The sequence below is a fragment of the Lytechinus pictus genome, chromosome 2 (genome assembly GCF_037042905.1).
Source record: "Lytechinus pictus isolate F3 Inbred chromosome 2, Lp3.0, whole genome shotgun sequence".
Classification (NCBI taxonomy): Eukaryota; Metazoa; Echinodermata; class Echinoidea; order Temnopleuroida; family Toxopneustidae; genus Lytechinus; species Lytechinus pictus.
Genome location: NC_087246.1, coordinates 8,335,328 through 8,479,506, shown reverse-complemented (window position 1 = coordinate 8,479,506; position 144,179 = coordinate 8,335,328). Strand labels below are relative to the sequence as shown.

Genomic DNA, 144,179 nt, shown 5'->3' with positions numbered 1-144,179 from the left:
GCCTTCATGAAATAAAAGCAGGAGGCATCGGGGTATCCATCCGATGTGAAAACACCGGAAGAGCAAAAACAATATGTGAAAAACTACTTCGAACACGAAGGTATTTTGCTTGACCCTCAAAATATTGTAAAGAATCCAGGCCTACGCGCCATTTCAAAACAAATCATGAATGTACTTTGAGGGAAATTCGCCGAACGTAATAACTTGAGTCACACCAAGTATGTAAAAACCTCTGTGGAATTACTTGAATGTTTCAATGATGACAGTGTTACCATTCATGACATTACAGTTGTGAATAAAATGGTACAGATAAATTACACACGCAGCGAGGGGTTTGTAGACCAAAATGTTTACACTAACATTATCGTAGCAAGCTTTATCACTGCCCTAGCAAGGTTGAAGTTGTATTCTGTATTAGAAATGCTTGGGGATAGGTTCCTGTACCATGATATGGACAGCGTGGTGTTTAGAACAAATCCCTCACTCGAATCCTCTGACCCCAAATGGGCGATTATTTGGGGTATCTAACAAATGAAATCGACGCTACCAATGAAGAATACACATGGCTGTGTGGTGGCCTAAAAAATTATAGTTACAAAACTAACTTAAGGTAAGGTAGGGAATACCGTCTGTAAAGTAAGAGGTTTTACCTTGAATAATGCAAATTCGCTTGTTATCAACCACAATGCATTAAGAGAACTCATATCTCAAAACTCAAAACGTGCAATAAATGTATCTAAAATAGTACGCAATATATACAGACTAAGACCATCCATACAGAAGAGAGGAAAAAAGATTATCGGATTGTTTTCACGAAAAGGGTTCGAGTGGGGGACGGTACTAAAAATAGGACATGAGGATATCCCTTAAAATATAGAGAAACATATATAATGAAAGGTGGTATTCTCATAGATTTTATAGAAAAAGACACGCTTATACCCCCTTCAAATGTGTATTTATACATTGTCCTAAATTTTCAGATTCACTTTTTATATTATCCTTCTTAAGAAGGTTGTTGTTGCTGTTGAATACCTTAAGATGGATAGATCATCATTTCTTAGAATTCAACAATCCGTTATGAGGGGTATTCCTCAAAATTCATTTTGCATGAATTTCCTTACTATTGTGCTCTTTGTAATCATTTTATTCTCAAATTTTTTTCTTGATGTAATACTTACAAAGCAGACCACTGGTAATGATACAGTTGGCTTGTCGTATTCAAATTCCTCTATTGGCGAAGAGAGCTTCGCGAGTTCTTTCTCCATTGACTGAAATAAGATTCCTTTGTGCACCTTTTTTTTAGTCTATGAATATATATATAAATTAGTAACCGTTTATGCGTCACTCCACCCACATTTCTTACAATAGATTGATTTTACGTTGCATTCACTTACTCGTGTTTTAATTGTTTTATATTTTATATAATATATGTGCATGGCTCCAATCATGGGTACCCCTTGTCATAGGACAATTTAAATCTTCACAGTAATAAAATAAAATCATCCTAACCATCAAACTTACTTTTATCTTCAGAAGAAAATATAAGATAAGCTGAAATGACCTGAAAATATAACCCAACTTGTTTTCCTGATTTTTAATTGAATTTTTTAAGGCACCAAATAAGGTTTTTTGCCGTATGAAATGTTGCACACGGGAATGACAAAGTTTGTTTTATTTACTGCTGTAAGAAATATATCTTTCTGTTAACAAAATGCCAATTAAATTATAAGAAAATGTCAGTAGTGTGTGTTCGATTTGTTTATTTCGTGAGATTGACTTCTTGAAAGATTTTATTACCCGCCAAAATATATGTTTGCGTACAAAACGCTTCGTGTCCTCCGGCCCGGCCCTGACTTGTCCCGCTCAAAATATAGGTAGAATAATCATCTGGGTCTTATTTGTGGCCAATTTGAAGAGTTTCAATTAATGGCAAAACAGTACCGATCATATATTTGGTTTTGTGTTTTTCCCGACGACATAATTCATTTCTAAAATTTTTCATTATTTTTTGTGTCCATCCCGTTATGAACGCAAACGCACCATTTTTTAAAAGACGAAAATTTGTAATTGTCAAAATATGCCGTTGTTTGGCAACGTATATTGCCACTAGTTATAATCAGCATGAAAGCTTTCGACTTCGACGCAGTGCACACGCTACAGGCGATCTGTATCGGTCGTGTCTCGTCCTACCAGTTGGGTTATGTACGCAAACTGAGTTGAATTGGAGGGTCGCATGCCGTGGTGAATTGGTTATTTTTCGTTCTTCACTTTGCTCCAAGAAAAAGAAGTCGTCGAGTGGAAGGTAAGATGTATGATATAAACCTGTTTTTATCCGAATTACAATGCTGTGATTGCTGTTTGATATCGTGATGATAATTTTATCGAGTGTTTTGTATCGTACTTTTTCGCCTTCATCCATCATGTCCACATTTTCAAAGACGTGACAAGCTGACAAATACCAATCAGAAATTATGAAACCCTGGAAATGAATGCCGTCAAAACGGTAAAATATCTCTCCACGATGTGTAATAACACAACGATTCACTCTTGAAGATGGGATGTCGGAAAATTATTTTACGAGACTTAATTTTAATCGCAGTTTGCAGCCCACTTTGCGTGCATAACTCAGACGTAGGCGTTTTGCCGTCTTATGTTATGTACGTAAATGGAATGGAGAAATTTACAGTTTTGCGATCAATTTGTTTGAATTATTTCCTTAAGTTTGAAGTAGGTATTTCGGGACAAATTATTTTAAAACTTCCGTATTAGTACAGCGTTGGATGTGTGGCCTGGTGTGTAGGATTTTATTTTTACAATTTGTGTTCATAACTTTGGACAACAATTATTTATGTCCTGGTTATGCACGCAAAAAGCTCTGATATATTTTAGAGCAACAGTGAAGGTAACCAATATTTTTTCATTTTATTTTTCATCATAGACTTTAAACAAGCTATATTAGTTTAGTATGTGCAGTATTAAACATTTTTAGCATAAAACTGAGTCTATATTTAGTCATCTAATTTGTGTTCATAACCAGGACTTCAAGCCAACGGCGTCCGAGTGATGAACGCAAACAAGTAAAAAGAAAAATCTATCAATGAAATCATTGATGAAAAATATGCAATATGAAATTAAAATTAACTTCAGCAGCGCAATACATAATAAATTTTCCATTTTTGTGAGGTGCTTTAAGGTGGTTCACTGCAAAAATTTGTGTTCATAACTCTGACAACAGGCTGCAGTGTGTGACAGCTTACATGGAATGCTATGTGTGGGACAATAGGCCTACATATGCCAGCCATTTTTTAAAAGTTTTTTTGGTGTGCTCAGTAACGCATAAAGACAGCTACATGTATGGCTGTTGTATGATAGAAAAAATCATGTAAGGGGTCAGCTCTTTGGTTAAGATATTGTGAGCTTTCTCACACTGACTAAGTTCCATACATAGTTCGTTAGCTGTGTAGTTCAATAACACAAAAACTTTACATCTTCCTTGAACCCATTTAGTGACTTCCGAATTCAAATTTGGTTGAGGTGAACACCCAAAGTGTGTGAATTAGATGATAGATGTTTGGGTTGAGGCAATTTTGATATATTTAACCCTAATCCAATTGGGGAGGCGTACATAAAACGATAAAATACATAAGAAATAAGAAAATATGCAAATTTATGCAAATTTTTGATATAATTTAGCACAATATTAAGCATGGATGTGGATAATTACATTATTCGAAAGTATTTGAGCAGGAAACAAAAATTTGCATATTCAAATTTTTGATATAATTTAGCACAATATTAAGCATGGATGTGGATAATTACATTATTCGAAAGTATTTGAGCAGGAAACAAAAATTTGCATATTCAAATATTTAATAAATTATATAAAAAAAAACTAAATGTCCGATTAAAAAAAAAGAATTTGATTTACTTATTCTTCTCGAGGTGTTTTACAAACGTGCCAATTTTCAAGTCAATCGGTGCATTTGTGCCGAGATCTGGGGGGGGGGAAAGGCCCCCCCCCCCATGGACTCAAGACCGTCAAAAAGCCCAATGGGATTAGGGTTAAGGAATTATTTATTCACGTGTATCTGAATTTAGATTAATATGTAGACAATTCAACATTTTTTTTTATCAGGCAAGATGGATGGTTCTGAGACTGAGAGTGCAGCTGTTGCAGAGAAAAGAGCATTACGTCCAAGAGCACCAAAAAAGAAGACAATACCTCCTATCGTACTCAAGGAATCAAACCGGCGGGGAAAGGCTGAATACCACAGGGAATATCGCAGCAGAAGAAAAAATTGCAAAGAGATATACAAGGCATTCAGAAAACAAGAGAACGCGAGGATCAAGGACTACAGAAATAGGCAAAGTGAGGAGGCCAAACAAAGAGCAAAAGAATTGCAACGTGAGCGACAACGACGTTACAGACAAATGGCAAGAGGAAAGACGACACCGGACGAGGAACAACACAGAGAAACAACGCAAGTCTTGGAGAGATGCTAAGAAAGCTTAGAGGGAGAGCTTATCCACCCAAAAAAAGCGTGCCATCAATCAGAAGAAAAGAGAAAGGTACCATGCCAAAAAGGTGAAGAAAAATGTTGCCACCCCGGTGATTAGTCAGGAAGGACCACCACCCCCTTCTCCAGCTCCAGCACGCTCAACTACACGTCGATATAAAAAAAAGTAATGAAAAGTTTGCCACGGTCCAGAAGTCTAAAAGCAGAGGTACTGTATGCTAGCATTCAGCAGCAAACACCCACATCAAAAAGAATCATTCAGCATAAACTTGGTATGATGAGTCCCGATTGCCGTAAAAAATTGTTAGTGGCCAATTCCATTTCAACCACCATGGGAACATTGAAAGATTCACGAAGTAAACGACACATAAGGAACAAAAGACTAATTGCTCATGCTGTTCTCGTGAAAGAACAAAGCAAGAAGATGCTCAGATCCATAGGGGTATTGAAGAAAATCAAACGTAGAGTGAAAGCCTGCTGTGAGCAGCCTGGATGGGAAGAACATCGAGACCAGAGGAGAGACGTCATGGAACCTAATCAGGTGAAAACAATCCAGGACTTTTACAGTCGTGGGAACATCAGTGCGGATGTCCCCAATGTGAGAAGTGCCATCAAGGAAGGTGGTAGCATCATTGGGAGGAGAGTCATGGCGGTGTCACTTCTCTGCGCATACAAACAGTTCAGGGAAACATTTCCAGAGATCAAGGTTAGCTTTTCAAAGTTTAAGAAACTACGACCGAGGCATGTTCTACCCCACACACAAAATCGGTTCCGAGAGTGCCTCTGCGAATATTGTGTGAATGTAGAACTGAAATTGAAAGCCGTTAATAAACTAGTGTGTTCAAACGGAAAGGCCGACTTGCAGATCAGCAACAAGTATGAAGCGTCCTGCATGACATTGTGTCCCACATCTGGCAGTGAGGACAGGAAGAAGAGGTGCTTGGACAGAGAATGTCTCAACTGTGGCACACAACAAGTTACCAGCCATCTCCAATCTTTTCTCAGTGAGTCGTCAGAGAAACCAATCCAGTGGCAGAAGTGGGAGAAAAACACACATGACGGACAGTTTTGGCGTACAATGTAGATAACAAAAGACGGAACTGTACAGGATCTCGTTGACGAGTTAGTCGAAGAACTTGGTCCATTTTCAGTGCATCTGTTTAATGCTAAATGGCAGCATGATCAATATCGAAATGTCACCCAAAAGCCGCCAGAAGACACAGTCGTTGTTTGTATGGACAATGGTGAAAATTACACATGTCAAGCTCAAGATGCCCCACAGGGGTATCACTGGACAAACACTCAGGTCACCATTCACCCTGTTGTTGCGACGTAAACAAGCTAGAGGACATGGATGTGATCATTGTTGTGGACAAAACCGCCAGGCTGCACCGACAAAACTAAACAAGGTTCAAGCCCACCTTCCAATGATCCATCAGTGTACACCTGTACCAGGTATTCCAGCCAACATCAAAATCAATATGCCAGATAATCAAATGCATCACAGTTGTCAATTCACAATTTTATAGCATCTTGAATAAAGACCACTATCACATCAGGTACGTCTTTGCGTGATATGCAAATTCAACTACTGTGAATACGGATCGAATCCAGCTATAGACTGTCAGTGTGCATGCAAGCTTCTTGAGACCGTATGTTATGTAACAGCAGTAGAGGTCTACCATGTCTGAAACTTGTGGATGTGAGGGTGCATCAATTCCTCAACGGATTAAGGTATGTAGATCTAGATCTAGATTCTTCTAAAAGTAGATCTAGACTTAAACTTTGCTAGAGCCGAGGTTCTATAGTAGTCTAGTCTGTTATTATTGATATTTATTGAAGTAACTGCCTAAATTATATTAATTTTAATTATGCACACCATAACAACATGATTTGTCTGATTGAAATATATAGATCTAGATATCTAGACCTAGAGTCTAGAACCTATACATCTACCCAGTCAGTTAAGACAAATAAATTGAAGCATTTAAAATTGAACAATTTTGTCACTTTTGCATGGTCAGTTAATAATACGCCAATGGGAAATCCAAGACGGTTTTCTTCCTTAGGAAAGTAAATGCAGAAAAGATGAAAATAAGCTCAAGCCCAGTCAAGGTTGCATTTCCAAAAAGAGTTTTTTTTTAACTCCACTAAACAAAATTTCAAATATCTAATTGAAGAATTATATTGGAATCATACTAGATCAAATTTATTTTGAGGGAGGTTTAAAGCTGGTTTCACTAATTATTATTGAGAACTTTCCTTATTAACCAAGAGGGCATCAGACAGCCATTTTTAAGTACAGCCTGATGATGGTTTGTAGCAGTATGTCCAATTTTGTATTTGTAAATTATCAAAAATTTATCAAGTAAAAACATAGATCTACAGCTTTAATCTACGATATAGTCGAATCTACTTCACTCCATTTTCCTAATAATGCTAGATTTCCATTTTACTTTATATGAATGCTTCTACAACTTTTTACGGGAGAGTGAAATATTAAATGAATGTGCATGATTGAAACTGAAAAAGTTTTTATTTTCAAACCTGTTTTCTTTTTTTTTACATTAGAATATTTTACCTGAGGGATATGTGTATCACATATGCTGCATTGGATGGATTCATCTGACATTCACTGATGAAACAGAGGTTAATTTCACTGACACATCATGGCTCACTTTGCACAGTGAAGAGGAATTCCTCAAGTGGAAAGGAAAATTTGAAGCTAGTTCTTGCACCACATGGAGAGTAAGATGTGTCCCAAAGTGTTCTGGACTAAAAATAGTGTTTAAGGAATTTTTTTTTAAATTATTTTCTTTTCTTTTGTATATCTTGTGCAAGTGGTTTCATGGGCTTGGGTAATAGTAATAGTTAAGGTAGGGAAAGAGCATCCTGAAAAAGTGACTTTGAAAAGTACTTTGAAGTATCTTTATTTCTGTGTCCCATTTATCAATTCATGTTTTTATATAATCCCCTCAGATTGTGCTTGATTTCTAGTAAATGGTTCCCAAATTGCCTATGCCTCTTGAGAGTAACATGAAATATTGTGCATGATCTTTTTGTAAGCAGCCATTTTAAAAACAAATTGATAAGTTTGTGTTTTGAAAATTTCACAATTTATTAAGAGCCTCTTTATTAACATATTTTCACTTGCTAGATTGAATTGATGGTTATATTGGGTACACATATTTGCTAATTTCTGTTAGCTTTTAAAAACATTTGTTATTAGTTTTGGTTAGCTAAAGTTAAAATAATTAAGTTAGGGTAACAGCACCTAATCTGAGTTCGACGATCTTTGTAGGTTTGCATGGTGGAGTTTTATAATGTGTAGAAGGTTTACAGTTCATCATGTGTAATATGAAGAAGGGAAGGAAATACAGGCAGAAAGATTGAAATGGAAAAACGAGAAAGGATGAAAAGAGGGAATTAGAAGTATTCTTTTCTTGAAAGAGAGTGAAGTCCTGAAAAGGACTGTAAACCAGATGAGATGAGCTGAATATGGCTTGAGCAGCGATGGTTTCAGTAGTAGCAGGATGAAGTGAAGAGAGGTTACTTGACGTTTCGGGCAGGTTGACTGTCCGTCTTCAGGAGTGAAGGATGCTAAACGAGCGCAGGGTACTTATGGCGAGAACGCGGACGTCGGAGGAATCGGTGGCCGGTCGGGTTGGCGGCTGGTGGTTAGTGGTGGCACTGTGATTTTGTGGAGCTGTGTGGGTGTGAGTGCGGACGTCGGATGGATTCGTGGCAGGTCGGATCGGCTGTGAAGTTCCTTCATGTATGTTTGGTAGGCGTGGGCGGAGATTATAGCGGCATCGTTGTGTCGGAGGTGCAGCGCTATCAGGTGGGGGATGCGGCGGCTTGGGTTGTGAGTGGTGTGGTGGGCTTGGTCGTCGGCAGAGTGGCGGGCATGGTTGTCCACGTCAGTGTGGCATAGGTGGATGGAGAAGGATTGGTGCCTAGGTGAAGGACTGGGTGCCAGATGTTGTTAAGGTGAAGTCCCGTGTTCTGGGGCACTGTGTTGTGTCGCTGTATCTCAATGGCTTCTCTGACTCGTCTGGTATGCCAATGCTTGATGTTGGTGACGACTTTGCTGTCTGCCCAGTCAATGCAGTGATCTTCTTGTTGTGCGTGCATAACGATGGCTGACTTGTCCCAGTCGCTGGGTCGTTGGCAGGACTTGCGTTCTTTGAGTCTTGTGTCGAAGTTGCGGCCTGTTTCCCCAATGTAGACTTTACCGCAGTCGCATGGTATTTTGTAGACACCTGGTTGCTTGTTGGGAGTGTTTTTGTCCTTGTGTGAGTGCAGGATTGAGTGGAGCTTCTTGGAGGATGGGTGTCCAACTTTGAAGTTGGCTTGAGTGAGCATGCGGTGTAGTCGGTGCGATGTCTTGCCTAGGTATGGGAGGACAACTGTGCCTGTTGGTTGTCGGTGGATTAGTTGCTGGTGGTTGTCTCTGTGTGCTGGTGCCATGGTGGAGTGGAGGCCTTGGTCCAGGGGTACTGGTTGATGGTGGTAAGTGCGTTGGAGATGTGGGTGAGTTCTTGCTGGAGGTGGTCCTTGTCACTGAGTTGGTGGACGTGTCTGATGAGAGAGTTGGGTACTGATTGCCGGAAGGATGGGTGGTGGAAGGATTGGTAGTTGTGGTATCGATCGGTGTGGGTTGGTTTTTGGTAGACCTGGTGCGAAAGGGAACCCTGATGTGGTCATCTTGACGAGGACGTCCAGGAATGGGATTGTGTCGTGCAGTTGGGTTTCCATAGTGAATTTGATGTCTGGGTGCTGCTTGTTGATGTGGAGGATAAGTTGCAAGTCCTTGGTGTCGTAGGGCCAGATGACGAAGGTGTCATCCACATATCTGAGCCCGAGTGAGGGTTGCTTGTCGGCAGTCTTGAGTGCTTGGTGTTCGAAGTGCTCCATGAAAATGTTAGCGATGATTGGTGAAAGAGGTGAACCCATGGCGGCCCCTTTGAGTTGCTTGTAGTAGTTGGTGGCCACTTGAAGGAGTTGGAGTTGAGGCAGGTGAGTTGAAGATCGTAGATCTGGTCTGGGGTGAGATTGGTTCTGGAGGCAAGGCTTGAGTCAGTGATGAGTCGTTGTTTGATGACTGGTACGTTGGTGAAGAAAGAGACGACATCGAAGCTGACGAGGGCATCGATGGGTTGGAGCTGAGTCTTGGAGATGATGTCGACAAAGTGCTGTGAGTTGGTGACGTGGTGCTTGGCGAGTCCTACGAGTGGTTGGAGTATGGTAGGTAGGTAGCGTGTTGGGGGATCGACGACGCAATCCTGAAGACCTTCACAAGATCACGACCTTCAACCAGGACATCGCTAATCAAGCCTTCCATTCCACCGACTCGAGCCCATTAAGAAGTTTAACAAACTCGTCCGACCCAAACCTACTCTAACCGAAAACTCACGCCAGCCCAAACCCAAGGACACCGTCGTGAACCTCAGCGGCCACCAACTGACTCAAACTTCGCCGTAGCTCCCAAGAAGATTCCTCTGAGGTTTTCTCTCCAAGACAGCAGCCTACGAAATCTGACGCAAAGTAGCCAACACACTCGCCGACTCCAAACTACCCAAACCCAACCTCACCAAGGATGAACACCAAGCTGTTAAGGAACAACGTGAAAACCAAACTATCCACATACTTCAAGCAGATAAGGGCAATGTCACTGTCATCATGGACCAACAGGACTACAACAACAAGATAAACAACCTACTGAAGGACAAGGGCACCTACCAAGAACTCAAGCACGACTCAACCCCTGCAATAGAAAGGGAGATCAACCAGAAACTTCTTGCACTCCACCGCACCGACGCCATACCCAAACCACTCTACTTCCAACTCCATTCATCCTCAGGGACATGTCCCATCCTATTTGGCCAACCCAAGAAACACAAACCCGACACACCACTTCGAACAATCATCTCTACCTGAGGATCCCCCAGCTATAACACAGCACGCTACCTAGCTACCATACTCCGACCACTCGTAGGACTCACCAAGCACGTCACCAACTCACAGCACTTCGTCGACATCATCTCCAAGACTCAGCTCCAACCCACCGACACCCTTGTCAGCTTCGACGTCGTCTCCTCACCAGCGTACCAATCACTGAACTGAAGCCTGCAATATCATCAAACAACAACTCATCACCGACCCAAGCCTTGCCTCCAGAACCAATCTTACCCCAGACCAGATCTACGATCTTCAACTCACCTGCCTCACCTCCAACTCCTTTAAGTGGCGCACCAACTACTACAAGCAACTCAAAAGGGGCCGCCATGGGTTCACCTCTCTCACCAATCATCGCTAACATCTTCATGGAGCACTTCGAACACCAAGCACTCAAGACCGCCGACAAGCAACCCTCACTCTGGCTCAGATATGTGGACAACACCTTCGTCATCTGGCCCTACGACACCAAGGACCTGCAACTTTTCCTCCACCACATCAACAAGCAGCACCCAGACACCAAATTTACTATGGAAACCCAACTGCACGAATCAATCCCATTCCTTGACGTCCTCGTCAACAAGACATCAGGGTTCCTCTCGCACCAGGTCTACCGAAAACCAACCCACACAGACTGATAACTCAACTACCGCTCCTTCCACCACCCATCCATCCGGCAATCAGTACCCAACTCTCTCATCAGACGCGCCCACCTACTCAGTGACAAGGACAACCTCCAGTAAGAACTCACACACATCTCCAACGCACTCACCACCATCAACCAATACCCCTGGACCAAGGCCTCCACTCCACCATGGCACCAGTACACAGACACAACCACCTGCAACCAACCCTGCACAGCTGTCCTCACATACCTAGGCAAGACATCGCACCAACTACACCACATCCTTACTCAAGCCAACTTCAAAGTCAGACACCGATCCTCAAAGAAGCTCCACTCAATCCTGCACTCACACAAGGACAAGAACCCTCCCAACAAGCAACCAGGTATCTACAAAATACCATGCGACTACGGTAAAGTCTACATCGGGGAAACATGCCGCAACTTTGACACAAGACTTGAGGAACACAAGTCCTGCCAATGACTCAGCGACTGGGACAAGTCAGCCATCGTTAAGCATGCACAACAAGAAGATCATTGCATTGACTGGGTAGACAGCAAACTAATCACCAACATCAAGTATTGGTATACCAGACAAGTCAAAGAAGCCATTGAGATACAGCGACACGACACAGTACCCCAGGTCACAGGACTTCACCTTAACAACATCTGGCACCCAATCCTTCACCTACGCACCAATCCTTCTCCATCCACCCATGCCACACTACTGCCAACAACCAAGCCAGCCAATCCGCTGACGACCAAGCCCACCACACCACTCACAACCCAAGCCGCCGTATCCCCCACACCTGATATTGCCGCACCGCCGAAACAACAATGCTGCTATAATCTCTGCCCACGCCTACCAAACATAAACCAAGGAACTTCACAGCCGACCCGATCCGCCACCAATCCATCCGACGTCCGCACTCACTCCCTCGAAACTTCTAGGAATCACAGCGCCACCACCGACAGCCCTGCCGCCGACCCGGCTCGCCGCCAATTCCTCCGACGTCCGCACTCACGCCCACAAAACTCCACATAGTCACAGCGCCACCACTGACCACCCGCCGCCAACCCAACCGTCCACCGATTCCTCCGACGTCCGCATTCTTGCCATAAGTACCCCGCACTTGTTTAGCATCCTTCACTCCTAAAGATGAACAGTCAACCTGCCTGAAACATCAAGTAACCTCTCTTCATTTCATCCTGCTACTACTGAAATAATTGCTACTCAAGCCATATTCAGCTCATCTCATCTGGTTTACAGTCCTTTTCAGGACTTCACTCACTTTCAAGAAAAGAATACTTCTAATTCCCTCATTTCATCCTTTCTCGTCTTGCTGTTTGAATCTTTCTGCCAGTATTTCTTTCCCTTCTTCATATTACACGTGGTGAACCATAAACCTTCCCCACGTTATAATCGTAACTATCACTGATATTGTAAATTTGATTGGCTATGAAACTGAGTTGCTATGGTAGTTACCATTGATTGGAGAGTTACCATCAATGGGAAAGGTACCACTGATTTATGCAAATGGGCCCTTATCTCTTGTTAAAAAACCAAGCAACTTGGAAAAAATATATACTTGTTACTAGTAGAGTTTATATCAGATCTCTTTCATATAGTTCCTAAATTACTTTTGTTCTTATTTCTTTCAGAAGCTTGACAGTCCGGATGCCCACATCGTTCACACAGGCAATGACAACAATCTCCAAGCTGTGATTGATGACATCGAATTCAAGCTTGTTACAGAGGGGCAAGTTGTGTGTCACACAAAGGACCTAACTGCAGCATTATGCCTGCTTTTGTCAATTCACTATGTATTCAATCTTCAGTATAGCAAGAAATGTGTGAATACAATGTCCTTTCTGCAGAGTGCTTTGCAACATGACAGACAGCACAGTCACTCCTACCAAAGTGGTCGACTTCAATTCAGACTAAACACCATCCATTAGCTTGTAATGGTGGACTACTTTGTTTTGTAGTGTAAACAAATGCTACTGATCCTTAACACTAAGAAATGATTGTAGATTTCAGGAAAAAGGATAATGTTATTTTGCTGTTGGCTATTGATCAATTGATTGAAATTGTTTTGAACTACAAATATCCAGGAGCCCACATTGACAAGGATTTTAGCTGGAATAGCAATACAATACTTAAACCATTGTGTCAAAAGCTAACCAGTGGTAATATCTCCTTAAGAAACTGATAACATTCAATATCCAGAAAACGACTCTTCTTCTATGATAGCATCATCAAACCAATTATCTCCTTCTCCTGTCTTTCCTGGGCCTATCGTACTATCTTATAAAAGGAGGAGCTTTATTGGGCAGATCTAGTGGGCATGTATCAGCCAGGGGCCATCTAAGTTTATTCAATGTTGAGGAGTATTTGATTGAAGACATATTCATTAATTCCTGTCTTCCTGTATATCTGAAAAAGTTACAATGAATTTTCCTAAAATGCAGAAAATGTTTTTGCAAGGAATAATAATGTAATTTATATGAAAAAGATGCTAGAATTTTGAATACCAATTCCAATTCAGTAGTGGTAACAGCATTTGAAGTATTAAATCAAAAGGAGCTTCATTGGGCAGATCTAGAGTAGAGAGCATAAATGAGCCAGGGGCCATCTAACTTAATTTACAGTTCAATTTTTGCTTATACTCCCCTGATTGAATTCAAAATTAACTCAAATCAAGAATGAGCATACCAAGTAAAGTAAAGGATAAAGCACAACTACTTTATAGTCAGTAGTACACTCTTATTTCTGCCGAGTCAAAATTTCAACTCTGAATCCAAGTCAACAAATTTGTACTTCTGACTCAAATCCGAGTTGTCAGTTTGGTTATCAGACTTTTTACACCAGCGCAGAGTCACATCAGAAATATCCAGCGCGGTGTACATGACATACACGCACTACAATTGGACAAAACATGTCATGTGTCCTATGTGACATAGTACCCCCGCGAAAAAAAAAGCGTAATTTCTTGACGATCCGCCGCGGCCGCGAGAAGTCTTGCAACTTTTTGTCTTCAAGATAGACAATTTTGTCTGCATTTTCTAGAGGAATGCGGAATGGAGGAATACATAGGAGTTTTCATCAGTGTGTACCCACCTCATTCACAACACTCATATAAATAATTGCCTGAAACATGGCCTAAACAGTCAGTTTTATTTAGGACAAATTAGACTTTCGACACGGGCACATTGACTGGTAATCGTTAGAACCAATCTACAATAGATGTGAACATACCTACATGTAGATCTACACCTCTGTACATGCACAGTACCTAACTATATGGTATGATGAAACTAGGCGAAGGGGGTGGATTGAAACTTATTTATTACATGTTATTAGAATATGTTCAGAAGAAAAATATGTATCACAGATATGTTTGTGATGTGTTTGGTAGAAGTAATGAAAACTTTTGACTAGATGAAGTTCATTTGTGAAGATGATCTCAGATTTTAATAGTCATGATGATGGTGCTGTTCCTAAACCGTTTTTCTTTTTGTTAGATCTCAGATCTAGGTCTATATGCCAATGGAATGGAGAAAAGTCATGTTTTGGTCTACTTTAACATGTAGTAGTTTCAGACTTAGGGTCTATAAAAAGTTTGTATGAAATTAAATATCATGCTTTTTTTAACCTTTATTTAGATATTTTCACTTTTCATTATCAGTATCGACATCTTTTTAAAAAGGCAGTGTAGACTGGTACAGGCGTGTACCTTTACCAAAATTGCCCTTATAGTCACACGCGTGTACTACACTCTGTCACTCAACCTACTCTAAAGGGATGGCTATTATCAGTTCATGGAGGGGAAAAATGGTTCAACAAGTGGGCTTGATCTGCTTTTGCCAAACAGGATATTTGTCATGATAAGGATGATTCTTTAAATTCATACATATCTACATTTTTTTTAATGCAGTAACATCTTGAACATTATCATGTGGTTATTTCTGCATTCAGGAGGCGTACTACACTCCAGCGAAGAACAGACATGAAGCATCATACCCCTTTCATAAACCCAATAAAACCTATCCTCCAATTAGCCGCCTAAGAGTAATGCGGATAATTCAATAAAAATTGCGTTCACAAACTCCGAAAATGATCCGCATTATTTTTACGAGCGCCCGTCCTGAAAAAGGCGGATAATCGTCATGACAACTGGACACGCCCCCTCTGATGCGGTTGTGTTGGAAAAGGGTGACCTTGTGACCGCACCATGGCAATTATCCGCATTATTTGGAAATACATTCATAAACTCAAAATCTTGTCCCGATGCCGCTATTATGCGGATAATAGCAGCATCAGAATAATGCGGATAACTCTTGTCCTCCTCTGATTTTACGACCAAATTATGCTGCTATTAGCCACATAATTGGGTTTTATTGGGTTTATGAAAGGGGTATCAGACTACATATAGAATCGACTTAAAAGCAATAGGAGGCGTGAGCCACGAGACATAATTTTTTTGACCAGTAATGTTCCTGAAAAGAAGATAAAATTGATTTCCAAGGAAATTGATTTGAAAGGTAAACCACAAGTTCTTTTATGATATTTGCAGCAATAATTTATAAATTCTCCACTATTATAAACAATTATCTGAATGGAAATACCCACATGAAAGTCGACTTAGGTCTGGCTACCTCATGTCATGTCCACATGTTTGCAACTGGTCTCATCATATTTTACAGCTTATACCATATTTCGAAGTTGACTTAATTCATGTTCATCTGTGGACCTCAAAATTGACTTAATGAAGGTATTTTCATTTCTGCAAATTATCTTTCAAATAGGTAGGCCGAATTAATCTTTCCTCATGAAAGAATCTTCGTTTCCAACATGCTTGTGACATCATGAGCTGATCATGTGATATTGGGTATGAAAATTAAGGCATCTTGAATTTCAAATTCTTGATTCCGAATGCATTTTTAATTTCAAATTCAGTAGACTTAAACCATCCATTTCTGTTTTGATTGCATGGGGAGGTGGTAAAGTTTCATTGATCTTGATCCCTCCCCCCCCCCCCACTGTCTTCAGTATCATTTGGTTTTGAATATTGAGTAGAATACTTGTCTTGTATATAGATGATCTGAGTGAATATGACATCAAATCAATGAAGACCTGGCTAAAGTTTAATCTGGATCCGAAGGTACTGGAACTGAAGTCCAGAACTGCAAAAAGCAGGGCAACTTGGATATGATCATCAAAAATTTCTGTGAGCAAGATTCTCGCTGAATACCCGAGACTGACTGACGCACAAGTGTAAGTATTAATGACCCTGTTCATGGTCACTTTCCAGGACCGATCACAAGGAAACGTCAGATGGATTCATCCTCCAACCGCATCTTCAGGATCGGAGCAACAACAATTCAGGCAGCAGCAACAATTACCAGATTTTCAACTAGCCACCAACTTATCTGCAGCGGGGCCGCCAGCCAATCTTACTCCTCAGATGTCATTCTAATCTATAGCCACCCAATATGCAGCCTTTTATTCTGGAACCGCCAGGAATCAGTCCAACAGTGGATACTTCATCAATCAATCGTTGTGCCATGGACATTGCTTCTACATCAAACAGGTGACTGAGCCTAAGGGTGTGTTCAATGTCAATTTTCAAATTTAAACAGCAACATGAATCGTGATTGAAAACTCAATTCCAAAACACAAACACAATCAGCGGTGCAAAAATGAGAAAGAGAGGTGCAACTCATGGAATGAACTAAAAAAGTGCATCGTAACACATAGATCTGATAGTTTTTAACAGAAAACATCAGGGTGAAATATAAAAAAAGACATTGAAGGACCATGGCAATATCCAGAAAGGCAAGAGTCACATAGTAGAAGAACAGATGGATGTGCTAAGTGGAATGGAAGAGGAGCTGGTTGAGCTTCTCTGGAGAGTTGAAATAAGAGGAAAGAAGGGAAGAACAGTGCCAATCTTGACTACAAGTTTCTGGAAATCCTGTCTAGATGCCCTTATGAAGTACAGGACTGAACTTGGTTCAATTGACCCATCAAATAACATCTTTACCTCATCTGGCAGCTCACACATTCGAGGAAGTGATACTCTGTGAAGTTACTCTACGAAGTGTGGTGCACAGGCTCCAGAGTTGCTACGTTCTACCCGCTTAAGGAAACACATAGCAAACATGGTGCAGCTTATGAGTTTGCGTCTATGTGTAACCAGCAAAGAAGAGGCACAGCACATATTTAAAGACAGTTTACTAGAGTTACATACAAAGCAGTCGTATAAGGAAAATTTAGAGGAAGCTGGCGCTCAGAATAATCAGTCCCATGTGTTTGTGGTAAAGCAAAAAACAGTGTTGAATGATTGTATTTATTTTCTTCTCTTGTCTAATTTTTCTCTTGATATCATGCATATGTTGGAGGGTATTGTTCAATATGAACTGAAGCTCGTCCTTGAGCATTTCATTATTGAAAGATAGCCACCTCTTCTTTCTGAAGATAACTTGAACCACACTGTAAAAAATCACTGTAGATTTTACAATTCTCTGGCTGTAAACATCAACAAAAATTAATCGTAAACACCTTTTACAGTGAAAGGACTGTAAATGAGCTTGTGACGTCATATCTATCATAACTGTACAAAAAAATTGCTAAATGTACAAGTCAAATACCATATATATCCACTAAACTTCACAAGCTTTTATTTTGGATTAAGGTTATTTTGTGGTTGTGCACACATAGAGATGTTAATGTGCGCACGTATGTTTAGCTTGCCGAGTCGCGCGTGTAACCCTGGAAAAAACTTCAACACGATCATCGGCATGTTATCGCTGAGGCTTTTGACTGTACTTCCAGCATGACGAAAACCTCATTTTAAAGTAAGAAATCAGGTTCAACCTTATCCATCCTTACAAAATGAGTTGGTTTTGGGGGTTTCATTTTATCAATTAACATCGAGTCTTTGAAAAGACAAGAAGGCAGTTAGTGAACATAGTTGTGGCACATATGATGGAAAAGCATGGGTAAGTGCATTAAATTAATTACTTTGTTTATTAACGACGTACAACATGCATGCAGTAAATGCATCTAATTAGGTATTATGAAACTAGTGACAGGGACATCAAGCAAATCAATTGCCAGTCCTAATTAGCCCCAGAAAGCTTAGCTTATTTAGTTGTGACCAGATATAAAACAAGCGTATCATATATATGTGCAGACTTTATCAAATTGTAGAGACTTTGCGAAAAGATTTAAAGTCATACATTGATGAAAAATTTTGAAGTCATAGGCTTATAATTTAATTCAGTATATCCAGCACTGCATAGGACAGGTACACCATGCAGATGAATAGTTAAATACAATATTTTGGCTGTTTAAATCATAACTATTTACAGAATATTTGAAAGGATAGTTATATGTAAAGGGGCCCCGTCAACAAGCTGTGCTTCACTGGGGTCCCAAACCTATCATTCTGAGTTCTATGATGTTGTGCTTTGTACCACTGTTTGTGTTTGACATGGTTTGAATAAAATACTATACTATACTACTATACTATATACTGTTCCTGTTAAAGACTAAAACTATTCAGGTATAATTTCCTTTTTTTTTAATGGCCACAATGATTTCGTGCAAATATTTCATGATGTCAATTTATAGTGAATTCATGTTAAAAATCTGAGAACTACATGTACCACAAGAGCTTTGCAATGCATGGCATGACGGTACATTCATACTGTAAAATACTCTAAAATCTCTCAAATACTGTCCTTGCTCTCTATTTAGTCAGCATGTCAAAGATGACACAGTTAGTTTCTCTCCAGGTAATGTAAACCCATGATGAAGAGTGTAGGCCGGTGACATTCCACACCATGCCTGCTTGTGCAAATACCATGAGAATGTTCGGTTGCTTCTTCAAGCTTTGCATCAGGCGGGTGCCCCATTCCCTACAGGTTTCAGAAGCTTCATAGCCTTAATAGTATGTGACCAGGAGAATGAAGACTGCATGTCTGGAGAATGTGGCAATTGTCCAAGAATAGGACACTTCAACCCCTCCAGATGACATTTATGACAATCTAATGTCATGGTAGCGGTGGTCAACAGATGGAAAACACAACCATGAAACATGCAAAGGAACTGTACATGAGTGTTAAAGAAAAAAACTGAAGGAAAAAACACTGCACTTTTCGCAGCACATTCAAAGAAAAATGGCAGTGCCTGCATGGACGCTCACAAAAAAATCAGGCACGCTACTTGTAAAAGTTAGGGATTGCTCCCCCTCTAAATCTGCCCCTGATTGCTCAAAATTGGCAGAGGTTCTTGTTAAGAGGGTATAGAACTATGGGATGAATTTATAGTAACAATTTTAGAAGATGGTCTTTTTCAAAGGTTAGTGAAGTTCTGGTATGCATCACTTTTACTTGGGTTGTGTGGATGAACATGATGCTCTAAAATTGAAGGGATTTTTTAATGTTTTCTCTTCAAATAGATTGATACAGAATGCATTGTAGCCCATATTCACATACAGTATGACGGCTCCATGAAAGACATTCTGAGTCTGTCAAGGAATATGCAGTGGAAGCAGAAGGGGAAACAATTTGTTCAACTGGTGACTTCATGCAAGCCATTTGCCTCCTTATGGTCACATACTACGTGTTCAACTTTTCTAATCACACAATTACCATGGTACTACCATACCATGGTATCCTGGATAAAACCAAAGGTACTTGGGTACCATTGGAAGGTACTTTGATGGTACCTATGGTACTAAGTACCATGGTACCTAACTACCTATGGTACGAAGTACCATATGGTACCTATGGTACTAAGTACCATGGGACTTTGAAGATACTTTATTTTAAAGCTATTAAGCTATCTTCAGTACAAAGTATATATTTCTGTACAAGCTATCTTCAGTAGACAGCACATATTCCAGGACTGGCCATATTCTGTTGACAGCACATAATCCTGTACAGGCTGTCTTCAGTAAACAGCACATTATTCTGTCCCAAGTATATTAAGCTATCTTCAGTTGACAACATAATTATTATTCTGGTGAGCGTGTAAAAGCAATACGTTGGCCATAAATTTACGTGGTGCATATATCATAACAGTGGTATGTGGTATGTTTTTACTAAAAAAGGGTGCTTTACTACAATAAAAATAAAATGTTTACCCTTTCAGTGCTTTTGTTTTGTTTTTGAGTAGACATCATATTCCACAAAGATGGATTTAAAGAAACCTGATGCGACCCGGGGGCTACTTCCATTGACGAGTGGATACCATGAGCGACCATGGGATCTCAAAAAGCACCCTGAACAAGTATTTTCCATAGTCTGAAAATGCACCCCTTAACAAGTATTGACGTGTGAAACCCTACCCTTAAAAAGTATTGGAAACAAAACGATACTCTTGGCAAGTATTCCCTGAATTGAACCCCTAAACAAGTACAGCGATATCTTTATTGTTGTCACGGACGTCGGTCGTCAGCTTTACCTTTACCTACATCCCTACATCATTTGGTTTAGTACGGCCCCACCTCCCACACCTTGCGCAAATAAGACCGGTCGGTAATACAATCACTCACTCTACATGATTAACCACTATGGAAATGAATATTCATTATAGAAGAACATTAAGTTTCATTTGTTACTAAAGAAACCTGCAGCTACGAGTCCTATTCAAAGGTCCAGGGCAGATCTACCAGCTCTTTGGAAAGTGAGCGGTATGTCTCAGAAAATGCATTAAAGACCCTCAGACAGTACTGAGGTGAACATTCTCTAGTTTAAGATACCCACATAAATAATGGTAACTCTGAATGCAGGTAAATGACCATTGCCGAGTGTACATAAAGAAATGGTGTTAATAATTGTTGCAGACCTCTACAGACCCAACCAGTCATCCCCAGAACCAATTAGCACTGGAAGCTGCTTCAAAATACCCCAAGTCATTCATGGATGAAGTTGATACAAGTCCAGATATGAAGAGAATATGACAGTGTACTTTCATAGTTCCTTAAGACTTAACAGAGGATACAATTTGTCACGTCCAAAACCAACAAAGTGACCGAATCAAGAGGTGCTGAAATCATGAATAAGACTAGAGAAATTTTTAAGGATGTGTAAACTGGCAGCCCATGAATTTGCCCTTAAGGATGAGGAAGGGGCTTCTGAAAAAGAGATAAAGACAAAGTTGAAAGAATTGCATCAATCTACGAGATTCATGGCATTATGGCAGACATGTATGCAGAAGGTTTATGTGATTTATTGGATGTGGTGGATATGGTACTCTGTGAATGCTTGTCACATATGCATTGATTAATGACACTTGATAACCCTTATGTCTAACAATGGAAAGACAACCTGGCTAGATCCACCAATGGACTATAAGGTTGTGACAGCAGATTGCAATGGTATCACAAATTATAAATCTGAAAGAACTTGAGCTTAAATGTGCATGCCTACTTTATGATGTGTGCATTCACAGGAATTTTTACTGTCTTCCTGATCATGTTATTCAAGTAGCAAATGTTTCAAAGATTCTCATTTGCATGGTCAAAGGCTTAATTGGTAAAACTTCTTGGATTTACACTGGTTGAGAGTCAGCTTGGTGAAGGAGAAGTTATAATATTCACTTTTACTCTATCTAGTTCCTACTATGTTAACAGCAGCATCTCCGATTTCGGACAATGTTTTGCAACACTAGAGAGCCACCTTTGTCCTAGTGCTGTGGAAGCAACAGCCAACCAGCGTGCCTGAACCCAAAAAGCATGTGGTCAAAATTTAGCTGTAGCAGGGTGCGACATAAGCGCTTGCCCGATTGCCCGGGGCAAGCAAAAGTCAGAGTCGGGCAAGTGTTTCAGAGAAAAGGCAATATTTTGGAAATTAAATGATTTTTTTCAAGTTTTTCTCACCTTCAATCCTCAAAAATAACATCACATAATCTTCAACAATACGACATGCGGGTTGGAATAATCCATCGACACAATCATTCAACGCTGACAAACAAAAACAAGCTGCGATATGCGAAGTGTGAGCTGAGATGGGCGCGTTCGCCAGCAGCCGCAGCTAGCTAGCTACGCGGCAGCTTCATCGCCAGGCCAGCGGACGGTACACAGCCGCGCGAGTAGTTCAGATTCTGAACGATTTTATTTAAGAGCAATCCCCCAACCGCTGCCAGGCCGAGAGATGGCGTGATCCCGAATTGTACGGGCGAGGAAAAAATCGTTCAGATCAAAACGTAGCGCGAATGACGCTCCTTCAATTTTTTGAAGGAGAGCCATTAACAATGGACCGCCCATCTGCATGCTTACACAGCGCTGATTGGTTAGTACCGGTGTCAATCTCGCGAGTCCGAAGTGCAAACGTACATCGGACATTGTGATCGATCAGGAAATGATAGTCTTTATTCAAATCTTTATAATAGGAAAGAAATCCTGTTTTTGACAAAAAAAGGAGAAAATCAAGTAAATATTCTGTTTGTGATATAAAGTGTTTTTAACAACATGCCTTAATAACTTTTAATGGTGCTGTAAAGGAACGATCAAATATTTTCAGGTGCCTGTTATTTGTTCAGTATTATAAGCGTGGCATGAAGAGAGACCATGAGTGCATATCGAGTCAAACGATATTTATATTATAGTGCGCGTTCACGATCTTAATCCTCGTCAAAATTCTAACAGTTAAAAATTGAATATCTTCTGTGAATTATTGTCTACATTATACAAGAATGGCATCTTGTATACCTCCAGATCGTTTTAGTGAAAATGATCTCAAGAAAGCGTTGGAATACGCCTCAACAAACCTCGGCTTTGTGGACAGGTTTAGAGTGGAACAAAGAGAAGCATTGACGTCGTTCCTCCGTGGTCACAACTTATTCGTAAGTCTTCCGACTGGATTCGGTAAGAGCGTTATCTTCCAGGCTGCTCCTTATTGTGTAGATTATCTCCGCAAATTGCAGGATCCTGACATTTATACTCCGAAGTCCCTGGTAATCGCAGTGATGCCTCTGAAATCGTTAATTTCAGATCAACTGAACAGAGCAAAGGATCTGAGACTTGAAGCAGCGGACGTGACGGGAGGAGTCACTGACCACATCAGCGAGGGCATCTCGTCGGGGAAGTTCTCCGTACTATACGCAAGCCCCGAGAGCCTCCTAGGAGATGAAGGCAAAGATCTCTTCGACATTGCTGCTTTGAAAGAAAGGCTGTGTGGTCTTGTGATCGACGAAAGTCATTGTGTGACAAAGTGGTAGGTTTTTTTTTTTTCTCGTTTATCATGATACCTGCTCCTCAGATTTTCTGCATTGTAAAGCAAAGGTGATAAACAGTAGGGGGGTCTAGATAGTGGTAGCAAAATGAAACCAAAGACAAGTTGGTATGAAACTGCTCAAATATAATCTCATAATGTTCAGCTTGCATGCAAAGATACATGAGTGAGATACAATGTAATCTTGTATTCTATTCGTGATTTCCGCCTTTCTGGAGATTTTCAGTGAATAATTCAAATGATTGTAGATCTATATCAACCGTTACTTTATCACTACGGACCACCTAGACTCTACCCCGATGCTCTTGGCTCCGCCGCGCATAGTGGTTCACACACACTGGTTACACGTGTCTGAATTATCAATGTGGTCCTGTGCTGTGAACTCAACGTATCTTGATATTTTAGCCATTTCTAAAATATTTTTCAATAAAAACCACCAACTATGTTCAAAATTAGTCTTTCTAGTTTCTACATCAGTTCATGTAGTAATTTTCTTTCTTCTTCTTCTTCTGGAAACAGTACAGTCCACCGTCTGGTGTATTGTCGTACTGGTGTATTGTCGTACTTTCCACCTAACAAAGTAGTTAAATATTCAAAGACAAAGCGCCACCTTTCCCACTACTGCTTATTACCTTTAGTATAAATATGTGGAATGCAGGTCTTGCTCTTGACTCTCATGAATAGGATTTTGAGAAAAACATTGACACACTTGATTTTTTTTTCTTCTATAAGTTACAAGTAACTGACAGTTAAAACATGTTTTGAAAATATGATTAAATTAGAATAGATTTGATGAGATTCCCTTCATATTTTAAAATTTTACTTGTATTAAAAAATTGAGACCATAAAATAAGTACACAGTGATTGGCATCTCACCTGTTATTTTTGCAAACATTTTGCTGTCCTTTGTCATTAATGATTCTTAATGATATTGTGGCATTATTTTTTTAAAAGTACAAATGTAATTGAATATTCAGTCTATTTTAGGAAGAGTATTTTTATGAATATCATAAAACTTACATGTACTCCATTGCAGCCTTAAACTGATACAGTGTGATACAAGTAGTAACTTTTGCATAGTTCCATAACTCTTATACTTTTATATTTCTTTTAGGGGGACTTCATCAGGAGACACTAAGGTATTCAGGAGCGCTTATGGCAAGTTAGGAGAGGTGAGGGCCAAGCTAAAATCTTCAGTTCCCACGATAGCCCTCACTGCAACAGCAACCAAGCAGGTGAGGAGGTCTGTTGCTGATAACTTAGGCCTTCGCAACTTCGTATCAATCAGCAAATCGCCAGAAAAGAGGAACATTAAGCATGCTGCGTTCAAAGCACGGAAGGACTTTGACTCCATGTTTGGATGGCTTATTGACGATGTGAAAACGATGGGAGATGGTTGCGACAGAGTAATCATCTACTGTCAGTCCAGGAAGGTGGTCAGTGACCTTTACGCAACCTTTCTTGACTTGCTGCCAAAAACCCACCACAGGTATGTGGATATGTTCCACACCAATACGGAACATGACGTTCAACAGAGCATAATTGAAAGTTTCAGCCATGAAGATGGATGCGTAAGAGTGTTAATAGCAACGATTGCGTATGGAATGGGCGTGGATGTCAAAGGTGTTTACAGCACCATTATCTGTGGAAGGTGTACCGACCTCGATGACTACATGCAGATGAGTGGTCGCATCGGCAGAGATGGGAAACCAAGTGTAGCCATCACCATTCAGTTTCCAGGGGATGTTGCTGGAAGAACAATGACAGAAAGCATGAAGGACTTCATGAAGGGCGATCGTTGCCGCTGAGAAGTTGTTAGAGAAGTTTTTGGACAGTCGGCCAACTTTGATATTGTGCCACATGAATGTTGCGATGTATGTGCTTCATCCTGTTCCTGTGACCCAAGTGGCTGCATGCACTCACAGAATGCAACAGAGAAAAAGGTGTACAAGGCACTTCAAAGAGAAATTCACTCAGAGGAATTTCCACTCAGCATACCAACCCCTAGCCAACGTGATAAGCTTGAAAGATCATTGGAGGAGTATCGCATGGATCTACTTGAAGAACACCCACATCACAACTACTGTGGTCCGGACCTAGCCTGTGGTTTATCAAGTAGTAAAGTTAAGCAGATTGTTTCTGAAAGCATCGTGGAGTTTAATTTTGAAAGTTTTGTTTCACGTTATGCGTTTCCAAACCAGCAGATGGCCTCAGAAGTATGGGCTATTCTCTGCTCTGCATTGGATAGAGGATCAGTTTCGAGTTCAGACAAGTTGTTTGCTGTAAGAGATGATGAAACAGAAACAGAGTCGGAAGATGAATTTTCCAACAGTGACGAGTACCAAGAGGCTATTTTGTCTGTTAGTGACAGCGATTAAGAGCATAAACCATACATGCACGTGCGTGTACTGTTAAAGGTATATTGTATATTATTTTCATATGATCTTTTACTCTCAGAGTGCCAAGGGAGTTGGCTTATTCCAAGATTCAATCAAAGTATTGCCAATGCTTACTTTTCAAATGCATGTACTTATTTAACTCTGACTTCTGTACAGATATGTTGTGCACAAAACTTGCTAGAAATTTATTACTCTTCAAATTTATTACTCTTTCAATGATACCAAAAGTTCCTACTCATTACCATTTAGCACATGAACATTATTACAACACAGATCTGTGTTTTCCCCTGGACATTTACGTGTTTGTTTCGCATTTGTTTGCTATTGTTTTATGCTAAATTGAGAAAGGATCCTTTTTACAATATGCACTTTTCTCTAAAACATTCTTATAGTAGCATATAATGACCGATAGAAATTTCAAATACTAGATTCTTGCTGTAATTGTAACCTTTGATATACTTCTGTCACTACATGTATATACATCTGTCTTAGTGGAGTAATGTTTGATGAAACAACAATGCATGGATCTCTGTGGCACATATATGCTTGCCATCGGTGCTGTAAGTGTTAATTCATGAGAAGAACTTACATGTGTACATGAATTTATTTAAACTACACTTATGTCACAAATTGTTGTAAAAGGGAAGACAAGTTCTTTGATAATTTATTGAGACAAGTTGTTAATCTGGCATGTCAGGAGTGGCCTTTTTAAATTTTCATGTACATGTGTACATGTAATACTTGTAGCATGATAGCTTTTTTTTTGTGATTTGAAAATTATCACATATACAGTGTATGTTCAATCCCACATTCTCAAGTAAAGAAAATGATATTACATTTCATATTTTGTGTAGGTTCTCTAAATTTTCATGATGCAGAATACATGTATTGTAATCACTGCTTACACTTCGATGATCACTTTTTGATTTTTATTTTTTTTGTGTGTATGTGTGCATGTGTGATTCACAACTTTATTGTCAAGAAAATTGCTGCCGTGTACATTTCGGGGAAGTTTTGTGACCTTTCTGGTTGTACAGGACGGGAACAAGTCTTCATGGCATGTAAATGTATATCGAGAAATGCAAGTATTCTATTTTTTCAGTTTCCTCCTTCTGTATACAAATATTCATCCATTTGTAGTAATAAATGATGTAACATGTACCATGAAAGAAGACTTTGAAGGTTTTTTTGTTATATCAAATCTGTCTACATGCACATGTAACTCATTATAGTGAACCTTGCAGTATGATTTTAGAGATTGAAGTTTATTTTACACCCCAATTTGTTTGCTTAGTATCTTGTTTGAATTCTCTTTACACCTAGGATTGTTTGCTTACATTATATCTACAAAACATATTTATAATCATTGTACATGTAACCTTGTGTTCAGGGTTGTGGGGCCATCTCACTTGTCTGGTTATCCAGTATAATCTACATGTAAGAGTGAACCAAATTTATCTATGTGTACCCTACATACAACCCCGTGTAATGATTCTGTCAGATGTTCCAGGTTGACTTTCTTTAGTGGCAAAAAGTAACAGATTAACTCATTAATTTTTTAGACCTTTTTTTTAATATTCAGTTTGTATGTGAGAATTTCATTCCTGTTCTGAATTGCTTTTCTTTCTGCACATGCAGTGGAATTGGAGTGTATCTGTTCAATGCACTGGTGATGAGACCATGAACATGCATGTATGAATTACTTTATATTGATCTCATGGATGTTTTTCACTGAATAAATGAATATAACTGGCTTGGAATATTGTATTCATAGTGTTTTTATGTCGGTATTGCTAAGAACCCTTTCCAGATACTAAAGATACAGTGGAAACTGAGTATAATTGGTCTTTTGGACCTTCCAAAATGGAAATTATCTTGTTATACATGTAGCATGAATCCCACGACATCAGGTAAAAACAACAGAATAGGCAGAGATAGAACCTGGAATGTTGGTTGTTACACACTGTATCAGGAATGTTTTACCACACCCTTTATACTCAGTTTCCACTGTACTAAATACTTGCACTGAAGTTTGAAATTGAACTTTTCTTGAACGTGAGACCGACACATGAAAAAAAAGAAAATTACATGAAGGTGTATCGAGAGGAGTAGTTGTGTGAAGGAAAGGAGTACAAGTATGCGGCGCTGATAATGATGCTCCAGGGTAGTAAAAATCAGAACATAATTAACTTTGCATACATGTAGTCTAATCTGTCGGGATTCCCCCCCCCAAAAAAAAAAAAAATTGTTTGACTCATGCAAAATTTGTCCCAGGAAACGAAATGTTTTGAATTGTTGCAAAGTTTAGTCAAGAAAACTGAATTGACTTGGGGGAAGTTTGACTCGCCGATACTTGACTTCTTATGCAGGTTATTGTAAGTGTTCAATTATGCACTAAAGAGACCAAGAAAATTAAGCTATGGTAGTGAAATCTTGTGAAGTCAGGCCATTCACAAAACAGGAAACGAAAGGTTTGAAGTGGTTAGGTTATCGTTCTTGTTCAGGAGCCTGTGACACAAAGGTTTGCGATCAATCGCAAATTTAAAACAACCATTCTGATTGGTCCAGGGTCACCTTTTTGAACAAGATGCGCATGAAACCATGGTCTTGATTGACTGAACATTACAACTTTGCGATTGATTGCAAATCTTTGTGTTACGGGGCACAGTGTTTTCTATTGGTGCTTGTCATGGTTCTGCTGTTTTGATACACTGTGAGGAAGAGAATGTCCTGGAGATAGTGAAGAGGGGAGTTAAGAGAAGAAGGGTGTGTATAAGTGAGGGATGCATAACACTTTCACATGAGAGCAATGAGCACACTAAGAAGATGCAATTGAAGGTGATGCGAGTCATACAAAATAATAACTATTTTATTCTCCTTGCTCCATTTATTCTTGAACTATCTGAAATTTATTACCCCTGTATCTTCCTTTCATCATAATAATAACCAAATAATAAACACGGAAAAGCAAGAAAAAGAAGAAAAAAAGAAAAGAAAAAACCATGTAACTGAAAGAAAATGTTAGCTACCCACAATACATGTACAATGTTATCCTCAGGGACATCATATTCTTTCATTTTTAGTTTTGTCATAGTGAACATAATAATGTACAACCACATGTACATTGGCTTTGACAATCATAATTTGGAATGCAGGGAGTACTGGTCTTGGCAGTTTTTAAAGGTATTTCTTGTAAATACAGGAATTGCAAATAACTTTGTTATGAGGTTACGTGTGGTCAAACATCTTGCACCCATGTGCACCGTGGATAGGTGTTATTATTAAAAATCAAGATGCCTAAAATTGGCATACACATTTCATTACTGAAAGTATGTACAGGATGTGACGTCATTGTCTGTAATTGAAATTTTGAGACGGGGGGGGGGGGGTCTGTGAAACGGGATCTGTACTTGTGTGTGTCAGTGCAACGGGATCTGTACTTGTGTGTGTCTGTGCGTACCTGTGTGTGACCTTTGAAATTTTGCTTCAAAATGCTACAAAAGACCACTAGAAAAATCTGAATATTATTTCTATTGATGCATAAGAAATTCAAAAAATAACAAAATAATAAACAAAAAAAAACAGTAATGCAGCTTTATTGTGTACTGAATGTAGCTTATAGAGCGTAGCATTGATTTAAACAATGCTAGTATTATAATTTACTTAGACATGCATGAATGATTTTCAATTAACAATTAAAATGTCTATGAAAATGCTCAAGTATTATAAAATTAACAATAAAAATGAATGGGTTGAAATAAACTGATGGTTTGTTAACCATCATGAATCATATATAATTGCAAAATCACACTTACAAATTTTCTGTCAGATCAATATAACTTATGTTGGTTTTTAATGGTTTTAGACTAGAAATTTATATAGTTGGACCTCCCTTATCCAGTCTCCTTTATCCAGATCACTCTGGAATTTGCCTATTTTACTCAAATGAATTAGCGGAACCAACAAAGATTTCAAGCATACTCATAGTATGGCAAACTATTCATGTTACTTATATTATTCCCAACTTTTTTTTATTGCACATTCAGTTAAATTTTTCATGATAGAAATATGCATTCATTCATTCAAACTCTTGGCAACTGCATGTTTTGAATATAGAATTTCCTTATCTGGTCAAATCCCTTGTCCAGATTAGTGCTGGTCCCAAGTGTGTGGATAGAGGAGGCCCAACTGTATTCAATTGTACCAAAGGTTAAGATACTAGTATTCATTGTTTTTTAACAGTGCTCATGGCTTTATATCTCTTTTCATTATTAAAGGTTCAGATGTACATAGCATCACAAGTGCAGACACTATCAAGGTGGATACCAGGTCCTCTTCCCTGAGTAGCTCAGAATCTGATTCAAGTTTTGGCATCTGCAGAAAGAGACCACGATTAGATGCCCTCAGTGAATCAAGTTCATTCACTGACAACTCTTCTGAGGTAAGGTTAATTTTTTTGCCTCATTTAAATCTCAGCTATCATAATCAACAATATAAAGGACTCATATCCCATACAGATTTCATATTATATAAAATTGAAAATAATATTGGGAGAAAAAAATACATAGATCTCAGAAGCGGATCTAGAGGGGGGGTTGGGGGGTTGCAACCCCCCCCAAAAAAAAATCCGGGGACCATTTTTTTAAATCTTATCTTTTTTTTTAAACTTGTAATTTTATTTTATTCTATTTCTATGTATTTATTTCATTTATTATTATTATTATTATTATTATTATCATTATTTCTTTTTGGGGGAGGGGGGGGGGGGTTGGGCAAACAAATGTCACAGAGTCCCTTGCCCCCCCCCCCCATCAGCTTTTTTGAGGACACGGGCCACCGCCGAAGTGACAAGCTAGGCCAGCGTTGCCGATTCTCATCCCCAAAATCCCCACATTAAAAAAAAAAAAAAAAAATTGGGGGATTGTTGAAGTCTTTGGGGATGAAAAATAAATATTTGGGAATGAAAATAATATTGAGTTTTATGAAAAACGAATTTGGGGATTTTCTGTCAAAATTTGGCAACTTTGGGGATATTTTAAGTGTCGTTTGGGTGGGGATTTTGTGAAGATTTAACCTGGCAACGCACGCTGAGCTGGGCTGCTCATTTCCTGGATTACTTGTTCAAGTTGCTCACTTTTTTATCAGTCTGATCTGAGTGTACATGTAGTGACAAGCAATATGGAAGCAAACAGGGCAAAGAAGTTGCGGCAATCCAGTCTCGCATCTTTTTTTACTGGAAGGTATGTTTGAATCATGCAAAAAAGTTGGCATACAGGGTAAATTACCATACATGGGGGTGTAATACGGACGTGTTGTAATACTACAATTTGAGTAAATAAAACACATCCAGCACCCACGCTTCGCGGGGAAAGGGCGCTCAGTCGCCCGACTGGTCAGCTTACAATTTGAGTAGCTGTGTACGGTGTGTGTGTAAATTCTCTGCCAGAGCGCAGGCGTGTTTTGGGATTGATGAATCGCTGAGTCAGAAAAGATAATGTTGAGTAATCTAAGGCTAAGCCAACGGCAAAATAACAAAGTATACAACTCTTATACTTATGCTTTGATTTTTTCTTCTATAACTGTATAACAGAGTAGTTTCATATCTTCTGTAGATAGCATATCCGAGTAACTATACTTCATAATACCATGTTTAAATGATAACCCGGGGGAGGGGGGGGGTAGTAAGTTCAAAATGCCATTTAGAAAATGGGTAGTGGGTATGTGCCGCTGAGTTGCATCGCCTTTTTTCGCTCGAAGCCGTTCTTGTACATCACACTTTTTGTCTTGTAGATGAAAAAATACGAAAGAAAACAACGTTCCAAAGCATGCTGTTTTTTCTTGTCAATGGAAAAAAAAAGAAAAACTGTTCCAAAGCATTGGGTTTTCCTTCCAATCTGCCATTCCGGTCGTTCCAATGCCCCCTATTTTTCATAGTATTCCCTTGCCGATGGCGATGCCCCCTATTTTTTTTGCCAGCGGCACTTGCCTACCACTTTTTGGGCCAGGTATTCCTGCCCCCCCCCCCCTTGCCGGGTATGATACCTACTGTATTAATTTTGACTAGTTTAAGTTAAAATTGAATCAATTATACTTGGGCATATTTAGGAAAGTGATCAAACTGCCATTAACAATTTTTTTAGAATGTGAGTAGGAAAATTTAAATGGCCCGTTCGGCCAGTAGAATAGAATATTAATTATGTTTGCATTTCCCAGAGCTTAATATGAACTTTTTTGGCAGTTGCCCTTTTGGGCCACAAAAATTAAGTAATTTCATTTGCTGTAACAATGATTAAAAACTATATTTTCTCATTAAAAAAACACAACATTTAACAAATATTTTAGTTTGCAGGATTAGTTCATCATTTACAGGATGGTCATGATAATGAACAGGTTTAGTAAATAGTAGCTATTGAAGTTAGTGTTTTCACATCCTTTATACAGGTCTGAGAAGGATGATCACAAAGTGGCTTCTGATCAGGGTGATACAAATACCAGTGGTGACAGTGTCCTTTGCAGTGATGACAGTCCTAGTTCTGCTGGGGGTGGGGTTGGGTCTACTTTAGGTGGAGTCTGTAGTAATAGTCCTGATGCCAATCTAGAGTTTGAGGAGTCTGCCATGGATGTTGATGTCATTGATGTCGGTTTGCTTGCTCCAGATGAGAAATCAAAACTCTCGGACACAAAAAAGTTTCAGCTCCTGACAAACCATTTCAAGCCTGACAAGAGCAGCATGCTGGCATTCCAAGAAGTTAGAAAGGGCGGCAACAATTGGAAAGTTAGCTCCCAGATTTCCTGGCTTGAAGAGTACCCATGGCTGGTATATTCACCATCACAAAAGGGTGGTTTCTGCAAATACTGTACCTTGTATGCAAAGAGCAACAAGAGTACTTTTGGAGTTCTAGTGAAAGTCCCATTCACCAAGTTTGCTCGTGCCAAGGGCAAAGATGGCATCCTCACCAACCATGCTGCCAACATGTACCACAAGCAGGCTACTGACACAGCAAAGGCTTTTATCAGCACTTACCAGAATCCTGAGTCTAGAATTGACAACAAACTCAGTTATGAGGCTCAGCGACTATCTGAAACCAATCGTCACATCCTGGTCGAGATCGTGGAAATAATTCTACTACTGGCAAGACAGGGTTTGTCCTTGAGAGGACATAGAGATGACAGCACAGCCAACCCCCTAATTAACAGAGGGAACTTTCTGGCTTTACTGGAACACACAGCTGCCAGGGATCCGGTGCTGGATGAACATCTGCGAAGAGGCAAGAAGAACCAGAAATACATCTCTAAGACTATCCAAAATGATATCATCCTAACAGCAGCAGAATGTCTGAAGGAGGAGCTCTTGCACCCTCTCAAGAAAACAACTTTCTATAGCATCATAGCTGACGAAGTCACTGATCCCCATGCCAACCAAGAGGTGCTTTCTGTCTGTGTCAGATTCCTTGATCTGTCAACAGCTGATCACCCACAGATCATGGAAGTCTTCATTGACTTCATTCACCTCAGACGTGCCACTGGAGAGAAGGTGGGGAAGGCTATCATGTCCGTCCTCCGCAGAAATGGTTTAGATGTGAAAAACATTAGAGGTCAGGCTTATGATGGGGCAAGTGCAATGTCTAGCAGCAATGTTGGTACCCAGGCACAGATCAAGGCCCAGAATCCACTTGCTCTTTATACCCACTGCAGATCACATGTCTTGAATCTGGCCGTAGCTGGCTCCTGCAAAGTTCAGGCACTGCGCAATGTGATTGGGATCATTAACGAGCTGTACCTCTTCTTTCAACTCTCCCCAAAGAGGCAACGGTACTTGGAGTTTGTGCTCCAGGTTTATGCACCTAAACAAAAGGTAAAGAAGCTGAAGGGCCTTTGTAAGACGAGATGGGTGGAGCGCCATGACTGCCTGGAAACCCTGGTGCTTCTGTACAAATACATTGTCACCTGCTTGCACTCCATGGTGACACCAGGTCTTTATCCACTGCTGACAACTGCACCTGAAGAAAGTGGAGAAGATGAGAACTATGAAGACTGGGACTGGGACAGAGAAACCCTGGTAAAAGCAGAGGGCCTGAGATGTTCCCTTACCAGTGGAACTCATATCAGCGCACTGGTGGTTCTCAAAAATGGACTGCAACCGGTAAAGGCACTAAGTGTCAAACTTCAGAAGAGAGACAGTGACATATTTAAGGCGTATGGTCACATTGACTTTGTCACCAAGGAAATCCAAAGCATGCGCGTGAACATCGATGAAGTGTGGGATGAATGGTTCATTGAGTCTTGTGCAATTGCAGAGGACGTTGGGAGTAGCATGGAAACTCCAAGAACGACCAATGTGCAGAGAAATCGAGCTAATGTTCCTGCTGATACACCAAGGTGAATACTATACCAGTATGTCATTGATATTTTCTCATTTTTTTTATTTTGTGCATTCTTGAGACAATGTGCAATACTAAGGAACAATACCTACTGACTTTAATGACTCATTATCAGTAATCTAGCCAATAAGATGGGAGCCTAATGTTCGGAGGGGTCATCTTTTGCTAAAAATAACCATCTTTGTTTTCTATAATTCTATTATTTGTACAGCTTGTCATTATTTTCTAGTTAATAAAGGATATATAACAAGTAGCTCCATGTCAGTCACTAAAGAAATGGGGGATCTACCCCTTCCTCAGTATGCGGAATTATTCTCCTTGGGCATGGATAGTTTCTACCAGTTTTTGAGTAACACGGAAATAGTATTTCTTTTTAATTTAAGTTATCTTCAACAATCTCCAGTACAGTTCCAAATGCAATTATATGTTCTGTAAAGATAGTATATTCCAATGATGACAATATATTGTCATTTGTTCTCTTTGGTTATAGCACATATTTCAAGAGAGCGATAGCTGTGCCCTTTCTGGATAGCTACAGCCAAGGTCTGACAGAAAGATTCTCCCCAGAAAACCGATGCATGAGGTCCATTATGGGACTTCTTCCGAGCGTACTCCTGACTAACGCAGAGGCTCTTGACGAACAGATGCAGGAGCTGATGTTCTGGGAAGCAGATCTTCCTTCACCAGGAAACTTTAAGGTACCATTTTCTCCCAGTTTTCTTATTCTTATGACCTTCAATATTGGGTGGGGGATGATTTTATGGGTCATGAAGGGGGGGGGAGGATATATCCCCCATCCCCCCGGGATCATCGACACCCACCATGCAGAAAACAGTTGTATACTTATGTTGGCACTTGAATGTACTCAATATTAATAATTGTTTGACACCAAGAGACAGCACTGTGATATTTAATATATTTATGTTTCAGGCAGAGATCCAGAGCTGGACAAGATTTTTTCAAAACATGGACAAAGCTCAGCTTCCTGAGAACTTGGTTGACTGCCTGGGACATGCTGATGAGGACTTTTTTCCTAACATCAGGACGCTGATCATTCTGGGCTGCACGTCTCCAGTCACCAGCTGCGAGGCTGAACGTTCTTTTTCGGCACTCAGAAGAGTAAAGACATATCTTCGATCTACTATGGGGGAAGAGAGGCTTGCTGGACTCACCCTCATGGCTATCCACTACCAGGCAACCCTGCAGCTAAGTTCCAGCAAAATAGTTCAGGGATTTGTACAGAAACATCCAAGGCGTCTCTTCTGCCAGTCCATCATATTTGACTGAGATTTGCCAGTGAGTATCAGTGACAAGCTGTTCATAATAAAAGTATTAGGCTAACAGTGCTTATTCCAAGGTCCCCAATTCTTTGTATCTGTGTTGTTAACTTGCCTTACATTGCAGGAAAATGCAACTTAATTTTACAAATTTTCATGGGGGTTAATTTGGCAACGACCTCTATACCAAAAAGAGTGGTGTTTTAGATGCAAGAAAACGCCATTTTCACACACAGATTTTCAAAAATTTTCCCTACTGTGGGAGGGGGGACACCCCCCTCCCACACCCTCCCCCCTCGCTCGCTTGGACTCGGTCGCTACGCTCCCTCGCATACCACCCCAACCCCCCCCCCCTTTATAAAAAGCTGGATCCGCCCCTGGATCTAGTGTTGTTGGAACTAAAAATGTAAATGATATTGTGTGCAGTACGATTTTTTAATGGTATAGGTTCACAGTGAGCAACTAATGTAATTTCTTTTTTTCCAGATAATGGATGGTATGATTTCAAACAAATGGTATTTTGTCTAGAGGTTTAAATTGAATAGCCAAATTTTTTGAAATGTTTTAGAAATGGGAAAGAGAGTTGGGGTAGATAATCTTTGAATAATGCATCTCATGATCTGGTTCCATGGAGACCTCTGAGGGTAGCAAGGGAAAGGACTAACATCAAAATTAAAAAGTAGAAGATATTATGCATCAAATGTTACATCAACTTTATTGTAGTGTCCATGATTATCCCAAAAATTTGAAAAGTTTCCTGTTGTATTGTTTGTGGTTATACAAGTAAAGAAAACTGTTCAGGGCACTTTAGACGGTATCCCAATGCCATTTAGCTTACATGTCTAGATCAAGTAGAAATCTATTTTCTTGTTTAGACCTTAAGGAACTTGCATTACAATAAACACAAATTTCCCTGTACCCTCATGGGTCTCCTCATGCATGTTTATGTGTGTTTGTGTGTGCGTGTGTGTGTGTGTGTTGGATGTTTGTTGGGGTGTGTATTTAACAATATTTAAACAATGTCAAGCTCTATAAATTAATTTTATTGTTTAGAATTTGGGATTATTGGCCATATATCACCATAATTTACTGATTTAAATTCATAGTCAGAATTTTGTGCCCTTAGAAAGGTCGGTATGAATTCAAGTGCCTTTATTTATGACTTCATGTGATGATTTATCTTTTTGCAGTTTGTACATGAAATTTTGCGGCAAAGAGGTGATGCCATTCTCCAAGAATATGATTTGACCGGAGCACTTCAAGACAAAACCAGACGGCAGATGATTAACCTTTTGGTAGCCCACATGCAAGAACAGTATGGGTAAGTGCCAGCAAAAGTTTCCTTTAAATTTGTGACATGTGACAAGAGACTGAAGTTACATTTAAAGGAATTTGTTGTCTTTTCAAAATTGTTTTTCAGAATATTCATTTTTTAATGTGATTTGCACATGATGGTTAATCAGGTATTACCAGTTTTGTGAGTGACATTTTTGGGTCATTAAAGTGAACCTACATTAATGAAAAAGTCTTACCGGTAACTATAATCATCGTAGCATCAGTTTGAGGCTGTTCACATATCATTTTCAAAAGTGGCTTCCATTAAACTAGTTTCCAAATCCGGTTCAGATGGCCAGTTGAAGACGTTCACATCTACATGCCCACAATGTGAACTTGAAATCTAGTTAACGTAAAGAAGTTTTGTTGCTATGGTAATCTCCCGCAACCCTTGCTGTGCTCTACCACAAAAACTACCTTGCGAGGTGGATTTTTTTTAAGAGGCCACTGACAGCCACTTTTGTGACCATTAAACTAGTATCTGTTAAAGTAGTTTAAGGCAGTAGATGTGAGCGGCCTCATCGTGATGAGGCCTCACTTTATAAATGTATTATGAACTAACCATGTGACATTTTGAGATTTCAAAGTAATACAAAAATACTAAACTATAGCAAAGTATGCGATGCAGACGAGACACTAGGGGGTATGCCACTTGTTATCAGCATATGTTCTGTTTTAATAGAGCCAGTAATGTGTACATATGACTGTAATTCACATACAGGAGATGTACTTTCTTATTTCACAGCAAACATCCAAAAGCAGCTATGAAAACCAAATATGCCATGGGGATAGTGAATCTGTTTCCAAGCCTTAGGGATCCGTTTACTAGCACTGGTCATGTAAGTATTATACCCTGGGCCCGTATTCAAATAAGTACTTTCACTAAATAAGTTCTTTACGAAGTATTTCACTTGGCCAAGATATTTACTTATTTCGTATTCAATTCATTTCTAAGCATTTTACTTTAATAAGTCAAAATTTAAGTAAAATACTTATTGAGGGCATTGTGACATCACAATTTTGTGCCCAAATGATGTGCAGTTAACTTATTGCATCAAAAATGCCCTACTTCTTATTTCTGCGCAGCTGAGAGTGATTGCGCACACAAGCCTTCATCTACCAATGAAATTTGTAAATGCTTTGGCTTTAGTCCCCTCGAGAGGTGTCTTGAATTTCAAGTAAAATGCTTGGCCAAATTTATGAATTGAATACCAAAATCCGCCAAGTATCCGAGCAAAAACCTAAGTAAAATACTTATTTTTCTGACTTAAGTATTGAATTGAATACGGGCCTGGTCCTCTCTGATAAGAAGGTATTGCATTCCATTAACTTGAACAAAACTGATGATATTCTGATAAGATAAGATACCCTCAAAACCTCTCTAAATTATATTCTGAGAAGTTTTTTTTTTTTCTTTATTCTATCTTGTGTAGGTCACACTCTGCCATCTTCGACACAATATCCAATAAGAAATGTTTGATACCATTCTGATCTCCTTCACAACCAGACAAAACCTTTTTTTCTTGAAGTGGGGCAAAGTGATGCGTCCTTGTATCAAAGTCAAGATGATTGCATTATATGACACTAATGCTACTTTGCTCAATTTTTTTTTTGAAAACTACAATATCTCATCAAATCATTTTGTGCATCCTTTCAAGGTTAATATTATCAACAAAAAGCTAAAAAAAAATGATTATTTATACTTGTGTGAGATGCATCTATTTCCGTTGGCAAATGATATAACCGAAAGATGCCTAGGCATGAGATCAATAGAAATGCATGAAATTTTTATTCCTCCGCCCACCGAAGGTGGTTGCTGGAGGCATTATGTTTTTGGGTCGTCTGTTTACATTCATCTACATTGTTCTTTCACTTTAGGAAGCTTTTTTTGATGCAAGAAGTAACACTGGATTCCTGGCTGCTAGAATAAAAAATGTTAACCGTACAACAGAGGAGAAGACATCCAACCCATTACCCAAGCCATCAAGCAGAGATGGTGGTCCGAGGAAGGTCCGAGAAGGTTACCAGGAATCTGCTCCAGGCTGCACCTATGATGAAGAGACCTCAACTGGTTGCAGCACTGTCCAACATTAGAACGTGATTCTACCCTGGTTGTTGAAAAGATGCAATCTACTTTCCCCGTTAGACAGCACATGGTCAGGGACGGACGCACCGCATCGGATATTTTGGAACAGTTTCCTTTTGAAACTGTTCCAGGTTTGGTACGTGTTACAAAAAATTTACTCCTAATTCTTGTTTTAGCCTCTCAGGCCTAAGGCAGCAAAATTATGTGTATTGAAATTCAAGCGTCATAATTATTACTTGGTACTGAGGCATCTAAACCATATTTCTCTGTTTTATTATATATGTTTAAAGGCCACCGCACACCTTACGACCCGACCAGTCGCCGACTGGCTTGCGACTGATCTGAGGGGAGATGTGACGTCACAGCGCATGTCAGCTTCAGAGTCGCAGACCGGTCAGAGACAAGTCGCAAGGAAAATCGGAAGAATTTGACATGTCGAATCCTTATGACTGGATCGCAAGCTCAATCCAAATTCCAGCCAATCAGACAGCAGAGTTGCACGACGCGTATGTGATAAACAACGCGCATACGCAGTAGTAAACGCATTCTCTTTGTTGTTATGCCAAAAAGCAAAAAGCGCATGCGTGAGTCGCAAATCGGATCGCAAGGTGTGCGGTGTCGTGGCTTATGACTACCTTGCGATTCATCTCCCTTCTCTCAGTCGCAAGCCAGTCGCCGACCAGTCGGGTCGTAAGGTGTGCGGTGGCCTTAAGATTTTGAAAATGTCAGTCCTAAGATTCTGCCAGTTTTATCCTTCAATCTGTATCTGTATTTACCACATGTGACTGTCTGTTGGTGTACAATTACCATTACTGGTTGTCATGTACCTTTGTGAAAGACAGTTACATCAAATTTAGTGATATCTAGAAAATCTAATCTATTTCAAAGAAGAGAGGCGATTCTATTCCTTGTTGAAAGGTCCAGCAAGTTTCCTTTCTTGCATGGATTTCGTGTAGAGAGACCTTCAAAAGTACTTCTTATTGGTTACAGGTGTGTATATATGGGAGTCTCAGCTTTGAAGGTATTTGGGATATATGTACTGTAAAATTATGCATCGTTTATTTTTTTTTCTCTTTCCCCGTTTTCCTTTTACACATATTCTTGCAGATAGAGGTAGATTTTCGGAAACTTTTTCCTGAAAATCACTCACGTTTCCTGACCAAATGGCCTGAGTTGAAGCCCAAGGTTGTTACACTTGCAAGACAACTTCTAAAACAGAAAGGAAACTTGACAGTGATGGAGCTTCTGTCATCTTATGACAGTTCTGATCAAAATAAAGAAGGTAATTTTGCACATTCCCTTGAATGCACCCTCGGATATCGTAAAGGGTGGAATTCTTGATATTTTATTATTTGAGACCATGGATGAACCTTTGATAAATTGTGGGTTAGTTTGAATTTGTGCTTCATTAATTGGCACACAAGTATGTTCAGTGGACAAGTTTTAGAATATGCGCAAATCTAATCCAATCCATGGTTTTGTACCCAGCTTAGACCATGGTCTTAAATCACCATTGAGAATTCCACCAAAGAGCCTGCAGTCTCATGGAAAAAAATGTATTAAGGGACGAGTATGCTGAAATAGCGAGAAATTACCCATCCCTATTACAACAATTTTTTTTCCTCTATATTTTTCTTTGTCAACTGGAAGGCTGGGATACTGGACTTTTTAGAAATATCTATTGCAATTCATCTAACGATTCTTACATACAGAATACTTATTTTGAAAACATTGAAAGATTGATTTTCAAAATCCTACTCATTCGTGGTAATAATGAGCTCGAGTGATCATTAATTTTTGTCTTACTTGCGTAATAGAATCGAGACATAGGTGCCATCTTTTCAGACAGCAGCAATGCCTGTGTCAACATTTAATAATCAGTCTGATTCGTAAACCGCTTGTCTAAATTATTGGGAAGTTATTATGATGATTAATATGATTGTTTCAATGAGAATTACAAAAAATTACATTATAATGCCCACTTGGCAAAGTTATTTGTAGTAAGAACATGTTCTCCATAATTCTATTATCATATTAATTATGAAGCTATGAAGAAGAAATTTTTTTGCGTGGTCCATTGTGGAATCTTTATTAGGAGGTTAGGTGCTTTGCCATGAATGTTGCCTTCTCCCATGCATAAATATTCCATTTCTCATAAATCCTGTTAATTTCTTTTTTTCCCACCCCCTTTGAATAAATTCTACTCATAAGAAGGTGTAATTATTTTGGTACATTTAGCTTCTATTTTTCACCTTGGTCAACATGAAAGCCTGTTTAATAATGATTAATTTTTATTTTGTAATGCACAGGATGGAATTCCAGCACATCTGCTATCCTCCTCCTCTCGTGCCTATTGCCTCCTGCAAGTCAAGGGAAGTCCAAAGCTGCGTCAGCAAAAGTGTCCATTTCTTCAGCTATCTCGAGGGTTATTCAATTTCAGAAGGTATCTAGCTTTTCATTAAAAAAGTAATGTTATTTATACCAGGGCTCGACACTAGCGCCGGTCCGACGGTCCCAGACCGGTAAAAATCACTGTTGGGCCAGTAGATTTTCAGAAGTAGGAAGATTTACTGGTCCGACATGACCAGTAAAAAATATCATTGTCGGGCCAGTAATTTTTCCAAAAATAGCAAGATTTAAGGGTCCGACATGACCAGTAATAAAATCCATTGTTGGGCCAATAACTTTTCCAGAAATGGTCAAATTCACTGCAAACCATTTCCCCCCGTTAAATTTTGTCATTCACACACAGAATACACACACTAGAGTAGCATACAGTGTATGTAGCCAGCCACACAACCCACGTGGTAAATTCTGTACTGGCTGCGCGAACGAAGCCTGGCTAAACTCTGGCAGAAATCTATCACAGAACTGTCAAAATTCACGGTTCATACTCATGAAAGGCTCTTATAATGTCCACATTTCCTAAAAATTGGAGTATCTCTGTCATTTGTAAGCAGTAAAAGGAGAAATTTTCACTTCTGTTTTGGTTCAAACAGATCGGGTTTCGGGTGATATCGTCTGAATACATAATAGCCCCACATATGCATTTATGTGTGTCTTGATACACTTGGTTTCTGACTTTCTTTCGTAGCTATTTTAATTGAGCCAAAAAGAAACTGATAAATTATTTGATGATAGTTTTAACTTTCTTCCTCTGTTTTCTTCCTATCTTTCTTTCCTTCTCTCTTTTCAATCTTTCTTTGTTTCTCCCCTCTCTTCTTTGATTTTTTTTTTTTACTGTCTTTCTTTTTTAATTTCCCTTTTTTCTTTAATTTGTTCTTTCATTCTTTCTTTCCTTTAAAAAAATATTTTTCTCTATTTCTTTTTTCTCTTTCTTTCTTTCTTTCTTTCTTTCTTTCTCTTTCTCTTTCTTCCTTTCTTCCTTTCTTCCTTTCTTCCTTTCTTCCTTTCTTCCTTTCTTCCTTTCTTCCTTTCTTCCTTTCTTCCTTTCTTCCTTCCTTCCTTTCTTCCTTTCTTCCTTTCTTCCTTCCTTCCTTCCTTCCTTCCTTCCTTCCTTCCTTCCTTCTTCCTTCCTTCCTTCCTTCCTTCCTTCCTTCCTTCCTTCCTTCCTTCCTTCCTTCCTTCCTTCCTTCCTTCCTTCCTTCCTTCCTTCCTTCCTTCCTTCCTTCCTTCCTTCCTTCCTTCCTTCCTTCCCTTCCCTCCCTCCCTCCCTCCCTCCCTCCCTCCCTCCCTCCCTCCCTCCCTCCCTCCCTCCCTCCCTCCCTCCCTTCCTTTCTTCCTTTCTTTCTTTCTTTCTTTCTTTCTTTCTTCCTTCCCTTCCTTCCTTCCTTCCTTCCTTCCTTTCTTTTTGATATTTTTTCTTTCTTTAATTCTTGGGTCCATCCATCCTATATTCATCTCTTCTTTCATTCCTTTCTTTCCTTCCTTCTTTTTACCCTTTTCTTTCCTTCATTCTTGGTTACTTTTTTTGTTTCTTTCTTCCTTCCATCCATCATTTATTTACCCTTTCTGGTTGTTTTTTATTTCTTCCTTCTTCCAGCCCTTTCTCTCTTTCTAACATTCATTCCTTCCTTTCTTCTATCTGTCTTGTTCTTTCCTTTTTTCCCTTTGTTAAATCTATCCTTTTACCTTTACTTTTTTTTTGACTGCTTGCTTCCTCTCGCTCCTTTATTCTTTCATTCCTTCCTTTCTTTGTCTCTCGGTCTTTCTTTTTTCCTTCCTTTCATCTATTCTTTTACCTTTTCTTTTTTTATATTGCTTGCTTCTTTCCTTCCCTTCCTTCCTTTATTTATATCTTTCCTTCTATCAATCATTTTACCTTTCCTTTCTTTCAATCCTTCCTCTCTTTCTTTCTTTCTTTTGTCCTTCTTTCCATTTCTCCTTTTGTCCTTTCTTTTTTATTGCTTCTTCTTTCTTTCTTTTACTACTTACTGGATTTGTAGTTTTCTTTCTGTTTTGCTTGCTTCATTTCTTTCCTTCATTTCTTTTTTTCTTTTCTTTCTTTCTTTCTTTCTTTCTTTCTTTCTTTCTTTCATTCTTTCATTCGTTCTTTCTTTCTTTCTTTTTGTTCCTTCTTTATTCCTTCCTTCCTTTCCTTTAGTTCTTTCTTTTTTTCCTTCCTTCACATCTATCATTTCTTTACCTTTTCTTTCTTTCTTCCTTCCTTCCTTCCTTCCTTCCTTCCTTCCTTCCTTCCTTCCTTCCTTCCTTCCTTCCTTCCTTCCTTCCTTCCTTCCTTCCTTCCTTCCTTCCTTCCTTCCTTCCTTCCTTCCTTCCTTCCTTCCTTCCTTCCTTCCTTCCTTCCTTCCTTCCTTCCTTCCTTCCTTCCTTTCTTCCTTTCTTCCTTTCTTCCTTCCTTCCTTCCTTCCTTCCTTCCTTCCTTCCTTCCTTCCTTCCTTCCTTTCTTTCTTTCTTTCTTTCTTTCTTTCTTTCTTTCTTTCATTCTTTCATTCGTTCTTTCTTTCTTTCTTTCTTTCTTTTTGTTCCTTCTTTATTCCTTCCTTCCTTTCCTTTAGTTCTTTCTTTTTTTCCTTCCTTCACATCTATCATTTCTTTACCTTTTCTTCCTTCCTTCCTTCCTTTCTTTCTTTCTTTCTTTCTTTCTTTCTTTCTTTCTTTCTTTCTTTCTTTCTTTCTTTCTTTCTTTCTTTCTTTCTTCGTTTCTGTCTTGCTTTCTTTTTGTCCTTCATTCCTTCATTTTATTTGGTGGGGGGGGGGGAACGAAAGGCTCGAAAAATAAACTTGCGCCTTTTTTTAAATGTTTTCTTTATTTTGGGGGACCAGTAGATTTTAGGTTCGGACCAGTAAAAATTTGAAAAACTGGGTATCTACTGGTCCGACATGAATAGGTTGGACCAGTAGAAAAAATGGGTTAGTGTGGAGCCCTGTTTATACCCTGCTCATAAAACACATTCTTGCTGCATTAAAAAAAAGTTGCAAAAAGCATCTTGATGTGTGTTCAAAGAGAACAATTATATTGGTTTATGATCTTGAGGCTTAGACTGATTTGCTCAAGAAATTTAGGCCTATTCAAGAACTTCACCCGCCTTAAAATTGGTCAGAGTAAAAGCCCCCTCACATCTATGCAAATTGAGGCAGACGAAAGTTGACGAATTGGAGAAATACGGAACATTATACGCACCGCGCGAAGGTGACTTGTACAAACTCATGCTTATTGTCCCAGAGAACAATTCGCCTTCGCACTGCATGTATAATCTTCCTTATTTGTTCAATTTGTCAGTCTTCGTCCGCCTCAATTCGCATAAAATAAACTTAAACAGCTCATATAGACATCGGGGTTTGCAAACAAATACTAAGAACATGTTGTATATGAGAACATAGTAACAACTTGTGTGATATTTCATGCCGCAATAGTAAAAATTCAATACAAATTTGCTGCAAGTTAATAATAGTGCAGAAATTGTATCTTTATTTTTCGTAATCCTTCTTATGGAAGTTGAAATGTCTTGACCATCCACATCAGAAAGACCCTGCTTAAGGTGCAAGGTGGGGTAAAAAAAAATTGAAGGTCAAATTTTTTTTCCTAGCTGAAAAGGCATCTTTATATGTGTACTCTTTGATTCCGGTTTCCATTTTCTGCAAATATATTCTTATCTCTCTTAAAAATGGGGTATGAATTTTTTCCCCATAGTAAACCATTAGTTAAAGAAAACAAAATGGCTGTTTTCTCAAAATCAGATTTTTTCGTGCAAAAATTATTAAAAATGTAACTCCTTCGTCAATTTTCGTCCGATTTACATAAAATTTTCAGGAAATGTTTGGGATAAGCTAATAATCAAATTAATGGTGGCTTTTTGCAATAGCTACCCCACGAGAGTTTTTATGATGAAAAATCAAAGAAAAATCTGAAATTTCAACGAAAATAAAAAAAAATTAGGTTCTGCTCAAAATTTTCAAAAAACCCGACATTAATTTGATTATTAGCCCACCCAAATATGTCCTAAAAATTTCATGCAAATTGGATGGAAATTGACGAAGAAGTTAGATTTTTTAAATGAACATTATTTTTTTCAAATTTTTTGATGTTTTGGGTGTAATTAGCCTAATTTGCATATTATCTGTTCAAACGTGGCAAAATGAGCATTTTATCATTCCTTGAAGTATGAGCTTTCCATTGATATATAGTTTGTTGGGGTTTCTCCTATTATCTTCGATTCGATAACCAATATACTTCAGCTGTCGAAATTGTTCATTTTCACCCCACCTTGCACCTTAATCATATACATAAAACCTGCTTTGAAAGTACTTGCATTTTTACCCCTCTACAGGTTAAGAAAAATTTTATTTACTAGTAATTACAAAAAATATGGTACTCTGATATTTTGATGATATCATTTGATGGACAGATTCAAATTCTTTTCTTTGATGTATATTTCATCGGTTTTATGTCATACATTACTGTCCAATAACCCTTTTGCAAAACACATACAAGAATTTCCCCCAGAACTACATGTAAGGCTGTTGTTTCAAAATGGTGATCAAAATATATTGTTTATTGATATGCTTTGGGTGCTAGTTACATTCTATACAAATAATTTGTCTTCAACACAGACTGGAGGGAGTATTCAAGCATTCCTCAACGGCACAAAAGAGACGCAGAGCCAACCGTTCCTTCTTGCAATTGGCAATTCCAAGGCCCGAATCACCAGCTACTTGATCATCGTGGATCACAAGGCCATTCCATGTTCAGTACGCACGGTCGAAGCAGCAGTAGATTTACTGTTCAAAACCCACTTTGTGTTTGGCCTGCAGTACTGCTTGTCTCTGCGGCAGTTCTGGACTTTTGTCCAGACTGCCATTTACGAAATCGATGTGGGAGTGTCCCGTGAATCTCCCAGAGTTCGTGAAATGCGATCCAAATTGTTAGCGCCATGATTTGCTTCAAATGCCACAAACAGTTTGCAATACCCAAATTAGTTCAACATTTGAGATTGAAACATGGAGTAATAGAAGATGGTAAAGAAGTGTTGACCTGTGGGCAGGGAGCTTGTGCAAGAACATTTCATACTTTTCGTGGATTTCGGGTACATTTGCAGACTCACCTCAAAACTGATTTTCCAGATGATGAAGAGCAGTCTAATGAAAATGATAGAGTTAGTGACTTATGTGAAGCAAGTCTTCAAGAATTCAATATTGATGATGATGAGATTGTTGAAGATCAGGATGTATATGAAGATGACATTTTATCCATAGATACCCTGAACAGGCAGTGTGCAAATGTAATTTCAAAATTTTCAGCAAATAGTGCAAACTCTGGAAAAGTTATAAATGATGTAGTAGAATCAACCAGTGTGATTGTGGGTGATGTAGTATAAGTGCATCAGCAGCTGTTACAACTGCTTTCTTAAAACATAAGCTGCCTATAGAATCCGAGGCTTATAAGGAGATTCAAACACATTTAGCCATGCTTGAAAAGCCCTTTGAAAATTTGAATTCAGAATATAAGCGGACAAAGCACTGTGTGAATCAATTGGACTTGTTGAACCACAAGAAATCAAGTTAGGCATCTGATATGATAGTCGTCTCAATAAAAGAACTAAGCAGTATGAACAGATTGCTATTGAAGATACATTTGTTTACGTTCCTATTTTAGATTCTTTAAAGCAGCTTTTAAGCAATAAAGATATATTGCATTTTGCTACTCATGACCATAAGAGCACAGATGGTGTAATGAGAGATTATTGTGATGGTTCACAATTTGAGAAAATCCCTCTTTTCCATGAAGATGAGAATGCCCTCCAGATTCACTGTTTTTATGATGATTTTGAGACTGTGAACCCTATTGGTTCAAAAACAAAAATTCACAAGTTAGGTGCTTTATATTTCATTTTGAAAAATCTGCCACCAAAGTATAATTCCAATCTCTCCAATATCAATCTTATAGCTCTGTGGTATGCTGAAGATGCCAAGAAATATGGATTTAATGCAATTTTCAAGCACATTGTAAAAGACATTTACATCCTGACAACAGTTGGCATTGCTCTCCCTAATGGTGTTGTGAAGAAGGGGACCATTACTCAAATAAGTGCTGATAATCTTGGTGCAAATTCCCTTTTTGGATTTGTAGAGAGCTTTTCTGCTCATTATTACTGTCGATTATGTGTTACAAGTAAGGAAGAGGCACAGAACAAATTCAAAGAGGTTTCAATGGATATGCGCAGCAGGCAGACTTATGAGCAACATAATTAGAAGCAGCTGAAGCTCAAACTATTCAGTCACATGTGTTTGGAGTGAAATAAAAGACTGTATTGAATGATTGTATTTACTTTCATATTTTGGCAAACTTTTCACTAGATATAATGCATGATCTTTTGGAAGGCATAGTTCAGTATGAGCTAAAACTTGTTCTAGAGTATTTCATATATGAAAGGCAACCGCCACTCTTGTCCCAAGATGAACTGAATCAGAGAGTCGCCAGCCATTGCTTAAACCGTACAGATAACAAGAACAAACCATCCTTTATCAAACTTAGGTCAGCTAGTAATGCTGTTGGACAGAAGGCTATGCAAGCATGGTGCTTGATTCGAAATCTGCCATTCATTATTGCTCACGACATTGAAGAAGGAAATGTCTACTGGGAATTGCTACTTAGATTGCTAGATTGTATGGACATTATTTTTGCTCCTCAATTGACAGCAGGCTTGATAGCCCAGTTGCCTGTTCTTATTGAAGAACATCACACACATTTCCAGAAAACATTTCCTGACAGAAGGTTGTTGCCAAAACATCACTTTATGGTGCATTATCCAACGTGTTTGAGAGAAGTTGGCCCACTCGTACATGTATGGTGTATGAGATACGAAGCGAAACATCACTATTTTGGCCGTGTTGCAGAATCTGTACGTAATTACAAAAACATTTGTAAATCACTTGCCAAAAAACATCAGACAGCACTAACGTTCCATCTACAGTCGAACCATCCTTTGGAATATAGTAGAGGTTGGGCCAGGGGGGGGCAGGTAGTTCACTTCTTTTGTCAGATTTAGATGAAAATATTGGACAGATTGTGCAAGAGCAAATTCAAGTAGAGGATCTTTCTACTTAATTCTTTGATGCCAACTGGGTTAAAGTAAATGGAACACGTTATCAGTTGTCACTTCTGGTCTGCCATGATGTTAGCGAGCTTCCTCTGTTTGGTCAAATAGAGCATATCATTGTACACAACAGCAATGTATTTTTTGTACTTGTCCAATTAGATACAGTGTATTACAATTCACACTAGTATCATTCCTATGCAGTAGAATTCAGTTTTCCACGTTGTCATGTAGTGAAGAATCAAAAGGAACTTGTTGACTACAAACCACTAGATTTTATGACAACTTTGTAGCACCAAGGCATGTACTTTTTAAGTAATTTAAAGCTTTCAAGCTAACGTCTGGCTTTGCTTAGTTGTATCAATTGGTTTTAAAAATAATCTTAATCAAGAATATTTTGGACTCTTGTTAGCATCTGTAAATTGGTTAATGCGAAACCAAATTTAGTCAAATAGCTGTTGTATATTTTCCCATCTTTTTTTCTTACAGGAAAAAAAAAATTTATGATGTTTGTGCATGAAAGCCAGTGAACTGAAAGTGCATAGACTGATTTTGTTGTTATTGTTTATACCCTGTTGGAAAAAGAGCAGGGAATTAGTTGATAGAGAAACAAATCATTTTTACTTTTTGTTATTTTTTTCCTGGAAATTGGAAACACATGTTTGTAAACAGAAAGCTGTAAAGGAATGTTCACCTTTATTAGGATGAATGTAGAATTTATAGTGTTTTTTAATGCTTTTGAAACTTTTGTTTAAGCCTTTACAAGAAGTGAAGGAAATAACTTCTGATAAAATCCCCGTGAGCCATGTACTGAAATAATTAAATCATCCTAAATCTCAATGGTCGCAGGCCTTTGGTAAAAAGTCTTGTTGAAACTGCTGGATAAGGTTTATCAGTTTTGGTATAGTTCTTGAAGACTGCTTCCTAGCGTAAGAAATTAAAAGCAATACTTGAAAAGGGGAAGTCCACCCTACATGTATTCATATTTCAATGAAAGAATAATTTGAACATATAAAAAAAAAAAGAATGATCGAAATCGATCAAGGAATAAAGAAATTACAGTCATTTAGATTTTATTGAAAATCTACATTTGCTCTGCAAATTGGCAACACTTGATGGCGTCATATGCGATCAGCTCTCCATACCTTTGTACATGGAATGTTACATTTTCGTATTTATCTAAAAATTTACCTATTCTTTATAACCTTTGGACGAGGTATGTTGAGGAAAATGGCTTTCCATATAATATACATTGACCGAGGGTATAAAATTCATATTAACTTTGGAGAAAAATGAGATTATGTGAAATTTTGTGTACAATATGAATGGAGAGCTGATCATACATAATGCCATCAAGTGTTGCCAATTTGCAGAGCGGATAGTGATTTACAAGATAATGAAATGACTAAAGTTTCCTTATTCCTTAACCAATTTTGATGATTCCTTTTTTAACGTGCTGCTAAAAGTATTTTCTGTGTATTGAAATAGTAAAATATCATGTGTGGACTTTCCCTTTTTTGATGGCAGTGTCCAAGGATTTTTTTGTGTGTTTTGGCGCGGGGGGGGGGCACTCTTTATATTTCATATGAAAAAGATTCTGTAATATTTTCCTTCAGCAAGCATGTAATAGGATTCAAGGTGAAACGTGTCAAAATTCTCATTAGCTACATAATTCACTCTGATGTAGAAGCAATTTACATTTTATTTGTTTTGTCTTCAGTTATACATGCATTTTGCATCCTGTTTAGTTTCTATTTATTAGAAAGTACTTTGATTTTTCATTCCTTGAAAGGAATAATAACATTTTTAAATGTTTTAAAAGAGTTTAGTTACTTGATTCATCCTCAAGCCTTATTTTTTCATCTTTTTCTACTTATAAGGGTGCATTCATATTTTGAACAAATTTTGAATGATTAAAAAAGATAGTGTGTTTTGTTGTATTCAGACAAATGAGTCACAGATTTTGAATATATGACAAAACGATTTAATGTTGAGACATACAAGATAAAAACGCTATAAGCATCATTGAATTCAACATGAATGAGAACAAGTTGTTTAATTTATTGAATAAATAAGCACCAAGTGTTTGTTTCTTTTAACTTATTGTGTGTATTTGAATATTTTCTGTGCATGTGTTATGAATGAGTGAGCTAAATTGAATTGTTGGTGTTGAAAGAATGGTGTCTTGAGTTTTTTTAAACACTAAGACTAGCATTGAATTGCAATACCAAGAGTAGAATTGAAATATTTAATTCCAGATCTTTAGTGTAATATAACACCATAAATAGAATTGGATTGCAACACCAAGAGAAGAATTATACTATTTGATTCTATACTTGGTGTAAAATAACACCAAAATTAGGAATCATTGTAACACCGAACACGGGTGTTGGATTTTGCACAAACACCAAAAATAGAATTGAATTCCAACACCAAGAATAGAATTAAAATCATTTGATTCCAGACCTTGGTGTTAAATAACACCAGAAATCAGATTCATTGTAACACCAAAAAATGGTGTTGGATTATATATTAACACCAAAAATAGAATTGGATTACAACGCCAAGAGTAGAATTAAGATATTCAATTCCAGTCCTTGGTGTTCTATAACACCAACTGGTGTTTTCCGATATAGATACCGGGATGGTGTTAATATTAACACCTATGGTGTTGAATCTAACACCCTGGTTTTTGCAGTGTATTAGAAGAAAGACTAGTACTGGTGTAAATTGAAAACAACGCACTCTTATCAGAAGAAAGGCAAGTTTGGGATGGGCTTCTTGGCTTAGTTTTCTAACTTGCCGTTTAGAATCAGTTGATGAAAGTTGTTGTTTTGCATTTTGTTGCATATGTTGAATTGTGAATATGAGTGGCCAAAATCGTTTGTGGGATTTTTTCCCACCAAAGTCGGCAGGGAATCGACTCGAACCTGAGGAGTCTGAGACTGAACCTCCATCCCAATCAAAGAATAAAAGGAAATATGAGGGAAAAAGGGCAAGACAATTCCAAGTAAAGTGGAAAAATGACTTTGAATGGGTTGAATACTGTGAGGAGACAAATAGCATGTGGTGTATGTGGTGTCGCAAGTACGATTTAAGTGGTGATAAAAACCCATTTCTTGAGGGAACTGCCACATTTAGGAAGCAAATGCTACAATCGCACTCTAAAAGCAAGGCCCACCAAAGATCGAAGGAAGCAAAAAAAAATTGATGATCTTGCCGCCAAAGATGTACCATCAACTCTACTTGGCGTAGCGCGGAGGATGGAGAAACATCGCTTTGAGCAAATGAATAGACTCATGAGCACTGCCTACTTCATCGTGAAAGAGGAACTTTCTTTCCGCACTTTTCCAAGCATCGTGGAGCTGCAGATTAAGAACGGTCTGAGCTTGGGATCAATGTATAGTAGTGACAACGCATGTCGGAGGTAAGATTTTTTTTTTAATTATCAAATTATTGACTCAAAAATTAAAATTGTAATTTAATTAAAACTTGACTGTCATAAACATTGGCTCATTATTACAAGAGTTTTGAGAGAAAGCTCAAGGCCTATGTAGGCTCGTACACTGTGTTTATTCGTTTGTTGTATCAATCACCAGTACAGTAGCTTTTTACGGGGAAAGAAAAAATAAAAGAAATCACACATGCAAAAGCAGCGAAGTGTGAAGATCAGCCTCAATGACGATGACGTCACGTTTTCCAGGGCTGTGCGCAGTGCACGCTGGTACTACGTCTCGCGCTCGGTGATTGACGTAATAATGGCGTTGTGCATTATAATTTATAAATATAACAAACGTAAATTGACGTGTGGAATGGCTAACTAGCTGGTTGAAAGTGAATACACGTAAATTTCCCGGGGGGGGGGGCCGCTTCCATTGACGAGTGGATACCATGCGCGACCATGGGGTCTCGAAAAGCACCCTAAACACGTATTTTCCATATTCTGAAAAAGAACCTCTTAACAAGTATTGGAAACAAAACGATACTCTTGGCAAGTAAATGAACCCCTAAACAAATAGAGGAATATTTTATTGTTGTCATGCACGGGTCCGTCGGTTTTACCTTTATACATTTTGGTTGAGTACGGCCCCACCTTCCACACCTCGCGCAAATCGGACTCTAAACACGTAGTGTTGGGACAAAAAGGACATCCTTTATAAAACATTTTAATTTTGTTTTATCATCCCCGCAAATTTGACCCTAAACACGTCACTTTCCTAGCGAAATAGATAGGGGAGACCGGGGTTAGTTGGAACATTTTTGACAAAAATGGCTGTAAAATCCAAATAGATTTTATTCGAGAAACAATCAATATATCAGCTTGAAGTATATATCTAAGGGCTTCAAATGTACCCCATAAAATGTTTAACTCTATTATGGTTACTGAAAAAATCCACCTTGAACAAGACCATCGCAAACGTTCCAACTTACCCCAATACGGGGTAAGTTGGAACATGGTATGGGGTAAGTTGGAACACTGCATGGTCAATTAAGAATTATACTAAAACTACTTAAAACTGTAATATTACATGGTTTTAGCCTATTTGCTTTATTTTATTCAAGTTCAAAATTTTTAAGTGTGGATTTGTTGAACTTTATGTTTTCTATTATACAGCCACTCACGCAAGCTGACTGTGTAGTAGAATTCCGCATATTTGGGTGCGTTTGATTTTACATGCAATTAAGTGTACTTTCAGCAATTTCATGTACTTCTGCATCAAATTTGTAGGACAAAAATTAATTGTTTATATTTTTTTCATTAATTACTTATGCAAATAAGCATATGAAATTTGCCCTAAATTTGTTGTTTTTTGTATGTTTTTGCCTTTAACTCTATTTATTAAGCTAGTAGAATGCTAATTTTTGGTGGGAGTATCAATTTTCACATTTATTACAAATTTCCACCAAAAATTGCAAAAAATAAAATTTATGTATTTTTTAAATTTTTTATTTGTATTTTTTTTTTTCGAACCTTTGTTTTTCCGATGAACTTTGTCGGGACTCTTTTGCGATCATGAATAGCATAAAATAAATCTATTTGAACCAACTAAAGTAAAAAAATAATCATACATTTATGACTTTTGGTTGAAAAACACAATTTGCATTGACCTTGTAATGTACATGGAATCACGTTTTTGAGCAATTTTGGGTCCGAACATGCACATACAAAATGTTGCGTAATTTCGAAATCGCGCACACAGGCATCGCAAATTTGGTCTCAAATGATGCGCAAGACTTGAAAGTAAAAAGTCAGCGAGCAGTGTAGTAAAAAAAAAATCGCGCGACGGCGTAGTGACGACATTTCTTGAGGGGGGGCTCAAATTGACCCCCCCCTCCAGTTTGATAAGGGTTAATATTGCATTAGGGGCCTACAATAGGCCTTAAATGCACACTCAGACCTAACTGATAAACAAAACAAGCATGGTATACAATACATGTTCAGAAGAGTGTGAAATACTTTATATATTTTTTTCTCATATCCAATGTTTTTATTCATAATTATGTTTGGGGTAAGTTGGAACATGTTCCAACTAGCCCCTTCAATTTTGTTCCAACTAACCCCGGAGGCCCATTTGACGTTTATAAGCTTACAGCACAAAAAAGGGACTTCACCATGGCATATTAATAACCTCATTTTGTAGCTTGGTATAAGTGTCTATTATACCCCCAAACTAGCCAACTTGATCTATAAACTTCTCTGAGATAATCAAACATTTCTGAAAGAGAAAAAAATTACTCAGAAGGTCAAAAAACAAAAATTCCTTATTAACTTCACCAGGCTTGTTGCACAGGTGCTGTCTGTAATATGGTGGATGGCTGTTGATAATGACAATAAATTGAGGGCAGTATTGCAGAAATTTATTTAAAGACGTTAAAGAAAATTACAATGTTTCAACTTACCCCATGTTCCAACTAATCCCGGTCTCCCCTACCCTTTTTTCAATATTTTTGTGTTTTTGACACCCTTATCACGTTATCGGTTCAATTAACGATTGAGTACTACTACTGTCCTCACAATTTTGGAATGCAATTGATGGTAATAAAAATTTATGACTCGCCTGTCATTTTATACGGAGTCGGCTTCATCTACCACCGATCCTGGCTCTGCCCCTAACTTACATGTGTCGTTAGGCCTCTCGCACAGCCGTGGTACGGGGTCCGGCCGGCCGCCGCTGATTTATTGGCGTTGGCACTGGGCTCGGAAAAGGGTGCACGGAGTAGGCTTCGTACGAAGTATCAAAACTTTTATTTCATTTTCAAAACTGAGCCCAATGCATCATTAATCTATGAAAATGAAGATAACAGCAATTCCACTTCTCAAAATAATATTTTCAGTACACGACTGTCACCTTCCTTCCCTGTTTTTAAAATCTCTTTTCTTGTTCCTCTTTCCTTTCTCCGTTTTTCTTTTTCTTTACTATGTAGAACAAAAGTTAGGCCTAATTTTTCTTTTCCTCATTTTTAATTTTTTCTCCCCCCTGTCTTTTCTCAACTTTCTATTTTTGTGTTTTCTCTTTCTTCCTATCTTTGTTTTCCCTTCTCTTTCAATTGTCTTCATCTATTTTTATTTTGCTTGCCTCATTTCTTTATTTTTCTTTAACTTGTTTCTTTCTCGAATTGTCTTCTTTCTGTCTCATTAATTTCATTTCATCCCATTCGAACAATGACAAAGTGATGAACTTCACAAAAATATACAAAGTAAACTTAATTGTTGAAATTCGGAATAAAAGATCTCATTAAATATTAAACATGTGACTAAGTAATCTTCATCACCATTTTGTAAATTTTTCTCTTTCCTGTCTTGTGTAGATTTGTGGATTTCATCTACAATGATATCATGGAACCCATTTTTCATGAAGTCCGAAGTGCCAAACACACTAGTATCCTTGTTGATAGCAGTACAGACTCCAGCAATCGGGACCTTGAGCTGATGTATGCTAGATACCTGAAGAATGGTGTGCCAGTGAACGTCCTCATTGGCCTACAAGAATTGGAACATGCTAATGCCCCTGGTCATTTCAATGCAATTAAACTTGGTGTGTATGCATAACTTTTATCACTAATTTAATTTTCAATTCAGAACTCATTTCAATAAGTTTATATAATATCCATCCTTAACTAAAACACTTCCAACTTATTTTTCATCCTCATGAGTAGGCATTGAAAAATATCATGTGATTTGCAATTTTGATGTGATTTAATTTTGAATACTGTACTTGAGAATCATAAGAGATTATTGTTAATTCACATCTAAACACTTGATGATTATACATAATATTTGAGTTAGTATTAACATAATTTGTTTCACTTTGAGACAGATGGGAATTTCTATGACATTACTAAATTGGAATGACTACCTCTTTTGATTCAATCTAAATCATTAATTCATTTTTATTTGTGCAGCACTGGAAGCTATCAGTTTTGACAACTGGCAGTCTTCCATCGTTGCTCTTGGAACAGACGGTGCAGCAGTTATGATTGGACGTGAGAGAGGATTGGCAACCTTGATGAGAGAAAAGGTTCCCTGGCTCTACAACATCCACTGCATGGCCCATCGTTTGGAGTTGGGAGTAATGGATGTAATCAAACAACATCATGAGATGCAGCGCATCACTGACATGCTACAAGGGATGTTTAAAACCTACAAAGCGTCACCAAAATCTTGGAGAGATCTGCAAAGAGTGGCAGAGGTAATGGAGACTAGGCTGCTGAGACCTGGTAATGTCCAGGGAACCAGGTGGCTGCCACATATCAAAGCTGCTCTCCGGGCTTTGATGGAAAGCTTCGAGGCAATCTCAGCACATAGGGAAAATATGGTAGAGCAGCGAGCTGGAAGTGCTGAGATGCAAGGCCGAGCCAGAAAGTCCTTGCGAATCCTGAAAGATCATAGGATCGTGAGGTTCTCCTGCTTTATCATGGATGTATTAGACATCCTTAGTAGGTAAGTAGCATGTACAGGAGGCCCTATGAATGCATAATTTACAGTTTACTGCAGACTTAAGAACAATGTTTTGCTGTGAAAGGCAAGCCTGATAAAAGGCCTGCATAATAAAGATTAAATTTTACAGATCTATCATTCTAGAAGAACATCAATTTATTTCATGGAATTTACACAGGACTGATCGTAAACACATATTTATCACACATTAATTTCATTTCAACGTTTCATGTAAAACGTTTTAACATCTTTAATAAGTTATTTTTTTTATTTTTTATGAACAGACTTAGTCTCAGACTTCAGGAGGATGTACTCACTGTTGCAGGAGGGGTTAATGCTCTAAAAACTTGTGACCTTAGACTCATGGGACTCAAGTCTACAGTCGGTGAGGCAGAAGGAGCCTTTGTGGAGGAAGTTAGCTCAGGACAGTACAAGGGTGTCGACATGGAACCTCTTCATGATGATGCTATCACATCTCTCAATGCACTAAGGTATTTCACCTTCCTCTATTTAATTTTTTTATGTGATTGTCCAATGGCTTAAATCCAGTAAATCATAATCATACATCATAATATACATGCACAAATAATATTTTCACATTGAAGGGAAAATATGAACTTCTAAAAATGATATCTAACATATATTTCAATTACTTGTTAGTCCACGTCATTGATTTTCTTCAAGTACTACCTTAGGAAATAGAAGACTTTAAAAACTATAATGAGGTGACAAAGATTATTTGTCAGTCTGCCCATCTATTAGTAATTCTTACAATTTACAAACCTTCAAAGCTCACATCTTACAAGTTTTTTGCTTTCATTTTTTTGCCAATAGATCAACCATACTGGATGACATAGCTGAACATCTATACAAGCGCTTCGAAAGCATGCAGTCAGATCTAATACTTGCAGCATGTGATATCATCGATGTTACTAGATGGCCAACCGAGGAGACCCTAGGCGCCTATGGAAATGCTGCTGTGGATGTCGTCATTGACCACTTCAGGGATGCTATGGAACCTACAAACATCAACAGAATTCATCATGAGTGGGCAGTGCTAAAGACACATATTAGTAGAATGTCACACACTCGCCGTTCCAAGGTATGGAAGCAGGCCTTCAGCGATGAGGACCTCATGGAGGAATGTCCAAACGTGATGGGTGTGATTGAGATCATACTCTTGCTGCCCCTACAGCAGCCTGTGAGAGGGGATTTTCCCTCTTGAAGCGTACAAAGACTGACTGGAGGTCACGGTTGTCTGTAGACATGCTTCACAAACTGATGTGCATATCCATGCATGGCCCATCAACAGCCCAATACGATCCATCGAGAGCTGTTGAAAAGTGGTGGTTGTCAACATCAAGACGTACTACAGTCTCCACATCTGCCTCAGCCACCAGAGCTGACGATGATGATCATTAACTGACATGATGCCTCAAGGATTGAAGCCTTGAATTTGAACCAAGCTTAATTGAACTGACTCCAGTTACAGCGTTACTATTGTTTGTTTGTCTTCATCCACTGGTTTCATACATTATGCCATACATGTATTTTCATTTTTATTCAATTTTAAAAAGTTGTTGCTCATCTCAGCCTCCCCATATCACAATGGCTATCAACAGGTCATGACTTAGATGCTCAAGATGACATCTTCTAACCCTATTCCTTAGGGATATCCCTGTTAAAGATTCCATAATAGCATGAGAGTCCTGACCTGTTGATAACCATTGTGTTAAACCGTTTTGGTTTTTTTTTAAAGGATATGCATATCGTACCCCTTGGGCTTTCAAGCTTAATTTTCTACTTGCTAACCAGGGCCAATCATAATTTCTCTGTTTTTAGCATTGACTTCTATATTGACAAAGTTGAAATATCTACCTGAACATATAAAAATGTTTGTTTTGTTTGGTTCTTTCTTTTATTCATATTTTCTAAGTTTGAATCTCATTTTAATCTTGTTTTCTTATTCAACTAGTCTTAAAGAAAGTTTTGCATTATTAAATGGTTAAAAATTGGCAGACTAAACTCCCTTTTCGGCCCCAAAACTAAAAACATATGAAACCTTCATGCTTTGGATTTTCATCATTTTTTTTTTCAATAGATCATCTGGATATTGATTGACATCATGATCAAATTTAAACTAGAGTAAGGACATATATTTTTGTAGTGCAATCATCACATCACATTCAAAGAGCCAGGGTCAATTACAAAAGTGCAAATGTTTATTTCCAATATCATATGCCATGTTGCAGTTGGTAAATCATGCATAAAGAAAACGTTATGCTTCATCACGAATAAAGTACAGAATGATTATTCATCTGTAAAATGAAATATGTAACTGTCTTCATGTTGTTTGTGTGTATTGAAGCTATAGACCTCTAGTGTCCAATTTTTTAATATAAAATGATTTTATAAAGGATTTTTTTGTCGGGCAAGTGAAATTTACTTTCGGGCAAGTGTTTTTTCAATATTTGGAAATTTTCTTGCCCGACCGGGCAAGCGCTTCAAAAAAGTTATGTAGCACCCTGTGTAGTATTGCAGATATACAATCTAAAAAAAAACAGTAAAAATTCATGACACATTTACGAGTCCACGTTACTGTACATTATAGATTAAAGTTATGGATTTGATGGATGCCATAGATCTCAGCTTCAATTCGGTGAGTTTTTTTTATCTTCTTTAAAAAAAATCTTTTTACATGTTTTAAGATATTTTCATGGGATAGCTAGCCTTGGATTACTGTAGTCTGAACAGGAGTATTTTCATCAAAAGCACCCCTGAAGGTTAGAAAGGAAAGTAATTGAACTTTCCCTGAAGGGATCTACTGAAGAACTGTTGGCTTGGCTTTCATCCATTGCTTCTGCTCATCACCAGGTACAAACAGATGCTTACAGCATAGGGAGAGCATTGAACATATGGAAGGAAATGGGCAAAAAGCTAAGAGCGGAAAAAGAAGCCCTTGGGAAGAATAGAAACAGGCACAAGAAAGTGATGATACCAGCACACTACCTTGCTAACATCATTGATCTAAGATTGAAAGGAGAGATCCTGTCAGAGGATGAAAGAAATAAAACTCAAAGTTTGCAGGAAACCACCATGGCAACTCTGAATTTTTGCATTGCCAGTTTCTGTCTCACACTCTCCTAGGTTTCTCTCTCTTCTTTATTATCTAGCAAGACAGAAGGCAGGTTTTTCTCTTTTCTTTCATTTATTTATAAAGTTATCTAGATAAACATTTATTTGTACACTAATCATGATCCAGTTCAAAATGATGATCCAGTTTCAGAATGCACAAATAGGAAGGACAAAGAAGAAAGTGATTGTAATACTGACAAACATACATGTATAGAGGTGAAACCCAGATGATATTTTTAAAACTGAATCTGATATTTCCAATACCAAGACAGTAATCTTCAAGAGATGAACACGCTTTCTTATCGAATCCATCAAAAAGAAGCAATACATCTGTAGCTGTTACATGAAGCCAAATAATTCCAAGTCGGGTGAAGTGTATGACAAAGTGACCAACATGTACATGTATAGTATTACCCTCCCCAAAACTTCCAGAGCACTTAACAATGCATTCCATTAAAACTTAGCCAGTAATACTGCATCATCCCAATAACATGAAAGGCATAAATACCACCCAATGCTCATATCAATTTACAGATTAGAATTCAGTGCTAACCATGAATGCTATGGTGCAAACTCAAAATACTACTTTCATTGTGAACATTGCTTTGGTATGGTATTGCTGAAGTACAGATGTGTTGCAAAACAAAAGAACAAGTCAGGTCTAGAAAGCAAATTATGCTCCTGCCTCCTCTATCAGGAGAGGATGAAATTTAATCTTTTACAAGGTTCTTAATGGTATGTGTTGATGGTGTTAAAACATGCAATGTCTAGCATAATGATGTCCTTTTAGACCAGTATGAAGTTAAATTTTTTATACCTCTGTTAATTTGTATTATTTGTTATATGTACATGTAGACAGCTCCAGTCTGCCTTTTTTTTGCAGTTAATGATTTTTGCCAGATGGGGCTATTAACCATAAATCTTAATTAACAATCTAATATCATTATACTTTCACAAGGAAAGACAAACAAAATTAGTGGGGATGTTTCGGTAGTTGTGGATTTGGGGGTTTGATAGGCCCATCCACCAGCCACATTGGAGTTGGAGGATTTTCCAGGAATCACACCCTGGAAATACTTCCCATCAGAGGAGCCACACTTACTATGCATAATGTAACTAGAGTAAGTCATAAATATATTAGGAAATACAATGCCAATGAAACAGATTATCAAGTTTCCTTTCAACCTGTAGAAAGAAATGGGCCAAAAATTGATGCCCAGGGTAATTGAGATGTTAACAAGCAATGTAGATTAGATTAATATTAGATGAGATGCTACATGGAGAAAGAGATAGGGATTTTGTGCGATTAGAATTTAATGCACCTGAATTAAACAGGTCAGTAAGCTTGCCATTTATCCGTTTTGATCAGTTAAATCATGAGGTGTTTGCATCAAAGTTGGAAGCAACGTTCCAATCCCATGAAGAAATGAGCATACATGAAAATGTAGAATTCAACTTAATTCACATGGCTTTTCCAGGAGGTAGGAGACCCACCAAAAAATATCAGGATCTTCCTGAAAAGTCACTCAAGAAAGAAGTGTTATCATTATGAGAAATAAAAGATAATAAGTGCTACCCGAGGGCGATTGTGACAGGCATCTGCCGAATAGAAAAACACCTATACTGGTATTCAAACTGCCAGTACCAGGGAAATAAGGAGCAGCATGTATATATGTGGAGGACTTGTATAGGGAAATGGGGATACCAAGGAATACAAATTGCTGCATCAAAGAAACAAAAAACTTTGAAAGTACAGAGCGCAAGAATTGTGCTGTCCTTGTATCTATGAAACATTTGAATTTTATCATTTATGCCGGCCCAGAAGAGAGGAAGCATACAATCTCTACGTCCATGAGACAATTCTTTGATAAATGCTACTTTTGCAAAAAGTGTCTGTGGGTATTAGCCGCAAATATGACCACAATTGCATCTACACCTGCAAGATGTGCCATAGCATCAAATGTGGCCCTGCATTTGAAGAAGAGCATGTGAAATACGACAGCTGGCATCGCAACTTCAAATTATAAATCATGTTACGAGCGATACCTATTGAAGATATGTGAACGCTACTTGTAATGAGAACTGTGCCAAACACTTTGTAGCAAAAATAAATATTGAAAAAGCAGGATCAAGGGGAGACTATATGTAAACTCTGTAGGTTTGTAGATCCTGTGCATAAGTGCAACATGCTGAGTGAAAACCCATGTTACTACCACATAACCATTGATGAAAAAAATGCAGCAAATATGGACAAGGAAGAACTGCAAAGAGAGCAAAATTTAGAAAGATCTCAAAGTTTGTATTCTTTGACTTTGAGTGTATGCAGGACACGGGGAAACATGTTCTCAGATATAGCATGGCACAAAAGGCTTGTAAATTGTGTGCCGATCAACCGTTTGAGAGAAATTGCAAGAACTATGGAAAAGCGGGTGAAAAACAATTTGTTTTTCAAGGACCAGAGTCACCAGACAAAGTTTAATTTTTGCAAATGAACCAACAATGATGAGGACATTAAGTGATCCTCCTTCATCGCTCACAACTAGAAGAGCTATGATGGTGTCTTTCTTCAAGAGTACTTGTATTATCCCAAAGTTGATTTTGGCAAGTGGTAAAATCATGAGCATGATGAGCATGAAGGGAGCAATGAATCAAACCAGATCTATCGACTCCCCCAAGTTTCTAGTGATGCCACTGTCTGGACTCCCAGTCATGTTTGGGGTTGAGGGAAGAATGGGTTCTTCCCCCACTTCTTTAGAAGCAAACACAAATTACTGAGGGTGCATTCCAGATGCCCAGTATTATTAACCAGCTGAGATGTCCTCCAAGAAGAGAGAAGAGTTTCTGGTCTGGTAAGATAGAGAGGTGTCCTCTGGCAAAGAGTTCATCACATCTGAGGAAATCCATGACTACTGCGTCAGTGACGTGGACTTTTTAAGACGGTGTTGCCTCTAATTTAGAGCCCTCTTCATGAAAATGTCAAAACTGTTTGAAGGTGACCTACTGTATTTTCCAGTTGCATCACCATCGCATCTGCTTGCCACCTTGTATTTCAAAGAAACTTTCTCCAGAACGACATGTTAGGTATAGGTATCATCCCTTTTCGTGGCTATATATGGTTAACTTACATTGCAGAGAAAGATGGGGTGTACATCCGGCATACCCGCAACGAGGGAGAGTAGGGCAATACAGAGTTGATGGATATTATGAGGAAAACAATACGAGTTAATCATTCCACAACATGTGCCTCTGCAGTGAGCCGTGGGAAAATCTTCTAAAATGACTTTTTTATTACTTGAGATAAAGGAAAGTGATGATATAACTTTTCTTTGTTTTACTTGCGAGATGCCTTAGGTCATGAAGATTAAGTTAATATTTTAGTTTTCAATTTTGGTTATAAAATACTTGCATTTTGTTATTTTATACTTATCACGTTTCCTTGTTCTATTTTTTCTTTTCTATGCTTCTATTATCTAGCATGGATTTTATTTTACGCTACTCCAACTACTCAGTTGGCATCATATTATTGAGTTGAAAACATCAGATTCACTTAGCAGTAATTGACCTACTTTTTAATGACTGAAGCTAATGCCAACATTAGCAATTTCTTTGAATCCTCTGTCAGTACTATGGAACAATATGATGAATATGATAAACAAATTCCAATCAATTGTAGTTTCTGTACAGAAAATCAATTTTTCAAAACAGTGTGTGATTCAGAGAAAAGCGACCTTACTTAAGTTTATGTAAGAGTTTGATAATTTAACTTCCTTCATCAAACGATTTAGCTAAGGATTTACAGCCATTATTGTATCCAAAACATGGTTTAATATTTAATAATGACCTTGACACGAGCTTATATTCTATACCAGGTTATGATCTTGTCTCTAATAATAGGCAAAGTAAGAGAGGCGGGGGTGTTGCCCTATACATTCCAACTGCCATGGTCTACCAAATATTTCAAGAACTTACTTTTATGAATGATGTGCTTGACACTCTTTTTGTTGAAGTCTTTATCCCACATAAACGTAGTATTATGTTGGGTGTATTTTATAGGCCACCACAAAGAAATGTCAATCTTTTCATACTGTCTAGTCCGCTACTGAGAAATAAATCACTTTTTCTTATTGGTGATTATAGTCTTAACTTGTTAATTTGTAATGAAAATAGTACCTCTGATGATTTTTTAAATCTCCTTGTGTCTTTTTCTTTGATTCCCTCAATCAGGAAACCCACAAGAATATCCGACTACCCTATCTGACAATATATTTTTCCTCATGCTGATAATATCTGACATATCTCATCATTTCCCTATCTATATGCTAAGACTTCAATGAAACAAACTTCAGCTATTACTAGTCATTGCAAATATGTTCGAAGAAGCAACTCACAAAACATTTTTTTTTAATTCAAGGCTGCCCTAGCTGCCGTGACTGGAGTGATATTTCTTTATCAAAATGTTAATATTGCTTTTGATAAATTATTGAGCTAGTTTTTATTGCTGCATGATGTGAATATACCATTGTGTAAAAAGAAGAGCAGTAGTCAAGGAAATTTCCCAAATGCCATTGATAACAAGATTGCTTGTGAAATCTATCAATAAGAAAATTAGAAAAACAAGTTACACTATAGAAGTACTAAATTAGATCAATCTCGTGTGAGCTGCACTATTTAAGCAAACTACTACTCATCATGGTTTGTGATTAATATCTTTAAAAGGGCAAAAAATCCAACATTTGTTCCATGGAAATTGATGGACAATTAGTTGAGAATTCAAATCTGATTGCTGAAAATTCAATCATTACTTTTGTAGCATTGGGCCAAATCTGTAAAAGGGTATACCTGACTGTAGTAAAGCATTCAATGATTTCTTAATAAAAGATCCTAATCAGCATTACCTGTTTTTAACACCAACAAATGAAGAAGAGCTATTGAGTTTAGGGAAAGTCACTTGTAATGATATTCCCAATAGTAAAACTATAATTAAACTTGTATCAACATACATTATAAAACTTTTGGTGCACATCTTCAATAAAAAAGGGGTTTTACTATGAACTGTAGGTTATTTGCTCCAGAAAAATTTGAAAAGCACAAAAACGTAATGGGCTCCAAAACATAGGTTATTACTTACTTTTTACTTTGCAGCCCAAGGGGGAGGGGGTTAAACCTTTTACCACTCCCCCCAAAAGATCCGCCATGGTCGTTTAATGAGCTGCAATTCCACACAACACAACACACTCAAATATGAACATGTGGGACTGCAATGAGGATTAATGCACTAGGATTAATGCAATGGATCGGATGCGAGACAATTATTTTGAACTTTGATATCAGATTACCTTTTTTTTACATAATCGTTGTGCACAATTATATTGCACAAGATTTACAGGGATACACAATTGATATTTTTTTAAATACTCATAGCATTCATTTTGTAGCCGGTCAAAAAAAAATTGAATTTTGGGTGAGCTTTTTACTTTGATTTTTTTATTTCCTAACATAAATAGCCTCCCTAAAGATATTTTTAAGCTTATTTTTACAACGGACTAATGTATGGTTTAGAAATTTATTACTTTCTTCATTTCATTAGATTTCACACCATTAATTACAGTAATAACTGAGATTTCGGTTCAAATTTGTTTACTTTATTTTGCACCTTTTAGATACACTTGTTCATTTTATGCAAATCATGTGTGCTAGTAAACGATAAAAAGACCGATAATTTGGGTGTAGTGCTGCGCCTGGTGGGTTAAATATCTTGACTGACTTTTGCTTCCTTGACGGCATTATGAGTAAAATGCAGACCACGAACTCGGCCGTGTAAGGATCATGCAGAAATTATGCGAGTCGAAGACGATTGCAAGAAATGGCGAATGCGAAAAATCATATAAAATGAATACAGAATCACAAACATTGGTATCTAATGATCGACTGAAACAGCTGGGACAACTTGGCCCTTGTTTAGAAGCTGGGCTGAATTGTCCTTAACCTTACAAAACATGTAACATTCATCTGCCTATCAGTGTCAATTAAAGGCAAAACTTGGCTAAAAAACTTGCCAGCAAAGATCAAGCACAAATGGGCATGTGTAATACGTTGAAAAGGCACATCTACACACAGAATGTACTTCTTGTGTGAATATAGCAATTTAATACTCATTCAGCTATATCACAGCAAACACTTGGGTGATCATTATGTTGGATTCTTAAAGGGGAATCCAGCCTTGGTCATAATATGTTGTGTTTAAAAGGAGAAAAATAAATAAAACAGAATGGTGAAAATTTAAAAGAATTTACAAGCAATAAGAAGTTATGACTGTTTTGAAATTGAGTTCCTAAGACTATGTAGATTTCAAATTGGCAACTTGGTAAGTAAATTATGACAAAGGACAACTTTCGCATAGGCCATGTACTTTATTATAAGTGATTTGTGGTTTTCTCCCAAGTACCCATTCCCCTGACCCTGGGGCTGTAATCTAAATATAGCCTACATGTAGGTAGTATATTGTTTTATGTCCTCATGAAAGAAAAATATAATTTGAAGTTAAACTTTTGAGAAGAAAAATGTCATTTTAGCCATTTCATGTAATATAGTACATCATGGAACAGTATTCCTTGCCTTACATCACTATGACATCACATTTGAGGCCAATTCGAAGTCTCCATGGGTAAAGTGATTACCAATATTCACAACTCTTAAAAATTCATAACTTTTTTATTGTTTGTCCGATAATGTTAAAACTTTCACTTTTAACTTGTCTGATTTTTCTTTCTCCTCTAAAAGCAAGTTTTTGTTTGGGTTGGGTTCCTCTTTAAATTTAGTTTGACTGATAAGCTGGAATCCATTTCTGAAAAAAAAGGACAATCTGAAAATCATGATTATCCCAGAGCCATATTATTGCATTAAATATACTCCAACTTCCCTACTACACCCCCCCCCCAACCATTCTTTTCCAAACCAAAAGCATATTTGCAACAAGAACTCTGCTACAGTAATACAGTACATACAGGCATATTTGATACATTGTACTTGTAAGTACCTTCAAGAGGACGCGTAGCTGCTCAGCTCCTAATTTCCTGAGTTTGCTCGCTGCTTGATATAGCATCATGATACCCTGATGCGAGGAATGATGTCCCCTAACCTGCCTTCTATCTTCAGTGGTCCTAGCTTGTCAGCCCTAGTCTTGCCTATGTTGATGACTGCAACAGGTTTCTTCTGCTCCCAGGCCGAGTGGATAAACCTATATCCAGAATACACCTAAAGGTGTTAGATTAATCAAAGAAAAATATTTTAATTGGATTCAGACTAGTTAATGAAAGTGTAAAAATGTATTAACATTTCATGAACTGGTACAAAAAAAAGTGCAGTTACTTTTCAAATGCTGACAATGAACATGCTGTAATTTAGCTACCATTTGTCTTATCAACCCAGTTGAGATCTCATTTAAAAGGTAATATGAAAAATAATAGACAGCTTACATCCCTTAACACTTGTCTGCATTACAGAATTCAACATAACATAATTTGAAAAAAGAATTCATTCATAACAATACATTTCACATTTAAATCGAACACTAATTTCATTAACCTAATGACCTTGACTGAGAAATTTATTCATTTCAAAAATGTTTATCTAATAAAAAAATGGGTTTTTTCAATCTATTCGAAATTTGTTTTAAATAAATCTTATCCTTGACCTCTGACCTAATTTCAAAATTATCTTGAAAATCCACAATTTCAGATTTGGCTTGAAAAGTTTTATCAAATATTACATCAAAGTTGATTATTAATTAGTTTATTTACCTAGTGAACTATATTTATGTATTCATTCATGTATGTTTCATACAACATTCTTTTGATATTCAATAGCCTTGGAAAGTTTTCAATGTTGGTACAACATGAACAAAGTTAATTGACCATAAATTACCTTTGACCTTGATCATGTGACCTCAACCTTCAGCAAGATGACTTGTAATTGATCATCCTGTTTACTTTTTATCCAAGTTCTATTACTTTCAAGTTTCACACATAAAATAGATCCATGCAATTTTAAGTTTATGACATTTTAAATATCAAAAATTGTTATAGGAGTGGGCCCCCCCCCCCCCTCGAGTGATGATGCCATCATTGTCACTATTGAAAACTATTGGCAAAGCGGCGCCTTTGTACATGTTCATGTAGGCTACATGTATGTCTCTACTCTGCAGGCAAGACTAAAATTGCAGTAGATTGTAATGGTGGCAGAGGAGGAGGGGTGAGAATGTGTACTAATTGAAAATTATATCCCAAGTCATATTTTTCAACCTAATTTTTGGCTGGATTATTTTCATTTGACAAATTGTTTTCAATTTGCTATAATATAAAAACTGAGCACAGGAACTAGAACCCTAGAGTAAAACTGCTAGGTAGAAAAACTGCTAGGTAACTCCTAATATGCTTGTTGTTATTTGAATGTGTTTAAAGTTGTGATTTGACGACTTCAAATCCCAACTTTAAGCACATTCATTAAAAAAAAGCATATTAGGAGTCTAATTCTAGTCTAGGGTTCTAGTTCTTAGGGTGCTTTCCTGACTTCCAAGGGTAAGCTAGCACTGGATATTTTGTTTCTTTCAGAAATAATTTCTGATGATTTGTTTTCCCTAATAGTAATATTAATCAAGATTACATTTTTAGAGTTCTTTCCCGGATACAAAAATTGAAATACCTCTAAGGAGGATCCTATAACAAGGACTGAATCGCTCTCTCCCAATCTCTGAAAGACCGACTCCTTGATATCTCTGTCGACATTGTCCCCAAAAAATACAAGATGAGGTTTGAGAAGTCCCCCACAGCTCTCACATGAAGGCATATGAAACCGTGTAACAAGTTCATCAGGAAGGATCACATCGCCATCAGGTGCAGGGGCATATTGCTTCTCAGTATGAAAGTCTGGGTTTGCTGCCATCATCCTCTCCTGAAGGACATTCCTGCTTGTCAGGGTCTTGCAGCTCATGCAAATGATTCTGTGTGAGCAGCCATGAAGTTCTATTACACGTTGACTGCCTGCTTTGGTATGAAGCGCATCTACATTTTGTGTCACCAACCAATGAATTTTTCCTACTTTCTCCCATTCAGCAAGAGCAAGGTGGGTTTGATTTGGCATAAAAGAGCTGAATTGAGGCCATCCTACATAGTTCCTGGCCCAGTAGCGCCGTCGACGTGAAGGACTATGGATAAAATCATGGTACTGTATAGGCTTTCTATCACTACGAGCATACAATCCAACTCTATCTGAGCGATAATCTGGTATTCCAGACTCGGTTGAAATCCCTGCACCAGTCAGTACGAACAAGCGCTTTGAATTGTCTACAAATTGTTGCAACTGCTCAATACTGCTCTCCTCGACAGGTCGACTTGAGGGGACAAAGTGTGAAAAACGTTTGTGTAAGGACCAAGAAAATAAATGTGGGGTAGACTGGGCCAGATGGTTGAGACTGATATGTTTAATGAAGCATACTCCCCTTTGTCTATGGTCAAAATGGGTAGACCTGGCCCAAGATGTCGATCTACAAGATATTATGGTTACCAATTGGAGCACTTTCCCAGGTCTGGAGCTGGAGGGCCAGGTTGCTCGAGTTCTCCATATCGAAAGAGGCATTTTTTTTTTGTTCAAATCAGTAATGTCAGCGACGTGATGCATGGAGCATTGACTAATGCTGTGTGAAACTAATGTCGTCTTTTCGAAATGTGTAATGTTATTTCTTCATTACTGCAGCAGCCAAAAAACTCGCCACTTGCCTGGGATGGGCCAAGTTCAAGTTCTCAGCAGATCCACTGAACGGTGACCAGAAAATTTATTGTCATGTCAATACTGCACCAACCGCCACAACTGGGCTATAATAGTATAGTCACACCGCTACAAATTACAACATTAGACGTGCAGTCCCTCAGCTCAGCGAAATGCTATGCATGTAATTGTAAAGTTAGGCCTGTGGCTGTAGGCTGTGAGTGGGCCTGTACAGATATGTAATAATGACATGTATGCATGTGCAGCCAGTTGTAAAATTTGGCGGCTGAATAACATTAACACTAACAGCGGGACAACTGTCTGTCAGGTGCAGATATCAATATATCGGGAGCTTCTCAGCTTGGCAGTGAATTGCAGGAAGTTCTTCTACTTCTAGTTCATAAAGTTGGACAGCATGCAGCACTTGTTCAAATTCAAACCCTGGCTGAGGCAATGCTGAAACTGAAAGCTCCGTACCGTACCGGTACGTAATTCAGTACAAAATAGAGATCACGAATCGCGCGATTCGCTGGATCGATTGTGTGTGATTGCGTAACACCTACATTCACTTAGTTTTATTTCAAGGCAGTCTGAAAACCCTTTCAATTACCACAATTTACAAAAAAATGTCGTGGTATCAAAACATGAAAAAATCATAAATAAATCTTTGAATTCACAATTCAAACTAATTTTATACTTCCCCCATCCTGCCGGCCAATCTGCTATATCATTCATGTCAAAATGCTAAAAAAATTAACTCATTTCAATCAAAAGCAAAGACTAAAGTAGTGGGCGTGGCTTGTAAAACTAACACGGGGAAAGACGGTAAAAACATGCAATATTAAAGGTGGATAAAAATAAGCTTTCCATCCAAATCTGGTGAAAGGTAATGTTGGAAGTGCGTGCACATGAAAGTGTGCTATTCGAGGATATAGTGAATCCAGAGAAATATTTCAAAAGATAAACTGAACAAGTGATGAATATCAACGTGTCTGCTCGGAAAACCAACGCAATCTGCAAACTGTTCCACCCTCATGTAGCCCGGCGTTGGAGCTCGGCTCACGCTCTCTCTCTTTGTAACCCGCGCCTTGGTTCATTGACATTATTGGCCCTCTTCCATCAACCAAAAGTCAGATCTATCATCGACAAACGAAATGTTCTAGGACAAACAAAACAAGCAACACGAGAACTCGGGCAATGTCCACATTATATTTTTACATCCAATCGTCATAATCTTAGTTCATTTGCAAGTAGATCCAGTTCTACCACTGTCAAAAACACAATGAGTTTGAAGCAAGTGGTATCACTTCTTGAAGAATTTGCTCCCACAAGCCTGGCTGGAAGTTGGGACAATGTTGGACTACTTGTAGAGCCTACCTCCCCACACAGTGTCTCCACCTTATGCCTGACCAATGATCTGACAGAGGAAGTATTGGATGAAGCTATTGAGAAACAGACTGATCTTATCCTCTCCTACCATCCACCAATATTTGTTCCTCTCAAACGATTGACGCAGAGGAATGTGAAGGAGAGAATAGTTGTAAAAGCTATTGAAAAGAGAATTGCTATCTATTCACCACATACATCTTGTGATGCTATTGAAGGAGGGGTCAATGATTGGCTTGTCGAGGGACTTGGAGGTGTGATTCTGCTTCTTTATTTTTTATGAATTATGTTTCTTTGTGTGTGTTTTCCTTTCTTATTCTTTGGCTTATTATAGCCAGATTTTTTTTATATAATTATAAATTTTGTAACTATTCATGTGTACCTTGTTACCGGTTAGTAACCTTGTGTGCAGAAATATGGTTGGAAATATTTAACTTATTTTCTCTCGATACCGTGGATAAATGTTTGAATTTTTTTGGCATGGTCAAGGTTCTACTTCAGTTTATATCATTGCCCCTCCCCCCCCCAAAAAAAAAAGGAAGTTGAATTATTTTTATTTTTTCTAATTACATAGGCTACAATTTTGAAGGTCTATTAATAGGGCCTCACAAAAACTAGACAAAAAGCTTCAGTCTCTGTATTTGGTTGTTCTACTGAACTGCATTGGCGCCACTCAATGGGGATGATAGTAAAATGTCAGAAATTGTTAAATAAATCCCCTGAAACGATGGTTATTCCTGTCTACATGAAAACATGCCTATTTTAATGCTCCAGTGAATGAAAAATAGTCACCGAGCTGTTATTAAAAAGAGATCATTAATTGATATGAATAAGTATTTTTAGATTTGATGCTTAAAGATACTTTTTTTAGTTTGTGTTGTATGTTTCATAGAATCAAGACAGGGTAGTTGCAGACTGCAAGTGTAATGTTATTGGAAAGTCAACTTCAATAGAAGATTGTGTTTCTAGACCATAGAAAATAGAGATTTATAAATGATATATTTGGTGTCGTGAGTATGAGCTAAAAGCACTATGGCACTGAGATGGCTGTAGACAGATTGGAGCTTTGATAATATATGACAATGTTTCCTTTTTGCTCTAAATTGAAAAAATGGTTATTAAATGTAAATCAGCTTGTAGATTTTGACCTGCAGAATACTATGAAAAATTTCTTCATATTTTTAATTAAAAACTGGACTTCTTGTAGTTTTACATCTCAATAGTGAAAAGTGAAACCAGGCCTATTGCATTATAAATTGCGAATCCAAATTTTCTCTTATTATTCTTGTCCAAATTTTCTTTTATTATTGCAAAGCTGATATTGCAAAATTGAAGTCAGTCAGAGTCTACATAGTATGTATAAATAAATGAGAAGCTATGTTAAACAAAATAAGTTTATGAATTAATTGTAAGGTTATTAATTTAATATTTTTGTAAGAAAGATTCGTATTCATTGAAGTGAATTTTTGTATGAGATTTATCTGCAAGTTATTTGACAATTTTATCATTTTCAAATGTTCAGAGTAAGTTTTTATATAATTTTATTTACATATCATTTAGGCAAAGTCTTACAGATAATGGTTGGTATCAAACATTTCAGATTTTACACATCTGTAAATAGTCACTAACAGACACACCTGAGATCTTACTTTCCCCTAGATATTTTCTAAGATTTATCTTGGTTGGTTGATATGATTAGGGTAAACCACTATTCAGCCTTTGACAATTTTGCTTTCCCTATGAATACCAATGATTTGAAGAAAAACAGGAGCTTAGATCTCGATCCAGGGGGGCCACTTCCATTGACGAGTGGATACCATGCGCGACCATGGGGTCTCGAAAAGCACCCTAAACACGTATTTTCAATATTCTGAAAATGCACCCCTTAACAAGTATTGACGTGTGAGACCCTATCAGTCAGTCGGCAAGCCCTGAAAAAGTAGCTTCTTTTGTCCAAGTGATATTCATGACTAGAGGTTTTTTGCATTGTTAATGAGCTTGGTGCGGACCAAAACACCTCTTTTTATTCGGCCATTGCTGCTCTAAATATTGACAAAATTTCATGTTTTTGGTATCTTTGTAAAGAAGAAGAATCATTCTTTTAGGTCAGGTGTTTGGATTTTTAAAAGGATTTTGTAATACAGTGCGTATCAAAAAAAAGTTTACACTTTGAAAAAGCCCTGGGAATTAAAAAATATACAACATGTGGGTAATTTTTTCACATATAATCTTAGGTTTGGGTCTCATCTATCCAATGCAAGTAAAAGTTTTGACAGAATATTACACTTGAGTGAGCACTGTCCATTTTTGTAAAGCTCGCAGAAATCTGTTTGCGCAGAAATGCTCGTTTTCATGCAGTGTCAAGGAGAAAGGGCGAAATCAAATTTACCCTGCGAAACATTTCTCATACATTTCCCTTGCACTTTTAGTCAATAGAAATTAGACGGATACATTCAAATTGCCACCCAAATTGAAATTTCAACACTTAGTAAGCACAACCCTTACCCTTTTTGTGCCAGCTGGATCTGAGGACATAACTAAATCTGAACAAAAGTTTATATCAGACATCTCTAGCATTTTTTCACTAAGTTTTTATCATTTATAGTGGGTTTACATTTCATTTTTATTTAATGCTTGTTTTACCACACCTTTTCCAAGCTTTACAATGATTAACCGAATGGAAATTAAGCCTAAGCCATTTCATGTAAATCACAGCTCAGTGTAAAGCAAATATCGTCACGATTGCCTCAGTGTGTGGGGGAGTGGGGTGGGGCGCAATGCACTCTTCGAAGTGTTTTGGGCAAGGAAAAAAGTTTTAAAAGGTAAAAGATATCTTCAAATCAATTTTAATAGATAAATTCAACTTGTTCTTCATGATTAAGGTCTACTTTTATTCGCATAACTATTTCAAAGTTCTGCGCAAATCATTTTTCACTAACTTTTCAAAAGTAAGTGGTGTTCACTCAAGCGGAAATATTTTTCGACAGTTATATCGTCATTTGCTTAAATGGATCTGTACCAATGTTACAATGTGGAAAAATCTTCAGGATATTACAAATGTATAATTTTACAGGATTTTTTCTAAGTGTAAACTTTTTTTTTATACACACTGTATAGGGGAAACTTTTGATCTAAAACATGAAACAAAATAATTATTTTTATGCAACAAAAGTTGTTGTTTTCACACTTAATTTCTGTTTGAGCACAAATAATTTTTAGATTATGATAAAGCTGAAGATCTAAGCTTTAATATGATATACTTTATAACGAGGTATTTTAGATGGGTCAGCAGCCAGCTTTTCATAGGCCAAGTACATTTAGCAGCTCAAAAACAAGAATACTGCGCTCTGATTGGTCATAGAGACCACACACCCACGCAAATTCAATTTTCCCCACACTAGGCCTCTGCAAGGTCACACTCACCATGTGGTAATCTCTTCAAATTACCCGCGCCTGTTTTGAAAACATTATTCAGCCAATCAGGACTCTGGATTTTATGTTACTCAGAAATTTCGAAATCTCGTCTTGCATCTTGATGGAAAAAGCTGGCTGCTGACCCATCTAAAAGATGCCACATATCAAGAGTGACATTGTAAGAAAGTATAGAGTTTGAGCTTTCTGATGATATAAATAATGTTTGTGCCTAAAACACAAGATGTTGCAAAATTTGCAAGTGAAAACAGAGGAAGAAAATTCTGTTTGAGGCATCTTTTCAGGTCGAAAATTCACTTATCCATCAAAATATTTTATTCAAAAGAAAAACCCAATATAAAAGAGCAACATTTATTCTTTCCCATGGTACAATAATAATTAATATTACTCAAGGAGAAAGTGGTTAAATTCTTTGAGAAAAAAAGTCTCACAATTCACAAGATTTTGCAGGGACATGAATTCAGCCACGAGAGGACTTGGATAAATCCTGCTCATTTGCTCATTAACACAGGGGCTTGCAGACTGACTGCTCCCCTTAAAAAGTATTGGAAAAAAAAGATACTCTTGGCAAGTATTCCCTGAATTGACCCCCCTAAACAAGTACAGCGATATTTTTATTGTAATGTCACTGACGTCGGTCGTCGGTACCTACATCATTGGGTTTAGTACAGCCCCAACACCCACATCTCGCGCAAATCGTACTCTAAACACGTAGTGTTGACTCTTGGGGCAAAAAGTACATCCTTTATAAAACATTTTAGTCTTAATTTTTTACACCCTCGCAAATTAGACCGTAAACACGTAGCCTTCCTAGCGAAAATAGATGTATACCCTTTTTTCATTATTTTAGTGTTTTTTACACCCTTATTACGTTACGTACGTAACGTGCCCTATCTTGAAAAAGACATCCTTTTTACGTGTTTTTTTGGTCACGCATGGTATCTACTCGTCATTGTAAGTGCCCCCCCCCCCCCCCCCGGATCTCGATATCTGTCTTTAAAATGCAATGTATACTTTTGTCTCTTTTTTAACAGATACTAGATCTAACAGACCACTGGAGCCATGTTTAGAGAAAGGAGATGATTACAGCATATCTGTGATAGCATCTCAATCTGATGTAGGATTTATCTTACAACAAATTGTAGAAACCCATAATGTGACATGTAAAGCCACAATTAACAGGTATTCATTCAATTTAGTCTTACAACCCTTCAGTGGTGAAAGCCACAAGTGAAATTTACTTATTTATTATTCATTCATTCGAACCGTGGCAGTTAGATTATTAACAAAGTAAAAATGAACATGAAAAATAGCACTCTACTTAAGATTACAAACTTGTGTTTCTAATAAATCATACATTAGAGTTTAACGAAGATACTGCATGATATTCCCTGTTGTCACATCTCTCCAAGCTCTGAATTGTTTTCATACTGATTACATTGTATACTTTAGGAGCCGCTGAAGCTGGGTGGGTTCCCCCCCCCCCACACTTTTTTCAAAAACCGTTCAAAAACGTGAAAATGACCATCTGATTGTGATATTTTGCATGGTCAGTACCCCCCCCCCCTCAACTTTCAAAACCGTTTCACGGCCCTGTATGTCTTTCAAGTGTTTTGCATTAATTCATTGATAACAATTTCTGTGGAATTGAAAATAAACTTGAACTTGATTTTCCTTCCCCCCACAAAATATATGTAAGTGGTAAATGGTCATATATATCAAAAATAAACTTTTTGAGAATCAGCTCCCACCTTTCAGAAGGGCTTACTGCTGAGGACAGGTGATATCTATGAATCATGATACATAGATATTTTTCATTTTTGTGGGATTATTATTAAAGATAATAAAAGAAAAACAGTAACAAGAGAATAGTTTCATGTTTATCGACAGAAGTGTGATCTACATCAGAGGTAGCTATATAAGTCTGATTCATTTCATTTTATTTTTTCTCTACAGTGATTACCAGATTACTTGTTCCTGTGTGAAATCAGATCTGAGTAGTGTGATATCATTGATGAAAAGCACTGATGATGTTGACCAAAGTAGCTTGAATATCACACAACTAGCCAAGGTAACTATCATTTATTCTTGAGAGTTTTGTCATTGTTGGAAATGAATGTAATTTATGATTTTATAATTTTATAATTTTCTTTAGTGTTTTATCAACACTTAAGATTTTGTTTCACTCCTGAATCCTCTAAAGGGAAAACTAGGTTGCCACTACTGTTTATTCTGTAAAGTTTTGTCATTGTTGAAAATGAATTGATACAGGGTTTATCAAAATGGTAGATTTTCTCAAAACTTATTGCCACTTATGTTATCTGAAATTAAACTTTTTCATGATCTGTCATCTGTCTCTAAGATTTTTTTACAGCCCAATGACAATATGTATATGCAAATTTAGGCTTCATCTCCAAAGATTCTGATTAAACACTCCTAGTGCTTGATTATCAAGTTTAATTCATTTCAAATGTAATAAAATAAAGTTGCAAATTTGAATGACATAGAGAGACAAGGGACAACCTTATTAATTAGTTAAACCATGGACCTACTATAGTAGGTCCATGGTTTAACACTGCATGATATAGAGAGACAAAAACAAGAATCAAGGTAACGGGAATATTGGGGTAGGGAAATAAACAGTTTTTGTTCAATTAACACTATGTTTGCATCTCCTCTCAGCATAACACAATCTGATTGCAGTATTTCCCATAGACCGTTTTAAGAGTTTTATTTGGTATAGGGCTCAATGGGCTAACTTGACACATTTGTAGGTCTTTATTTTAAAGCTCAAATATATAGATCTTTCCAAAGTTATATGAGTTTGCATACATTGGTTTCATCTCATGTTATTTTATTGTAGGCACCAATGACAAATACAGGCATTGGACGTATGGCTACCCTCCAGACTCCTACTCCTGTATCAACAATGCTGAATAGGATCAAGACCCACCTTACGCTGGACCATATCCAGGTAGCGCTTGGTCAAGGAAAAACATTAGGTAAGCATTTCTCGGGAATGAATGGAAAATAGCTTCTTTTTATCGGTTACAACAAACTACTGCAAATTCTAAATCCTAAGCCATTTGAATCATATTTTCATTTTGAAAATTGATCAAAATTAAATTCTGGAACACATTTCCTCCCGTAAAAATGTTTAAGAATATAAACATGTTAATAGGAACTTACGAAGCTAATGAATAATTTAAAATGCCTTAGAACTTAGAAGCCAATGAAAAACATATAATGAATTCATGTTTGACAAACTATTGCATCAATATGACAAAAGATTTTGCATTAATACACCTACTACTTAAGGGAAATAGTGACAAAAATAGGAATAATGCATCTGATTTGCATGATTAAGTCCATAAAGCAATTAGATAACTTGGCAGCATTCTTTACAGATTTGTGCAAAATGTCATGTAGATTGGACTTTTCACAGTCAACATCTGAAGGGGTCAGATATTCCACCCACCCCATAAAAAATTGATCTGAAAGAAGCTTGTTAAGATCTACTGCAATGACAGTACACATTGATTTTCTTTTGAAATATGTCATCACTGCAATTAATCAAGTACTTTAACAATCCCCCCCCCCTCCCCACTAATAAAGAGCAAAAAAAAAATCAGTTCTTTGTCATGGTTATATTTCTTTTCAATCTGATTCAGAATCAGAAGTATCTACCGTGGGCATCTGTGCTGGATCAGGTGCTAGTGTTCTTAAAGGGGTGAGAGCAGACATGTTTCTGACAGGAGAGATGTCACACCATGATATCCTTGCAGCAACAGCAGAAGGAACATCAGTCGTTATCTGTAACCATAGCAACACAGAAAGAGGCTACCTTCATGTGCTACAGGGAAAACTGACCAGCTTGTTTGAGAACACAATCAAAGTGTTTGTGTCAGAGAAAGACAAAGATCCACTTCAGGTTGTATAATCTTCGTTAAAACCTGTTCATGATTAAAACACCACAGGGAGGCAAGAATGTGTTCTTTATGAGGAGGTGATTTTCATAAATGGAAACCCAAATTGTTGTCTTTTGAGACATGTCTTTCTTTAAAGTTCATCAAAGTACTTATTGTAGGAGGTAAGGTCATCCTGTATTTTTGTTTTCTTTGTTATTTTGTCTATAAATTCTATAATTCAATACTGGTTTTCCTGTATTCCCTTTTCTCGTTCTGTTGGCTATGCTTGTAAGATGAGTTTGATAAAAAACAGCAATCGCAGTTTTTGGATGCTCTAAAATGAGACTTATTCCAAGAGGAGCAAAACCTAGACTTTAAGAAGCTTTTTGCTTAATACCATATTCTTCATTTTGAGCCAAGTAAATGCTTGCCCTCATCGTAGAGTTATTAGGAGTTATTCAGATTTTATTATGGTAACTCTATGATCAATCAGTAAATATTCTTAACAACAAATCAAAATCAATGGTCCAATTATAGTAACCATTAGATGGTATAATTGCCGTGATAATGTTTATGTTGAATGAAAACCTGGTTGTGAAGTAAGTTGAAGTTGCAGAAAAATTACATCTACCTGAAACTGAGTAAAATACCTGATGACCTTCTAAAATATGTTTATTTTTAGACGATAATTTTACTCAAAGTCAGTTTTGGATTAAGTCATCTATGCTGCCTAATCTTGATATGAAGTTTAAAGGAAGAATCCACCCTGAAATAATTTATTTGAACAGATGAAGAAATAGAGGTTCCCTTTATTTTTTTTATTAAATGTGATGAATATAGATAGAAACTCTTCACTTAATAATAATAGTAGCTGGATAACCTGGATTTATTAAGCACTTTTTGCCTGAGGATACACATTGCTGCTATTATTACCCCGGCTTTAGCTATGCTGCAATATAGGCACTTGAAGCATTCAAGGAATTTCTTCCTTCTGGGTACCCATTCACCTCACCTGGGTGGAGTGCAGCACAATGTGGGTAAATTTCTTGCTGAAGGAAAATGCGCCATTGCTGGGAATCTAACCCATGTCTCTCAGATTGAAAGACGATAGACTGGACCACGACACCCCCACATAATGCTCCATCAGTATGTACATGTATATCTACTTGTCTTGTGCAGTATTAATGAAAATAATAAATATTTGACTTTTGTTTACTGCCAGTGTTCATTTACAGATGCTGTAACTTTCTTATTCTATATACAGGGATGTGATAGTTCAACTTTTTAACTGATGTTAGCCATTTTGTTTTTTTATTTTTTTTACTTCCAGCTGATACAGTTTTTTTGTGTACTTTGTACAAAAAGTATAGGATCTCTTGCAAGTTTAGTTCTTTTAATTTGTGATCACTCACACACCCATATATGATTTTGATGTTTTTTCTGAGTTATTTACCTTTTATTTTATTTTATCCTCATATCAGATTGGAATGATAGAGTGATGATCCTTTATGCTATGATCCTTTATGCCAAAAAACTATGAACAATTATTTGAGGTTTGAAGTACTGGAAAGGGTTATTTCCAACAACAAAAAAATAGAATGAGATTGTAAGCTCAGTGTCGATTTTTTTTTGTCTTCAATCTATGCTTTTGTGTATATCACAGTTTATACTTGCATCCATTGCTTAAAGTGCCACACTATCAATGCTCATCCATTTGCTGAAACTTACATTTAGAAACGTCATAAAAGTAGTCTGTTAGTACAATTTTTCTTTTCTTTTCACAATTTCCTCAAGTGAGATTGTATTTTTGTACATAAAAGTTTCTACTTATGTGCCTTTTAAACAGATTGATTTAATTTCTCCAAAATATGAAGATATGTTATTTTGTGAATTTTGTTTCTATGCGTTTGACTAGAGCCACTAGTCTGCACTAGATTTCAAATGCAATATGTCAATATAGATAAGAATGATACTTAATACAGACTGATCACCATTAATGCTTTTAACCTTTTATATTTTGAAATCCAGTAGAATTTATTATTTCATTCATCCTTTCTCTGTAAACTAAAATGAAAATGGTAAATGTATAAACATTCATTGAAGAAAAGAAATTTAGATTGTTTGGTTGATTGTTTTACTTTTGTAATATCACCTTCTGTCTGGTTTGAAGATAAGCATGCTGTTGTCATATAGGCCCGTATTCTGAAATCTGGTTTAATTTAGGCCATGGTCTAACTCTGTGCTGAAACTATAGGAAGCCAAAAATGTCCAATATTGTGTGTCTTATGTTCATTGTGCATTTTCATCATGCTAAAATGTCAAAGAAAACTAATTCACTTTTTACTCCCAAAAAGTTATGAATGATTGGAGTAACAGATAAGCTGATAACAATTGGCTATCAATAGTTAAAACACAACTTTAAACCAGAGTTTAAATTAAACCCAAGTTCAGAATATAGGCCATAGAGATAGAGAGAGAGACATATTTTATAAATTTGCTCCATCTGTGACCAGTTCCTGGGTCGTAAAATCAGATTCTCAATAATTTTTATTTCCAGCTGATAAAGCTTTTTTTTCAAATTGTTAACAAACATCTGAATGCATTTTTTTTTTTTTGGGGGGGGGGGGGGATTTGATAGGAATCTAGAAAATATACTCACACTGTGTTAAAACAGGAATGATGGGGTATCTTATTTAGCTCCTCACTAGCTGGGGTTCATTGCTTTTAGTTCACTTGGATTAAAACATTCATCTTTATTAAGGAAATTATGGCTTGAAATATTCAGTGCTTACAAGAAGGAATAACTACAGTTCTCTACCATCGTCTTTTTCTCTCATTCTTTTTCTTCTTTTTTCTCATTCTTCTCCTCTTCCTCCTTCTTCTCCTTCTTATTTGTTAAATAAAGTCCTTTTGGGGGACCAAGAGTTTTTATAGGAGCAAAAATGTGCCCGCCCCAGCTTCTGACGCCCATGCCAAAGTTGTTATTAACCATATCGATATCCTAGAAATCCATCTTCATTACTCCAGTATCTTTCTTCCTATTTAGTCCAGGATAGAAGGGGTCGAACCTTGTTTTTTTATATATACAATGTTTTTTTATGGTTTCTTGTCAATTCGAGGGTGCTGATTCCGAATCTGAATGATGCCACTCGTGTAACCTTGAGCATTTTCTGCAAATTGGCAAAATCCAATATGGCCGCCAAAATATTCAAATTACCCATGAAAATCATAAAATTGTCCACACATTGGCTTTAAAGTACATGCAATTGTGCTGCCGGAGTGAAATAATATCTGAAAAAATGATTTTTGTCAAAATATTTATTTTCTTTATATCAAAATGGCCGCCATCATAGACCCCTGTACAATATATATGGGGAAAATTAATTTTTACAAAATTGAGCACTGAAATGCAAGTAATTATGATCTATGAGTGAAGCAATGTCTGTAAACATGATTGCTAACGATATATATCATTTGTTATGTCAGTTATGTGATAAATCCTGTATTTTGATATTCAAAATGGCCTTCAAAAGCCCTAACACTATTATGTACAATGTGAATGGTGACACAAAAAAATCACAAGAGTGAGCACTAAAATGCATTTTGTTGAGATAAACGAGTGGAATACTGACTAAAAACATTATTGTTAACGAAATTTATTATTTAACATGCCATGTATGTGATAAACCCTGTATTTTGATATTTAATATGACCGCCAAAGGCCCTAAAATTATGATCTACGATGTGAGAGAGGACAAAAACAATCACAAGGTGAGCGCTAAAACGTATTTTTTTGTGGTAAATTAGTGGAATACTGTCTTCAAATATAATTTGCAACGAAATATATTATTCGGGTTTCATATTTGTGTTAAATATTGTATTTTTACTTTCAAAATGGCCGCCAAAAGACATTGACTGTATTATGTACAATCGATCTGGGAAACCAATTTTCACATGAGTCAGCACCATAACATGCATATAATTGTGATTTAAGAGTAAAATATTGTCTGAAAACATAATTCCTAACAAGATATACCATTCATTCTGCCAGGTAGGTGATAAATAATGTATTTTGAAAGTCAAACTGGCCGCTACAGGCCCTAACGGTAGGCCTATTATGTACTTTCTGAATGGGAACGTATAATTTTAACAGAATTTGGCTTTGCTTGACTAAATGGTGTTGCATGTATGAGTGAAATATCGTCTGAAAATATTATTTTGTAACCAAATAGATAATTTCTTATGTTATTTAGGTGATAAATGCTATATTTAAATTTCAAAATGGCTGCAAAATGTTTCTTTGTGGAAATTATCTTTCCCCATTCAAATTTTACGTATTAAGATAAGGGACTATGGCGGCCATTTTTCATTTTTAAAAGGCTGCATTCATCACCTTTATGACACAAGCTTTTCATAGTAAAAATTTTTGTCAAAATTATCTGTCCCCAGTTACAATGTACATACTACTTTGGGCTATGGCAGCAATTTTGAATTTCAAAGCAAGGCCTTTATTACCTTCTCAACCATTATGTGATGTATTTAGTCAGAAATCATGTTCAAGACCAAATTTTACCTATACATCACATAGTTACGTGCGTTTTTGGTTCTCATTCTGGTGATGATTAGTTTCCCTATACGCATATTACAGAATTTGTAGGGGCTTGTGCGGCCGTTTTGAAAGTCAAAATACAGTATTTATCACCTATGGGAGAGGAAATGTTATATTTCATTAAAAAAATCACGTTTTCAAACAATATTTTCCTTATACAACAGAATTATATGGATTTCATAGTCAGGCAAATCCTAATTCTTTCAAAAGTATTTGTCCCCATTTACATTGTAGATAATACTGTAAGGGCCCATAGGGGCCATTTTGAATTTTACAATACAGCATTTATCTCATGCATGAAAAATGAAATGATATGTTTCGCCAGAAATCATGTGTTTAGACAATATTTCACTCGTATAGATTACAATTACATTCAATTTATTGTTTTTACTCTTGTGAAAATTAGTTCTCCATTCGCTTTGTTCATAATACAGATAGGGCCTATGGCAGCCATTTTGAATGTCAACATGCAGCATAATTACCGAAATTGCAAGGGAAATGATATGTTGCATTAGAAATCCTTGTTGTCAGACAGTGTTACACCAATATTTCGCAGTTATTGGCATTTTAAAGTCAAACAAATTCAAAGGTTGTGAAAATTATTTGTCCCCTTTTATATATTGTACACAGTATAAGGGGTCTATGACAGCCATTTTGAATATCATAATACAGCATTTATCACATTAGATAGTATACAAATGACATAGTTTTGTTAATAGTCATGTTTTCAGACAGTAGTCCACTCGCAGGTCACAATCACATGCAATAATAGTGCTCTTGTTTGAAAAAATATTTTCCCCATTCATATTCTACATAATAAAGTATACAGGGGTTATGGCGGCCATTTTGAATATCAATAAAATAAATATTTTGTCAAATATCGCTTTTCCAATTGGTATTTCACTTCTGCACAACAACTACATGCATTTTATAGCTAATGTGTTGGCAATTTTATGATTTTCATGGGTAATTTGCATATTTTGGCGGCCATATTGGATTTTGCCAATTTGCGGAAAATGCTCAAGGTTACAAGAGTGGCATCATTTAGATTCGGAATCAGCACCCTCGAATTGACAAGAAACCATCAAAAAACATTGTATATCTAAAAAAACAAGGTTCGACCCCTTGTCTATGGGGCCTATCCTGGACTAATTCCCTTACAATTTCCCTATTTTTCAGATCAGTATTAAAAAGAATCAGCCCACGTTTTGCACCAGCATTATTTGATAGGTGGAAAAAGCATCTTCCTCATTGATTCCTACCTCGACAACAGCTCACATATTATATTTTTATAGATATTGTTCATGCTCTAGTTTACTCAAACCTCTTCTTCCTGGTCCAAATGGAAGATATTTTATACTGTCAGTGGTTATTTATCTCCCCGGTTTATCTCACTCCCTCTTCCGAATTTCATCAAACCAAAATATATGAATTACTTACCAATCCAATAATTAGATCAAAATCTGATCGACCAATAAAACACTAAGAGAAAGGTGCCATTTTGCATCAATGAAAAAATATGACACTGATGGATTTCTGTAGAGTTATGATTGATTGGATCAATCGCAACTTTTTGTAAGACGGGGCCCAGGTTTACAGAATTGTACCAAGAATCAACTTTGCATCTTTGATGTAGGCCCTATATCCGGTTGCGAACAGGAACAGAAAAGTGCATTTTATCATCTTTTCACTTTAATACTACGGTGCAAAATTTTATCTAAAAAGTTTTGCGGGGGTGGGTACTTAAACATTTCATATTCCTGTGGCATGGTGTCTGTTGGATCCTCATTCCTTACGAATTGCTCGAACCTGCTTTGCAACTATATTTCTTCAACATTATATGCATTATAATTTACATCAGTTAATCATCCAGTATTTGCACCTGGAACCTCACGCTTGTCAATAGCCTCTAATCAAGCAACATGTTATCCCCTTAGGCATTCAAGGCGGGGTAGCGTGATTTTGTCTTCGTGTTATATCGCATCATATCTGCTGAAAACTAGATAGATAAAGACATGTTCGTTACGAAAACTGTCAAATCAAATTTTGAGAGCTTTTAAAGCGTATGGAATTAACTCTTGGCAATGGAAGATCAAGTCCAATCATATTTTCGACCAATTTTCGAGAGGGAAAGCGGATCAACAGAACATGTTCCGGCACTTAAAGGTAATACTATTTGTAGTTGCTCTTAATGAGACAATTGGCGCGGTTTTCCCATTTGTGTCACTTTTTATAGATGAGTTTATAGGAATGAAACTGAGATCGCAACTACTGTATATATTGTCTATTATAGTCTGATAGTCCTTCCGTAAAACGCGTTGCGGTGTGCATTAATTGTTTCATGAAATGACTTCTTGGATATTCGTGACAATAAAAGACTGTTTTACCCGAGAGTTCTGATAGTGAACCCTCAGAAATATGTGCTTCTCAGTCAAATAAAATCTAAGAAAATTGTCAAATTTGATTATTTGTCAGATGCTAACGAAAGGCCCCGCTGAAGTAGTTATGTGAAAATGCAGTTTTAGACAGTGCCGCTACTGGTTCGCCTTGTTGTAAGTTGTCAAAAAGATAAGATAATAATTGTTTTAATTCTTGACCCATGCATATAGACCCCATCTCCAATATTTCTGCATCTACGAAGAACCGGTTTGCATCAGTCACCTGCACTCCTCCTCGAGAACCTGCAACCCCTAACTCTCCAATACACTTCCCCTTGATAAACCGTCCTGATGTTCCTCTGACGTCATCATCGCCTTCCGTTGCACCTCCGCCACACTTTTCCTTCGTGTCACCTACGGATGTGTTCCATACTCCGGTCAGGGCACCCCGACGTCGACAACGGACGACGTTCAATGCTGAGATGCTCGATGTCCTCGAAACGGCCTTTGCTCGCACACCTTATCCTGATATCACTCTCCGAGAAGAACTGGCAAGGATTGTTCAGCTTAACGAGTCGAGAATACAGGTAAAGTTAAAGTAAAAAACAAATGATGAAAATTTGTAAAAATAGAGACAGGGGTCACCACGGACCCCCCCCCCCCCATAAGCACACCCACCCACACACCCATCAATGTGTATATATGAAAACGTGACAATCGGAATGTATTCTCGCCTCAGGAATTACGTGATGCAATAAAGCAAGTGCTGTTGACTTTGAAAATAACTAAGATCATTGTATTTGACATTTGCATGGTGAAATTTCATGGTAATATTTTATATTGAAAGTATTTAAAGTTTCATGAAATATAGATTCATATGCCTATGCTTTTAAATTTATGTTGATTAAAAAACTCAGCATCAATTTTGTTGAAATTCCAATTTTAATACAACATAGTCAAAGTTCATTGATCCCAAAGGAAAAGTGACCTGAAACTCAAAAAGATGATCAGTGAGACTTGATTATCCTTTTGCATAAGTTTCATAAAATAGAAATACTTTAAAAGCTATGATGACATTTCAAGAACATATAACCTTGGTTAGGATTTCAGAGTTGCCAATTATGATCATCTTTATTTTATTACTATTTGGGGGGGGGGGGCTTTTTTTAATAACGACCCCGCCCCTTCATTACAAAACTTAATAAGCCGTTTCGCTGCCTCGGAGAGGCAATCAAGATTATCACAGTTCTTATTTTTGTTCATTAGTTTGGTCATACCCATTGCCGGACATCTTTCAAAGTTGACCCTATTTGCGTAATTCATATTCCATATTGAGAGATTTGTTTCATCAATTATCGATAGGCCTGTGTGTTAATTTTCTTTATATGTTAGAAGAAAAAAGGAAAAGGAAGACGAAATGAAATAGGGAATAAATTAAAACATCGCGAAAATATTACATGACTGCAATATCCAAATAACAATCCAACGCCCTAACCCTATTCTTTGTAATAATCCCAAACACTCTCCTCCCCTCTCTACCCCCATTCTCCTCCTCTTCCCCTCCCTCCCCTCGACCTCTATTTTTTCTTTCTCCCATTCTCACTCCCTCCCTTCTCCCCCTCTACTTTTCTTATGATAACACTCACTTTCCTTTAATTGTTAATCTTCAGCCGTTTCCCCTTAAACATTAACAGGTTTGGTTTCAAAACCGGAGAGCCAAGCAACGCAAGTTATCCCGACAAGCTTTTCATCATCACCAAGTTGCTCGATCCATGTCATCTTCAGAGCGGCCTCTGTGATGCACTCCACCAAACCTTGGACTGTTCGGTCTCTTCGATGGTTACTATTATTCATAATGAATAAACGACACTGATTGCGATAGTGCAGCTCTATTATATTGTATATAATGTAAAACCAGTGGATTTTGTTTTCATTATTGATGTGCACCATTCTATTGTGTACTGAAACCAGACCAAAGTCACAAAAGAGGGTTTCACCTTAACGTTTGCCGGAGGCGCACGTCTGCGTCAAGGGCGGGCGGCGGGGGGGGGGGGGGGGTGGAGACTGAAGCCCCGCCCCCCCCCCAAAGAAAGGATTTGACCAGATATATATAATATGTAGCTAGCCCTATATTCGTATGTAAGCAGGGGCGTCGATCCATTTTTCAGATGGGGGGGGGCAAAATCATGAAGCAACTTCCAAAGGCGCTCGATCACACAAAACAAACAGACTCAAACACACACACATATGCCTATATGTATATATATATAGATTATATATATGCACACACACACACACACATCTCACCAACAAATTAAATTTTAAAAAATTTAAAAAATAATAGATGCGAGCGCGAAGCGCGAGCTGAAAATTTTGATATTTTGATCTGAAAAAAAAAAAGTTTAATTGACGTTTTTAATAAAGAACAAGAAATATATCCAACAAAAGATTATTGCAAATCGAAGTGGGAGTTCTTTTGAGGTATAGAACTGAAAACGGGACATTCTATTCACCTATTCAATCATGAAAAGTATGGGTTTTTGCTACAGAAATGATTGAAATTTTTTTATATTCTAATCTGAAAACCGGACATTTTGAGCACGATTTTAGATGAAGAACGAGTTGTGTATCTCCATCTCGCTTGCTGATTTCTGTGTAACATTACAATCTTATTTTATTTTTTGCACATGCGGAATTATTGGGGGGGCAAAACGATATGTTTGCCCCCCCCCCCCCCAAATATTTTCATTGGTGGGGCGGTTGCCCCCCCCCCTGCCCCCCCCCATGATCGACGCCTCTGTATGTAAGTATTGTTTAATGCAGTATTCCATTAAGTTTCGTTAGTAAATGGGAGTCAGCATTTGCTCGTTTTCATCAGGGCCCTTGTTAAAATCAGTACTTTAAAACATTGTATAGATATATCCCGATTTACTGTCGAAACATAATACTGTTTGAATATCATGTTTTTTTTTTTTTCTTATTGCTGCCATGCATCATGAATATTTGGTTTTTGTATTTTGTTCGGGATGATCTTGTGGACTGACCATTGTGATCCAGCCTATAGATTTCAAGACATGGTCAATATCTCGGTGATGCGCTTGATACATTTTGTTTTTATTGATGATTCATTGCTTCCTTGTCTGTATGTAGAAGTGTTCTATATCATAACAATATAATAAATCAAAGAAACAAACAACAACAAAACCATTTCTATTTTCTATGTATAGTAAAGATCCAGACTTTATAGGCCTATACATGATGTGATGATATCGTCTGTTCATATCAAACTTTAAAAAAAGGTTAAGAAAAATATTCACTCGATATTGGATTAAAATTTACAAACTTTACAGGAGATATTTACAAAAACATAGGGAGAAATACAAACACTGAAATATATAATCTTGTTATAGATGAGAGCGGTATGTCAATATCGGGACTGGGATGTATTTGGGGTTATTCGAACAGACACATACTGAAGGTGGAGGTGGTTATAATATCTTCAGTGATATCATACCTAGAATATGTCTTTTAATGCCTCATGAGCCTCCTGTTTAGGAGGATAATGGGGTGCTTGCTAAAAACCGATGGAACTGTGCCACTGTACCATTCCAGTCATTGGCATTACTCAGAACGTGCGGGGGGGGGGGCAAAATACCTTATCGCCTTTAAGCTACTGTAAAAAAATATATAGCTAAATATAATCTCCACACCCCCTCTCCGTCTCTCCCCATCCCTTTCCCCCTCATCTCCCCGTGTTCCTGCATCTGTATCTCAATAATATATGCGAGCGCGAAGCATCAGCTGAACATCGGCAAAATCCGAAAAGGGTTTTTTATGCACTATTATTTTTATGCACTATTATTTTGTGGATATGTCGGCCAAACTCAGTGAATATCAAGACTTGACTTCAAAATGATTTGAGGTGAACAATTGCCTATTCTGGCCACCTTAATCACTATTATTATACCTTTTTTTTTTTGGGGGGGGGAGGGGGCGACGGGGTGGAAGTATCCCCTTTTATCACAAAACGTTAGTGTGACGCCCATATTCCCACTCGACTAGAAAGGACTGATTTGTATGGACCATAGAGATATATACTAATAAGTATGGACAGATCAGTGCTACAAAAAGTATGTCTTGTCTTTCTCGCGTCGTGATTGGTTGGTTGGTGTTTGTATTCTCAAAGAATTATTTTTTTCTCGGTTATTTAAAAAAAAAATCTTTATTTTTTTATAACAACAAACCCAGAAAGAGAAATCAGTAAAAATATTACATGTTGCAAAAACAAGGCAAAACCAACGCAAAATAAATTAAATAGGAATAGTGTAGCCTATGGTTCATCATAATTTATTAAAGAGTTGATTGATGAGCTCGAATTGGCCGACTTACATGATCCAGCTTGCCCATAGAGATGTATATTAGTCATAGAGATGTACATCTCTATGATTAGTATACATCTCTATGAGCTTGCCTGACTATAATGTATTATTCTATAGAGGGCGGTTGTTGGAAATCTATGTACCATAGCAACGCACAGTTTATCAACTTTTGGAAGTCAAGGAGCAGAGCAAAAAGGTATCGTAAATCATGATTTTGTACATATTTTTTGAAATTTTAAGTATATACGTTATTAAGTCATTCGTACCAATAAATTAAAATTATTTTAATGCCTGTTTTTATGTTTTCCGATAGTTTTTTTCTTCTGAATCTCGCCATTTCTTTTGCAGTTGGAACAGTTCGAATTTTCCAGTCCCATTTATTTATATTTGCGTAGGGAACATTGTGCAGGGAGTCCCACATGCATGTCTGCGCATGTCGCACCAACAAAAGACTTTAACTTAAAATTAAGCATGAATTTATTCTTATTCCACAACAAATTTCAGCTGATGATTTTCTTTAAATTCTTATGAGTAATACCTTGGTCACATTTGCTCTACGACTACGGCGGCCGTACGGCGAGTCGAAAACAGCCGTTCTAACAAGTAACAAGTATTTTTTTTTTTCAAGTAAAGTATTTTTTTGTCCAAATACATATAGGCCTACTTATAGGATGGTTTGAATTAAAATTAATAAAACGGCTGTTTTCGACTCGCCATACGGCCGCCGTAGAGCAAATGTGACCAAGGTATTAGACAAGTGTGCCAAAAATCTCTTGAAAATTATTTCATTGAACAAATTGTAGGGAGTATTGGCACTCTGTCTCTGAGTCTGAGTCAAACAGGCAACACGCCTATTCAATTGCGTGTTAAATAACCGAGTCCAAACGGGTGTGGGTTTAGCCTTTAAATGCCAGCCAAGTCCTCTAAATTACAGCCTAAAATTCAGGTCTATTTCTTTTATTATTAATCTATGAATTATAAGTAAAATCGGTACTCACCGCCACCGGTTCTTTTCTTGAAAAATTTGGTGATTTCATCCCGTCTTCTGGCCAATTCTTGCCGACAGCTGCAATATATAGGGTTGTGTACATGCAAATCCAGAGCAAGTTGTCTGATGTCTGAGCTCCGTTTGATTTAGCTGCGTAAGGCCTCATCCTCACCGCTACGTACATGGGGTGCATGTTGGCTCCTACACAGCTAGCAGTTTTTGTCTCACCTGCATAGCAGAGTGAGACTATAGGCGCCGCTTTTCCGACGGCGACGGCGGCGGCGACGGCGGCGGCGGCGTCAACACCAAATCTTAACCTGAGGTTAAGTTTTTGAAATGACAGCATAACTTAGAAAGTATATGGACCTAGTTCATGAAACTTGGCCATAAGGTTAATCAAGTATTACTGAACATCCTGCCTGAGTTTCATGTCACATGACCAAGGTCAAAGGTCATTTAGGGTCAATGAACTTAGACCATGTTGGGGGAATCAACATCAAAATCTTAACCTAAGGTTAAGTTTTTGAAATGTCATCATAACTTAGAAAATATATGGACCTAGTTCATGAAACTTATACATAAGGTTAATCAAGTATCACTGAACATCCTGCATGAGTTTCACGTCACATGACCAAGGTCAAAGGTCATTTAGGGTCAATGAACTTTGGCCGAATTGGGGTATTTGTTGAATTACCATCATAACTTTGAAAGTTTATGGATCTGATTCATGAAACTTGGACATAATAGTAATCAAGTATTACTGAACATCCTGTGCAAGTTTCAGGTCACATGATCAAGGTCAAAGGTCATTTAGGGTCAATGAACTTTGGTCAAATTGGGGTATTTGTTGAATTACAGCCATAAATTTGAAAGTGTGTTGGTCTAGTTCATAAAACTTGGACATAATAGTAATCAAGTATCACTGAACATCCTGTGCGAGTTTCAGGTCACATGATCAAGGTCAAAGGTCATGTAAGGTCAAAGAACTTTGGCCACGTTGGGGGTATTTGTTGAATTGCCATCATATCTCTATAAGTGTATTGGTCTAGTTCATAAAACGTGGAAATAAGAGTAACCAAGTATCACTGAACATCTTGTGCGAGTTATAGTAGTTTTCAAAATCAGCACTGCTGCTATATTGAATCGCGTGATGCAGGTGAGACGGCCAGAGGCATTCCACTTGTTTAACATTTTAGATTCATTTTATTTCTCCTCGTACACAGACGGCTCAAGATCGTGTAACCCAGAGAGCTCCCGCCCGCTGCGCGGGCGGGAGCCCAGGGGCCCGTTTCTCAACAACTGGAAAAGTTAGTCATATCTTTATCCACCAACCACGGAGTTAGTTCCAATCTTACTAAACCTGTTTCACGAAAGGCTTCCTAACTAGAATACCTTGATATCGATACTATCGGTAAAAAGAGCAGACGAGACGTAGCCTTAGTCACAAAATAGCATAATTTTCAAAAAGAAAAATTATGACAAAATTGCAAATATTGTGATAAATTGGGGAATACATCTTTTCAAAATAATAGCACATGTAAATTATGCATCATACATACTTAGACCATGAAGATTGGAGCATTCAATTGCTGAGAAAATTGAATTATGAATAGTTTATTTCATGACTAGAAAATCACATGTGGACGTTGAGATGGGTACCCCCGTGACATCGAATTTTAATAGTTTACGAAAGTAAACCATAACGGTTTTCTTTTTAAAATGATGATAATTATACGCCCTTCTACGATTCCAAACATCATCAAAATATAGTTTAACAAAACCAAAAATAAATATTTGATACCGAAACATACGATTTGACAAATTCTATGCATAAATTAGAGATAGAATTTATCCAAATGTTAATAGGGGTCTGAAAACAACAAATACGAGTCCAGTTATGGATGGCCTGACGTGGTAGAATCTTTATCGATTAAATCATTTTACTATTTTAAAGTGAATGGTTTTGTGGCGTTTTACCAACAGTTTTTATAGTTTCTTTGTATTAGAATTATCATTGAATGCATTATCCCACTTGTTTTGTGATGTAATTTCAACCTCTATGATTGATTACGTAAGATTATTATTTTCAAATTTCTAGGCACTTTTGCATGTCATAGTCTACCCACGTGATGCCACTACGTCATTAAGAAAGAAGTTATGACAGGTTCGGAGGTGTCATAAATATTTAGTGAGGTTGTTGTACCCGATCTTGGTAAAGAGGGCTTCGTGAAACGGTTAGCGGACAAGTAGCTGACTATCTCCGATTTAGTCAAGAAGTTAGACTTATGACGGTGTTGAGAAACGGGCCCCAGAAGCTTACCGTGTATTTGACCATATTCACCGGACTAGGGTGATTTATGGTCTAAATATTTCTCCAAATGAATTGTGAAAACAGAAAGTATACAATTACCACGATTATATGGATGAAGGTCTAACGAGTGGCAGTTTCCTGACATCTGGGCACAGACTGGAACCTCAAAAAAACGAAAAGTTCTCTCCTTCTACCTCCGTTTCGATCGGCCATTTTTGTTAAAAATCGTAACAAAATGGCCGATCGAGACTGGGGTAGAGGAGAGAACTTTTCGTTTTTTTGAGGTTCCAGTCTGTGCCCAGATGTCAGGAAACTGCCACTCGTTAGACCTTCATCAATATAATTGTGGTAATTGTATACTTTCTGTTTTCACAATTCATTTGGAGAAATATTTAGACCATAAATCACCCTAGTCCGGTGAATATGGTCAAATACACGGTAAGCTTCTGGGCTCCCGCCCGCTGTGCGGGCAGGAGCTCTCTGGGTTAAAGATCGTGCAGCCACCATTAGGGGGTTAACAATTCAAAATCCCCCCGAAGGGGCTTATCAATTTTTGTCGTTATATCATAAAAATAGGACTGGACCAAAATAAAGATTATTATTCCGTTTGGCCTGAAATGCACCAAAACAGGGAAAACTAAACTTAAAAGGAAAAAAAACAGTGACTTACTTCGGCTGTCCCGCAACTCCCACTTCCCTGGTTTATCCAAACTTAATACATAAACATATGGCCATTGAGTCCTTGAGTCCTTGAGTCCTTGTACAGATCGAGTTAGAACTTCGGTCTCTGTAATTGGTGAGTGGAGCCAACATAGTTCAGCAGGACAACCAATATAACAGAGACGGAAGCTTTTGGTCTAGTCGGCTCCATGCACTTGTGCACAGCTACAGTGCACAAACGAAGCCAATCGAGACGGGGAGCGTTTCATGAGGAGTTTTTCAGTGGTTTTCAACAACAGATTTGCTTTCTGCCAATCACATGCAAGGGTTGCCATAGCTTATAACATCCCTCTGTCAACAAACAAAATCACTGACAAAACTCTTTTGAAACACTCCCTAGCCTGCCTTTTGACCTCGTGGTGTAATGCAGGCTTCATCAAAGTATCAACCTTGGGGCATTGACAGACAAACCACAGGGATTAACACTTTTTTATTCTGTATGCAAGTCTTTTTTTCTCTGACAAATAAGCAACTTTCTGCTCTTAACTTGTTTCAATTGGATTTCCACTGAGTTTTTATTTATTTACTTTTTTTTGGGGGGGGATGCGACTTCTTTATAATTATCTTATATCTACGACTGTATGTAGGCCTATTATGACAAGTTTAATTTTTATGAATACTATAAAGGTCGTCTGAATCCCCCCCGCAAAAAAAAAAATGTAAATAACAGGAAAAAAACATTACCTCTTGCTTGAAAATGATCTGTGAATCGATCGCGAATGGAAGGAAGAAAATGCTGGAAATATTACTGAGATTTGTGATGGGTGCTGTAACCTTTTTGTGCATGTGCGGTCATGAATAGAATTTAAATAAACTATTGGATTGATTAGAATTTAAATTTATGATGGGATGGTGGCGTGATGATCAACTCAATTTTGGCATGTGTGAAAGATAGAAGTATTGACATTATTAAATGAGATAAAGAGTATTGATGACCTGGACGAGAGAAGAGAGAAATAGAAAAAAAGATGGGAAGATTGAGACTCGGAGCAGAAGAGGATGTTGATTGTTTGTGGTAAGAGAGGGAGAGAGCGAAAGAGAGGGGGTGGTAACGGGGAGAGGATGGGCCGATTGAAAAGAGAGAATGGGAAATTAAGGGGCTGTGGAGATAAAGAAAAACAAAATCAAGAAAGAAAGAGTGAGAAAGAGGCGGGGGATAAGAAGTCAAGTGGACATTTACAAGAGGAAGAAAACAAGGCCTGTAGGGTCGTTAGCTAAGAGGGGGGGAGAGTTCAACACAATGAACACAATAAGAAAAGTTATTTACGAGACGTCAAAATATGAGGTCAACAAACTTTGAACCTTTGACGAACACGTGTTGATGTGAGCGGTTAACAAAAGGGGCGAATCTGAATGTGAATGAGTGTGGCCAAATTGGTGAAGGGAAAATTATGCAAATCTCCTTGACTGTTTCAGCAGGGAATTTTAGTACTTGGAACTTGGGGCATGTACACACATTTAGCAAAGTACCAGTGAGTAGGTGCAGTATAGCATTTGGTAACTTGACTAAAATTGATTTCAGCATGGAGATAGGATTGATTGTCCCACATTCTTGCTGAGATAATTCCGCGCAGATGCACAGGTAACCCCTCTCGGTGGGGAGAGAGCTAGAGAGAGAGAGCATGATCGTATAAATTTTGGTGAAAAAACATGTTGGCAAACTTTTTACTCAGGTCTGTCTTAGTTGGGACTTGAGATACGATAATTTCTTATTTTCTCTTTACATCCAGGAAAGGAAATATAAGATTGAGCAGTGAAACAAAATGGCAGAAATCCAGGCAGTTAGTCCTGCTGGTAGCCGAAGCTTCATTGAACCCCGCCCACCCTCTCAGTCAGGTTCCAGGTCATCATCAAGGGTAGGATTCAATGAGAGTGCTCACAGTAGACACAGTTCAGGAAGAATTAAATATGTACCCAGTCACCGTCCAACTTCCAATGCCAGGTCTACTCCATCGTCCTCAGAGAGACCTCCTTCTGTACGATCCTTGAGGGAAAAGAAAGATCTAAATGAGTACTTGAGTCCAATTGTCAAAACAGCCGTGAGGAGATGGAAGCGTTTCCATGAGCAGAAGGTGATAGAGCGCTTCAAGGAGAGACGAGAATCCAAGAAGCAACGTGTGAAGGATATCAAGGAAGAAAAGAAGAGACTTGCCCGTCGTATTCCCATCGATACCTTAGCTGTTGAATGGCTCAACAAAAATGAATTAACTGTGGACGCTAGGGCTTATTTATTGGATAAACTGCTGCCAACACTTATCTTAGGCATTGAAAAGTTGCTCATGGAGGCTGAGAGGAGAGATCTGACAGAGAAAAATGAGGCAAATCCAAATTTCAATCCTCTGAACTATTTGGCACAATACTTGATGAGGAACAATCCTCGTTACAGCAATTTCCCAGAAGCTTCACCGTATATCAGGGGAATGCAAGAAGTCACAGATGAACTCAAGCAATTTGTCTTTTCATTTGAAGACAATAGGTTAGTAGTTTTCTCTAACATTTCTTCTTTACTACTATAAATTAAATGACTACGAAGCCTGATCTGAACGATTTAAGAAGAATTGTTTAAAGAAACACTACAAATCACTGTTAAAGGAAGTGAAATTTCCAACTATAACATTCAAGCCATAGTAGAAGGTACTGTACTCTTGTCTGGTTTTTATTATCAGCTCAAATCCCAAACATAGACCAAGAATTAACAAACCTATTAAAATATTAAAATTATATTGGAGTAAATTTAAATGTAAGCACCATATCATGATGGTAACTCCAAAGATATGATCTGCTGAGTTCATGGAAACTAGAATTTTATATTTGCTGATTTACATGTAGTTGCAATCTCAATGAAAGCTAGATCCAGTTGTGTATAAGTAATGAAATATGATGATTTCTACAATAGTTTTATAACATGGTCAGATATTTCACAATTACAAGTATTCAAGGAAAACTCTTATTTTGATGTGCTACCTCCTGTATTTAATTTGAAATGTTTTCCTCTGTATCTGTCAAACATTTAATTGGTTATGCGGTAAATTTCATGTTAGATACCTCATACACTAGAGTGTTTCTTATAAAGAATCTTGTTAATGATTTTCACTCACAACTGTTTTAAGCAACTGATATCCTTGCACCTGAATGGTCGACTCGGAGGGTAAATTTTGGCTGGAAATCACTGGCAAGATGCTTTTTTTGAAATATTTCCTCAGTAGTAATCATGGAGCTATCACCATCACTCAAAAATAAGGTTCACTTGCCATCAACATTCTTTGTTAATTATTTGTTTTATCTTATTGACCTATTGAACTATTTTTTTAACCAGGCTTGCCAGAGTCAAAGCAGAAACCAGGAGAAAGCGGGAGCACATAGAACGTACAGAAGCCTTGAAGACACAGGAAAAGAGTCGTAGATCTGCTCATATTCGCAGGCACTACAAAGATTGGCTTCTTGATCCTGAAGGCTTGGTAGAGCAGAGGGCTATTCAAAATTCATTAACATCCTTCAAAGAAGTCCTAGAAAACTTGCCAGAAGAATTCAAGAAAGGTGACAAAATATTTTAAAAAGGCAAAGAAGTCTGCCAAGCTTTAATGTTTTAAGCCTTTGTGCATGTACATTCAAGAGAGTTACTCTTTGAATATTTATTCTGATTGTCTTTTTTTTTTCTTTCTTACTTGTCAAGAAGAGATGCATTGTTTGATTATTATCATTACAAATATTTTACCAATTCCTTTCATGCAATCGGAATGAAAATTGGAGAGCTTTCTGTCCAAAATTCTTTAATATATCTTGTAATATAAATAAATTTTCTCTTATATATATGATAAATCAATCTGAATATATTGCTTAATGTATTTGCCATTATTCTTGGTACATCATTCTCAAACATTAAATTGATATATTAGGATTACCAAGATTTGAAATACATTTATACTTATTTGAAAATTATAATTTAAGGGAAAATGTTGAAAGTGTAAGAAAGTATTCATATCAGTAAATCATTATCAATGTTCTACTGACATATTCTATAGCTTCTATGCTTTTGGTAAATGTAGGTCATAAGATTATTGATATCAATTTCATTTTCCCTCATACAGCATCCAGCTTCCTCACAGAACTTGAGAAATTAGATGCCAGTGAAGAGCAGTTTAATGAGGAAGATTTTGCACAGGTAAGACTATTTATGACTTAGTTCCCATACAACTCTGAATTATAATTCATATTAGCTGTATGTCCATTTTCATGAAAGTGTCTTAATAGGTTTAAAGATTTGGAGTATAATGGGGGACTTCAAGTTTGCTGTTGATGTGAAAATGCCTGCTGAACCAAACTCCAACACCGAGCTGGGTTCAGAAGTATGATTCTGATGGTGTTTGGCTCATGACTTTCTCACCCGTTTTACCTCAATGATCCAAATGTACCACAGTTTATTCTTCAAAACTTGTCACTGACAGACAGACTGACAGACCTTTGAATTGACTAGCTGTGATGGGTCTGCTCTATTGTAAATCAATAAGTTGGGGAAGTTTTTTTTTCACTTACAGTACATAATTGAAGAAAAATACATTTTTGGCCTAATCAACATGATTATATCATACTTTAATTCACTGCTTTCCTTTCAAACTTTCCTTTGTAGTATCTCAAAAACTATGTCCTGAAGCTGGCCCCAGAACTTTATGATGCACTTATGGGTCACATGGCGCAGTGTGCCTTGGCATATCGACATGCTGCTGTGCTTGAGGCAAGACGGGACATTCTTATGTCACTCTTCAGTGATGTCGATCATGCTGACGTGGGTATTCTAAACAGACATAGAGTACTGGGACTCTTTGAGAACTTTTGGGAGAATGTGCCTTGGTCCCTCAAGCGTCATTTGAGAAATCCAAGAAAATGTAAGAAAGCCATCCTTCACTTTGTAATGTACTTATTCTTTTGATTATTATATTATTTAGTATCTGTCACCAATATCCATTTCTGGTCATTTCTGTTTCCTGTTGGCGTTATAGATCATTTCATATTTCATTAATTTCTGAATTACCTTTCTAGCCAAAACCAGAATTATTTGTATTTTATGATTTAAAGAAGAGTAGTATGACAAAATAAAGTTTGTCATCTTGGATGATACATTTGCATGCTGGTTTATATTTTTATACCAATGGGATCTTGAGCTTCATGTAACCTTTTTTATCCATGTAAAATTTTTTAATGATATGTGATGCTAGCATAATACAACATTATTTAGCATAATTGCGCTGCCAAGTGAGATTGCTCTTTGGAAGTGTGGAAAATTGAATGGTATCAAACTAATATTTCTTTTATCGTGATTATAATTTTTCAATTTTCTTTTACCAGGGCCTGTGATAGAGCTCACCGAGACTGATGATACAGAGAGTCTTTTCTCCGAAGGGAGCTCCATCTCCTCTGTAAAGAGCAGCATGAAGGAATCTGAGCCTGCTGCACCTTCAGAAGGAACTGTTCAGGAGGAGACGACAGGGGTGGATGGGATGGCTCCAGCAGTTGATAGGGGAGAAGCTCCAGAAGAGGGGGTAAAGGATGAGGTAAAACAAGATGATGGTCCTACTGTTGGTGAAGGGGAGGGGTCAAAGTTTGAGGGTGTGGCACCAGGTGAAGAGGGTGTGGCACCTGGTGGAGAGGGTGTGGCACCTAGTGGAGAGGGTGTGGCACCTAATGGGATAGATGCAACACTGAATGGGGATGGTGCGGCAATGGGTGATGAGGGTAGTAAAGAGAGTGTTGAAAAGGAGGGAGGAGAGGATGCAAAAGAGGGAGAGGCAACACCTGTAGATGTAAACAATGCCAAAGAGGCAACAGATGATAGTAACAAGGAAACAGCCGATGACAAAAACACTAAGGTGGAGGAAAACAAAGATTCAGAGACTCAAGACTCTGCTGAGCAGCAGGTAGAATCAGAACCAGCCAAGGAGGAGAGCGCAAGTGGAACAGGCACAGGAAGTGATGACAAACCAGAAGAAACTACAGAAGGCAAAGAAATAACGAAACCTGAAGATGCAACAGAAGTGACAGCTAAGGAGGACACCCCTCCTGCAGAAGAAGTGTCATCCGCTGAAGAAGAAAAGATGAAGGATGGTGGAGGTGATGAGGTTGTCATGGCAACAGAAACTGTCATCCAGGCGAATCTTGTGCCAGATGATGCACAGAAACCGGTGGAGGTGAATGCACCTTATAATGTCACAGATTGCTGTGTAAATTTGCTATCCCACCACCTGACTTTGCTGTGTTGCACTATTTGTAATAATCAAACATTAATTTTATGTGTGGTAACACCTGCTTTTCTTTGCGTGTGCATATGAAAATGATTCTATTACTGCTCTGTCATTAACTAAAAAATTATTCACTTTCCTTTTTTCTCTTATTTGAACTATCATGTCTGCGATGTTATGTGTGTGCAAATATGTTAGCATTTATGTTGGTAACTGTTTGATTAATTTTTGAAAACTAAGGGGTAATTATGAAACAACTAATGTTTAACACATCGACTTCTTTCGTAAAAATACTTCTTGCCTTTAAATTAATACACAGATTAACAAACAAAATATTAATCATGTGCATAGATAAGGACATGAATCCTGGTTATTGATTCATTTATAAAAACCAATGAGACACACGTTAATTGCTTAGATTTTACGTGGTTCAATTTAGCAGGCAGTCAAAAGTGGCAAATACAAAATTACTTTAATTTCAGACACTGACTGAAATTCACCAGAGATATTAATTAAAATGTCAAATGAACTTGCCCACATGCAGATACATGTAGTTTGAATCTATAATTAATCAGTTTCAGGACTATATCATTTGCTGCTAACACTGAACTTGTATAAGGGAGACCTGAAGAATCTGTGATCTTATTGAATGGATGAAAGCCAAAAATTGTATCTTCATTATAAAACTTCCCCAGCAAGCCTTTAACATTCCACTACATAGCAAAGCAAGTCAGATTAATATCCTTGCTGTTGATCCTGCAATCATTCCTCCAAACAGCATGCATGTCATCCATGACACAGTCTGCAAATACATTTAATTTAGATTGTTGTAGAATTATTCAAATTTATTCTGATTAATATATTATGCTAACTTTATGCATAAAATTTAAATAGTTTGATCCAAACCGATGGATATAGCCCCTTGAGCTTCTAATTTTTGTTGAAAGACTTAGTGGAATTCTGATCAAATATACAATCTGTATCAGCATGTTTTCTTATGTATTTGATTGGTTAAGAAAAAAATGACATATTTTTTTGTTTCTTTACATTTTTTGTGTATAAGTTTTTCTATGGAAATATTTGGCCCATCATAACTACATGAAATTACATGTAGTTGATTTTATTTAGTAAAAGTGAAAATTTAGATGACTTTAAAAATCTATTATGTTAGTGACATATTTTGGAAAAATACTGGGGGTGCATTTTGGCAAATTCTTTTGGCTAGTCTTCATTAAAAGGAAGGTGAAAGTATTTTTTATGTTTTTTTCTTAGCTTCCCTGAATGCATGCCCAAATTATATTATTTCATATGTTTGCACAGGTTTTATCCTTCTTCATAATATAGCTCAAGTCTTAACCTTCTAACATTTTGAAATGCTTTTAAATAGATGTAGGCCTACATTTTACAATGCTTGCGCTATCTCATGAAATAATGCAGTAAATGCTTGTTCATCCTTTATTTAATCACCGCCTACCATCTATCAACAGGCCCCATACATGTCCTATATCAAGAAAAAAAAAGATATTTGCTGAGTCAATCAATGCTTTTTGTTAATGTTACAATAAATGTACTCAGTATTACATAACTTGATGTTAACTATAAATCTCTTCAACTTTCCTTTTTGTGACCCACCTTTTGTATTCGAAGAATGTCAAATGTAAATTTTGCTGCATACATGATACTGTATAAGTCATTCTTCAAGTATGGTATATAAGATGTTGGATCTGCTATACTAGTATACTGTTACTGGTATACAGATATTACTCTATTATAAGAAGCCATTGTAAACCTCTGACATCATCTTGGTATCCTATCAGGAATCAGAACAAGCTGAGAAGACTGCAGAGCCTGTCAAATCAGAGGAACCTGCCGCACCTGTAGCAGAGACTGCTGAGAGCACAGCAGAGACTGCAGAGGGCACAGTAGCAGAGACTGCAGAACCACAGTCCAAAGAACAGGAACCAACTTCAACAGATGGAGGGGCAACAGCAGCAGAGGTGACAGCTCCAGAAGTCGCTCCTGGAGAGGCAGTGTCTGGAGATGCTGTACCTGCAGAGATTGCAGGAGGTGAAAAGGAACAGACTGAAGAGGGAACAAGTGATCAGGCTGCTCCAGGTGCAGAGGGTACCCAAGCTGGTGGTAAGTTGAAATCGTGAAGTAAAATTCTTAAGAAAATTCGTAAGTCATTACAATTGTTTTAATTGTATCAGAGCCCTTTCTTTACACATTGGTTTACATCAAGTGTCATGAGTTAAACATATATTTTTATATAGTTTCATGTTGCAACAATTTCCTACTTTGCTTTGTGTTTAATGGATGTCCACTATTTTTTTTTCTTCTGCATCATGGGGATAAATGTTGATGAGGAAATGTGATAAAAATAATAATAAAACAAGGAAATGATGATTGGAAAGGGATTGGGGAGTTGGGTCTGAAGTATTCTTGAGTATTGAAAAAATGCATAGATGTAGTGAAAGATTAAAAAAAATCATATTTGGATGAATCAAGTACAGAGATCATAACTTACCAGCAAAGATTGATCAGTCTCTTTACAGTGAAATGGAAATACAGTAATGCACTTGCAAAAGATATTTCTCAACATGTCCATTCATTGCACATGTTTATGTTAAACTAATGAGTAGAGCAACCGTATTCTTTCCTTTTTGCAGAAGACAAATTGGAGGAGCCCACATCAGCAAAAGATAGAGGTACCCTACAACCCACAACAGCCAATACATTGACAGGTCGTTCTACTAGTGTGTCATTCCATGAAGATGCTATCAAGCTCAAAGAGGAAAAGGCAGATAGTGAAGGTGAGTTGATGAATTGTGTTTAAAGTGTGAAGAACCTATTCAAGGCTTGAATATTCAGAGTCTTCTTAATCCTACGAGTATGGACAGTTCTCTATGGTTATCCTAGTAATAAACCTATGGTGTGTACATGTATGACATCTTAGTAGTAGACAGGCTAACATATGAGAATAAAACTCAGTCTCAGAAGAATGTTTGCCCCAAGATGGCTCAGTGGCTTTCATACTGTGAAATCAAGTTTTCTTAACCCTTTATTCATCTTGTCCCCTCCAAGAAATTATGTTTTAGTTGCCATAGATACAATTGAAAAACATTACACTCAATGTTTCTGTTCAAACTTTTTAAAAAATTGTTGTATTATGATTCTTTTGCATCAAGATATTAATGGAATTAGCTTTCTTCTGTTCTCTTATAAATCAATTCAAATGAATAAATGACAAGGAATACATTTTCCATATTCTAAACACACAGACCGCCCCAAGACCCCCGTGAAGACCCCAACTGTTCGCAGTGGTTCAAGGTCAGGCAGTGCTTTTGATGAGAGTGCTCTCAACTCATCCCAGTTTGTCCAACTGGTAGAATTATTCCTTGGAGAAGATTCGCCTCAGTATGTTGTTGATGCCCTAGTGAAGTTCATTACAAATGGCTATGTTGAGACTGAACAGGAGAAATTCCTTCGATTACAACAGGTTTGTAATTTCATACATTCTCTCTGCTTTTTATGTCTAACAATTAATTTTGTGTAATATTGTATTATTTCCAGTAGATAATTGAGATGAAACACTAATTATGTAATTTTCATGTTATTGTGAATTTTCTGTTACTCTGCTTTGTAAAACGATGCTTCAAAGAAAATTTACATTTTGATAATTAGCAGTATAGGTATTTTAGATCTTTAATTTTGCGTGAAAATACTGTTGATGTGTAAGCTGTTCAGCATTTCTTCCTTCCCTTCTCAAATAAAAAGTGTATTTTACTTAAATAGCACCCCTCATATTTTGCTTATCCTATTTTCAAATCATTGAATGCAGTAACTCATGCAATTATTATTTGGCAGCATTAAATTCGCAATGCAATATCTGTGATGCGCAGGATTGCACAATACAGGGTGTAGCTGTTTTCTGTAAGAGCATAACAATTTTTGTATGTGTCACAGATGTTGTGTCACAAATCTAAAGCTATTTTTAAAAAGAAGTAAGTAAGCAGGTCAATTGCATGCAAGTAGAAAACACCTAATTTCTCCAAACCATCGATTGACCTTAATTTTACTATTAATTCATAATGTCCAAAGGCAAGACGGGAGGCTCAGTCTGCCAAACGATGTCAAATGGTGGATCAGCTCTTTGACAAGTGGGATAATGATGGATCAGGTTACCTGGATCTTGAGGAATTTCATTCTATCATGGCTAAGTTCAAAGACAACATGGAATCCAGAATCATGGCTAAAGGTATGTCTGGTTTGGGGGACCTCTACACAATTTCTATGTTCTAATTTGCCGAGTCTAATTTTCACTGATAATACATTTAATGAAACATTTCTATGGATACATATAAGGATCATCTCTGATTCATCTAAAACAAGTACAGCATGTCTACTTTATTATAGTTAGACAATTAGGAAATCATTTATCTTAATTGAGGAAGCTGATGATGAGGGCTTGCAAGTGACCTTTAATAGGCATTGACTTGATTTAAGGTTTTCTAGCTTTCCTTCATGAGTACTGTAATTGCACCTAATATTTTCAGGAGTGTACATATTAAAAAAAATTGTACTTCAAAAGAAAGTATTGACAGTACGGTACAGATCAAATTTAATGTGATGACTTATCAAAGTTGATTTTACTTTATTTTTCAGCCAAGCAGAAGCTGGAGAAGGAGGAGCTAGACAACCGTCTTAGCAAGCCAGAATTCAAAGCTTACATTGAGGCAGTTTGTTCTCTTCTACCAGGGGGTCCAGACAATTTTGATCCACTCATTGATTTCCTAATGACAAGTGTTGAGGTAAGTTATACCATTCAAATCCTTTGTCTCAACACTTTGGCCCGTATTTTGAAGTGTGGTTTAACTTAGACCATGGTCTAATTCTGTGCTGATATTATAGGGAGTCAAAAATTCTGTTTATATTGTATATTTCTTATGTTTACTATTTTGTTTCCTTTTGCTTTCGTAATGAAGAACTATACTTCAGTTATCATTCCCAGACAATTATGAACAATTTGGGTGCCATATGAGTTAATAAATTGAATGTTTACTGTTAGGGATTTGTGCTCCAATTGGATTCCCATAGTTAAACCACAACTTTAAACAAGGGTTTAATTTAAACCCGAGTTCAGAATCTTGGAGGTATCATATCCCAATTTTACTGACTAGGTAATTGGATGAAAATAGATGCAAGTGCTTGAAAATCAATTTATTGAAAATGATGCATCTGTTCTCTTCCTGGATTCTTCATATTTATGTAGATTGTTGAGTTTGACAATTATTTTCTCGGACTATCCTCTCACTGGTGCCTCTGGCTACATTGTTGCTGGGTGTTCGAAACTGTCTACATCAGGATAAATGGAATGACATGACATTATTTTAGGAGGTTCATTTTTATTTTAGATGGAGAGCATGTACAATGAGAAAGGTCCAATAATAAGTGTACAGTTTTGTGAAATGTGATGAATTGGTGCTTGCATGAAACGTGATTATACAAGTTCCTCCTAATTTCCTCAGTTTCAGATAAAAAGGTCTTGTTGTCTTAGAAAATGTTCCTTTTTATAACCCCTTCTGTCAAGTCTTAAAAGTTAAAATAGATGCCACAAAAAATTGAATTTTGCATCTCATCTGATGATAAAGAAATTGTGAAAATCAGTAGAGTGTTTGAATATTTTGATAACCTTCATTTCCTTTATAAACTGTCACTATCTTACATTTTTACTGTATCCTGTCAGAGGTCATATGAGGAGAGGATCCGAGGTCAAGCCAGAAAGAAATGGTTAGCTTCAATCATCCAGGCAGCTGAGACGAGCGCTGGTAGCATGCAACCTGTCTATAAGAGTGTCTTCAACTCACTTTACAAGGTAAGATAAAACATTCTCTGCAGGGAAAAGGAAACTGCAGAGGCATACATTATACAAAGCATTAATAAGACCAAAGATTGCAATTTAATGCTCTCATTTTTAATTACAGGAAATTAAGCTATTATTGATTTCATTGAATTATAAAAATGTTCTTTTTCTGTTGTAGAGATACCAACCATTACAAGTTTATTGTATTTTTTTAGATGATGCAAAGAGTAATATCATGATACAATATTTTATTGGGCAGCCCTCCACCACATAATATAAAAACTTGTTAAAAATGTTCAAACAATGTCTTTTCCATCCTAGGATGCTGATCAGCATGGGCGAGGGAAGCGTATCAGTGCTAACATTGGTCTCTTAGAGAGGAATGATATCACTCCTGGGCGTGGTCTGACCTGCCTCCGTTATGTAGCTGCCACACCCGATGATGCTGGCTTCATGCTTAATAAGATCTTATTCAGAGATATGAAGGGGATCAGGTAATTCAGTGTGAAGATTTCCTATCCTATTTTATCCTTTACTTCGTCATCTGAAAAAAAAAAGAGTCTATGTAGTTCAGACATGACAAATGCGGTTGCTGATACATTGCATTACCGTAGTAGATAAAAGCAAGAATTAATGCATATTTGTTGTGTTTAAACACATTTTGATTTTATCATAATCTTTGCCACATCTTCATTTTGATGTATACATTCTGCAGTGTATTGCAATATATATCTTTCTTATGAATCTTCTTAATGATGGTTTATCTTCTTGATTTAATTTCTTGATCATTGTTTTCAATTTTAATATAGTTTTCTATCCCAGTTTAATAACAATGATAATTTCTCTGCCAACTGTATTTATCATAAAATATAATAAAAACTACAATTAGATATAAAAATATAAAGCTTGAAATGTTTTTGAATGTTTTGTTCATATGTTCACTTCTATCTATCTACCAACCCCCTCCCCTTTCTTCCACCCCTCTACCCCCTCCTTCCCTGTATTCTCTTATTTCAACCATGCAGTTTCTCATCTATAGACAGTGGCAAACCTATTCATGTCCCTCGGGTGCAGAACCATGGTAATATAATGTTCTGGAATCCTGAGCGTGCTGATGAAGTAAGTCAATATTTCTTCTTACCCTTTGACTACTGAAGTCCCCTTTTTTTAATTGGCTTAATGCAGGGATTACTTGGGCACTGATAAAAAAAAATATGCAATCAATTGCTAATTCCTAAACCAAATCTGATTGGTTGATAGTGGGGTTGTTGAAGAGTAACACATCAAACATTGATTTTGATTGGTCATTACTATATCATGTTTGATTGCAAACCTTTGTGTGACAGAGTCAGAGTTTCTATGATTCATTTATATAAGCTTGTACAAAAAAAGCCATGCAAATGGATTATGGTAGTATGAAGTTTCGAAAGTGATTTACAAGTTATTTAAACATTAATTAATTGAGCTTATCATGATGCTGTTCTTAGCCTACTAAACCTACCATCAACGAGTACATTAATTAAATGGATAGAAAAAAAACATTGCTGTGTTTTAAATTTAACATTCTCTGCAAAAAATGATCTTTCACTATGCCACCAACTGATACCATATGCCAAGGCATGGTATCTGCGTTTATTTAATGAAGTGAAGATATAATTTAGGGGTGATTTTTAAAGTAAGAATTATACAGGTACGTTATATTAGGTATACCTGCCCTCCATTTCACTTTCAGTACCCCAAGATATCCGTCATTTTATATTTTGAACTTTTTTTTGGGGGGGGGGGGGTTAGAGAGGGTCACATCCTGATTTTAAAATACTATATTTGGAAATGATTGTACCCAAAATGTGTTCCCCAACTAATAAGAGAATACTTTTTTGTGCATGATATATGTTATATCATATGTTATATCATGTTTCATGTACATAATCATCATACTGTTGATATGTAGAAATTTGTATTATTGAATAGTTGTTGTTGAAAGTAAATCCATCCATTTTTATATCAATTTTATTGGTGAAGAATGTGTCCTCCAGTTAATATCATGTAGTTAGAGTTTTTAGCTTAGAATTATGAGTTTATTCTTCAATTCATTTAATGTTTGATCTAGAAATGGGATGACGAAGACTTTCGGCCATCTTTTCTCGAGGAGGTAACAAGAAGGATGGAAATGAAAAAAAACTTGTCCATCCCATTTATTTTGTGAATCTTGTATCATCATGATTTCCTCTCACATAAACAGCATGATTTCTAAGTTTCTTCAATTACATCATCAACCCCTCTTCTTTTTCATTGAATGCATGACTGTTATAATTTCTTCATTTGTTATCATTATTGTGTTTCTCTGAATTAGTTACCAGAAGTAAGTTATTTCTTTCTGACTGGCATGAATTGCATTCATCTTCCTATATCTCACTTTCTTTCTTGGCACGCAATTGATAGTTTCATTTGGGGTTGGTATGCTGGTTTTATTAAATGGTCAAGACTTCTTTCTTTCATTGGATTACTGTACACATATTCATGTTGGAGGTTGGCAATATTCTGTCTTGCACTGTTCATTCATATGGTTTGTGGGAGCAGGCACAGTTCTAGCCACATTAGACACAATACTATTTCAGGGGCCATATTGTTTTTTAACAATAGTCAACCTCTCAAAACTATTGTGTCTAATTGGGCTGTATCCGTACCTGTGTGGTAGTACCTATTGTAGTATGTCATACCTGTGTCATTTTTATGTAATCTTATGTCATGTTACCTATTATGAGTAGTCAGCAGTCATCCATATTCATACCTCCTCCTTTTCTTTAAAAAAAAATCTAACATGCTTGTCAACTTAAGTCTTTGTGGTCTTTGTGTTCTTGGTCATTTGAATACGGTACTTATTGAGACATCACTCAATCAATATTTATCTTGATTATTTTGATAGAAGGATTTATAAACACCAATAAAATTTCAACAAAATAATATTGTCCTCCATGAAATACTCAAGGCTGGTTTTAACTTTGAATGGGGATTCATCTCTGATGATTAATGCATTCATGTTTGGCTCTTATTTCTGAACCCTGTAACATGAAGCTTAGCGATTGATTATGGAGCTGATTTCTATGATTAATCTAATCTCATTGTATATGATGAATCATGAAAATAAAACCCATAATCAATCACTATTTATTTCATGTTACATGACACTTGTCTATAAAACGTAATCATTCACTTTTCGACACATGGAATACAGTTTCAGAATATTCTGCTCTTTGGTCATTAGTTTTCATATCATTGTCTTTCTTTGGATTATGCTAGGATTGTCCTAGTTTCAGGGAACACTCTCACCTACTGCGTTGTGTTATTGGGATAGTCATAATGGACATGGCATGTTGCTCATACTCTACACTTTAAATTAAGTAAAATTGTATCTGAGCAGCTGGTGTTTGTACCGAATCTTTGTTGTACACTTTGTTGCTAGTTTGTTGTTGCAGGCTTTTAGTCCTGTTGTAGGTGTTTTGCCTCACAGCTATGTTAGGCAGTTCTTGATTTTGGTCATTGTTGTTTTCGTTGGTGTGTGGCCACAAGACTTAGAATTTGATGTATCCAATGTTATGTTTAAAATCAGTCACATGTGTATACATTATTATAATTGTAAAAATTATTCTTTACAAATTATTTTTCCAGAAGATGGTCCAGAATCTTTATAAACGTCCTATCTAAGTTTCTAAGTGGCAAAGGTGTTTCAGGATTCCCTTTGTCTAGCAATTACAAATTTTCTCAAGAAAATTCCCAGAATAAGTAGCCTCTTCCCCAAATTGAACATGTATTTCATGTCATTTAGTCTTATATTATACATCTGTTCCTGTTCCTTTAATTTGTTCTTAATGTATGATTTGTATTACGTGAGGCAGTCTTGCTTTGTTATACAGTGAACTTTACATAAGTCAACTCTATTTGGTCAGCCAATAATGCCCTGTACTCTGTAAAATCCAATCAATTGTACAATAAATTACAACTATTGTCTTCAACAAACTGTGTACAAAAGATTGAAAGAAATTGGAAATTTTGGAATAATTTGTGACTAAGACAAGACTTAATTTACATGGATGAGATCAAGATTTACTTTGACTCAACCATTTTTGACCTATTCAGACTTATTCAAGTTTGACTTGTGTGGGGTTGACTAAATGTGTCATATAGTTCACATTGTATTGTGGTCTATGTTTCTTATTATTGCAAACTTTGCACCTTTGCACGCGTTCAGAAATACAAGAAGATATCGATTGATGATTATGATCCTGCCAGAGTAAGTGTTTAATAGTGCCAACCTAACCCTTAGTGTGCAGTGAAGTCTCCACTTGAACTTTGGAACATTTTTTTTGTTTTTGTTGTTTCATTATTTGTGTGTTTGATTGTTTGATACCAATTTTTTTTTTACTTAATTTGCCTTAAATTATTATTAGGGTAACCCATTTGTTAATACACAGTGAAATTTATAATTTTCCATTTGTGGAGATTACTTTTACATATAGATTCAAAATCCAATTAAAATGTGATTAAATAACCAATGTAGTTAAAATAGGATGGGTATATTGCAAATAAATCCATTTAATGTCTGAGAAAATATTTCATCTGTATTTAAGTTGTCTGTAAGTCATCTGTATATATGTCTTTGTTTGGCTTGTCAAGATATCAGAATTTCCTTTATTAGTTATGCTATAATTATTTTATGTAGCCCATTTCCAAGCTGGATATTCCTAAGCAATCTGATTAGGATTGGCACTTTCATTGCTTTTGTTCCATTTACTAGCACATTTCATAAAGTGAAAAAAAAATTTGGTGTGATGTACTAGCACTTCATTGTGTATTTGGTCAGGCTCATTGATACGATGATGACATTTAGTGTCATTATCTGGTTAAAAACTTAATGTTGTAAGTCTTTGTTCCTGCATTCATTTTTTTGTCTGTTGCACTAACTCTCTGCTAAATGCACTTTTTGATATGATATGTTCAGGAAGTGACATCAATTAGAGGATTGATGTTTGAATGGTTTTGCTGCTTAAAACATGGTGTGTTAAGATCATCTAATAGGAAAACTGTGCATTATGCTAATTTATATCACATACTGCTGCACATTCAGCTACATTATTGAAACAAATGTGTTCATATTTTGGAGTTCTGCTAGAATCCATACATTTCAGTGATCTTTTGATAGAAATCTTGGTGTAGGATTATATCAGAGTTTGGTGTGTTGCATATAAGAGTCCATATTATCCAAGAATGATGAGTTTTTTAGATGAGTTTGTTTCAATCTCTGCTTTCTACAGAAGTCTGTTGTCTCCAGCTGTTAGATTAGGGCTTTTAATATATCTCATTTTTCTCAGACTAAACTTTATTTCACATTAATAATGCATCACATGTTTAATCTAAAACAAGTATAGTATTTTTATTTTACTTTCAAACTCTATATAAATGACACTACATGTAAAGTGGTTATCCTCAAGATTTTGATTGTCTAATTTTTCAAAGTTTCAATATATGTAAATAAGTAAATTAATTTCATTTTTAATCTGAGAATATTGTGTTTATATTTAATCTGAGAATATTGTGTTTATGTTGTTGGTGTTTTTGTTTATGTATGTTTTGTTAAAGTTGTATTGATGCACATTTCTGTTCTAATAATCACTTTCCTTAAAGTCTAACTGTTATTCACTTTGTCTGCAATTAATTCAAGCGCACCATCTCTATTTTAGATTAATAAAGCTGTTCTTAAAGCTTCCTATTTTTTTCATATCAGAATTTTACTCTATACATGTAGATTATTAATTCTGACATGTTTGATCACTATTTCTCTGTGTTCTTTATATTAGTAAATAATGTATCATAATTCTATGGTAGATTAAAAGCATTAGTGAATTATGGACGTTTGAAAATTGATCTGTGCTGACCATTTAGTTCGCTAGAAATGTCAGATTCATGAGCAGTTCATTGTTATCTGTATTCTTTACATTATTAAAAAATACTTCTAGTTTTGCTTTAAAAGTGGAAAAATCCCATCAAGAATAGGGCAGTAGAAGGTTCATATTATGAACAAGTATTAAGATGGAATTTGATGAATCATACCTATTGATATTGATAGTATTGTTATACATTAATACATCATTTTTAATGTCACCATTTCCAAATATTAACATATTGTATGTGAAAAAAATTTCCAAAGATATATATACATTTTGTCATTATTAACTGAATCCTAGTAAAGTTTAAGGATTATGTAAAGGGATTTTCTATTTTTGTTAAGGTTTCAATAACTGTTTATCTATGCATTGATTTATTTGCTTAATGTATTGTTTTAATCACTTTTGGTAGGACCGACAAGGATCATTCTTAGTGATACCACTCAAAGATTTCCGGAAGCGTGTTTTTGGTTTGATGGGGATAGACACATTGAATGACCCTCATGATAAGAGTATCTTCATCACACATGAAATCAGCTTCTTCCAGGTGAGTTCCGCCTTCAAGATATTATTCCAAATAAGGAATCCTGAATCACTCATTTCAAGGGCACCATTTCATGAAGTTTATCAGCACTGAAAAGTTGTCATTCTATGAGTGTAATAGTAATAGTATTAATCAGCTTATCAAGACCAAGGATTTCCCCGAGATTCTCATAACTGACAACTATCCGATGCACATCATTTTGCCTGCATGATATATCTCAATTACTTGTTAAATCAGCTTCCTAGAGATAAGTTGGCCAATCACCTTTAAGAATTGATAATACCTTTGAATATGGCCTTAATTCTGATAGATGATTTGAGAATAGAAGAACCTAATACTATGAAAGATATTTTGGGTATCCACACAAGCCCTTGATCCATTTCATGTTTTTTTTAATAATTCCCTATCCTCAATGTGCATAGATGATCGATGTGTATAAAGTAAACTAGTACTGGTCTGGCACAGAATGTCTTGGTGACTAAACTAGTAAATCGTGTATCAATAATATGACTGAGATAAAAGAAAAATCAGTGCAGATGTACTGTACTTGGAAGTGATTTGTGTGGTAGTAACTCTACAAGTCTGAAAGATATTTTATTTTCCTTTGAAATAGGGTGTGGCCAAGGCATTTGCAACAGCCTACCAGTACGTTGACGTAAGACGAAAGACACTACGTATCGCAGAGAGTGCAGTCTCCTGGATCCATAGACGAAGTCCTCATGTCCAAGAGATCAATGTCTTTATGGTTGAACCTGATGATAAGGTATGTATTCCTTTTTGGTATTGTTGGTCAATATCATCCTCTATCATGGTACTAATTTTCTTTCAACCTGTCTTACTATCACGTTAGTTTTTTTCTTACGGGCATCTCAAAGGTATTACTAAAGCTTTTTAATCACACTAACAATATGCACAGAAAACGACTATGATATCTATCTAGGAATTACTTTGAAAGACAATAAAAAAAACCTGAATCCTACATTGATAGGAAGTGTAGTCACAAAACAAAAAGGCTATTTCACTTTAAGCCATGTGTAAGCACCAACTTGGAATTTAAGTGTGATATCTAGTGGCACTTGACTCTTTGCACCCCCCCCCCCCCCCGACACACACTCTGACATATATATGAATACAAGTCTTTCTGTGAACACCAACTAAAAAGAAAAATGAAACTTTGAGTGCCTGAGTATTTCTCACTTCTGTGTTGCTTTGTTCTAAGGCTTTGTGAGGCTTCCTCACACACATTCATTAACATTAGTATTTGTTTTCTAATTAAAGTGTTAATCTCTAACATTTTTCTTATCACCCTTCCCCATCATGTTGTCGTTCTTTGAACCTCCTTATGATATATAGTAATTTCAATACTGAACTTTTCAATTTATCTTGCTATACATCCAAGTCTCATCCCAATTGCATAAAATTTGCAGAATGGTAACTCCCTTGAAAACTTTAGTATTGATAGGCTGCTGAGTCTTGTCATTTTGGTTTTGCCATTAATTGCAGAGTTAGTTTAGTGCAACAGGGTCCAATATCACTCCTCTTTCAGACTTATTTTATTTCTCTTTACATAGTTCATATGATTGTTGTATTTTCATTTCAATCACCTATTATTAAAGAAAGTTATACTAACGTGACATATGATTCCCATTAGGTTTTCATACAGAAATAATTATAATTTTCTGTCTTTGTTTTTCAATCAAATACTTTTCTTTCACTTTCCCTTTTTAGCCCCAATTCTGCAATTCCATATTCATGATGTAAGCTGCATGACTCTAATTATTTAGCATGCCTTTTTTCAGTCATGTATAGTGTAAGGCTGCTTGTTTGCTGTAGGTTATGTTGTCAAAGATATTTAAGTGAATATTATACAAATAATGAATGTTTATGAGTGCAATGGACAGAATACTTCATTCGGTGAAAGGTGAAATGATCCATTCAACGAGGCGTAGCCGAGTTGAATGGATCATTATTTCATCTTTCACCGAATGGAGTATTCTGTCCATTGCACGAATGAAAATACATTCATTATTTGGTTTATATGACACATAAAAATTGATTTTTTTTTTTTTCATGTGAAATTTATGAATTTCGATGCAAAACATGATCATGCAGTGCGAGTTCGGTCTGTTGATTGTTACGTCATTACAACATGCGTATTTATTTGTCAAGAGCTGCAGTCTTGGTGTGCGCGTGCAATGGACAAAATCGTATGGATCCAAAATTGCACGGTTGATGACGCCATTGTAAAATGGACTGAATGATCGATATCAAACAACCAATCAAATCACAAGGATCTATCTAGGTGTCATATAAAGATAGATAGATGTTTGGTGAAACAAGACTCTGAACAGTGTTATCACAATGATCATGTGTTCTGTCTTTTTCACTCATTAATTTTTCTTATTCATATTATGTCCTCACTGTGCTAGTTTTCAATTCATCTACCAAATATTCTCTAAAGATAGCTGTCATTCATGAACTCTTTCTGTATAATGCATTCATTGACAATTTCTTATTCACCTGCACTTTTATCACTGTCCTTGTTACTCTCTTTATCTTGTGCATGTCTTTGTTCTGTTTGCTCTTTGTATTTTCTGCATGTTTTTAACTAATCAAGGAGTTTGAATTGCGTAGACCTCGCATGCTTGGTAAGACAAAGAAAAATGTCTTCCACTTCATGGAAACTGACTCGAAAAAGGTAAGAGCTTATTCACTAATCCACTTTAACTATTAACTCTGTCATTGTGAAGCAGGCTTTAATTTATGCTGCAGCTTTTCCCATTCTTTCTCTTGCTCAATCAAAATGGTTGAAGTCTTCTAATTATTAATTTCATATCTTTTTAAAAAATTATTTTGGTTGACACTTTGCTTCTTGGCGTAACCTGTTGGAGACAGAGATTGTATAATGAGCTTTTGCCTATCAAATGTATAGCATTATTGGCTAGTTTCCATTGGGTTGATTCAATATATGCATTAATCTTTTCAGTGTTTTCTGAAACCATTCTGCATTGTACTATTCTTACCTGATTTAATTGTTATTTCATCATATCTATTTTCTCTTTTCATTAATGTCACACTTGCCTAATTTCTTAACTTACTTTTCAATGAAGGCTATTTATTTGACATGTTTATTATCAAGAGATGTATTGGTTACGTTGCTTTGATTTGTTTTCAGATTGATGATTTTGTACTACGTAGGATGATAACCACTGATAAGAAAGGAACTATCACAGTTCATGACCGCCCCCCTCGCTTGGAGCGCAAAGAAAACCTCTTCAGGTAAAAATACTTCATGACATTGCCCTATAATGGAAAAGCTGTTTGTGTAGTGAACTATAAACTGAGCCCATGTAGGCCCTATGCATATAGGAGGAAAGGAGCAATACATCCAATAAATATATAAATAAGAATAACATAATACTGGAATGAAGATTTGATAAGTCTTTAGTAGTCTAGAAGTTAAATGTGCTTTATATTTCATAACTTGCAATGGAGGAGTCATCTGTTGATAGTATGCAACCAAGAATTCATTTATTGCCAGAGTCATAAATAAAACATAGTAAACTTAAATTTCAGAATTCAACCAATAATAATTGTAAGATGAATTGAATTTTTTCCATCCAGGGATTATCTCTTCAAGACAGTGGACAATTCTGAGACTGTGACAGCTGATGCCTATGGTCAGCGACATCTTGCCTTCCCTCTAAGAGATATTGATGGTCGTTGTGTTGCCCTGGTAGACCTGAGCATTGGTGAACTGAAACAACTCCCTGGCCATGAGAACAAGGAAGTCCAGAGGATGCTCAAACTCCTACAGGCGGCTCATAAAGAAGTCTCCCAGGAGTCTGCAGGAGGTGACAGGAAGATTGTCCTAGGTGAGTAGGTGTTTGGTTTGGATATATTGGTGCAACTCTGCATAAAGCTTTTTGCTTGGCTGTTGGCAATCATATATCTGGTAGTTGCCTTTGCTGACAGAGATTAATGTTGAGTCATTGCCACCTGGCTGTGGATTTTCATGTGATTTTCAGTTTTTGTCTGGAGTTGTAAAGGAGAGTAGATAAAAGTATGTATTATCCTATCTGTTCTCACTAGTGCCTTTCAGTTTAGTGCCCCATTTAAGTTTTACTCTGCTAGAACTTGCATTTGAAAACTGGCACTGGCAGCAACATAACAGTCTTTGTTTAGAACATGTTATCCATCCCACCATCCAAACCCTCAATTTTTTTTAATAAGAGAAACTGAACTACATGTATATGTTTGCATTGATATGAAATATTCAATTTTTAATATATTTTCTCTCTCTCTCTATACAATGCAGAGGCTGAGAAGGGGAGTGATGAATCCCGTATTGACATCATGTTTGATCGCATCATGTTAACTGACTTGCGAAACACTGTGAGTAAGCTGAATGCCCAGGCCTTTGCTGAACTCAAGAGCTACAAAGATCCTCCTAAGGTCATCCATAGTATTCTTGTCTCTGTCCTGGCTCTCTTCTACAGAGATAAGTATGAGGAAGGGGAGCTGGATGCATGGAATACATGCAAACAGGTAAGAAGAAATTTATGAGACAATAAGGTTTACAAAATGAATGCTTTGAAGTTGTTACAATGTAAATATAGGAAATTTTTATTCAGGTTAATTCTTATATCTGATCAATCTATATCTTTATTTATATTCTCATTGTGAATTGAACTCTACCTTAATTGCTGATTTCTTCTCGAGTTAAATAATTTGATAAGTCAAAGCAATTTTCATCCACATTATACATTATAAGACATATGTTATCATAATGAAAGTCTCTTTGATTCTATGATGAGATTTGACTTTCACAAAGATACATGTATGTGTAAAAACTTAACTGTATAATGAGTTATTCTTTCATTGTGTATGCAAGCATTCAATGTAAACTTGTCATGTAAAAAAAAAAGAGATAATGAAATAATTTGCATCAAGGTTTTGAAGTGAAGGGAAAAATATTGAACATCTGCTGTAATCACTTTTCAGTTTGTCAATCCCGAGCTGATCAAGAAGATTGAAGAGTTTGATCCTACTGCTGAACACATTCCTGGAATTGTCAGTATGATCTCTGGACATCTTAAAGGTAAGTGTGAACACATTCTTTTTTCACTCTTTTTGAGATAAATTACAACATGATGTGAGGTGAGCAAGATAGAGATCACCTTCGCTTCATTCCTCAAACATGGATTATTCCCTAGTATGAGGGTGGCATAGGGGAAGTCAAGTTCTCCAAGTTTCTATTTTTATTGACTGAGATTACTTATATAAAAGATATGATAATTCATCCATGTTTCCCTCTCCTTTTGTTGCAACTGCAGATGTACCCCATGGTGCGGTGGCAAAGCATGGTTCTCTACCAGCCCAGAATCTTTACAACTGGGCATTTGTTTGCCTCTCTCTCCTCGAACACACCAGTAAGATGACCAGACATAAACCACCTGGTGTGGCTCCACCCCCTGGAACAGCAGCCTCTGGTGAGGTCCGCACTGTGGAGCAGTAGATAGCATCTCATCTAGGATACATAGCTTGTATAAAAACTTTAGGAACTCTTATTCAGAAATTTGAATTTTACAATGATATCGAACTGATGTGATTTTTTTCTGGCATAACGCGATGATAATTGAAGGAGATTTGCAAGAGTTATTATGTATAAAAAAAGTTATGAATACAGTATGTGGGGGAATTAGTTTTTTCTTCAGCAAATGGGTATTTGAATTTGTGATATTCACCAGTAAGAAAGTCTTTCCTACGTTTTTTGAAAAGATAATCGTTATGACCAGATATTACAATGTCATTAATTGAGGAGCAGAAAATTATGAAGTCAAGAAAAAAAAGTTCATGTTGATTTTTCTGAGGTTTGATTCAGGTTAGCTGAAGAACAAAAATAGACGCTGAAATAGTAACAAAAAAAATTACAGACCTTCATGGTTAATTCAAGGGACATTATACATTTTGCTTTGTGTAACTTGTTTTAGCCTCTTTATTTGAGGCATTGTTTAGTTTGGAATAAGACATCCTATGATTTGACATTACTTTGTTTATGCTTTTATAGATATGCATTTCTACTGAACTAATTTGATTCTATGGCTCACACAACTAATATGGTAATATCGTCTATGCATGACATTGACATGGGAAGGGGGGTTAAGATACAGAGCTGTCACATTGTCATGGTGTGAGAATATACAAAGTTATTAAAATGAATAATGTAAAATAGATCATTATTGAATGTATGTTATTGAAAATCGAGACAATACTGATAATAAAGTGATCTAAATAAAATTCTCTGGTATTTGTAACTTTATAGCCATAGGAAATGCAGCTGCATGAATTCCCATTCATTTTACCACCTACTTTTATTTTTTTGTACTCAAGTCCTGCTACAGTTATGTCTATATATATTTGGTGTTCTAAAAATCCAACCACACACTTATTAAAATCTGGAATGGGTCAGGGTGAATAAGAAATGTGGTGTGTAGGTTTACATGAATCTGCTTTATAATATCAAAGAGTGTGAAGGGATGTTTGAAGTACTGTTGTGAGAAATATTTCAAGCTGCCAAGTGTGCATGCTTCCTTCAGTTCTATTCTTTTATACATGAAATTTTAACATTTGTTCATTCAGTCATGTAATCATACTTCTACTATTAATTTGCGGAGCGTGTATACTATAGACATCTTCTTATTTTATATACTTGCTGATATAGAGGGAGGGGGAGGTGATAAAAGATGTGTGCATTAGATTGTATGAAATTATGAATCATTTTCAGTGAATGGTTGAAGTTCAAATTTTATGACATAAAATCAACCTATCATGAGTAAAGTCTACTTGATGGTGAGCTATTGTCGATTCCGACGAAAGTTTCTTTTCATAGAAAAAAAAACAAGGGGTAATTGAATAGAAAAGTATTGTCTTTGACTGATGAGAGTACACATGTAAATGTACTGGAAAGAAATATGGAAAGAAACTTAGAAGTTTAGCCGTCCATTTATCCCATATTATCAGAAGACATATTTTTTATGAACTGTGTACCAAAGTTTATATTTTGATCTATGTAAGAAATTACTCTTTTTTATACTTTATACAACAACCTTCCATGCTGTACAATCCACACTGTACTTGTATTCCATCATGTTTGGAGCCAGAAGGGTGTATCATTCTAACATCCTTCTGTTACTATAAGAGTTTCTTTGAGTATATTTCCACTGTGTCAGTCTGATATAATGATTTGGTCAGTGAACTTCACTGACAAACTGCTTTACAAGAATTTCCTCATATTTGCTATATGAATCAATCTTTGCATGATTTAATAAAGGAGAACATTGTGATCATGTGTCTTGATTACATCAAGCCATGAGATTTTTTTTTCATTTGTAAATTTTTTTCAAGCTGTGAATATTTGTGCAAATATTTGTATATCTACATATAAATTTGTATATAAACAATGTACATTTACAAACTATAGAATGAACTTAAGTGTTAAGTGTATAAGCTCATGAAATGGGGCAATTTATATTTGGGATATAAATATGTATATGTGTACTTTATTTAATCTATTGTATATTGATTGAATAAATTTCATTTCCATCAAAAAGTATTTTGTTTTTGTTCTTCAAATGTTATCTCAGCAGACAAATCAAGGAGGGAATATGAAACTGGATTGGAAATCTAAGCAAAAAAATAACAATAATGATATTAAGCCTAACATTGAGTTTTACGGTCCACCCTATAGTTTGACCGATTAGAACGGTTGGGTTGGGGAATTCTTTTGAAATGAATGGATGATGTAGCACCCATTAATGTATGTAAAAGCCATTCAAAATTTCAATTCATTTATCAGGAACCTTAACAAAAGTCAGAGTCTCTTTCATGCAATAATTCCACATGCATCTTATCACTAATATTACATTTATAATGAAACAAAAACCAATTGGGAATGAGGGAAAGCCGCTCTGATATATGCATGGATTCTACATAGGACTGATAGGTACCGGGCATCTTTCCCGCATTCACCATTGTTTTATCATCTATCCTGAATAAGAGGATTAATGATATGACACTTGCTGGATTCCTACATGAAAGACTTATGGCTTGAGGTAAGATGCCTTCATGCTGAATCACATAGTCACAAAATGAAGAAACAGAACCCATTGCTCATATCGTCGTTCAGACAATTAATACAGCTCTATAAAAGTTATCTGTATGTTCCAAGCATTATTACCAAAAAGCAATTGACAAAACTCCTTCCTAACTTGGCTAAGCAGTATATCAAATATGCAAATGTTCCTTAATCATCATTATTCCAGCTAATTCAACCAGGTAAGAAAGAATCTACAACCACATTTTAGGTGCTGACAATTCAGGTTTAGCCTTTAGTAATTCTGAAAAAAAAAATTATAGACTTTTATACATTCATTAAACTTGAAGTTCTAATAATTCTTGTACCTGATTGTAGTGGATTTAAGAACTAGGTTTCAGATTTGCAGCAATAAGAATATCAAATTGATAAATACCAAAGGAGTAGGTATTGATGATTAATGTATTAGTATGAAATATATTGAAAAACTTTCTGATGGAGTTTATTAGTAACAACTCTAAGACTTGCTCATAAATCTTATCTCTCAATCGCCTGTCACACAATAACACAAACTTTGATTAGGAACAGTGATATATACTTTAATTGAAAATACTCTCCTCCATTAAACCTACTTTTAATTACCTATTGGATGTTCTGCAAGAAAGGAACATCATTTGTAAACTGCAATGAGAATGAGCCGGCTTAAAAGTTGTGACTTACCAATAAATGTCTTCCCATGTTTTTTTTCAAGATACAAATCCAACAGCAATACACAACAAAAAGTGAATTCTAGATCTTTCATTGTGTATTTATTTATTCCCATTATGATTATACATATATTATTGATATTACTATCATATATCCATATACAATGCCAAATATTAACAATGAGTTCACAATTTCTTCTTTTGTGGGAAATAATGGTGGAAACATAGAAAGTAATATTCAACAAAGAGAATGGCAAAAGGCTAATCTTTATCAAATCTAAAAAAAAATCTACATTCATGTATAATACATTATCCTCTCGTATTGCAAATAAAACTTTTAAGTGTAATTTCTGCAATCTCATAAAATATCAAATTGTACATTAACCCATTCCTGGAAAATTTTCAGAATATAACTTCAATATTTGAATATGCTACATACGTATATAGTAAAAGACATTAATCAAATTTCATATTTTTGGTCACTTTTGTTACCAAGAAGGATCTTTCCTTCATTTCAGTGTGTTTTAAATTGTTTTTTAATTTCGTAATGTAAGGGAGACGTTCAATCTTAACATGCTAAAAGATAATAAATTTTACCTTCACTCAGTTTTACACTTTTCTTTTATATTAACTCAAATTGTCTTTTTTCATCATGATCACCTGATGATCTATGCTTTAAAAATGATATAGGTTTCAAAGAAGTTGCGATTTTATCAGGTCAAGATTACACTTTTCACAGGCCAAACAAATACGCTACTAATTAAAAAAATAAAAGTGACATTCAAATGTATACTCCAGAATAGTAAATGGCAGATTAGCACATTAAGTGAATGTATAAGTCAACTGCATTTTTATATGTCAACTGCATTTTTAAACACTAACGTAAACCATGAAAATCTTCTGACAGAATATCTATCTAATAATGAGCTCCATTTTCTGGTTCTCTGCAGGTTTTAGTATTTCAGATCAAAATGAAATCTTTAATTTACTGCAAGCCCACAATAATCAATTATTGTACATGAATTAATTTCATTTATCCCCAAGTTTTACAACAGACCAGAGGTATAATTCCAAGTTTTCCAACATATCTGAGGTATCAAAATAGACAAAACACAATAAATTGTACTTTAAAACAAAGTTATACCAAGTAAGTGAGAAAGCGATTACACCTAAACAGACACCAATTTTATGAAAAACATCCCAAGAGTATCTAGTTCCAAATAGTTTGATACCAATTTCATGTACTACAATGTTAACGCTTGGATAATCAGGAGGTATTCCTCGCTGCGATGTCAAATTTGATACATGACTGTGATAAACGAATCAAGATGTCAATGAACTTAAGGTCATAATCCTGCACATGGATGGCAGTGAACTTCAATGCAAAGCAATTCTTAATGAAACTAAAAGTATGTTTGATACACACTAAAATAGTAGTTTGTAATGGAGTTTGCTGGACCCATGTAGGATATGATGTCATCTGGATTTATTCATTATGCTCATTGCAGTCATAAAAATAGTGTTAAATTATTTGGGAGAAGATACTCTTCAAGAACATATACAGGTAAAAAAGATTTGTGTTCATGATGTATTCAAATCAAATTGGTAATAATGATATTTTTCTGAAGTTTTCTATTCTTACTCATTCAGTATATGTGGTGGCTCAGGATATAGTTTCATCAACATTTTTTGTCCGACAAGTTGTCGGATCTGACAAACTTTTTTTAATGATAATAATAGCTGAATTAATTAAACGCTATTTGCCTGAGGATACAAAGTACTGCTATCATTACCCCGGCTTTAACTGTGCTGCCATAATTAGGTGCTGAACATTCAAGGGGTGAGTTCAGCACAATGTAGGTAAATTTCTTGCTGAAGGAAAACACACCATGGCTGGATCCCAGTCCCTCAGAATGAAAGACGAGAGTCATAACCACTAGACCACACAGCCCCCATTGTGATTCGCATTGGCTGAGAAAACTCTGTTACTATGGTAACTGTCAGATAAAACTGAACTTGTCACCTAAACCATCTTTTCATGAAATGTGCAAAGATGAGTAACAGATCATGAATTTTGCAACAACTGGTAACTAATTTGACAAATTCATAATAAAATGAATGTTTTAGGTCATGCATTTTACAGTTTCACCAGTTTTGATCAAGTTTGCATACTTGTGTTTAATAATTGGTCACTATCCTTTCTGGACATGTCTGGTTAAAGACAAAACCCAAATTACTGATCTAACGGATCAATCTTTTAAGACCAAAACTGCTAACTCTAGAGTAATGTCATTAAATGGTAGTCAACTATCTTAACAGTGAGGTTATTGCATGTTTGAAATAATTGATAATATAAATTGCTCTACCTGAACTATAGCTATAGGAGTTGACTTGAATGACACTTTCTGTTGCAAGAAAGCAGACCAGCAATGAATTTCATATTAGCTATCAAATACAAGACTTATAATTGATTTGGTGACCTAAATATGATATTGAGGTTTCTTGCAATGCCCCCCCCCCCCCACAGTACATCAGCATCATATTTATCTTTGTGTTGCAACAGGGATAATTTCCATTGAAAAATGATCACATCTACGATGGTTTACCTAAATACCCGCATATTCAATCTGCCACTCTATTCGAGTTGTCTAATAAAACAAGTTGGTTCATCTCATAAAAATCAAATAACATTTGTGCATATACTAGGCAATATCAAAAAGATACATCAAAATATATAAATGCAAATATGTCTATTTTTATGCTGATTTTCATGCCGATGTAAATTCAGCATTTGAAGCACTGTATATATCATGATCATAATCAAGGATTTGTGATTATTTACAGTAGCTAATTCAATTTGTTAAAAGCACAAATGAGAAAAGTTCAACAAAAATATATTATTTACAGCTGCATTTGGCTATATAATTTTTACCCTGCTGTCTCCCCTCCCTATTTCAATTATTTATTTTCCCACCCAATCTCTCTTTCTCTCACTCCCACTTCCATTTATATTCTCTTCCCAAACCTGATTGAATGGATCTAATAAGTTAATCCATCTTCTCTTCTCTCCCTCGCCACTCCCCACACCCCCTATCTCTCTCTCTCTCTCTCTCTTTCTTTCTCTCACTCACTATCCATTGTTCTCCTTCATTTCTTCCTTGTTTAATCTTTTTGTTGGTAACCTGCCATGACTGTTCTGTAGTCCAGCGAGCTTGCTTCCATTGAATAAGTTCCTGTTGCATGCTGAGTTGAAACTGGACACATATCCATTTGGCACCACCTACAGACACATTAAAAAAATGAGGATAACTATTCCGGATATCTATATTCAAAGTACTATATCATCACCATATCTGTAACACTAGTACAAAATGAAGTCAAAAATATTTTGAAACCAAGCACCTTCTTGGATCACAGTGGCATATCACAAATATATACTTTTCAGAATTCTCAGCTAAATCTAGTCAGGTTAAAAATATTCAGCTCTGTAAACTTTCTTAATAAGTATCTATCATCAAGTTGTCTACTCAAGAGTATGTTTATCTCACCTTTTAGCTACAGCGATATCTTCCACACTGGCTCGTTCCCATGTAGCATGTTCCAACAACAGCAACCCAGTGTAGGTCCTTGCAATACTGTAGGCAAAGTCCCTGGCAGCCAGCTCCATGTAACCTGCATCCTGATTGGCTGCTTCCATCAAGAAATTCTTCAGATTATTGCATGACTGCCCAATGAGCTTGGCTGTTGCTTGAATGTCCTGGTTGGAGGCAGAGATGAATGGAGCAGAGCGTGTTTGGACCTGTCTGAGGAATGTCTCCATAGTTTGGCCTTGGCTCTTGATGATAGAGCGGAGTACATCTAAGGAAAGGATGTTTGTAGTACCTTCCCAGATGCTCAAAACCTGCAACAGATTGAATGTGATCAGATCAGGCTTTAGAAATCAAGTAAACATTCCAAACTGAGGGCCATCAGATTACGACTTTACATTTACAAGATTATTCAAAACAGAACTGAAGAAGCCAGGTTAGAGAAATGCAAGCATGCTAAAACAAACTAAATGATTACTTTTTGTTCTGGGGCAATCAATATTGGTTGAGCATGGTGTTACACTACATTGAATAATTGCCTGAAGTTGAGTGGTGGAACATTCCAACATTATTAAATACTTTTATCATAAGCACACAAGTGGTAGTACTTACCTGAGCATCTCTGAGTATCTTTGGGAGGCCTGTATCCTCTATGTAACCCTGTCCACCAATGCTCTCTAGACCTTCAGAGGCAATGCTAACAGCCTGCAAAATAAAAATAAAAGATGAAGTGCAATTTCTATATGGCCAAAGATTTATCTAATATGCAAATAGCAAAAGTTAACTGTTTGAAGGCACCCAACCACAATGACAAAAATATGAAAGTACATTATTTATTTATGGCAGGAATTGATCCCTTGAAATGTGTGTGTGATATTAGTAAGTTTGATGGGCTAAAGCAAGGTAATAATGTCTGAAGTCCTGGAAAAGCTGGAAAAATACATCATTAAGCTGATTTGTAATCTTAATTTATCCTAAATTTGCCAATTCTGTAAATGCCTAGTTCTACAAATGGAAAATCTTTTTTTAATATTATTCTGAGTTTCTTCTTCATTACTGGCTTGTGTCATAGTAAAAAGATATTGTGAAACGATTTATTCTTTTACCCATGGGCAAATAAATTACAATACTTTTTATTAAATAATCATAAAATTCAGTTTTCCTTCAATACTTTGGTACCTGAGGACATGTAAATGAGCATGAGAAGTCTGAAACTTCAATGTAAAAATTCAAGTTGCACAAAATAATTGATCAAGAGTTAAAGGATATGATGACGTTGCGCAAAAACCAATGGCTCAATAGCATTTTTTCATGTGCTTTGCGGATTCACACAAACTATTTCCCTCAGGACTCAGTTTTTCAGTCCATAATCTGCCAAGTGTAAACAACTCACTTGTACTTGGCCTTCAATCAAAGAACAAAATTAACCTACCATCAAACTCACAATTGAATAATTGAAATAAAAACATATTTGATAACAATATTAATCTCTTTCAACTCAATGAAGTTCAATGACAATATAACAAGGGGATATTATCAATTCCAAACTCCATATGTGAGTGCAATTGAGTTTTTGCAGTCATGAATCAATCAGCTATGATTATTTATGTCTGGAGACTGACCTTAACCATCAACATCTGAAATACATGACCAGTGCATGAACCTCAAACCTATGCATCAATTCATAACTTCTGCATGTAGCTTGGATCACGGGCATATGCAAGGTGAAACATATACACATAATATTCATTTTATCGTATGGGTACCTAACCTGTTTGCCGGTGTAGAGTTTGACAACTGGGATGAGAAGACGGAGAAGGTTAAGATCATCCTCAGATGCTTCCTTTGTCTCCTCCTTGCCAAGGAGATGGGAGCATTCCAGGAGCAGAGCTATGGCTCCTCTTGTCTCCACCTACAAAAGATAGAGATTTCTATTATTATTATATCAATATGTATCAAGAATTTTTATAACAAGATATCAAGAATCAACAATTACACTTTAATGAACATAGAAATTATGAAAGATGTCTTTCTCATAAAATTGATCAAATCTAATGGTCTTTTTTCAGTTATGTATAAGTCAATAACATTGCTACTACCATAAATGACTAATTGTACATGTGAATGGAAAACAAATATCATGAATATTACGACAATAAATACTGTTCATGCTGAAACATTGCTCTTTTTAAATTATAACATCAACACATTTCCACTTTTCATATGGTGATTGCTACACTCGCCAAAAATCCAAAACAATGAAAATGAGTTATAAAACATACTCAAAAAGTACAAAATATAGTATTGTGGCTTATACATCAAGGTGGTTTTCAAATTCACCGGTAGCATTTATGGTTTTATGATTATTCATATATTCTTTTTAAAACATTCTTTTCATCACATCCAAGCTAAAGAGTAACAAAGTGTTCATAATCATTTGTATTTTACAGTAGGCAGAAAAATAGTCAATGTGCCAATAGCAGATATTACAACAAAGAATTTCCACACTTGATCACTGATTACTTTGATGGGAAATGGAAAATTAAGAAATCAAATGGTTAAATATGAAATTAAGTTTATTCACCTCCATTCTGCTCATAGTTTGTACATGAAGAGGCCAGTCAACAATCAACTTCCCAAATGCTTTCCTTCTGAACGAGTAGTCTCTCACATTGAGCATCATCCTACAGGTCCATACAAGAAAAAAAAAGAATATCGTAGAGTTTTTTCGGTAATATTCAAATTATCAATTATCCAAACACATGAGGCCTTTTGAATGCTTTAGGCCCTATATAATAGTGGATGCACTTGAGTGGTTTATCACATATTTTCCATTAATTGCACGTACCATAGACGAATGTAATATTAATGCTGATGAATACAATATATCTGATATACTACAAAAGAAATCCAATATCATTATTATACAAACTACCACTTTTCATAACAACAGCAATGCTTTCAGTTAAAAAAAACAGAGAACCAAAAATAATTTTGATTGAAATGACATTTGCACGTAGCTCTTTATATCATATAGTATCATTGCACTTTGCATTGTACTGCTTGTTTATTTCACGCAAACAATTGGAAAATGGCCTAGCGGAATTGAGTAATGTCACAATATAGCACGCCTTTTCTCCATTGATTGGGTAATGTAAAATACATGACATACCTAATATGCTTACCCTGTCGAAGAATGAGCAATATATGGTTTTATTGTATCAACAAAGTGGCTTTTATTTGTAATAAATTTAAAATAACATGATTGCAGAATGTGATTATTGCCTAATTTCATGATGCCCTTTATATTCATACATCCAACTTACGAAGTTTACAAATTTAATCATGTTCATCTGTGGTTTTATTATTGTGCCGTGTTTCGATTCACAACTCAAAGATTTCAAAACTTATAATAGTGAATTTTTAGAAATTTCATAAATTATCAATACATTTCATGATAATTATGATGGAATTATCAATATCAATGAGTATCAAAATTATTTCATGAAAATGAAATCAATTCAAATGTATCAACTTTAGCCTTAATATAGCATTTTTTCATCAAGATAAGGGTCAATTCTGATTTGCTCACCAAAAATGGCAAACAAAAAGATTTTATTGCAATAAAAATCTGCTTATTTCCAAATCAAATTTGAAAATCAGTACAAAACATTACTCCCTTGGCTTGGGTTTTCTTGATGGTCAATAAGGCAATAATCAGGCTGTTCAGAAAGAAAGTCGTATTTCAACTTGCCTTCTCATCGCACCTACAGCATTAGCTGCATTGGTGTAGCGAGTAACAGTCAGCATAGGAGAGATAGAGGCTACACCATACCCTGGTTCAGATACCTACAATGGGAAAACAAAGACCCAACTAATTCAACTTGCCTTCTCATTGCACCTACTGCCATAATAGCAGTGTGGAAGCGGCTAACGGTCAGCATAGTGGCGATGTTAGACACACCAAACCCTGGTTTGGATACCTAAAAAAAAAAAAAAACATCCAATTGATGATCTCACCTTCTCATATAACCTACAGCATGAGATGCATTGTGGTAGCGCGTGGCTGTCAGCATGGGAGTGATAGTGGAAACACCGTATCCTGGTTCAGATACCTATAATGATCAGAGTAGTAATCGATACATGAATAGATAACAATGAATTGTTATGCAGACTCTTGCAGAGCGAAAAATGATGTGAATAAAAACATGACTTACAATGAAATCATACAGACATGAACTAAAGTGGCTACCCAGGGTGAATATATCATTGTCATTATTATCATTGTCATTAATAATACATACATGTATAATAAACATATAAATTAATGATAACACAAAAATATACATCAATTAGTAATAAGAGTGTCGCTAAGGCGAGCAAATAATACGCCCGCCTGTAAAGCAGAAAATGGAGATATTGGTCAAGCAAGAAGAGTGGAAGGTGGCGACTTCACCTTTGACCTTCTGACCTCAAAATCAATGGAATTGCATTGAAGTTAAACTAAGGTTATCGCATTTACAAGGACTGCAAACGGGTAAAATGAAAACATGTCACTCTGACCTTGACCTTTGACCTTATGACCTCAATATCAATAGGCTTCCTGGGATCCATGCTAGTATCATACACACCAAATTATATGAGCTTAGCCCTAGGTTAAGTTAAACTAAAGTTATCGCGTTTACAAGGAAAAGTTAATGGATGGACAGACAGACGGATGGACGGAGCGTGATAGCATAATAAGTCCCGTCTAGGACAGGCTTTTCAAAATTGTGAACTTAGTACAGATAGATCTAATGGAAACTGGAAATATTTTACAAAATTGGAAATGAAACATCAGTACATGTCTCAAAATTGATAGAACATCCTTATCAATTTTGGTAGATGATATGGTTCATTTCAATACATATACATGCATTCAAGCAAGGAGAGAAACACATAACACAGACATCAATTCATCAAGAAAGAGCTCTATGATTCACATTAGCATTCATTCCGTCTGGGAAGCCATGAATGCATGCCTAGCAGCAATCATCTATTATTTACACTATTTTAATCGAATCATCACCACTTATTTTTGGCCTTGTCTCTCTTTTGACTTGTGCTTTATGCACAGTGGCATTCATTACCTGAGTGGTGACAGACATGCCCAGCTTTTAATCAATTTTAGTATTTACTGCTGATTTTAATTGTATTAAAAAGAGCGTGTGGCTCTTCTTACTTTTTTTCGTTCGTCAATTTGTTCAACTTTCTTCTCCTCTCCCTGTCTCCATTCCTTTACAAGTATATTTATGTTCTCCTTCTTCCTCATCATTGCATGGTCTTTCTCCCTGCAATAAACACTCCCATTTAAAAAATTTTCTCATATATTATATATGTATAAATGTATATTGACCTTTATATAGCGCCTACTCCCCCCCCCCCCCCTTAACTCTACATGTGTACATGTATCTCTCTCCTTCTGTTTGTCTCTATCTAAAATAAAATTGGTCTCCCTCCCTTCCTATCCCTTTTAGGACACTAATCATTTCATGATACACAAAGGCCTGCATACACACCAAATTATATGAGCTTAGGTTAAGTTAAGTTATCGCGTTTACAAGGAATAGTTAACGGACGGATGTACGGACACCGAGCATGTTACCATAATACGTTCTGTAGGACGGGCGTATAAAAACATGAAGGAATAAATACTTGATTAAATGAATGCACCACTGAATACATGCCGGTATATTACAAGTACAAGAGTGAATAAATACACATGTACATAAATGTAAGAAATCATATAATATACAATAGCTCTGGCAACTCTTTTACTCAAATATGTTGTGAAAGAAATTGCAATAGAAAACATTGATTAAAGCTAAACCATTGTTGCCAGAGCTGTTGTCCATGTCATTTCTTACACTTGCATAATTGTGACCAGCCACCCATAAACCATCAAGTCACCAGGGAAGGTTTTCTGTTAATAGCCAAAATAGTAATTTGGTCTTCAAAAGGAAAATTTAGAAATTAGTTTATAAAATCTGAAAAAGCAATTCTTCTACTTCAAACCGTAAAAATATAAGTTGTAATGTTGAACAATAGAAAAGATACAAGATTTCTTTGACACCGTTTTCTTCACACTGCTTGGAAGTTTCACTGGGATTGCAGTGATCCCTAAACTTCAAACCTTGTTTTCTCCTTATGTTTGAAGCTCACGCTGAGTATCCTCTGCATTAAATAAAATAATTATGAGGCTTATTGAATAGCATTTTAAAGTTTAAGAAGTTCCTTTCAAGCTCAATAAAAATCTCAATATTCATTTTGGTTGCCTAATTGTTGGTTGTGGGGCGGCTTGTCAGTGTTCAAAACTTATCTACACCAGACAAAGGAAGCATATAAAACTGGTGAGGTTGAAAATCTCTTTATCCAATGGTTCCCCTAGAGCCACTTACCAGTCTCGGTGTTTAATCCTTAAGGCAACGGAATTTTAACCCCCCCCCCTACAATAACTCAAGCTGGTGAGGTGAGCCATGAGCTCACTTCTCACTTTGTAGCAGAGCCTCTTTCTGAGAAGCATTCTGGTATACAACAAACGCAGTTCCAATATTTACATGAAATCTTGATTTTGAAAATGATTTTTTAAATTCTCTCAACAATGTAAGGATTATCATAATCCAAACTTTTATTTCAAGATAATACCCCAAAATATTGTCTCACTCCACAGAAGAATAACCACTCTAAAACTAAGAATGTGCTTTCTGAATACAATTTCATTTAAATTCCCACCCATGTGAAAAAAAAAGAGTCGCCACCTGTGTGCAATTGGGTGTAATGTCTATGTGTGATACTAATCAATATTATAACCATGGGCCATTTTTTCTGAAAACTGATCTCCTAATGTGGTTTACAAAAAAGTACCATACATGTGTTGATATGAGGTGTAAATGAGCAAATAACTCGACAATAATATCTCCCTTGGACATCAAAGAGGCAAATTCAACTAAAATGAGAATAATTTTATATTTTCAACCAATTACTAGCAAATTCAAGTCCTTTAACATTATGAAACAGATGATATGTGTACTTACAAGATGTGCTTTAGTCCCATCTAATAATAATTCTGCAGTAGGAAGTTGCCTGGTGCCAAGTTTGTTCTTCAGTTTGTGTATCTCTATACCGTTCAGTTTACCTTCTGCTGTATGAGTTTCAAGGTAAAACAAAGATAGCCCTCTGGTACCCTATGAAACAAATGTTTGAAGGACGTCATGGAAACAAAGACTCATAAAACATCTCTATGCTACAGTTTCCCTGCGTAGGAAGCAATTGCCATTACTGGTACTATGCATTTTCTATGCACGCAAATTAATAGGTGATATCACATTATAGTGATGAATAATGGGAAAGCAGTGTAGTATATACTGTACAATTAAGTAGGCTTAACTCAAACTAACTGTGAATGCTGTATCACATGCACACATGAATGCTACCAAAGGTCATTGCAATTTAAGAATACAACATACATGTACATGTACAAGGGTAAACTTAAAGGAGAATGAAACCCTTGAAACCAGCTGAATCCATATCAAAGAGAAAAATCAAAGAAACATATTGTTGAAAGTTTGAGGAAGATTGAATGAATAATAAGAAAGTTATGAGCATTTGAATATTGAGATCACTAATGCCATGTAGATCCTCCCATTGGCAATGCGACCAAGATCTGTGATGTCACACACGTACAACTCCCTCATTACTTTAGTACTTATTTCACTTATATTCTCACTTTTATAGAGTCTATCACAAGGTGAGGTGTTCTGTTTATGAGAGGACAAGTACAGAGGTTTCACAACATTATATCATTGATGAATCGTTTGTCATATGATTAGAATGAGCAAAAAGAGATGTTTTGGGGTATATTTTCAGTGTCCAAAAGGGGAGAGTTGTTCATCTGTGACATCATAGATCTTGGTCGCATTGCCAATGGGACGATCTCCATAGCATTAGTGATCTCGACATTCAAATGCTCATAACTCTTCTATTGCTAGTCCTGTTTTACTCAAACTTTTGTTGATCTTATTCTTTGTTTTTTCTGCTTTCACAAAAGCTAACTTGCTCCAAGAGTTTCATTCTCCTTTAAGAAAAAAAATGGTGATCCAACACTTGCTATATAAGGTTCTGTTCTTTCTAATTTTACAGTTTTTTACTAAATGAATAGCAAGCCTTGGTTCATAATTTGAAGAAGATAATTTACTGCATCTACTGTTCAGTAGAAAATACTTTCACAAAAGAAAACAATTATACAAAAGTAATAACACGTGGAATCTCTAAGCAGCCTCGCCTTCATTATGCGATTCAATGTAGCAAGTAGTGCTGACTTTGAATTTCAATAATTTGAAAAAATAATTCTTTGAGATATAATCTACACAATAACAATTCTTATCCAAGTTAATTCATCTGATATGACCTTTGACCTTAAACAAGTAACCTGAAATTATACTCATCTATATACCTCTAACAAATACGTCAAAGTTTAAATATGAAATATAATAAAGACTTATATTTCAACATAAACTTTAGATAATTTTTTTTTTTAACTTGATACCAGTTCATTTATCTCATCCTTATGACCATTCAAGTATTTGTCTTACTTGATAACCATTATAAAATATGTAGGTTTCATGGAATAGGGACTTCAACTTTCAAAATTATCTTGAAAATTCAAAATCTTAACCTTGGTTTAAGTTTTGGATATTGATACAACATGGTCAAAATTAATTGATCCTAAATTACTTTTGACCATAATTATGTGACCTGAACTCATGCTAGATGATGACCCCTAAATTCTTTGACCCTTTTCAAGAAATCTTAAATAATCAACACTCAAATATACAGGTCTATAATGGCAACTACTGGTTATCAATCTCAAAATTACATGCAAGGAGCAAAGAACAAACCTCTTTATATTGGCCATCATCATCTACAATTCTTGCTAAAGTTAGAGTCATATCACTGTCTGTGGCTGACGAGAACCACTTGTAACCATGGAGATTGAAGGATCCATCGTTCTGTGGGTAGGCCAATGTTTCTGTTCCACCAGCTATATAGAAAATTAAAAGAATTCAACTATATAAAGGAGAAAGTTTTGAAGGAAAGCTGTTATGTTTACACAACTGTTCATGTATATTTCTCATGCTGAACTTCAAACAAAAATTCATCATTACTAGAAAGAGAGGGGGTGGGCTGATGGAGGAGGATGCACTGAATTGTGCAAAGTGAAGGGGGAGGGGGTAATAAATAACAACAATAATAAAGTTTGGATGTAGTGTGATATGTGATGATGTGAGAGTTGAATCTAGCAAACCCCATTCAACAGGGAGAAACCGAATTTAAACTTAGAATACTGACTAAACTGCCTGACTGCCGGACTGACAGAGCAGCTAGCTTCTTTGAAGATGGGCTTGGAATTGAAGGTGACTCAATAATGCTCCGGTCAAGCGATTGTATGCAAATGTTGATAGCTTTGGTCAAGAGGTACACCGATGAACAGACTAGAAACATCAAAAGAACTCTAAGCTGTCCAAGTCCCAATAAATAGTATAACTGTGCAATGATTCTGGTAAGGCGGATGAATCCTCAATAACTATGAAGTTTTTCTTTAAGATTACTTCAAATACGTGTGAGTGTTTTAAAACTCACACATCTACATGCACATTCAGGCTAAAGATAGAAATGACTGAAATAGAAGAATGCATGTGCAAAAATATCTGTCTTTGAAATTGAATGATCCAGGTCATAAAGGTTATTGAGTAGTACTAACCTACATCGGATCCTCCTTTCTTCTCTGTCATCCATTGTCCAGATGTCCAAAATGTTTCAGGCTTCCGAGATGTCAAATGACCAAAGGCACTCCGTTGCAACTCAGATGAAAGCACACTATCATTCTGAAATGAATATCACATCAGTAAGATTACGATGAATACATTTGCTCTACTTAACGGTAGAATAGCACATTAATGATATGGTGCTCATCCCGCATCAGGTAAAGAAATTCAAGCAAAGCATAATTTCAAACAAACATGGTTTAAATGATGAAATAACAGTACATGTTACACAAATACATGTATGAGGAAGTGCCAGTTACCGGTATACAAACTACAATGTGGCAATGACCTGTGCAGAAGTATGGTAACAACTGAAAAACATACTCAATATCTTACATGTGCAAATTTCAAATAAAGCAGCATAAACATTTTTTTTACAACTCTGTGTATTGGGTTGATAGTATAGGTCAAAGTTATTGGGTAAACATTCCTCATGTTCAATGAATAATTTGAAAGCCTATTTTTGAAATGAGCAATAAATTGTAGTTTCTCTTTCACTGTACATGATTCCTTTACAAAATAATATAATTTATATGAATTTATTTTGTACACTGTATCTCTTCACATTCATGCTTGATACTTTGATAGGGTAATGCAATCAAACAAGTAACTTGTACAGTGTACTAAATAATAAAAAGAAATATTATTTCAAGGATCCTGGATCGATTCATCAGTATTCTGTAAATTAAGTGCATGCGTATGGCAAACAGTAGAAAAAAAACCAATCAAATTAAATATGAAACATCACACCACCCCCATGACGTATGGAGTCTACTATCTATCATTTATGGACAAACACTCAGCTGATTAACAGATCTAATAGAACTGGTCCGAGTTATCTAATCTTTGCAAATATTCAGTTCAAGAACAAATCACACTGCAATATCCCAAATAACTTATTCAACATAGCTAGGCTGGGCTTGTAGATTCCCCCCCCCCCCCTTGAGATCTTGGCCATGGAATGCACAAATTAGCGTGCACCTCGTCTGTAATGTAATCTACAAAACTGTTCAGTGTTTTTTTTTCAAGAAAAAAAAAGTTTTAGTTAATTAGGCTTAACTATATGTATGCACAATTAATTTGTGTAATTAATATGTGAAATTATACATTTTGCTCTTACTCCCTAAATAAAGCCGTAAATGTGCCAATTTTCAGTGTAGAAATCCTTTGCGGTGCTCTCAGCAATCCTATTCAATTATTGCTTTTTAAATTTCATACATGTATTTCTGTTTTTTCGACCTTTTGTTTTTCATTCTTTTTTTACGCTGAAATTTGTCAGTGACAATTACAAATGTGCTAACTTTTGGTATAGAATTTTGTGATAATAATAATGTAGGTATATTTACCCAGGGAAGCCACTTCAGTTCTGAAAACTGTTCTCCCAGCAGACCCTGCTATTATTATTACCCCGACTTTAGCTGGGCTGCCTAGGCGCTCAAGCATTCAAGGAATTTCTTCCTACTGGGTACCCATTCACCTCACCTGGGTTAAGCGCAGCACAATGTGGATAAATTTCTTGCTGAAGGAAATTACGCCATGGCCAATTACGCCATAAAATCAAGTAATTGATTTTGTTGTGGTGTTTTCAGCAATCTTATTTAATTATTGCTTTTTTAATTTCTAATGTATTTCTGTTTTTTAAACCTTTTGTGTTTTATCTTTTTCTATTTATGCTGAAATTTGTCGGTGACACTTTTGTGATCAATAAATAAACCTCATAAAATCAAGTAATTGATGTCAGTAAAACCAAAATTATTAACACATTTATGGCATTTGGCTGAAAACACAATAAGCTATGTCTTCGTCCAGTAGCGGACCGTGACCCGGAGGAGACAAAGCATTGGAGGGGCACTGTATTGTTTGTGAACAATGCTGTGCCCACCCCCCAATGCTTTGTCTCCTCCAGGTCACGGTCCGCCACTGTCATCGTCTAATATCCACTTGGTTTCACACACTTAGTTTCTGATTGAATTTCACATGACAAAGTGCATATAATAGAAAGTGGGCCATCAGGACATTGGACTTATGGAAAGTTAGACTGAGTGATAATTGGATCAAACACTAATTTGGACCATTAGTAGGTTGGTTACCAAATTTGTAATTTGTAATATGATAATAGTTTACATACTAAATTTTCATTCTTGTTTGTTAAATGATCAATTATATGTATGTTACTAAATCTTTTTTTTGTAAAGTGCTTAGAAACTCTGTATCAAGGGCTACATGTATACAATATTATTGTCTGATAATAGAACAAGTGGATACAAACTTCTAATTTTACCTCAAAGATCTTAGCAGCTCCATCAGTCATAGCCAAAGGACAGGAATAAAGACCAGATGATGGCCCATACAATATCATTTTTGCAGCTTGATAAACACGGCTGTAGAAATACAAGCAAGATACATGAGTGATGCTCTTGACTGATACTTTTCAAATAAATAGAAGGCCTGTTATTGTGCATATTGTATAATTGCTTTCACTATTTATTGTGCCTTGCACATTTTGTTTACTTTATGTTTTGTTGTATTCATACTTTCAATTTCAATGGTAGATTTATACAATCCAGCACATGTAAAAAATTATCTTAAAATGAATTACTATTATCACTATTATTATAAACGGAATAATTTTCCTGGTATCGCATTGTACATTTTGCTCAACATATTCTTAAAGTCAACAAAAAGCCTTTTGTATGGCAGATTTTTAGATAGGACTGTACAGAACTTATAGGAGAGCTCTTCTCTTATTGCCAAAATTATTAATCGAATTTGATAAGCAAAATTATTCCCTAATAAATATTTTGTCACCAAAGTGACTTTGAACAGTATCTTTTCTAACGATTCAAGGGTTAACTGCAACCTGCATTTCTATTGAATATAATCACACACTAATATATAAAAACAGAAAGGTATTGTTGACATTGAATCACTAAATGATAGGACTATGTACAAAGCAGGCCTGGTATAGTGACTCCTGCAACCAAACAGTGTCACATCTAGAAAAATAATCTTCTATTTATTGAAGTAGGTCTAGAAAAAAAAGTGTATGTAGGGCTTAGTATTAGTGTATTATGCGACTGACCATGGAATCGGCCTATACAATTTTCGCACAATGCAACAAAATTATTCTTGGCATTTAAGGAATATTTTTTTTCAAAAAAGTCACTCATGAAGAATTCCATGATTTTACCAAAATATCAAAATGAACTTTAAATTTCAAGAATAATAAGAACTCGAGTACTTCAGTGCTAACTTATATTGCGATAGTACATTTATAGGCTATACAATAATAAGAATAAATTTACATAGTGCACATACATCATGTATCCACCTTGTTAGGTACTCAAGGCACTCCTACATGTAATTACCCCGGCTAAGCTACATGTAGTCTACCGATTCCGGTGCTCACAACTTTATGAGGAATTACTTTCTGCCAATACCCATTTACCTCACCTGGGTTGAGTGCAGCAAAATGTGGGTAAATTTCTTGCTAAGGAAAACACGTCATGACTGGTAATCGAACCCACGTTGAACATTATGTATTCAATTCAATTTCAATTTATTAAACCATATAAAATATAAACCCACAAAAAAAATCATAGTGTACAGATATGTATTCAGAAATATTGCAAAACATGGCTTGGACCATAATATCTATATCTTTATGTGAAGACCCTAATTATTATGATAACCTACATTAGAAGGCATCATGTACATGCATTAAGTGTGTGATTTCCTTCTGAGGTTATACCAGCAGGGTTTCTTAAATTCCATAAAAGAAGTGCCTTGTCACATGCAAGACTAATTTAGACAATTGTCGATTGATCAGACAAATCTTCACTTTTCTTGACTTTTGCAGAAGTGGAAGTGGTTTACTCTACACCATGTGGAAAGGACTACAGAAAATGGGATAGAGTTAAAAGTGAAATGGACAGGCAAGAAAGTGGAGGTTAGAAAGTAGAGTATTCTTTTGTTATAGAGTGTTATCCTTATTGGACTATAAATCAGAAAAATTTGAGAAGCTTGAGTAGTGGGAAAAGAAGGCTACTTTGAGTTTGAGAGATGATAGGCTTGAGTATTTGAGATAATGCTGACTTAAGTTGGAGAGATAAGAGGAGGCTGGCTTGAGTCGGCAGGTGGAGTTGTAGAGAGGAGCAAAACAGAAGACTTGACGTTTCAAGCAGGTTGACTGTCCTGTCTTCATGGATCTGAGAGTTAATCTGCCGGAACTTTGAGTCCCCTCTCCTGCTCTATCTTCACTCGGCGATCGTCCATATCACCTTGCAAACCTTCAAACATGATCTTTTTTACTTTTAATGCTTCACTGATTAAGGCTTTACAATTTGTATTTTGGTTTGTTCCTTTTTTTTAACAAAGGTCAAAGGTGGATCAGGTCATATCTGATCTCATGTGACCAATTTCACTTTTTTTCTTTCCTCCGTTATGCAATGTTTCAATTTTTTCCAGATTACTCCATCTAGCATTCTTGCCATGATACACTTCTCAAGAACATAATCATATTAGCCCATTTATATAGCACACAGAACACTGTTTTACTTCTAGATGCCATATTTTGGTCCCTGACTGCTAACTTAAAAACACAATTAAAAGCATTACCTCCAAGATCCATATTTCCTTTCATATGGAATAGCCACGATCCCTTCCTCAGCTGCTATGGCCTTTTGTTTTTTCCATGCTTCACATGTGATTAAATCATCCACACGATTCCCCCATGCATCAAAGTGCTTGACATAAGGTGGATTCTCCTCGCACTGGTTCCCAAGGGCTTCAATCTCCTCCCCCACCCGCTCTCCAAAATTATCCAAGTCATCTTCAATGGGTGACAGCGCTGCCTGCAAACAAAGTAAATCATAATTTTCAATTTGAATCTCTATCATTGTGAATAAACAAAAATTGTGCAAGCACCCTTGTTCCATTTAATCAAAGGAGAGAATCAATCTTATTGCCATATTGGAAAGAGTTAAAAGAAGCAATTTTCTTCTTCAAAAAATGGTTCATGAAAATTGATAATGAAATTCTTCTTCTTCCATTGAGTACAGTCCTCTTTACAGAGTATAGTCGTACTTGGCTGAGACCGCAATCACAAAAACACATGACATTTGGTGCAGTTGAACAAAACTAAACTTAGTGCAAGTAAAAAGATGCATCTTATGTGAGAGTTATGACTTATGGAAGTTCAAAAGAGTCTTGCACTCACTTGGTCATCATTTGTATACATTATGGTTAGTGCAGCATCCTGGGGCCCGTTTCTCAACACATGGACAAGTTAGTCATATCTTTATCCACCGACCATGGAGTTAGTTCCAATCTTACTAAACCTGTTTCTCGAAAGGCTTCCTAACTAGAATACCTTGATATCGATACTATCGGTAAAAAGAGCAGACGAGACGTAGCCTTAGTCACAAAATAGCATAATTTTCAAAAAGAAAATTATGACAAAATTGCAAATATTATGATGAATTGGGAAATAAATCTTTTCAAAATAATAGCACAGGTGAATTATGCATCATACATACATATAGACCATGAAGACTGGAGCATTCAATTGCAGAGAAAATTAAATTATGAATAATTCATTTCATGACTAAAACATCACTTGTGGACGTTGAGATGGGTACCGTACCCCTGTGGAGCCGTGTTATGTGCAAACGCCGGGATATGTGCAAACAACAGTATATGTGCAAAATTTCGCCGGGATTTGTGCAAACAACGGTATTTGTGCAAACGCCATGCTGGGAAATTTGGAAATCTGTCAAAATTTATCAACGGCATCTGTGCAAACGTGACGACGGGATATGTACAAATGAACAATTTTCACGGGAAATGTGCAAACCTCTGGGATATGTGCAAATCACTGTTTTTATCAATATTAAGTCTATTTCTCATGAAATGTGTCATAACATTACTGTTAAATTGAGAAACATGCATGCCTGCATAAGGAAGCTACAGTGCCATCGGCAATGAAATGCTTTCAAAGAGGCGGCGGGGGGGGGGGTGTTACACCCACAAATGTAATAAACGCCCACAAATGTAATAACGCCCACAAATGTAGTAACACTTTACCCACAAATGTAATAATTTCACCCACAAATGTAATAATTTTTTCATCGCCCACAAATGTAATAATGACTTAACCCACAAATGTAATAAATTTGAAGGGGTTTTTCGCGAATCTGTTCTGAACTAAAACCCTATAGTAATGCGTTCATATAGCGCAAAGTCACAGTCTTTTTTCTCCAGACACAGTTATATAAAACATTTAAACAATCTTCCAGACAAAGATCGAAAATTAATTCTTCTTAATGTTAAATAACTGTTGTTGTTGTTGTTTTAGCTTATACGACGTGTATCATTCTAACATAGAAGTATAGCGTAGTCTTTCCTCAAGACCCAGATATTTAAAAATAACAAATCACAAAAAGAGATACTAATAAAACAAAGACCCCCCATAACATACAAGATGTGTTTATAGCATAGAGATATATATATACTAATAACGCTAGAGGGCGTACTTCGTCAAATCTCTGTGATTACGCGGAGACCGGCTGCCATTACTCGATAGGTCTTCGCAGCCTGCCATGCGCGTACAGTACCTATGGGGGATGTACAGTGATAGCACAGAAACGGAACAAAATGATGACATATGAGCTCGAAAGCAAATGGAAAAGCAAAATTGTAAATCGCACTGGATTAAAGTTCAAATTAACAAAGAATCTATCAAAACTGAGGACAAAACTAGCTGCCTATATAGACCTATCTATAGGGCATAATATATGAGTCCAACGATATACATCGATCCCAATCGTTATTGCTTTGGTCATAACATTTCGATGTATCATAATGACTTCTATTTTCTGATTATTTGGAAGGATGAATATTAAAAATAACATGCAGGCCTAGGCATATCGTTCTAGGTCCTGCAAATTTAACATGATCCGGCAGATTCCGGCTGATATCTGTTGATATAATTATGGCCGGCGTTTGTGATCCTATAATGATAAGACCAATATTATGTGAACAAATCAAGGATAGAATAATAAGAAGGAGAGGAATAAGGAGGAGGAGAAGAAGAGAAGAAAAAGGGCGGGAAGACTGAGGATATTTGTATTATACTACAAAGATTATTATTACTAAAACTGAGTGTATAAAACCAGTTGATAACAATATCATGAAAGAGATTCATAAATGCAAACTTAATAAACTTATCATATAAAAACGGTTGCAAAATTGTGAGTACTAAAACCAAACATATTGCAAAACTGAAAATACTTGGAATAAGATGTTATACAAATTGTCAGCTGTTGAGTGATCATCATAATTACCTGTCTTGAAATTGTGTTAATTAACTGTGTATGTGTTAACTTTATGGCAAAGATTTCCAAACATTGGCACCGGCCTATGTCATAAACCGGTAAACACGCGTTTTGCATATTCAGTTTTGTTTGTCATTTTAAAAGTATAACTAATTTGATCTTCTAATTTTCTTTTTTTAATTTCATTGGCTAGCCTATATATGGACCTGAGTTTGATTATTCAGATTTGTTTTATAATAAGGTTTTCAAAATTATAATATCATTTACATACGGGGCCGCAGAGTGATTTTGAAAAAGGGGGTGCATAAAATCACAATCATTTATTATGTCATGTTCATTTTCACTTTAGGGAGGGATCCATGCAGTCGCGCCCCTTGTATTTTATTTTGATCAGTGTGTCAAAGTAACTTTGATTGGGTGCGTATGACATTTTAATTACACCCACCCTTAAAAAGCGAATAAAAATCGATTCTAACTTAAAGTGAAGGGAATTAAAAAGCAAATAGTTATTGGAAAAAGTCATTCTCTACATTTTTTAATCAATATTTCATTTTCGGTGCCATATAGGCCTGCAGATTTTGGGAATTTATTATGTTCCTATGAGAAAAAAAAATCAACACGTACACTCTGAATTCCATGGATTTAAAATAAATCCAGATCGGCTGTGAATGGTAACCAGCCAAATTTTTGTTATATATTTAATCTGTAGGATTAACTTTTAAATCTCAAATGATTTAAATTCAAATGTTTTAACTTTATATGTTTAAATCCTATATGGTTTAAATCTTAATCTAATATTCGGCTGGTCACTATTCACAGCCGATCTGGATTTATTTGTAAAACCTCGGAATTTAGAATGTACACTGGTGTAACGCCAAGAACAGTAATGAGATACCCTTTATACCACTGGCGTAAATCCCGGGGGGATGGGGGGATATATCCCCCCCCCCCCACTTTTCGAGGAGGGGGGGATGGCCTGTACAAACATCCCCCCACTTTTTACGAAAGAAATGAAAAAAAAAATCACAAGAGATAATTGTTTTATTGGTGAAAATTCTTCCTAAAATACCGCTCAACAAATAAAACAATATTATTGAATCATAAAATGCAAATAAAGAGCCAGTTCACCATTTCCAAACGAAATACTTATGTCCTTATTATAACATTGAAGAGAAACCCCCGTTTCTTCCAATTCATCAATGTTGGGGTCTTTGTGAAGGGATTAAGATGGAATGTCAAAAGAAATTAATGTAATCTAGCTCTAATAAAACCATTAAACCATCATGGGGTAAAAAAGATAATAATATTGGAGGGGTATTTGCCATATGGACATACAGTGGCGTAACTACGGGGGGCATGGGGGGCACATCCCCCCCCCCCCATCGGCTGACAAAAAAAAAAACGGGGAAAGGGGGGAAAAGGAGAAAAGAGGGAGAAAGGAAGAGAAACGTAGTGGGAAAGAAGAAAATATTATTCATTATAATGTTATATTATATTAGAATTATGTTTATGTTACATTACATAAGAAACATTTTTATCATAACTTTATGAAACATAATTTGCCCAGGGCCTACGTCTTCATTGTTCCTGCTGCTCGCATTGTCTGTTTAACGAGATATATAATCCTGTTGTACTAAAACCTCCCGTTTTCAAGTCAATATAAACCAAATATATTTCCTAGCACTTGAGTTATCATTGTTTTATGTAGTGACATATGCTTCTTTTTCATGACTCAAAAAGTGATTGCCCCATGTTAAGGTCTTCGTATATATGAAACATTTCCTGTCCGTGATTACGTTCGCATTAGTGGATTGGTGAGATATGTCTGCTCTTCATGAATTCCTAAAATCAGTCCTTAAAATGTCCCTTCTTCTGATCTGAATATCAAAAATGTTCAGCTCGCGCTTCGCGCTCGCATCATTTGGTTAATGAAATACGTATGGTCCTAGTTAATAATTCCTACAAAGAAACCTTAGAATGCCCCACTTCAGGTCTGAATTATCTAAATTTTCAGCTCGCGCTTCGCGCTTGCATTGTTTAGCGAGACAGATACCTATCGTGATTACACTAATTTGATTATAATGTCCCTTTTTAGGTGTGAATATAAAAAAATTTAAGCTCGCGCTTCGCGCTCGCATTATTTGATCAGTGAGATACATATCCGTTTAATGACATTGTCCTTAAAATGTCTCTATTAGGTCAGTATAACTGGCAACTGAGCGCGCTTCGCGCGCTCACTAGCGCACTCACTCAGTGATTCAAAAATTTTGCTGGTACCCCCCCCATGCCGTGACCCACGGTACGCCACTGTGGACATATCAATGACAATTCCTTGCATATCTAAAAACATGATTGCAAAAAAAATGCCAAAATATTTCAGTCATCCCCCCACCCATCAACACGGATTTACGCCAGTGCTTTATACTATACTTGCTATTATAATAGTGCATATAATCAAAGATCAAAACACTAACTTATACAAATTATTGTTAATGATATATTTTTTACAAATTAAAGCAAGTTACATATAGTAGGCCTATATAGAAATAAAAATATTATATCCAACACCCAGGATCCAACATAAACAAATTGGTCATGAGAACATCAAGTGACGTGAATGAAGGAAATGTGGAAAAGGACGATGCAGTTAAAGGTAGGGATATCCAGCGGAGAAGATTGGCTAATTCACTGTCTTTTGAATTAATTGTCAATCTTTCCATTAATG

General features: G+C 36.5%; 8 protein-coding genes and 1 pseudogene across 17 annotated transcripts in view; 6 read left to right on the top strand and 3 right to left on the bottom strand.

Annotated features, from left to right (window-relative positions):
* LOC135156370 (uncharacterized protein K02A2.6-like) overlaps positions 1-4,432 on the top strand; it is a 14,567-nt gene extending 10,135 nt beyond the window's left edge. The window contains exons 1-2 of the mRNA XM_064108695.1: positions 1-2,302; positions 4,136-4,432. The exon at positions 1-2,302 is cut by the window's left edge and continues 10,135 nt beyond it. The gene's annotated coding sequence lies outside the window, so the exon portion shown is untranslated. The remainder of the gene's footprint in view (positions 2,303-4,135) is intronic.
* A 3,922-nt stretch (positions 4,433-8,354) lies between these two features.
* Positions 8,355-8,987, bottom strand: LOC135155834 (uncharacterized). The gene has a single exon (XM_064106114.1). The coding sequence runs from the start codon at positions 8,985-8,987 to the stop codon at positions 8,355-8,357; it is 633 nt and encodes a 210-aa protein (XP_063962184.1).
* A 17,272-nt stretch (positions 8,988-26,259) lies between these two features.
* Positions 26,260-46,180, top strand: LOC129254888 (uncharacterized; annotated as a pseudogene).
* Positions 43,949-69,721, bottom strand: LOC129275989 (NAD-dependent protein lipoamidase sirtuin-4, mitochondrial-like). 2 transcript variants are annotated; one of them, XM_054912440.2, is made up of 2 exons: positions 68,114-69,721; positions 43,949-66,667 (listed from the first exon to the last, which is right to left on the bottom strand). In XM_054912440.2, exons 1-2 carry the CDS (start codon positions 69,086-69,088, stop codon positions 66,515-66,517), a joined length of 1,128 nt encoding a protein of 375 aa, XP_054768415.2. In that variant the 5' UTR covers positions 69,089-69,721; the 3' UTR covers positions 43,949-66,514. The 2 variants fall into 2 exon arrangements, with proteins under 2 accessions (XP_054768415.2, XP_063964757.1); XM_064108687.1 differs by having other exon boundaries at positions 43,949-66,650; positions 68,114-69,715.
* On the top strand, positions 51,603-59,425 carry LOC129270191 (zinc finger protein 862-like). Its single transcript, XM_064095912.1, has 6 exons — positions 51,603-51,766; positions 55,150-55,376; positions 55,744-56,281; positions 56,563-56,769; positions 57,113-57,479; positions 59,153-59,425. Exons 1-6 carry the CDS (start codon positions 51,603-51,605, stop codon positions 59,423-59,425), a joined length of 1,776 nt encoding a protein of 591 aa, XP_063951982.1.
* A 232-nt stretch (positions 69,722-69,953) lies between the features above and the next one.
* LOC129254887 (NIF3-like protein 1) lies at positions 69,954-79,111 on the top strand. The gene is made up of 5 exons (XM_054893425.2): positions 69,954-70,815; positions 75,028-75,175; positions 75,950-76,064; positions 76,857-76,995; positions 77,665-79,111. The coding sequence occupies exons 1-5, from the start codon at positions 70,152-70,154 to the stop codon at positions 77,931-77,933; spliced, it is 1,335 nt and encodes a 444-aa protein (XP_054749400.2). The 5' UTR covers positions 69,954-70,151; the 3' UTR covers positions 77,934-79,111.
* A 5,998-nt stretch (positions 79,112-85,109) lies between these two features.
* LOC129253606 (homeobox protein MIXL1-like) lies at positions 85,110-88,443 on the top strand. The gene is made up of 2 exons (XM_064095911.1): positions 85,110-85,475; positions 88,354-88,443. Exons 1-2 carry the CDS (start codon positions 85,110-85,112, stop codon positions 88,441-88,443), a joined length of 456 nt encoding a protein of 151 aa, XP_063951981.1.
* Positions 88,444-89,270: 827 nt separating this feature from the next.
* Positions 89,271-117,640, top strand: LOC129254890 (EF-hand calcium-binding domain-containing protein 5-like). 9 transcript variants are annotated; one of them, XM_054893431.2, is made up of 23 exons: positions 89,388-89,463; positions 95,017-95,762; positions 96,603-96,823; positions 97,375-97,448; positions 97,914-98,169; positions 98,630-98,835; positions 101,337-101,658; positions 102,189-102,332; positions 102,801-103,018; positions 103,621-103,777; positions 104,185-104,330; positions 105,266-105,394; positions 105,704-105,876; positions 106,408-106,501; positions 107,493-107,534; positions 109,632-109,673; positions 111,737-111,871; positions 112,482-112,631; positions 115,044-115,147; positions 115,493-115,743; positions 116,187-116,416; positions 116,873-116,969; positions 117,205-117,640. In XM_054893431.2, the coding sequence occupies exons 2-23, from the start codon at positions 95,050-95,052 to the stop codon at positions 117,384-117,386; spliced, it is 4,086 nt and encodes a 1,361-aa protein (XP_054749406.2). In that variant the 5' UTR covers positions 89,388-89,463; positions 95,017-95,049; the 3' UTR covers positions 117,387-117,640. The 9 variants fall into 9 exon arrangements, with proteins under 9 accessions (XP_063964714.1, XP_054749406.2, XP_054749402.2 ...); XM_054893427.2 differs by having other exon boundaries at positions 98,630-99,468; XM_064108644.1 differs by lacking the exon at positions 109,632-109,673 and having other exon boundaries at positions 89,271-89,463.
* A 3,110-nt stretch (positions 117,641-120,750) lies between these two features.
* Positions 120,751-138,969, bottom strand: LOC129254892 (acyl-CoA dehydrogenase family member 11-like). The gene is made up of 11 exons (XM_064108670.1): positions 138,738-138,969; positions 136,402-136,501; positions 134,057-134,180; positions 133,194-133,336; positions 131,331-131,480; positions 128,146-128,240; positions 126,842-126,941; positions 126,029-126,169; positions 124,870-124,962; positions 124,219-124,571; positions 120,751-123,950 (listed from the first exon to the last, which is right to left on the bottom strand). Exons 2-11 carry the CDS (start codon positions 136,477-136,479, stop codon positions 123,833-123,835), a joined length of 1,395 nt encoding a protein of 464 aa, XP_063964740.1. The 5' UTR covers positions 136,480-136,501; positions 138,738-138,969; the 3' UTR covers positions 120,751-123,832.
* Between the last annotated feature and the right edge of the window lie 5,210 nt (positions 138,970-144,179).

Excerpts from the sequence above, each read along its gene's own strand:
- LOC135155834 (XM_064106114.1), bottom strand. The coding sequence starts at position 8,987 with ATGGCACCAGCACACAGAGACAACCACCAGCAACTAATCCACCGACAA.
- LOC129270191 (XM_064095912.1), top strand. The coding sequence starts at position 51,603 with ATGGAGAAACATCGCTTTGAGCAAATGAATAGACTCATGAGCACTGCC. Across the intron at positions 56,282-56,562 it reads GTATTAGACATCCTTAGTAG|ACTTAGTCTCAGACTTCAGG; the intron begins GTAAGTAGCATG and ends TTTTATGAACAG. Across the intron at positions 56,770-57,112 it reads ACATCTCTCAATGCACTAAG|ATCAACCATACTGGATGACA; the intron begins GTATTTCACCTT and ends TTTTGCCAATAG.
- LOC129275989 (XM_054912440.2), bottom strand. The coding sequence starts at position 69,088 with ATGCATCACGTCGCTGACATTACTGATTTGAACAAAAAAAAAATGCCT. Across the intron at positions 66,668-68,113 it reads TTATAGGATCCTCCTTAGAG|GTGTATTCTGGATATAGGTT; the intron begins GTATTTCAATTT and ends TAACACCTTTAG.
- LOC129254887 (XM_054893425.2), top strand. The coding sequence starts at position 70,152 with ATGAATATCAACGTGTCTGCTCGGAAAACCAACGCAATCTGCAAACTG. Across the intron at positions 70,816-75,027 it reads GCTTGTCGAGGGACTTGGAG|ATACTAGATCTAACAGACCA; the intron begins GTGTGATTCTGC and ends CTTTTTTAACAG. Across the intron at positions 76,996-77,664 it reads TGGTCAAGGAAAAACATTAG|AATCAGAAGTATCTACCGTG; the intron begins GTAAGCATTTCT and ends AATCTGATTCAG.
- LOC129253606 (XM_064095911.1), top strand. The coding sequence starts at position 85,110 with ATGCATATAGACCCCATCTCCAATATTTCTGCATCTACGAAGAACCGG. Across the intron at positions 85,476-88,353 it reads TTAACGAGTCGAGAATACAG|ACACATACTGAAGGTGGAGG; the intron begins GTAAAGTTAAAG and ends TTATTCGAACAG.
- LOC129254890 (XM_054893427.2), top strand. The coding sequence starts at position 95,050 with ATGGCAGAAATCCAGGCAGTTAGTCCTGCTGGTAGCCGAAGCTTCATT. Across the intron at positions 97,449-97,913 it reads ATGAGGAAGATTTTGCACAG|TATCTCAAAAACTATGTCCT; the intron begins GTAAGACTATTT and ends TTTCCTTTGTAG. Across the intron at positions 112,632-115,043 it reads TGGTTGAACCTGATGATAAG|ATTGATGATTTTGTACTACG; the intron begins GTATGTATTCCT and ends ATTTGTTTTCAG.
- LOC129254892 (XM_064108670.1), bottom strand. The coding sequence starts at position 136,479 with ATGATATTGTATGGGCCATCATCTGGTCTTTATTCCTGTCCTTTGGCT. Across the intron at positions 131,481-133,193 it reads ATGATGGCCAATATAAAGAG|GGTACCAGAGGGCTATCTTT; the intron begins GTTTGTTCTTTG and ends TTTGTTTCATAG. Across the intron at positions 124,963-126,028 it reads AACTCTACACCGGCAAACAG|GCTGTTAGCATTGCCTCTGA; the intron begins GTTAGGTACCCA and ends TTTATTTTGCAG.